The 139,258-nt window shown below is 44.7% G+C and overlaps 3 protein-coding genes across 13 annotated transcripts; 2 read left to right on the forward strand and 1 right to left on the reverse strand.

Moving 5' to 3' along the window:
* Window positions 1-29,773: 29,773 nt before the first annotated feature.
* RHBDL3 (rhomboid like 3) lies at window positions 29,774-77,934 on the forward strand. 5 transcript variants are annotated; one of them, XM_087440781.1, is made up of 10 exons: window positions 29,774-30,199; window positions 31,746-31,769; window positions 46,477-46,635; window positions 51,140-51,364; window positions 54,397-54,545; window positions 57,663-57,775; window positions 63,527-63,627; window positions 71,355-71,415; window positions 74,168-74,435; window positions 75,531-77,934. In XM_087440781.1, the coding sequence occupies exons 1-10, from the start codon at window positions 30,089-30,091 to the stop codon at window positions 75,550-75,552; spliced, it is 1,233 nt and encodes a 410-aa protein (XP_087296907.1). In that variant the 5' UTR covers window positions 29,774-30,088; the 3' UTR covers window positions 75,553-77,934. The 5 variants fall into 5 exon arrangements, with proteins under 5 accessions (XP_087296907.1, XP_004441952.1, XP_014651882.1 ...); XM_004441895.3 differs by having other exon boundaries at window positions 74,168-77,934; XM_014796396.2 differs by lacking the exon at window positions 63,527-63,627 and having other exon boundaries at window positions 74,168-77,934.
* Window positions 77,935-80,807: 2,873 nt separating this feature from the next.
* Window positions 80,808-93,986, reverse strand: C16H17orf75 (chromosome 16 C17orf75 homolog). 2 transcript variants are annotated; one of them, XM_004441894.3, is made up of 10 exons: window positions 93,368-93,979; window positions 92,591-92,671; window positions 88,938-89,063; window positions 87,885-88,028; window positions 87,574-87,631; window positions 85,938-86,057; window positions 84,966-85,030; window positions 84,683-84,819; window positions 83,741-83,844; window positions 80,808-82,987 (listed from the first exon to the last, which is right to left on the reverse strand). In XM_004441894.3, exons 1-10 carry the CDS (start codon window positions 93,505-93,507, stop codon window positions 82,772-82,774), a joined length of 1,191 nt encoding a protein of 396 aa, XP_004441951.2. In that variant the 5' UTR covers window positions 93,508-93,979; the 3' UTR covers window positions 80,808-82,771. The 2 variants fall into 2 exon arrangements, with proteins under 2 accessions (XP_004441951.2, XP_087296910.1); XM_087440784.1 differs by lacking the exon at window positions 92,591-92,671 and having other exon boundaries at window positions 93,368-93,986.
* Window positions 93,987-97,448: 3,462 nt separating this feature from the next.
* Window positions 97,449-119,426, forward strand: ZNF207 (zinc finger protein 207). 6 transcript variants are annotated; one of them, XM_014796374.2, is made up of 12 exons: window positions 97,449-97,612; window positions 99,149-99,275; window positions 103,931-104,069; window positions 105,025-105,195; window positions 105,325-105,400; window positions 105,903-105,950; window positions 107,029-107,099; window positions 109,791-109,948; window positions 111,377-111,469; window positions 112,512-112,754; window positions 113,651-113,810; window positions 114,153-119,426. In XM_014796374.2, the coding sequence occupies exons 1-12, from the start codon at window positions 97,572-97,574 to the stop codon at window positions 114,311-114,313; spliced, it is 1,488 nt and encodes a 495-aa protein (XP_014651860.1). In that variant the 5' UTR covers window positions 97,449-97,571; the 3' UTR covers window positions 114,314-119,426. The 6 variants fall into 6 exon arrangements, with proteins under 6 accessions (XP_014651860.1, XP_004441946.1, XP_014651865.1 ...); XM_004441889.2 differs by having other exon boundaries at window positions 105,028-105,195; XM_014796379.2 differs by lacking the exon at window positions 111,377-111,469.
* Window positions 119,427-139,258: the final 19,832 nt, after the last annotated feature.

Here is a 139,258-nt window from a genome sequence, read left to right on the forward strand (position 1 = left end):
ACAGTTGCAGAAGTTGGACAGTGAAATTGAGAGATTGTCATTCCTGCTTGGTTCGAAAGGTGCGTGTTGGATGTATCACACAAAGAGGCATTGCCAGTGTTATCTTCGTATGTTGAAAAATCCAGATTCTACAAGAACACTTTTTCGGTATTTTCCTATTTGTAGTTTACATATAAGTCTTTTATAATCAGATAACCTTTGGAAGTGTTTATTATTAGAATGATATGGGTATATATGCTGTAGTGTAACTCATGGGTCACAAACTTTTCTGTAAAGGGCTAGATAGTGAATATATGAGACTTGCAGCTACTCCGTCATAGTGAGAAAGCAGCCATAGACAGTATGTAAACAAATGAGCATGACTGTGTTCCAATAAAACTTTATTTATAGGCACTGAAAGGTGAATTTCATATAATTTTTACGTGTCACAAAATATTCTTGTTTGATTTTTTTAATCATTTAAAAATGTAGAAACTCTTCTTCGTTCATGGGCTGTACGAAAACAGGCTGTGGGCTGGCTTTGACCAACCTCTGGTGTAACAGATGAAAGTATAGTAGCAAATGCATAGCAGCATTTACTAGCCGTTCAAAAATTTTACCTGATTTTTTTGGAATTTGATAAAGTATAATAACTAGGAATATAGTAAAACATGACTATAAAAACTGTAGTCATGTTTTATTTGTAGGGAAACTAAGATTGGACTTGCAGGAGGTATTTGGTTTGTTTCTCTCTCACCGCTGGTCTTGTTCACCCAAATGTGGTGCTCTGGCCAAGCTGGGGCTCACTTCGAGGGCAGTTTGGTGCTCAGAAGGTAAAGGGAACATCAATTCCAGCTTCCTCTAAGCCCTCGCCTGGAGCTATTCTTTTGGTACTTTATCCATGTTTGTTTTCAATTTGGCCAATTGTGTAACTGGCATACTTGGAAGGTGAAAGACTCCCACAAGAGTATTTAGTTTGGACTGTAGTTATCTGGGAAATCGACCCCCTTGTGCCCATGACAGCATGATAGTGCTTCTTCTTTCTTTAGATTTTTTTTTAAGTCAAAATTTCAGAGTGTAAATAGACCACAAAGGTCATCTAACTGCATACTCTCATAGCGTAAGCAGAGCACAAAAAGTAGAAGTGACTTGTCCGAAGCTACACTATTAGTCTGTACCTGAGCTGGGACTGGAACCCAGGTGTCCTGACTCCCAGCTCCGTACTCCTTCCACTGTAGGAGCCAGCCCTTAACAACTGATTTGTTTTATACCTTTAGTAAGTTTGCAGTACATTCAGTTTAGAAAGCCAGGCTTAAGAAAAAAAAGAGAAGAAAGAAAGGAAAAAAAAACCCCACTTAAATGTTTGACATTTCTATTACTAAAAAGGGTTAAAGTTGGCAAAGCAAGTCTTCTGGAAGCCTTTCGTTTCCTCCGAGGCATCTCGCCTTCGCTTCTGGTGCCTGTCACTAGGTAATTGATGGTGTCTATTTAGAGGAGTGCAGGCACCGTGGTTGGGTTTATTTCAGATATAGATCATTGAAGGAAGTAAGGAGATAACTACTCTTTTAAAAGCATTCTTTATGATTTTTAATTGTTCCAGAATTGTTAATTTTGGGAAAAAAACTCACTTTTTTAAAATAAATGGAAAAGTGCCTTGGAACAGGGGCTTTAATAGAGGGAGGCAACAACTCCTAGAATAAAGTTTGGTTCCTAACTTTACTATTTTTATCTCTGCTTCTCTAATCTGCCTCTGGGATGTCTATCATTTCAGCCTCCTTCATCCCAGCCACTTCTGTAGACTGTCCAGAGCATAAGTGGCGGAGTGTGTCTTCACACATCCACTTATTCTTTTCACTGATTCCCTCTCAGATCTCTTACTCTTCCCCCAGATTCTCAAAGTGTAGTCACAACACCTGGGAACTTGTAGGGAATACAGTTTACAGGCCCCACCCCAGACCTGTTGAGGTTGGGGCCCAGCAAAATCAGTGTTAACAAGCCCCTGCCCCGTGGTTCTGATGCATGCTGACGTTTGAGAACCACTGCACTGACATTGAGGACGTCAAAGTAGTTCAATATACAGTCTTTGCCCTCAAAGAGGTCACAATCTGTTTGGATAACTAGGTTAACAGTGGTTAATTTTTTTAAAGACAATAATTAAATTATGCATAAGTGTAATTTTGATCAAAAAAAAGAGAACGAACTGTTTAATGTCTTCCCTTTCCTCTTATGGTAAAATTCAAATCTTAAGGTGGTTGACAAGGCCCTGCAGTCTGGGCTCCAGAACTTTGCAGCCAAATCTGCACTCCCCCTCCAACTACACTCTAGTCATAGAGATCTTCAGTTCTGAGAATGCACCTTGCTCACTCGCTGTTGGGTGCTTTGCAGATGTTCCCTCTATCTAAAACTCTATCCTCCTGACTCCTCATCCTTTAGGTCTCAGGAGGGTGAAGGCCAGGCTGCCAGGGTCCGGGAGTGAGTCTTGGTGTTTAGCATGCCCTGTTTGCAGCATGGCACCCCTGTCCTCACCTGTGTTTTGTCCAGAGACCCTCTCTTTTACCCTCTCTACAGATTCCTTTAAAAGGTTTTAAGCAGGGGTGTGATGTACTAGGCAGGTCTTGGCAAATTGCCCTTTCCCGTGTCCCTGAGGAACTGAACTTGGGGTAGCTGACCAGTCTCCGTCCTGCCAGGCTGTGCCTTACTGGCAGTGAACTGAGTCCTGGATCTTTGCTGTGCCTGCCTACTCTTAAAGTACCCAGGGGATGCATATCAGTCTGCTTGTGTCTACTTAATATTCTTGATTTATGCAGCCTTTTCTTGAGAAGCAACTTTACTCAGTCACTGCAGCCCTTTTGGAAACACTTGACTAGCAGCCCTGGAAACTAAATGATCTCTTAGTGGTGAATTAGGAATTCACTAGGTTGTGGGTGGAGGAGTGAAAAAGCGTGGATATAAGAGCTAAGACCCAAGCTTGAATCCTAACTTTGCCACATTCATTATGCAAATTACTTGACTTTTCTGGTTCTGTTTCCCTCTCTATGAAATGAAGATTAGGATTCTTCTGCACATTCACTGAGACTTGTCTCTGGTGGGTATTTCATCTTTTTCCTTCCAGAGAATAGGAGGTCCGTATCCCCACAGCAAGCACCACTAGGTGGCAAACCTCTGCCCCCCTGCACTTGAGCAGAGCTGAACCACTGCGACTGGAAGAGCTGGAGAGGCATGGGTGACAGCAAATTTTTTTTTCTGCATGTATCTGAGAAGTGTCTTGATTCAGCTGTCTTGAGTATTGGGGCCAACGAAATGTCCCTCACCCCTGTTGTCTTGGCAGGCAGCACAAATATAGCTGAATTTGCTATCTTTCTGGTTACTTTTTCTTTCTCAGTCTGGCTCTTCTACCTCCGCTCAACCTCTAAAATGTTAGAGTACCCCAAGGTTCTGTTCTGAGTTTCCTTATGTTCTCCATCTGAACTGTGTCTCTAGGTGATCTCATTGAGCACCTTGATTTCATTGTTTTAATTTTTTATTTTGAAATGATTTGAAACATTTTTGAAGTTGCAAAAATAATAATGGGATTTGGCTATTCTGGACATTTCATATAAATGGAATCATACAATATGTGGTCTTCTTTCACGGAGCATAATGTTTTCAAGGTTCATCCACCTTGCAGCATATATCAGTACTTCATCCTTTTTTGGCTGAATAATATTCCACTATATGGATATACCGCATTTTGTTTACGTTTTCATCAGTTGGTGGACATTTGGATTGTTTCTACTTTTTGACTAGTGTGAATAATGCTTCTATGAACATTTGTGTACAAGTGTGAACATATATTTTCATTTCCCTTGGGTATATTCTTGGGAGTGGAATTGCTGGGTCATTTGGTTTTTCTGTTTAATACTTTGAGGAACTGCCAAACTGTTTTCTGAGGTGGCTGCACCGTTTTACATTCTCACCAGCAGTGTATGAGGGTTCTAGTTTCTCCACAAATTTGCCAACACTTATTATCTGTCTTTTTTTATTGTATCCATTCTAGTCAGTGTGAAGTGGTATCTCACTGTGATTTTGACTATTACTAATCTTGCCCAAAATAGTTATTACTATGGTATTTGCCCAATTTTCTACTTCTATTATTTCTTCTACATTTGTTAATTGGAATTGTGCTGTAAGGGAGAACAATGCCTTTTCTGCCATTTATTTATTCAATTATTTATGTACATCAGTATGAACTTGTGGATATTTACTTTGTTCTATGGGTCATAATCCATTATTATCATCACTTATTTTGTTGCTCAACTGTTGCTCATCTGTTGTTATCTCACTTTGGCCTTTGGGAGCTCCTTCAACGTGGCTCATGTGCCCTTTCAACATGTGCCCAATATTTTCTGAGCGATCCTTACTTTCTGGCCCCATGCAATATTCCAGGTAACTGTGTACTTGTGTACTTCCCAGGCATCATCCTATAATTTCCCTGTCCTGGTCCTGACATCAACCATTTCTACAAGGAACCCTGGTCCCTTTTATTGGAGAATGGTGTTTGGAAACCAAGATCGTGGACTAGGTGTAGCTCATCACTACTAGCAGCCCCTTGACTTAAAATTCAATCCTCCAGTGACTCCCACATCGGTATTAGCAGTCCTGAGTTCATACCAGAAATCCACATCCCTATTCCCAGCTTCCTGCCTGTTGTTTCCTCTTGGATATCTGAGGCACCTTAAACAGAGCCCTTGATATCCAGCACTAACTGCTGCTTTCCCAGTTTTCCCATTTTAGTAGAGAACGCCACCATCTACATAGTTGCCTAAGGCAAAAATCTGTAAGTTATCTTCTGCCCTCTGCCACCCCTGCAGCCTGTCAACAAGTCCTGTTGATTCTACTTCCAAAACATGTATCTGTCCGCTTATCTCAATCTCCACTACCACCACCTGGTCCAGACCACTGCGATGTCCCCCCGGATTAAATGCAAGTTAACTTTCTAACTGTTGGTTTCCCACTTCTGTTCTTTTCCTTCTAAAATGCGTTTTCTTTACAGCAGCCATCTTGCTTAAATTCCTTCAGTGTCTTTTTGTCACACTTCAGTAAAACCCAGACTGCTTGCCTTGCCTTATGTTATGAAGCCTCCCTGAGCTGCTCCTTGCCTGCCTCCTGACCTGACTCTGTTTCTAGACCTATTATGCGCCTGCTTCAGAGCCTTTGCACTGGCTCGCCTCTGCTCGGAATGCTCTTTCCTCTGATTTTTGCAAAGCTGCCTCATTCTTGTCATTCACAGCTCAGTTTAAATGACACCTCCCCAGAGAAGAACCTTTTCAGACCATCTAATCTAAAAAAGCTCACAGAGACTTAATCTGACTCTGACATCACCCTGAATCCTCAGCATCTCACCACCTGTGGGTTTTTTTTTTCTCTCCTGTGTATTCTTTCATTTGTTGAGTGTCTCCTCCCTGCCTGCGTGTAAGCTCTGTGAGAGTAGGGCCCTGTCTGTCTTAATCACCACTATGTACTCAGGGCCTGTATTTGGCACATAGTCAGTGCTCAATATTTTTTGAATGAATGAATGAACAGGCAAACGAACTTCAGGCTATTTACCCTAAAACTCTCTGGAAGTCAGTGCATCTTATTGGACTGAATAAAACTAAAGGGAAACCGAAATATTTCCTGCTCACGTGGCTCTGACAACTGAGCTGTGGGGAGGGGCCTCAGCAAAGTCAACTACAGAATGGCAAGGACTCGGATAATTCAGATCCAGTGGTCATAGGCCTCAGAAATGGGGCCTGAGCTTTTCTTCAAGTTTTCTGGTCAACTAGGCTCCTTAGCCTGAGCTCAATGATCTCTCTCCTGCTGCTACACTTAGTTTATCAGGAGGGATTCCATACTGCTTGGTCATTCATTCATTCAGAAACATGTGTTTGGAGACTCCCGTGTATAAAGTGCTGGGCTGGGTGTTATGAGAAATAAAGCTGAAATAGTTATGGCAGGGAAGGGTGCTGTATTAGAAGATTTTTAGGGAGAGGTAATATGTAAATAAGTGTCTACTGCAGGTAGAAAAATGATAAGAACTCTAAGAGATAAAATCAAGTGCAATGAGAATTCAAGCAAAGGGAGAACAATTTATGCATAAAAAGTAGTTAGTTTCACTTAGGCTGAAGGAGTTCAAGTGCCTGGATGCCTCAGACTTCTGGGGCTGGAGATCAGCAGTCACCTCTTTGAAGGAATTTCTTCCAGCATGCCATGTGAAAATTTAGACACACCCGTCTATAAAAAATGTCAAAGTAGCAGCTGATTTGAAAAATATACTGCATAATAAGGTACTTGGAACAGAATAAGTGTTTGTCTCAAGCTGCATGAAAGCTGTGTTCACCTGTTAGGTATAAGTGGCAGCTGAAATTTGTACCAGATTATAAACTAAGTGCAGGTATAGCATCTTACTTTACAATCCAGATTCTGCCACATTTTAGAATTCACATTTGCAGAGAGTTACTGTTTATCAGAAATGACCTTCAAAGCCCAAACGAAGAAGCCTTGCCTGTCCAGCAGTCAGTGCGCAAGAGTTAGAGAGGCATGTCACCTGCCAGAGAGAGCCTTCCTTATGTGGCCAGGACTATGGAGATCCCAAAACCAAGGGACCTGGGAAGTCAGCCAAGGAGGCTTGCCTTTGGGTGTCTTCTGACTGGTGTCTGTGCCAGTGGAGCCACCTACCTTGAGAGCTTCCTCTGCACTCTCTGCAGAGCTTTTGTTTATGGTAGATCAGAGTTTTAAACTAATTTTCTCTTTGTGAAACGTGAATTTGAGAACAGAAAATGTGTGGTTCTAGAAGGTGTGAGAGACAAGGAAAGCTGTATGTGTTGCTTCACTGGGTGCTTTTTTAGAGAAGAAAGACACTATCCTCTGGTTGTTCGCCCAACCTGGTATGGTTTCTGGTCCTTAAGCTGCATTCCTGTAAGGATTAGCTTCCACCTGCTACCTCCAAGGAACAATTCAAGTGCTGTTTACATTGTATTTTAACTAAAGATCTCAGGAACAAAAAGGAAATCCCTACATTCTGACACTCTAAGCAAACCTAGGTCCGGGGGAACTGACAGGGATTTAGGTGAGCAGGCAATCCATTGTCATCCTGTCTCACCTAGGTCAGTTTTGCATGTGCAGGGGTGCTTGGTGGGGTGGTATCTGTTTCTTTCTTCTTTGTGTGATATTTAAGAGGTGCTTACAGGAAGGGAGCACCCAATCTGCATATCTTTACCCACTCATCAATATGAGTTCTTAAATTCCCAGCTAGCAGGTTGGATTCCCGTTCATTTTGTAGGTCGGATGGCTCTATCAGGGTGCCCCTTCTCAAAAAAAAGAAACAATAAAAAAAAGCAACAAATCCTTCTGAGAGAAATTTTGGGGTTATAGCAGGCAAGGGTAAAATGCCTGTCACAGAAGATAACCTATTTCGCTCATCAATGAGTCATCTGTCCTTTGACTTTTCCAGGCCCTGGAGAAACAGGAGCCCTGCTGGCATGTGCTTCGAGCAGTGGGTAGTTTGGGGTGGAGGGCAAGGTCCCTTCTTGGTTAAGAAATGATTCCTGAGCCCTTGTAGAGGGTGGTACAGCGTAGGCAATTCTGGGTTGCAAGATGAAAACCTCTGTACGCCAGCGTGCTTCTGCTTCCAGGTACAGTCTGAGGCCCTAGGGATGGAGGGATCTGGACCATTTTGACCTCTTGTCAGGACAGAGATGGAGAAGTGTTTAGAAGCATCAGGATTTGTTAGGTCTCCAGTTTTCCTTCCCCACTCCCTGCCCCCCACACAAAGCCCCAGAAGGAAAGAGCAACTTAGCCCCCTTACCAGCAATAGTGAAGAATCACCACCTCAGGATCACCCACCTCCAGCCTTTATGGGAGCCCTGACCCTTGGAGGAAAACTGCTGACCTACGCACTGCTCCCATTCTAGAATGCATCCAGGGCAGAGTTTTGACTGAACTAGTCAGTCCTTTCTTTGGGACCTGTTCTTCCAGCCTCATTTTCCTTCCCTTGTTTCCTTTATTTCTAGAATTCTGAGAGTTGTACTGTTCATTGTTTCTACCCCTCATTAATAAGGGAGAGAGAGGGAAACATTCCCATGGTAACAGTTTCATCTCAAAATATCTGAATGCCATTAGCTGCTTTCCCACTCCAGGGAAAAGACTAGATTCTTTTTTTTTCATCTTCATCCTCAGAGTACAGTTGACAGGTCCTCTCTACACTGCAGGGAGGCCTGCCTGGATCAGGAGCAGAGGCAGGAAAGCCCAGAGAGCCAGATTTTCTTAGCTGACTTCACTTTCTGAACAAAGTGGAAACATTTCAAAAATTTAAAATTGTATGGCCCTTACACTGACCCAGAGAATTGCTGGTGGAAGCACTGATGAAAATACTAACTTGTCTGGGGGAAATTATCACCTGAGAACACAAGAGATGGGCTAGCACATATGTGGTTCAAAACCCCGCATACCACACCATCACTGCAGAGCAACGTGGTTTGAGCAAATTCAGAGGTATGGTGATCATCGTTGGAAAGGTGAAGAGAGATAATGGGACAAAAAAGCATTATACTTTATATTCATGACATGCTTTATGGCTGACAAGAGACTTTTCATATTGAAATGGGGTGATGGAGGAGATTGGACCCATTTGTCTTAAACGTCTATTTGTTATCTCACAGTTTTAGAGGGTCGGAAATTTGGGAGCGGTTTAGTTGAGTGGTTCTGGTTCAGGGTCTCTAATTAGGTTGTAGTCAAACTACCAACCAGGGCTGCAGTCATCTGACGTCTTCACTAGGGCTTGAGGATCTCTTTCCAAAACGGCTCACTCACGTGGCTGTTGGCAGGAGGCCTGGGTTCCTCACCACACAGGCCTCACCCCATAGGGCTGCCTGAGTGACATGGCAGCTCGCTTCACCCCAGAGCAAGTGGTCCAAGAGATAGAGAACAAGGAGAACAATGACCTAGTCTCAGAGGACACACATTGCTTCTGTCATATTCTGTTAGTTAGAAGTGAGTCACTAAGTCCAGCCCACACTTAAGGGGAAGAGAATCAAGTTCTACTTCTTGAAGGAAGGAATATCAAAGACTTTGTGAATATATTTTAAAACTGTCACATCGGGCCGGCCCCGTGGCTTAGTGGTTAAGTGCGCGCCCTCCGCTGCTGGCGGCCCGGGTTCGGATCCCAGGCGCACACCGACGCACCACTTGTCTGGCCGTGCTGAGGCCGCGTCCCACATACAGCAACTAGAAGGATGTGCAGCTATGACATACAACTATCTACTAAGGCTTTGGGGGAAAAATAAATAAATAAATAAATAAATAAATAAATAAAACACATTGTAGTTACAAAAAAGAATGAGGCAGTGCTATATGTACTGATATAAAACAATCTCAAAGATATATATTCAGTGAAAACAGCAAGATGCAGAACAGTGAGTAAGTTTGGATACCATTTGTGGTTTAAAAAATTGATGAGGGATATATATGCAAATATACATATTCTTTCATATACGTAAATTATCTCTCAAAGGATATACAATAAACTAGCCTCATGGAGGAGGACTGGGGCCAGAGGAAGGAGAGAGATTTGCTTTCTGTACTTTTTGAATTTTATTTGTGCAAGTATTACACTTCGATAATAAAATAAAATTTAATTTAAAAAAGATGAAAATAACAGAAATAAATAGCATTGTTGAAAGAATTCAGAGTAAAAGAATGACCAGTTTGGAATAGAACTAATTTTAAAAAGCAACTGAGGTAGGGGCCAGCCTGGTGGCATAGCGGTTAGGTTTGCGTGCTCCTCTTCAGTGGCCCGGGGTTCGCAGGTTTGGATCCTGGGCACGGACCTACACACCACTTGTCAGGCCATGCTGTGGCAGCATCCCATATAAAGTAGAGGAAGATGGGCACAGATGTTAGCCCAGGGCCAATCTTCCTCAGCAAAAAGAGGAGGATTGGCAACAGATATTCGCTCAGGGCTAATCTCCCTCACAAAAAAAAAAAAAAAAAAAAGGCAACTGGGGTAGATGATTTTGGGGGATTGGTTTGCTTGCTTGCTGGTTTATTTTCTTTGAAGCCAGTTTGCTTTCTTTGAAGGCATGTGTAGAGACAGGAGGCTATAAGCAAGATGTTCAAGGAAAACAGACTGAGCTCTCTGAAGGAGGGCACTTAGAAGAGAACTTCTCAAGCTCCCACACCGTATATACCCACCTACCTGCATTCGTATGTATCTGGTGTACTTTTCTCCTGTTTCTACAGATAATCTGTAAACAAGGCAGCCCTGTTACTTCAGCACTAGAGTCCAGCCTCTCTCATCTACATCCTCCAGCAATCCCAGCTCCCCATCTCTACCCCCACATCATCAACTTGTTTTTCTTCTCTCCTGGATCTTTCTATACAAATGTATTGTTATTCCTGCAATCTGAAGAAATTATCTACTTGTGCCCATTCCTCTGTTCCCCTTTACAACAACGCTTGAAAGTTTCTCCAAGGTCTCCTTCTTTTCTGTTTCCTTTTAAAACTTGAGATATAATTCACACACCATAAAATTCACCTGTTTAAGGTGTACAATTCAGTAGTGTTTAATATATTCACAAAGTTGTGCAACTACCATCACTATCTAATTCAAGAACATTTCATCACCCCAAAAAGAAACCCCATACACGTTAGCAGTCGCTCCCCCCCAGCCCCTGGCAAACGCTAATCTACTTTCTGTCTCTGTGAGTTTGCCTATTCTGGATCTTTCATATAGATGGAATCATACAATATGTGGCTTTTTGTGTCTGGCTTCTTTCACTTATGTTTTCAGGGTTCACCCATGTTGTAGCGTGTATCAGTGCTTCATTCCTTTTTATAGCCAAATAATATTCTATTGCATGGATGTACCACATTTTGTTTATCCTTGCATCCACTGATAGATTTTTGGGTTATTTCCACCTTTTGATTATTATGAATAATGCTGCTATGAACATTTGTATACAAGTTTTTGGGTGGACATATGTTTTCAGTTTTCTTGAGTGTATACCTATGAGTAGAATTGCTGGGTCATATGGTAACTCATGTCTAACATTTTGAGTAACCACCAGACTGTTTTCCAAAGAGGCTACAACATTTTTACATTCCTACCATCCTTTCCCACCATTAGCACTTGTTATCGTCCATCTTTTTTGTTATACCCATCCTAGTAAGTGTGAAGTGGTTTGTCATTGTGGTTTTGATTTGTATTTCTCTAATGACTAGTGATGTTGAGCATCTTTTCACGTGCTTATTGGTCATTTGTATGTCCTTGTTAGAGAAATGTCTATTTGAATCCTTTGCCCATTTACAAATTGTAATCTTTTTATTGTTAAGTTGTAAGGATTTATTATATGTTCTGAATACTTGTCTCTTATGAGATATATGATTTCCGAATATTTTCTCCCATTCTGTGAGCTATCTTCATTTTCTTGTTGGTGACCTTTGAAGCACATAAGTTTTTTTTTTTTTTTTGTGAGGAGATCAGCCCTGTGCTAACATCCGCCAATCCTCCTCTTTTTTTGCTGAGGAAGACGGCCCTGGGCTAACATCTGTGCCCATCTTCCTCCACTTTATATGGGACGCCACCACAGCATGGCCTGCCAAGCAGTGCGTCGGTGCGCGCCCGGGATCCGAACCAGCGAACCCCGGGCCGCCGCAGCGGAGCGCGCGCACCCAACCACCTGCGCCACCGGGCCGACCCCCACATAAGTTTTTAAAGAAGTCCAGTTTATCTATTTTTTTTCTTTTGTTGCTTGTGCTTTTGTTATTATATCAAAGAAACTGTTGCCTATCGCCAAGATTTACACCTGTTTTCTTCTAAGAGTTTTAGCTCTTACACTTAGGTCTTTGGTCCATTTTGAGTTGATTTTGTATATTATGTGAGCTAGGGGGCCAACTACATTCTTTTGCATGTGGATATTCAGTTGTCCCAGCACCATTTTTTTTTATTGATGTTTTAATGGTTTATAACATTGTGAAATTTTGGGTTGTATATTTTTGTTTGTCCATCACCATATACATGTCTCCCTTCACCCCTTGTGCCCACCCCGTCCCCCCATTGCCCCTGGCAACCACAATACAGTTTTCTCTGTCCATGTGCTGGTTTATATTCCATATATGAGTGAGATCATACAATGTTTGTCTTTCTCTTTCTGGCTTATTTCACTTAACATAATACCCTCCAGGCCCATCCATGTTGTTGCATATGGGACAATTTTGTCTTTTTTATGGCTGAATAGTATTCCATTGTATATATATACTGCATCTTCTTGATCCAATCATCAGTTGAGGGACACTTAGGTTGCTTCCACTTCTTGGCTATAGTGAATAATGCTGCAATGAATGTAGGGGTGCATAAGCCTTGTTGGATTGTTGATTTCAGGTTCATTGGATAGATTCCCAGTAGTGGGATAGCTGGATCATAGGGTATTTCTATTTTTAATTCTTTGAGGAGTCTCCATACTGTTTTCCATAGAGGCTGCACCAGTTTGCATTCCCACCAGCTGTGTATGAGGGTTCCTGTTTCTCCACATCCTCTGTAACATTTGTTGTTTTTTGTCTTGGTGATTATAGCCATTCTAATGGGCATGAGGTGATATCTTAGTGTTGTTTTGATTTGCATTTCCCTGATGATTAATGATGTTGAACATCTTTTCATGTGCCTATTGGCCATCTGTATATCTTCTTTGGAGAAGTGTCTGTTCATTTCCTCTGCCCATTTTTTGATCGGGTTGTTTGTTTTTTTGTTGTTCAATTGTGTGAGTTCTTTATATATTATGGAGATTAACCCCTTGTCAGATATATGTTTTGCAAATTTTTTCTCCCAGCTGGTGGGTTGTCTGCTCATCTTGATTCTGGTTTCATTTGTCTTGTAGAAGCTCTTTAATCTGATAAGGTCCCACTTGCTTATTTTTTCTTTAGTTTTCCTAGTCTGGGTAGGCATGTCATCCGAAAAGATTCCTTTATGACCAGTGTCAAATAGTGTGTTGCCTGTATTTTCTTCTATGAGTTTTATAGCTGCAGGTCTCACCTTCAGGTCTTTGATCCATTTTGAGTTAATTTTTGTGAATGGCGATAGCAGATGGTCCACTTTCATTCTTTTGCATTTGGCTGTCCAGTTTTCCCAACAACATTTATTGAAGAGACTTTCCTTTCTCCATTGTATGTTCTTAGCTCCTTTGTCGAAAATTAGCTGTCCGTATATGTGTGGTTTTATTTCTCTCAGCACCATTTTTGAAAAGAGTATCCTGTTCCTATTGAACAGTCTTGGCACCTTTTGTGGAAAATCAGTTGGCCATAAATGTAAAGGTTTATTTCTCAATTCTATTCTGTTGATCTATGTTTTTCCTTATGCCAGTACCACACAATCTTTATTACTGTAGCTTTATAGTAAGTTTTGAAATCTGGAAGTTGTGAATCCTTCAACTTTGTTCTTTTTTTTTTTTTTTTTAAGATTGTTTTGACTATTCTGGGTCCCTTGCATTTCCATATTAATTTTAGGATCAGCTTGTCAGTCTCTGCAAAAAAAGCCAGGTGGAATTTTGGTAGGGATTACATTGACTCTGTATATCAGTTTGGGGAGTATTGCCATCTCAACAATACTAAGTCTTCTAATCAATGAATGTTGAATAGAAGTGGTGAGAGCAGACATCTTTGTCTTGTTCCTTAGGGGAAAACAAACCCCTTAGGGCCTTAGGGGAAAACATTCCATCCTTTCAACATTAAGTATGATGTTATATGTGGATTTTTCATAGACGTCCTTTATCAGATTAAATAAATTCCCTTCTATTCCTAGTTTGTTGAGTGTTTTCATCATGAAAGAGTGTTGGGTTTTGTCAAGTGCTTTTTTCTGTATCTATTTAAATGATTATTTGGTTTGTATCCTTTATTCCATTAATGTGATGTATTACATTGATTTTTTTTTTTTTTTTAAAGATTTTATTTATTCAATTTTTCCCCCCAAAGCCCCAGCAGATAGTTGTATGTCATAGGTTCACATCCTTCTAGTTGCTGTACGTGGGACTCGGCCTCGCGCTGGACGGAGAAGTGGTGCCTTGGGGCGCGCCCGGGATCCGAACCCGGGCCGCCAGCATCAGAGCGCGCGCACTTAACCGCTAAGCCACAGAGCCGGCCCTACATTGATTTTTGTATGTTGAACCAATCTTGCATTTCTGGGATAAATCCCACTTGATCATGATGGAATTCAGTTTGCTATGTTTTGTTGAGGGTGTTTGCATCTATAACATAAGGGAAATTGTTCTGCGGTTTTCTTGTGATGTCTTTGGTTTTGGTATCAGAGTAATACTGGCCTTATGGAATGATTTGGGAAGTGTTTCCTCTTCTACTATTTTTTGGCAGAGTTTGTGATGGATTGGTGTTACTAGTTTGTCTTGAACTCACTCTAATCAGGCTTTTTGCCTCCGCTGTTGTACTGAAGCTGCTCTTGTCAAGATCTCCAGTGACCTCCACATTGCCGAATTCAGTGGTCAGTTCTCAGCCATCATCTTACACTCATCAGCAGCATTTGACACCACATTTTCTTCCTTCTTGAAACACTTTCTTTTCTCACCTTCCACACTCTCCTGGTTTTCTTTCTGCCTCACTGGCCACTCCTTCCCAATCTCCTTTGCTGGATTCTCCTCTTCTGTCATATCTCTTAATAACAGAGGGCCCCAGGGCTGAGTTCATGACATTTTTTTCTATCTTTTCTCAGACTTTTGGTGATTTCATCTGCTCTCCTGAATTTAAGCACCAGCTATATGCTGAAGACTCTCAAATTTGGAGCCCAGATGTGATTTCTCTCTTTATCTCTGGATGTATGTGTCTACTGCCTACTGGACATCATAATGTGGATGTTAAATGTACATCTCAAACTTAACACTCAAACTTTTGATCTGTCCCACCAAAACCTGCTGGTCCCACCATCTTCCCCATCACTATTAACTGCAACTTTATCCTTCCAGTTGCTCAGGACCAAAAATCTTGGAGTCATCCTTCTTGGCTCCTTTCTTTCTCTTACTCCCTACCCATTCCATTAGCAAATCCTGTTTGGACTATCTTCAGAATAACCAAAGCCTAACCGCTTCTTACTGCCTCCATGATTAGATTATTATCCTGGTCTTTCTCCAGCTGGGATTTTTTTTTTTTTTTTTTTTTTGGTGAGGAAGATTTGCCCCTGAGCTAACATCCATTGCCAATCTTCCTCTTTTTGCTGAGGAAGATTAGCCCTGAGCTAACAGGTGTGCCCATCTTCCTCTATTTTGTATGTGGGACTCCGCCACAGCATGGCTTGATGAGTGGTGCGTAGGTCAGCACCCGGAATCCGAAGCTGCGAACCGCGGGCCGCTGAAGTGGAGCATGTGAACTTAACCACTATGCCACCAGGCTCGCCCCTCCAGCTGGGATTGTTGTAATAGGCGTCTAACTGGTCTCCCTGCTTCCTCCTTTGCCCACCTTGTCTGTGCTCAACCCAGCAACCGCCTGAGAGTTTTTATCATGAATAGACGTTGAATTTTGTCGGATGATTTTCTGCATCTATTGAGATTATCATTGGTTTTTCTTTTTTTGTCTGCTAATGTGGTAAATTACATTGATTTTCAAATGTAAATCAACTTTACATTCCTGGGATTAACCCCATTTGGTCATGATATATTATCCTTTTCATATATGTTAGAGTTGATTTGCCAAAATTTTAAGAATGTTTGAATCTATGTTCGTGAAGGATAATATTGGTATGTAATTTTCTTTCTTTTCTTTTTTTTTTTTTGTGAGGAAGATCAGCCCTGTGCTAACATCTGCCAATCCACCTCTTTTTTTTTTTTTTTTTTTTTGCTGAGGAAGACTGGCCCTGGGCTGACATCCGTGCCCATATTCCTCCACTTTATATGGGAGGCCACCACAGCATGGCTTGCCAAGCAGTGCGGCGGTGCATGCCCGGGATCTGAACTGGCGAACCCTGGGCCACCGCAGCGGAACGCAAGCACTTAACTGCTTGCGCCGCTGGGCCAGCCCCATGTAATTTTCTTTTTTTTTTGTGAGGAAGATCAGCCCTGAGCTAACACCTGCCAGTCCTCCTCTTTTTTTGCTGAGGAAGACTGGCCCTGGGCTAACATCCATGCCCATCTTCCTCTACTTTATATGGGACACCGCCACAGCATGGCTTGACAAGTGGTGCGTCGGTGCACCCCCGGGATCCGAACCGGCGAACCCTGGGCCGCCACAGCGGAGCACGCGCACTTAACCGTTTGTGCCACCAGGCCGGCCCTGTAATTTTCTTTTTTTATAATGTCTTTTCTGGTTTTGGTGTCAGGGTAATGCTGGCCTCAAAGAATTAGTTGAGAAGTGTTCCCTCCTCTTCAATTATCTGGAAAAAAATTGTGTAGAATTGGTACTTACTTTTAACCTATCTTTATATTTGCAGTAAGTTTCTTGTAGACAGCATATAGTTGGGTCATGGTTTTTTATCTAATCTAGCAATAACTCTTTGCTTTATTTTAGTGGTTGCTTTAGGATTTATAGTATATATCTTTGGCTTATCTCCATCTACCTTCAAATGATATTATACCACTGTACATATTATATAAGAAACTTACAACTGTATACTTCCATTTCTCCCCTCCTGGCCTTTGGGCTATTGTTGTCATATGTTTTACTTTCACATATGTTATAAACCCCACAATTTTTTGTTATTATTTTTGCTTTAAGAAAATGATTCTATTTTAAAGACATTTAAAAAAAAAAGACACATACTTAAGTACCCATCTATTAGTTTTGGTATTCTTTGTTCCTTTGTATAGAGCCAGATTTCTATTTGATATATATATCAATATATATCTATATATGTATTAGGCTGTTTGATGTTGTCCCACTGCTCAACTAATACTCTATTAATTTTTTAAATCCTTTTTTCCTCTCTGTATTTCGTTTTAGATAGCTCCTATTACTGTGTCTTCAAGTTCACCAATCTTTTCTTTTCCTTCTGTTAATCCTATCCAGTGTATTGTCCATCTAGACATTGCATTTTTCATCTCTAGAAATTCAATCTGGGTCTTTTTTATATCTTCAAAACCTCCCTGCTTCCACCTTTGCCTATCTTTAGGCTTTTCTCAACATAACAGCCAGAGTAGTTCTATTAAAATGTAACATGCTATACTCGTTGGCTCAGAACTTTCCAGTGGCGTCTCATCTTATTGAGATAAAAAGCCATAGTTTTAAAAATGATTGACAAGGGGCTGGCCCGGTGGCGTAGCAGTTAAGTGCGTGCGCTCCACTTTGGCACCCGGAGGGTTCGCAGGTTCGGATCCCGGGCGCGCACTGATGTACCACTTGTCAAGTCGTGCTGTGGCGGCGTCCCATATAAAGTAGAGGAAGATGGGCCCAGATGTTAGCCCAGGGCCAATCTTCCTCGGCAAAAAGAGGAGAATTTGCATTGGATGTTAGCTCAGGGCTGATCTTCCTCACACACGAAAAAATAAAAATAAAAATAAATAAAAATGACTGATAAGGCCCTATATAACTTCATCTGACTTTACCCATTACCTCCCTAATTTTATCTCCGACCCTCGCTCCTCTGCATCTACTCTGATATCCTTCTATTCCTGGAATATATGAGGTATGCTTCCACCCTAGGGCCTTTGCACTTGCTTTTAACTCTGCCAGAAATGCTCATTTCCCATATATCCACATGCTCATTCCTCACTTCCTTCAGGGTCTTACTCAGATGTCACCTTCTCAATAAGGTCTTCCCTTCCACCCTGTTTAAAATCTTAATCTCTGCTCATGTAGGCACTCCCTGTCCTGAATCCTTGCTTTATTTTTCTCTATAGCTCTTATCACTGTCTTACATACTGTACTCTTTTATATAATTAATTGTGTTAGTTGTTAGTCTCCTCAACATTGTAAGCTCTGTGAGGGCAGAATTTTTGTCTGTTTTGTTCACTGCTTTACTCTCAGCTCCCAGCACAGTACCTGGCACAGATATTTGTTGAGTGAATGCATAAATGAGAGCCTATTGGCACAAAAGGGTGGGTGGTAGTGTGTAATAAAAAGGAAGGAAAATTAGCACATTTTGTAGAGCTGTTTCCAAAGTTCCTTTTCACCCATCATTTAATTCTCATAACCGAGAAGTGTAGTATTACCATCATCCCCATTATAAATGTAACAGAACTGAGGCTAAAGGAGTTTGAGTAACCAGTCACAGACCCAGCTTAAGTAGCAGGGCCGAGACTTGAACCAATGGCCTTCATCAGATGCCATGAGTGAGGTTAGTACCCAGTTAGCAAAGGCCTTAAGGGACAGGCCTTATGCTCCTTTCGGCTTTGATTTTGCTTATGACCATTCCCCAGGGGAAGGAGCAGAGCTTCTCAGTACAAGCAAGTCCACATTTCTGAGTTACAGCATCTCTACAGAAAACTCTAGCATGGCAGAGTGCGCACACCACCTGCAGATGCCCAGGAGAGCCTGGGACTTATTTTTAGCCAGAATAGGAAAAGTGCCGAATATCTTCTAGGAGAGTTGGCAGCTGGCGGGCTGCTGATGCAGCTGTGTTTATGTAAGCTGGAAGCAGAGGAGAGGATGAGGGTTAGAAAGGAGGCAGGAGGTGCTGAATCCACCCATACACTTGCTGGTGCTCTGATGTCCAGTTGGGAAGTTGTGGGTCAAGAGTTGTTGCTAAGGAGAGAGGGTTGTGCAGATACTTTGGGAGATTTCAGAGATCGTGGGAGCAACTGGCTCCCCCAAGTCAGAGCATTTGTCAAAGCAGTCCCTCAGAAGATCTGTCCACCAGTTCTTGGCCTCTTCCCACCCTATTATGTAGGAGTAAATAAAAGAATAGAAACTCATTCAAATGGTACAGCTATAAAGCAGAGCACTTCATCTGATTCTGGCCATATTTCTCAGATGTGCCACATGAAAGATATCTCTAACACCCCATCCTACAGAAGTTGTCAAATGGTGGGCTCCTGTTTTCTCATAGAGACAGCAGAATAAAGCTTTTAAAGGAGTCATCTCTGGGCTCTCTTGAGGAGAATCAAGGTTGAAACTTTTTCTAGTAGGGATTTTTTTTTTTTACACTTAATTATGAAAATGTTCAAATAGAAACAAAAGTGAAGCAAATAGTATAATGAACCCTCATGTACCCATCACCCAGCTTCAACAGTTATCAACGTGGCCAGTCTTGTTTCATCTGTTTCCCCACCCACTCTGAAATTATTTTGAACAAATCCCTGACAGCACATCGTTTCATCTGAAAATATTTCAGTGCGTACCTCTAAAATATAGGGAATCTTTAAAAACTAACCACCTTTGCACTTTAAAAAAATGAACTGTTTCTTAAGATCAAATATATAGGGTTTAGAATCCCCCAATTGTCTAAACAAAAAACTTTTTTCACTTTGTTTAAATCAGGATCCAAAAAAAGGTTCATCTCTTCCCCTCTCTCCTTTGCAATTTATTGCTGCAGAAACCAGGTCATTTGTCCTATAGAGTTTTCCATGGTCTGGATTTTTCTGGTCATATCCCTGTGGTGGTGTTCAACATATTCCTCTGTAAGTTTATTTATTTGTTAACTACCAGTTTGTTTCCTGTAAATTGGTGGTTAGATCTAGAGACTTGATCAGACTGAGGTTCAATTCTGAGGCAGAAATACTTCGTAGGTGATGCTGTCTACTTCCATCAGAGGCAGCGAACGTCTGGTTCCTTTTTGTGAGGTTAGCAGCCTAGAATCATTGCCTAGACCCCATTGACTGATGCCTAATGAATTTTAAAAAACAAATGGGCTGCAATGGCTGTCTCTGAGTAATGCATTCAGAAAGGCATTTCCTGGAAAACATATTTGTTTGTTTGTTTGTTAGTTCCAGTCATGAAGACAGCCCTGGAAGTCTGCCCTGCTGACTGCACCAGGGGGCTGATGCAGGGCACTTCAGGGAACCTGCCGGCCCTGGACTTGGTGTGTTTAGGTCGGCTCTGCAGGGTGTTATGGCCGTTATTTCCCAGTAGAGGACACTGTGGCTCCAGGACTTCACGTGGTTCCCAGCCAGTCTTGCAACTTCGAGGCCTCTCAGAAGGCCAAGTCTTTGGTGTGCATTTATTAGGCACCAACTGTGTGCCTCTTGTGTCAAGGGGAGAGATAAAAGGGGTCAAACACAAAGTCCTGTGCCCTTGTTTCCCAAGGTAATTTCTTTGTATTTTCCTTTAAAAATAAACAGAGGTACTTCTCCATCTGTGGGAAACCACTTTAGCCCCCCACAGGGTGGCTGCCTTCTGCTGTAAACTGCAAATTTGGTTACTTGGTGTTGGATTTTTTAAAAAAACAACTGCAAATATGTGCTTTTTGGAATGTGAATGTATCCAAGAAAGATGCCAAAGTGTTTTCATCTCTGAAATAATTTATTCATTTATTCAACACCATATATTGAGTATCCAGGGGGAGAAGGGAAGGGAACCGATGCTTACTGAGAGCTGCTCTGTCCCGCCCTTTTTACCTACATGCTAGCAAGATGTGTTGTATTAGCCTCGTTTAAATCCAAGGAAACTGAGTCTCATTGAGCCTAAGTGAACTAACTTGCTGAAGGTTATCCTGCCAAATGCAAATCGAGGTCTGTATGAATAAATATGTATGTTTTCCGCTAAACCCCTAGATACCACACTGTCAGCATGATACTAAGACATAGTGACGTGATTACAAAGGCATCCTGTCCTTATGGAGGTCGTGATATAACACGGAAGTTACAACAAACAGACAAATGATTACAGGTCCCCTAATAAGTGGGCACCCTCATGACACGCAGCCTGCTGCTGCTGTGATGCTGCTTCTGCAGGGGGGAGGCCACGGACCACTAGTAATAGGGCATCCCTGGGGCTCTGCAGGAGTGATCCCTTTGTGTTGAGTGCCCACTCGTCCTCACCCCGTGTGCCCCTGTGACCAGGGCTTCCAGGGGCATCTGCGTGATTCAGGAATGACAACTAATCCACCTGGAATACTTGCAAAGCCAAGGCAGACATAGCCCCTACTGCTCACAACCTGTAGTTTCAGAGAGAAAGACAAAGGCAGATACATGCATTATCAGGCAAAAGCAATGAGATCTTGAAAATTCTGTGCTAATGTAGCAAATAATTTCACATGCCCTTCCAGTTATTCATATTTTCAAACCCACTTACCCCTTCCCAGCCTAGTCCCTATGGCCTCATAGTTCAGCCCTGGCAGCACAGCTGAACTCACATCATAAGAGCCCTAGCTGTGTAATTGACTAAATGCAGTCAGTTACATGAGGGAGAGAGAATGACAGCTGGCAGTTGGGAGAATGCAACTGGCTTAAGCTAAGAAAGAGGATACAGGTGGCAGGTGTCTAAAGAAGCAGAGCTAGGAGTGTTTGGAGAGACCCAATCCTGAACGGCACTGCTGCCTCAGGCAATCACAGCTTCAAGGTTCTGGGAAGAGAGGACGAGCGTGGGTGTGTTTCAAGCCACCACCCTCCTCCAAACGAGCCCGAGGATAATGAATGAGCCATCAGCTAGCGCCTTTGCTCTCCAATGAAAGGACCTCCCCCTGCAGACAGTCCCTCTGCAAATACAATCATGCCCTAGGAACCATCTGGCAAATGTGCCCATTCCTTCAGCATTTCTGGTATTTCCCTCACTTGCAGCCCCTTTTTCTTGGATATAAATTGTTGCAGCAAGCAAAGCAAGCAGAATGCTTACCGGCACTTCACAGGCTTTCCCTGAGCCTGGTTAACCCCAGGGCTCGCAGCCTCTGAGGCTGCTCACAGTTCACGGATGCCTTGGATGCCTGTGTTGCTCCTCTCTGCTGTTCTTGTGTATTTTGGAGTATGCAGAGCAGGCATGTGAGCTGCAGACCAGAGCTGCAGCAACCAGATTGAGAGGCCTGGGGAAAAGCGCATTTCCGTTGCAGGACGTCCTTCACGGAGAAGGGACAGGTTAACACCGTCTCTCTGCAGAGGACTTGGACAGCTCCCCGAGGAGCCACAACAGGCTGCCACAGCTGTAGGACAGATCACGTGCTCTGGCTGTGCACGGAAGGACGCCCAGCAAACCCAGATTGCCCACGCCAGCCGCTGGGCCCCATTTTGCACAAAGCCGTGTTCCTCCTCTAACCCAGCCTGATGGTGTGCAAAGCTGGAGAATTGTGGGTCACCTTGGGGCCACTTGAGCCAGCACTCTGTTTCCAGCCTGCTTCACTGATTCTAATTCAGAGAAGGCAGGAGATGGAAGGGGAGACTCTTGTTAGTCTTTCCTCTCCTTGGTGATGTGCTTCATGGACTGGGAGGCCAAGCTGAGCTATCAGCCATAAGCCCCTCACCCTTATCCAAGGAGTACTGGATTGTTCCAAAGGGCTGGGAGAGAAAGCAGTCAGTGCAAAGACTCCCAGAGTGTCACCGTCACCCTAACAACAAGCGGGCAGTTTCTATGCAGAGTCACACCTTCCTGCCTTAGAACATGCAGTTCTGTCTGTCTTGAATGCATCAAGCCTCATCCACCTGGAGAACTCCCACTTGGTCTTTTACGATTCAGCTCCAGTATCACCTTCTTGGACCCTCTTTCTACAACCACATGCTTTGCATACATCTCTACTCAGTACCTATCACATTGGACCTGCAATTTTTTTTAGCATATCTTCTCCACCTGTCTTAGATAGAGCTCATTGAGGGCAGACACTGTGTCTCATTCGTTTCTCTCTGGAGCCGCAGTCTGTAAAGACGTCTGTCAGCAGTGTTTTGGAAGGGAAAATCAGAGATCACGGAATTTAGACGTGGATTCTCCGAATGAACTCTCCTAGTCCCCCAAAAGACAAAAGACAAAACCGAGGTTAGGAAACCGTGCCTTCCCCAGGCTCACATGGCTAAATAGTGACAGAGCTGGACAAGAACCCAGGTCTGCTGACTCCTGGGCTTGTTTGCAAGTATTAAGGAATCACATCCTAATCTCTCTTTCCCCGGTGCAGCCTGAGTGGAAGGGCTGATGGGAAATGAACACACTTCTGGACCAGCGGCAGGAGGGAGAAGGGTTGAGTGGTACCAATTGAATTTAAGAGCTGGAAGAGATGTCACAGGCCATCTAGGCTGACTTCTGCATTTACAGATGAGAAAATGGAGCCCCACAGGGTTGAGGTGCTTTGCCCAAGGTCACACAGCAAGCTGGCGGCAGAACTAGGACGGGAATGCAGGCCTCCTAATTCCCAGGCGAGTTGAGAGTTAACCTCCCATCCCAGAAAGATGATGGCCAAGCCCTCCTGACCAGCTGCTATCGGAGGGGCAGGTCCCTGGAGTCCCTGACTCTTTTAGGCTTTTCTTTCCCTCTCCTGGTGGCACAGCACTTATGTAGGGTGCGTTCTGCATAAATAATAAAGAATGCTTCCCTTCCAGGGACGGAGGCCGCATCTGGGCAGGCAGTGTGACAGATGGTATTTACAATGCGCACTGAGGAGTTCTCACATAGCCTCACTTGGGCTGTGTGGCTGAGAGATGGAGGAGAAGATTTGAGTGCCCACCGTCTCACTCCTCTGCCTGGCGTTCCCAGGCAGCTGCGGCTGCTGTGGCCGCCACTGCCGTGTTTCTGTTCAGGGCTCTCCCCCTAGCGCTGGTTGCCTCTTGCCGTGCTGGATATGGAGCTCCAGGCTGTTTTACTGCTGCTGCTGCTGCGTCCTCATCATCAGAAAGCCTGCCTCGTGGACTCCAAGGCATTCTTCACTGTAGCCCCTTACAGGAGAAGGTGCCAGATTAATTGACATTCTTCCCCAAAGGAGGCTGAGGGAGTCCTGTGAGGCCAGACACTGGGCAGAGTTCCCAGGAATTCTGACCTCTGGGAGGCTTTCCCTAGGCCTGAAGAAGTATAAATAAGAGGTTCGTTCATTGAGCAGATACTGTTTGTGAACCTTCAATGTGTCAGGAATCATTCTAGGAGCCAAAGATACTGCTGTAGGCAAACAAACCAAGTCCCTGCCCTCGATGAGCGTACACTCTAGTGGAAAGGTCTACCACGGGCCTCGTGGCAAATGGCCACTGGCCCTCCCAGACTCTCCATTTCTTCCACTCTACACTCCCGTGAACAGCCTCATGCCTGGCGCTGTGCAGTGGTGAATGAGAGTGAACCATTCCCCCTCCTCTGGGGACACTGATTGCACCGTAGCTTAAGAGAAACAAAGCAGATAACAGACCAACGGCTTTTGCTCTCAAGTCAGAGACATCCTCAAGTTTCTGACTCATACAGCCTGTAGCTAGACAAGCCCCACCTGGGTGCCTTGGTTGAGCCCCGCCCAGCTGCCCTGGGAGAAAGTCATTGCAGGCGGTGGTCGGGGCCCATGGCACTCACCACATGGGGAGATTTTGTCTTTCATTCTTAAAATAAGAAATTTGGTGAGAGGAATGGAGACTCAAACCTCATCTGGGCCCAGGAATTTTAGGGTCCCCATTTGTAAAACAGAGGCAATTGTACCTGTTCTGCTTACCTCAAAAAGGCGGGCTTTGTGAGGATGAAATGAAATGACAAATGTGGAAGTGCTTTGAAATAAAGGCAGCAGGCATATAATTGTATTTTTATTATGCAGAAGAATCTTTTCTCCATAACATAAAACTTATTTCTTATTGGGGGCTGAGAGTAATAACTATGTAATTAGACTTCGTGTCATATCAAGAGACATGCTCTGTTTTTCATTAAACAGACATTTGTTCAGCTCCTACCGTGTGCAATGTTGTGTATTGTCATGGATGCAAAATTGAATACGCTGTAGCCTCTCCTTCAAGAAATATACATTCTCGGGCCGCCCCGTGGCTTAGCGGTTAAGTGCGCGTGCTCCGCTGCTGGCGGCCCGGGTTCGGATCCCGGGTGCGCACAGACGCGCCACTTCTGCGGCCATGCTGAGGCCGCGTCCCACGTACAGCGACTGGAAGGATGTGCAGCTATGGCATACAAATATCTACTGGGGCTTTGGGGGAAAAAATAAATAAATAAAATTATAAAAAATAAGAAATATACATTCTCGTATAAGGAAGATAAAACATAGATAATATAATGCAAGGTCAAAAGAAAAAAGTGATTCAGAGGAAGGGGTCGTCCGTTTGGGCTGGAGAGTGAGGAAGAAGGGCTTCGTGGAGGAGGGAGCATTCATCATAGAGATGTGCTCGACTGACCAGGCTGTTTACTGAGGAGACAGGACCCACCTGTAGCATAACCTCAGGTCACACAGAGTGTCGGAGGCCCAAAGAGAATCCAGAAGCTGGAGCCTGGGGACCAGCCAAGCCCCCAGGAGATGGCAGAGAGGAAGATGAGACCCAGCAAAGCAGCTGATAGTTTCCCTGAATATGTGATTGGCTAAATCTTGGACTGGAAAGTTTCCTCTGTGCTTTTCTGAGCTTCACTTGTGGGTGCCCACGCCTCTCTTTGAAAGGGTTTGGTCTCTGTGAACCTAGACATCTTTCAGGAATGATTTAAGTTACTCGGAAAATTGGGGGCCCTGGAGTGAGAGAGGAAGAGACGAAAGGAAAGGAGGAAAAAAATCCGCTTGGCAGTCTTGCTCCGTTTGATCTCGAAGACAGCGGGCAATAATGGAAGAATGCTGGAGCTGGGGATGGAGGGTGGGTGGATTCCAAGTGGCAGTCTCCTCCCTGGGCTGCGTCCGCTGTTCGGACTTGCAGACTTCAAACACAACTGGGGGATTCCTGGAAGACAGAAGAATTCAGGGCCGGGGCTTGGATCTCAGTCAAAAATAACTCATGTCTTCATCTCAGGCAGGCAAACGGTGGCAGCTCAGGGCTGTTGGGAGGTTTCTCAGAAGACGAGCTCCTCGTAGGCCGAGGGGTCAGTTTAGGTTTGCTTTGGGGAGAGAGGGGGCCTTGAAGGGCGTGGGCCCGGTGAGGGAGACATCAGAATGGGAAAGTGTTGTTGAAAAAGAGGCCGAAGCAGGAGAGGTTCTGGAGAAAAAGTCACCCCCGTTCACCCCCTGCTCAGCGCTGCCATTTGCTTTGAGCGGTAATTACAGCCCTTAATGTTTCTTCCTTGGCTTCTCATTAGCTCACATTGTCCACAAACAAACTCCTCGGCTCCCCTCACTCCCCCTTCCCTCTCCCAGTGGTTCCTTCTGGCTTTCCTGGTTCACCAATGGCAGCCCCATTGTTCTAGCCCCCCAGGTTCAGAACATCAGATCCTTAAAAAAAAACTCCCTGCCTTGGTCGGTGCACCTTAGAGACTCAGCCCCCAAGCAGCTCTTCCCTCTCCCTTCCTCCCCTAGCCCACTGGGCTGTAATTAGAGGATTATCTAATTTTCTCCCAGGAGGCCAGGGCCCTGGTCTTATTCCCTTTGTATTCTCAGCACCTCTGCCAGGGTCTGGCAAATAATGGACACTCGCAGTGTGTTGGCTGAATTGCACTCTTGAGCTGCTGCCAACTTAATCTTCCTAAAATGCTGCTCCAGTTAGAAGCCCCCACCACTTCTCCATCGCCCATGGAGCCAGGTCTAGCCTCTTCAGACTGGCACTCGAGCTTTCGCGACCTGGTTCTCACCCACCTGGCCATCCCCACTTTGTGCTCACCCAGGTAGTTGTTTCCAACACAGTCAGTGGCTTTCCTGTCTCTGTATCTTTGCTGCAGTGGTTCCCTCCACCCAGAAACGCTTCCACACTCTCTGCCCCAAAGCTGCCCCGTCTTTCAAGGCTCATCTCAACAACACGCCCCTGCACCTCCCAACTGAGTTTGACCTTTGGAATCTGAACTGCTCTCTCCCAGTCTCTTATCCTGTTCTGTGTTGATTTAGAGTGTCTTGATAGGAACTTTAAAAGAGGTTGTGGGTGTGGAGCGCTTACAAAATGAAGAACAGGGTATAAATGGCAAACAGCCCTTGCTTGCTGTCGTCTCTCACTAGCCCTGAGTTCTCTGAGGGCAGGGCCCATGTGCAGTCACCCCAAGGCATCTACAGGGGCCTGGCCCATGGCAGCCAATCAGTGAAAGTGAGTAGGCACCGTGCCCATTCCCTCCTTTGTCCCCAATATGGCACAGAATGGCTGGTCCTCAGGTTGTCTTCGGTTGAAATGGGACAAAAGCTATCAGATAGCCTGGCCACTCCCATCCCTCAAAGGTTTCAGGCCTTGGGCCCCAGGCCCCCTGTCCCACTGCCTGCTGGGGAGTGGGTTGTACCCCGTTGCAGATTCCCCTGGGGCCGAGAGGTGGAATGGGCTGGCTGGCGAGGCTGAGGCAACACCAGGCTGAGAGCAAAAGGTGAGAGTGTGGCCTCAGGTTCACAGAGGATGTTGGATGTCACAACTCATCTCCAAGTCCAGATGGCCAGTCTCCTTCCAGCAGGGGTCAGGGAAAGGGAAGCAATCTCCTGAAGAGAGGCTTCTGGTTAGAGGTCAGGAATTCTCTCCTAGGAGACTTTTGAAAACACTGTGGCCAAGGAGGGGTGAAATGTTCCTAAGGCAGACAGAGGAACAAGATACCCTTCTGGATACTTCTCAGATGCTCTCTCTCCCCTTTATTCTAACTGCTGCTGTCCTCATGACCTTTCGTTGAACAGCATCTCCTATCTCCCTATGCTCAGGCCAACCTCCCTTCTGTCTGTCTTCCACACCACAGCCCGAGGGATCTTTTTAAATATTACTGTCCTGCTCATAATCCTTCAATGGCTCCCCATTATCCTTACAGTAAAGTCCAAGCTCTTTTCTCATGAAACTCACAGCCCTTCAAACCCTCCCTTCAGGCTGGGCTCTTTATATTGGGCACATTGCTCCAATTTCCAGCCATGCCAAATTGCTTGTAGTTCCCCTCCCACACCTGCTACTTCACAAGCCCAGCCTCTGCCCATGCTCTTCCCTCTGCCTGGAATGCCTCCCCTCCAGCTTTCCCACTTTGCCTGGTCTGGGGGCATATCCTTTGGGAAGCCATCTTGGACCCACAGGGACCCCCTTCTTTGGGTTTCTACACCCCCAGGGCTTCCCTGGCTGTCACCCGCAATTAAACAGTTTTTGGAGGACAGGGTCTGGGTCTTGTCTACCTCTGTATTCCCAGAGCTCTGTCACTGGCACTTAGTAAGAGCTCAATAAATGTTCAAGGAACTGAACTGAGCCGGCTGAGGTTCCTTCCACCTGAGAGGATCACAGAGCTGGATGTGTTGATGAGAGCTGTCCTGGGACTGGAGAAGAGGCAGAATCCAAAGGGCAGCTGGGGTCAGAACACTGCCCAGGGCTCTGGACATCTCTGCAGAGTGGTCAACCCCGCTCTGAGTCTGTCTCCTCCCCCTCCCCTGGAACCACTCACTCACTGGCCCAGGTCTCCAGTCCCAAAGATCTAAGTCACACCCATGCCGCTCCTGGAAATGATATTGGGGGTTGGGGGGAGGCAGTGACACTGACCTCAGGGCCCCATGCCACCTCTGGTCCTTTTGGGCTTCTTTCCACAAAGGAGTCAGCCTCTCTTCTGTCCCCTGAAGGCTGTTTTCAAAATCACACCCTATGCCGACAGTTTTATTTACAAGGAAATCTTGGCAGGATCTTGACTTGTTAGTAGAGTAGGGATGGGAGGAGGGTGGTGAGAAACAAAAATAGTTGAAATGATGACACTTTCCGAAACTGAGATGAGAATTAGTGTCTGTAGCAAGCTCACCTAATTAGAGCGGAGTTAATTTCCTTCTGTCTGTTTAAGGAGAGCAGTCATTGTCGGGTGAGATGGTCACAGGTTGGATCCTGGGGCTGGGGTTATGTGTTTGCTTTATGGAGGTGAGAGCATTAATTGCAACTTGCACTATCGGAAGACAGCCTCGTTTCTGAGAGAGAGAGAGAGAGAGGAGCAAAGGCCAGTGAGTAGTGAGTGAGTGAGTGGCTTGTGGGAAGAGGAGGGAAGAGGACAGCCCTGGTGTGGGCTGGGGACTGACTGTGAGACATCACCAGGAATGAGTCCCTGAGCCTCCTGGGAGAGCTGAGCACCTGTCCCAGCCAGCCACAGGCACCGTTTACAGGCAGAGCCTCTGCTGGGGGAGACAGTCTCTCCTGGGAGGTCTTTCCTGCAGGGAAACAGCTCCAAATTTTTTCTTTCTAGATCTCCCGTTTCTTTGCTCTAACTTCATTCCTACTAGCTTTAGTTTCTTCACCTCCCCCCTCCCAGCTGGGGCACTTCCCTGGCCTTCCCTTTGTCAGCCTGGTCAAATGAAGCCAGGGCACCGTCCTAGAGCTCTGGGTGTAGGGAGAACAAGATTTAGGGTTCGGGGATTCCCCTATCTGACTTCTCCCATCTCTAAATTACTGGGCCTGCCTGGACCTCCCAGAATCTGAGACCAAAGCGAAGAGAGATTGAAAGCGTGGTCTCGGGATCCAGTCCTCCCAGCATTCCGCCCCCAACTGACTCCCAGTTAACCCCGACGTTGCCAACTTAGTGAAAACCTCGCCCCTGCCTCCGTGCATCTGCTGCCTCCAAGTGTTCGTTCACCCAGTAGGTCTCGGGAAGTGGGCACTGCACCCCCCGGCCTGGTGCGGAGAGACGCACCCGGACCTGGGGCGGAGACTGGTGCTGATGGGGCCGAGGACAGCGCAGAGCCATCCCAGCCACGGGCCGTGCAGCCGCTTCTCCGCCAACCCCGCCGCAGCCCCCCCCTCCCCCCGGCCGCGCCGCTCTGACCGATTTGGCCCGGATGGTGGCGCCCGGGGGTGGGGGGGGCGGGGGACGGCAGTCCCCGGGAGCAGCCCCGCCCCCGCCTGCGCGCCGCCCGCGAGGAGTCCGTGGGGAGGAGGAGACTCGGGCGCAGAGCGGGGGCCGCGGGAAGCGAGAAGGGAGCGCGGAGAGCTGCGGGGCCGGGGCCGGGGCCGGCCCAAGGGCGCCCTCGCCTCGGAGCCGGACGTGGGGGCCGGGGCGGAGGTCGAGGCGGGCGGGGCCGCGAGCGCGGAGAAGTTTGGCGGCGGAGGGGCCGGGTGTCCCGGGGTCGCGAGACAGCGGCGCGGGGGCCAGGGCCATGGGGGCTGGCGCGGGCTGCTGCGCTGGCGCGGAGGCGGCGTGGCGCGCACAGAGCCCCCCGAGCGGCGCGGACACCGCGGCGCAAAGTTAGGCCGGCGCCCCGGGACGAGCCCCGCAGCCGCTGGCCGCCTCTGGACGCCGCCTCGGCATGGGCGAGCACCCCAGCCCGAGCCCCGCAGTGGCCGCCTGCGCCGAGGCGGAGCGCATCGAGGAGCTGGAACCCGAGGCCGAGGAGCGGCCGCCCGCTGCGCCGGAGGACGTGAGTGCTCCCTCCCCCGCCCGGGCAAACTTTCTGGGGGGCACTAGGGGAGAGCTGCCCCCGTCTCGCCCCTCGGGGCAACTTGGAGGTTTCAAGGTGACGCGGGAGCGCCCCGGATTGGCCGGGTCCCCGCGGGCGGGAGGGGGCGGAGGGACCGGTCTCCCCCAAACGCGCGCGCCACCCGCCTCTCGGGCGCTCACGGCTTCCCTGCGGGACACAGCCGCCGCAGCTGCGCTGGGGACTTGTCGGCCGCCGGAGCCCCCTCTCCGCGGCTGGTGCAGTGCCCGGGACACGGCGTTTTCCCGCAGAGGCAGCCGCGTCACAGCAGTGGCTCCCCTCCCCTCCCGCTCGCGACCTGCGGGCTCTCCGAGCCCGGGGAAGGAGCGGGCGCCGCAGAGTCCCCGGAACCCGGCAGCGCAGACCGGTCTGGCGACCCCCTTCTTCGCTCCCGGATTAGCTCCCGCCCGGCACCTGCCCTGTCGCGACACTGATTGAAATTCAAGCTGGCCCTTGTCCCTGAACCCGGCTGGAGGAGGGAGAGGAGCACTGGGAACGGTTTTACCCCCAGAAAGGGGCTCAGGAGTCCCAGACCGCGTCGGTGCCAGCGACGGTCCCCTGGGCGAGCATGGGGAGGGGCTCCCCCCGAGGGCTTCCCTGCCATCTACTGCCCCAGTCTCCCTCTCTCCGGTCCTGGGAGCCATCGGTGGAGCGGGCACTGGGGAGCCCGGGGAGCTGGAGTTTCTTAAGATTCTCCCTCCCGAGGTTAACCTGCAAATAGTGGTGAAAAACTGGGCAGACACTTTGCCCCGTCCCTCTCTCAGGGTGGGAGATGGAAGTGAAGCCAGGCCCCCCAGCCTACCAAACCGAAGCCAGAAAGTCTGAATGGGCCCCGGGGGAGCTTAACATCTTCCCTCTCTTTGGCTCCCGTGGTTAAGCCTGTCACTTGCTTCTGGCCGCAAAGCCCTGGTAGAATCTCATGTACTCACCACTTAGACTCAGGCTTTGAAGAGACTGGGTGGGTTTCAGTGCGTTCGGGAGCCCTCTCCTCCCAAACTGCAGGCTAAATGCTAGTGCTTATGCAGGGGTGAGTTTTCCTGAGTAGACGTCTCCGGACCTGGCAGGTGGAGACGCCACAGCAGGTCTGGCGGAACTGCACTTGGGCATGCGTTCCCAGACCCGGGAGTAGACGTGGACGTAAGCTTTAGTTTTATTAGAAGTTATTAGAGGCCCTTGGACAGAATCGGATCCCTTTATCTAGTAATTGTTGAGACTCACCCTTGTTCTGCTCATCGCTCTGCCTACCTGTCTCAGAAAGAGGGCGACCCTCATTCCTCCCCCGGCCTGAGTTCCCTCCCTTTGCTCAGTGCAGACTCGTTTGGGGAGCTCTTCCCAGGTTTTCCCTGGTCTCTTGTGGTGGTTTCCTGAGCCTGGGCAGCAGCTGGGAGGCTAAGTCAGAAACATCAGGGGGCCACAGAGGCCTTGGTGATAAGTCTTTCTTTCTTTCTCTCCTCTTCTTCCTCTCCTGCATGGCCTCCCTCTCTACCAGCACTGGAAAGTCCTGTTTGATCAGGTATGTGAGCAGTTAAATCCCTCAAATCCTACCCCCCCCACCCCAGTCTTCCCCTTAATCAGTCTCCCTGCTTGCGTGGGCTTCCCTAGCTCTGCACTCCTGAGATGATGACGTGGGGAGGGGGTGTGGCTTAGTGTATCTCGGGGACTGAACGATACTGCTCTCCACGGCTCTCCAGGTTTCAGGAGTAGGCGGTGGGCTCCCCTGAGAGATCCTTCCCTCCCTCCTCCTCCCAACTCTGCTTCACCAGAGCTGGGTTTATACCATGCAGAAATTGGACAATACATATTGAAAGCCTGGGACGTTCTCTGCATGCCAGGGGATTGCAGTGAGGCTGGGGAGGTGGGGGAAGGGCCTAGGTTAACATCCCCTCTCCTCTTCTACCTCCATTATCAAAGATCCATGGCCACCCTGAAGTCAAATCCCTGCCATCCTTGGAGGGTGACTCACAATACGGGCTCTTTTGAAATCTGACTCTTCTTTAATTTTGCAGCAGGAATTGGGGAGTTATAGAAAATAGGATGTGATTGTTTGCAATGCCTAGAGTCCAGGTGTGGGGAATGGAGTTGGGAGTGCCAGCTGTAGAATGTGGAGATGGACAGCTGACCTTCAGCAAGGAAATCGTTCTTTTCTTGGTTGGGTACTCGTGTTGAGTGCTGTTGTGTAATTCCTTCTCCCAGCCCAGTCCACGATGCAGGAGTGGAGGCAGGAGATGTCTCAGTGGGTGGGAATCATGAGCACTGCAGTCCTGGGGTCAGAATGATTGTGCCATAAAGTTTGTGCAACTTGAAGAGAACAGTCTGTTCGGGCCAGAGGGAATGTGTTGGGTTGGAGAGGGACATAGAGCTGAAAAAGTAGCTTGGACCAGACCTTATCCTCTTGTAGGCAGGGAAAGCCTTTGAAAGTTTTTCAGCAGGTTTGTTACAGGATCCAACCAATGCTTTGGGAAGATCCTGTGTGATAGTGGGATGGAGGTGAGGTGGATTGCAGGAGCCTACCACAGTGAATAGACACAAGCACCTTGACTTGAAAGATGACAGTAAGAATGGAAAGGAAGAGGGACATGGCGATGGGAAAATTGGAAGATCTTTCTAGACCTGAATAGATGAGGTGAACCACATATATAACTTGGAGATTCTGAACCTAGGAGAAAAGGAAAAGTCAGGGTGGGAGGTTGGCAAAAATGACAACTTTGGTTTTAAACAAGTTCACTTTGAGGAGCCAGCTAAATGTAGATGCCCAAGTAGGACTGAAGACATGGAATTGCAGCTTGAAAGACATGGTGGTCCTGGGGTGGGAATTTGGGGGTGTCATCCACATTAACACAAGGCCTGGCTGTGGTTTGAGGAGCGTCTCAAACCACATGTAGTGCATCTCTCCCTCTGCTCCCGAGTGCCACCCACTCTCCCTCTGGCTCCTAAGAGTACAGCAGCTGCTGGCCTGATGCCCTGAGGCAGGAGGGAGACGCCTGCTGCCACTGATACCACGACCAGCAAGCTGCCAGCCCCTCACACCTCCTGCCAGATTTAGAATCAGAACCTAGAACAAAGTGTATCAGTCTTTTTCTCTCTGTCTTTCTCATTTGATTAATTTCCTTTGCCAGTCCCTGTGTATGTGTTTATATTTTAAAACGAACTATTTGGGTGAATAGAAGCAAACTTTTAGTAGGAAGAATTTGGAACTGGAGGGAGCAGAGAGAATGTGTGGCACGTAATCTTAGTGAGTCGTCTGTGAAATCCAGTTTCTCCTACTGGAGGGAAATCCTGGATGTCACAAAGAGCATCCCTTTGCTTCTGGGAAGGCCCACCCAGAAACCATTTCCGACAGACAAAATTAATTCTAGGAAAGAAACTCTCCAAACTTACTGTGGACAATTTTTTTTTTTTTTTTTTTTTTTTTTTTTGCTGAGAAAGATTCGCCCTGAGCTAACATCTGTTGCCAATCTTCCTCTTTTTTTTTTTTTTCTTTCTTTCTTTTTCCCTCCCCAAAGCCCCAGGACGTAGTTGTATATTCTGGTTGTAAGTCTTTCTAGTTCTTTTATGTGAGCCGCTGCCACAGCATGGCTACTGACAGACGAGTGGTGTGGTTCCTCGACTAGGAACCAAGCCTGGGCTGCCGAAGCAGTGAAAGCGCCGAACTTTAACCAATAGGCCGTCAGGGCTGGCTCTGGACAAACAATTTTTTCTCACAATAGCTTCTGCCTTACGTCTCCTCCCCATCCCTCAGGTGGCATTAGAAGCCCATTTCTGTCTTCTTCCTTCCTAACGGTGCTTTGCATTTAAGGAGAGCTGCTCGTGAGCAGGGCTTGCCCTCTGGCAGATATCCAGTCCTTCTGTGTTCGTTCCCCCTCCTTTGTGCAGCCCGGCCTGCCTCATTCCCCTGATAGGGCTGAATGAAGAGTAGATATGAAGCTTTCCAAATGGACACACAGCTTCAGAAGGATGCCAGGTTATTCAGAAAGCTGAAGTGTTGTATCCTCCCTGCTCTTCCTCTGGGCCTGCTTAAAGGTAGGGTTTGGTGATTGGTGAACTTGGTGCACTTAGGAAAGAACATTTGGCTGGGGATTGCAGGCAGCCTCCCCACCATTTCATACAGAAATAGACCGCCCTGATGGGTCAAACTGTGGTGAATGGGGCTGGCTTCACACCACACCTGTCCGAGTCCCTGCAAGCTGATGTGATCCCGGAGTTGACCTTCCAGAGGTCAGTAGGATGGGAGGCTGGTCCCAGTCAGTCCTCCTTCCCTCCTGGGGAACCAGTGGTCACCTGGTTTCAAACTGGGATCTGCTGGGACCTTTGCCCAGGTGTTAGGGATGGAATTGGACCGGTCCCTCCATGCTGTCTGATTCTTCAACATGTAGAGTAGTTTTGACCCAGCGTGAAGCTAATGGGATCCCAAGGCTAGAAGCCACTACCTTGGCATTTTCGTCCTGTGTGGCCGCCCCTCAACTAAATGGTCAGGATACCTTTTGTGGGAGTTGGAGGTGAAGAAAACAGGTGACTGCAGTCCCTTGGAAGTTTACCCAGCCCCCCGGCATTCTGGGCATTTGTCTCATCTGCTCAAGCAGGGGTGTAGCCTGCCAGCCCTCCTCACCCTTTCCCCAATTCTTCCCCATAGGTTCCAGAAGTTACAGCAGCAGAAACCTGAAGATCTTCACTTCAAGCCCCAGATGCCCCATGTATTTGTTTCCCATTTGAACTTCTGCTTGAGGGAATTGTCTTTTCATGTCTTTGGGATCTTAATGATTTTCCTAAATATTAGATTTTAAAGTTACCATAAGTATTAATCTGCTGTTGTAGCGTAATACCGTAGTAAAAGTGTCATTTTTCTATAGTTACATCTGTTGGGCTTTTCCTTCCTGATTCCATCTATTGCTTTGGACCTAGCTTTCCTCCCTCTTCAGCTCTCATAAATATGAGCTTCTATTTCCTACTACTTTTTCTATGATTTAAAAAAAGTCACATCCCTTTACTCCATCTAGATCTTATTCCTATCCAGTTATGCCAGCATCATTTATTAAGAAATCTTTTAGGGGCTGGCCTGGTGGTGCAAGTGGTTAATAACACGCGCGTGCTCCGCTTCCGCGGCCTGGAGTTCGCAGGTTCGGATCCCGGGCGTGCACCAACACACCACTTGTCAGGCCATGCTGTGGCGGCGTCCCATGTAAAGTGGAGGAAGATGGGCACAGATATTAGCTCAGGGCCAATCTTCCTCACCAAAACAAAACAAAAGAAAAAACTTTCCTTTATACATTGAGAAATTTTATCATTTGGTTGGTTTTTATATGTGGTTGGGTTTATTTGTGATTTCTGATCTATTCCACTGATATTTACAATTTTGCCCGAGTAATGGACCCTTAGTTACTGCTTTATATTTGTTCCCTTGGTTTCCTACAGGCTCCTCTTCTTCAGGTTGCGCTTTGATAGTCTCACTCTCAGTCCCTTCCTGAACTCCAGGGAGGTGCCCTCAAGCACCCGAGGTCGCATAGCGGGTCAGAGGCAGCTGTGGGGCTCGAGCCCTGTGAACCCATAAAGGGCTTCTGGGGTTGGGAGAATGTCTTCAAGATCTGCAAATGTTTAGTGAGCAAAAGGGTTTAGAACAGAGTTCCGTTAAGTCGACAAAGCACAATTGCTTTCAAGATCAAACAAGCAAGAAGGAAAACAGAGAATTGAAAGTGACTTGATTGTGTCTCTTTTTTTCCCTTCCCTCTGAAAGCATGCATTTCCCAGATCCAAAAAAGAGACCCTAACTTTGCTGATCTCCCAGAAGGAAAGTGGACACGCATTGACTATCCCACTGAAATTATAAATGTGCTATGACCAGAACATGGGGCTGCTTAGGTGGGCTGCTGGGGACAGAACCCTGGGTTTGGAGTCAGATAGACCTGGGTTCAAGCCTTACTGACTTTGTGATTCGGGACTAGTGACGTTAGCTCTCTGAGCCTCAATTTCCTCATCTATAAAATGGGGACAATCATCTTTAACTCCAGGGGCGACTGGGGGAATTAAATGGAAGTAGAAGCTCTCTTCACACTGTCTGATACCCGGAGGATGTTTGACAGCTGTCTCTTGACTGGGAATCAGAATTTGCTGGGAAGAAGCGGAGGGCCACTCCTGAGATCCAGGCCTGCACAGAGAAGGTGGTGCCTCTCTAAACCAGCTCCTTCCCACTCCAGCCTCCTGGAGGAAGAGCCACTTCTGAGCACAGGGGATTTTTCTGCTTGCTTTCCCCAGTGTCTCCCCTGCCCAGCCCCCTTCCCTCCATCCTGAGAGTCTTCCCTTGGCCTGACCCTGAAGCCCACCTCATTTGCAGTCCTTCCGCAAGCTGGCTTAGGGGGTTCTGGTTGTTGAAAAGAGGTTCAGATGAGACTGCTGAATGGATTAATGAGGAGCTGCAGAGAAAACACGTGCCCAGAGACAGGGGCGTTGGCGGCAGTCCCCAGAACACACAGTTACCTGCAGAGAGGGGCTCCCAGAGAGGGACAAAGCCATGGGCTTCACTAGAGCCCTTGCCCGGGCTCTGCACCTCCAACCCCTTCTCAAGTGGCCTCCACTCCAGGGCCCTGGAGGCTGTGGACTTCCCTCTACCACAAAGCCGGCTTGCTTACCCTGTTCTGGCCCCACTGGCCCCCTCAATCATCCTGAATTAACCCTTTTATCCCTGACCACTCACAGAAATGCATTTAATAGCAGTTGAGCAATGGGGCCAAGGGATCTGAGATTGTGTGCTGCCTGGCTGCTGCCAGACACGTAACGGGTCCGCACATGTTCCTGCCAAGGACAAGTCGAACTGCAGCCGGGCACGCGTTGTCTTGGGTTCAAATGTCCTCTCCAGGAGCACCCTGACCATGGCGCTGCCTCGCTCATGTCAGCCCCTCTGGGGTTGCTGCCACCTCGAGGACTATGGATTATTAGAAGGTTGGTGGAAGAATTTTGTCCAGTCTGCTCATTTTGCAAATGAGGAAACAGAGGGCGGCGACTTTCTGAGGTCACTTGGTGCAGTAGTGTCAGAGCTGGGACTGGAGCCCAGGCCTGCTCCTTCTCTGACCTGCGTTCCTGTCACGAGGCCTTGCAGACTTCCATTTGCTTCCTTGGCGCCCTGAGTGACTAAGGCAGTGGCGAGGACACACATCTGGCTTGAGTCCCAGTCTCCTCCTGGGGCAATGGGCAAGCCAAGTAACCTCTCCAGGCCTCACTTTTCTCATCTGTAAGCTGCCTAGAATGATACCCTGTCCTCCGGGTTGTTGTGAGGTCTATGAGATAGTGTGTATATATAGTGAGCACCTGATAAATATGGTGGTTGTTATGTTACTGGAATTTAAAGACAGTAACACTGTTTCCAGAATAACCTCTGACATGGGGCCGGCCTGGTGGCATAGTAGTTTAAGTTCATACACTCCACTTTGGCAGCCCAGGGTTCACAGGTTCGAATCCCAGGCACGGACCGACGCACCGCTCATCAAGGCATGCTGTGGTGGCATCCCACATACAAAACAGAGGAAGATAGGGGGCCGACCTGGTGGTGTAGTGATTAAGTTCATGCGCTCCACTTCGGTGGCCCGAGGGTCCGCAGGTTCGGATCCCAGACGTGGACCTACGCACTGCTTATCCAGCCATGCTGTGGCAGCGTCCCATATAAAGTAGAGGAAGATGAGCACAGATGTTAGCTCAGGGACAATCTTCCTCAGCAAAAAAACAAGATTGGCAATAGATGGTAGCTCAGGGCCAATCTTCCTCACCAAAAAAAGAAATAAAATAAAATCTATATTAAAAAAAAAATCTCTGACATGTCATAGTTCTAGGTCTTGAATCAAAGTGTCCAGATCCTCAATCTGGGGTTCCTTCCACCCTATCAAGCTGACTTCTTTAGGGTAGCATTTGGAAAACCACATTCCCCGTGAACTTTCCACAGAGAAAAGAGAGAAGTTTTTGGACAAAGGCTGCCTGGAGGAGTGTTGATTCCCAGAGTTTGCCCTCTACTCGCCGGTTTGTCTGCCTGCATGGCAGAGGGTGAAGGGTGAGAACGAGGTGTCAGGCCACATGTGACCAGGGGCCAGAGCGGGCCTCCTCTGCTTGGTGTTCTGATTTGGCAATTCCTGCTGGGCCTCTAGGCAGTGGTCAGCAGTGAGATTAGGCCCAGGGCACTATCCTGTGTTATGAAAATGAGTCAATGTGTGTCTTGAGTTGCGAACAACTAGGGGAAGCCGCTGCCCCGTCCCAGCTGTTTTGAAGCAAGGTACAGGTTTGAGTCGGAAAGTATTTCTTTGAGAGAGCAAACATTGAGTGTCTACTGCATGCGTATACGTCCATCGTCTTGTTTTGATCTCTCAATAGCCCTGTGAGGTGAGTGGTGCTATCCCCTCTTTACAGAGGAAGAAACCGAGGCCCAAGGGGGTGGGGCTTGCTCAAAGCCCCTGAGGGGGCAAATGAGGACCCTCTGCAGAGGGAGTTGTGTGTGTTTGTGCACAAGGCTCCTGGGTGGCTTCTGAGACAGGGCAGAGGGCCTCAGGAGGTGAAGAGGTTTGGTGACCCTTTATCCTGCCCACCCTGCTCCTGGTCAGAGGTCTGCATCCCACTCCCCTCCTCCTCCTTAGGTCTCTCAGTGCTCTCTCTTCTCTAGGGAACCAGAGGGACCCTTTGGTGGCTTTCAGGAGAAGCAGCAGGAGGAAATAGATTTAGGCTGAAGGGGGAGGGATGGGGCAGACGTAAGACCCCCTTCCCTGCTAGCACCCATTCCCACCTCACCCTGCCTATGGCTCCCCCGGGACTCCTGGCTTTATGGCTGTGACTTGGCTTCAGTCCCCAGTCCCCAGGCAGCAGGCGTGACGGCTGGGCCTGGATGAGTCAGCATGGTTATGTCTGCTGCTGGGGACCCAAGGGGCCTGCCTCTGAGTCACAACCGCCAGCTGCCCGCTCCTAGTCTATGCACCTCCAAGGCCCTCTGTGGGGGGAGAAGCAGGGACTTTCAGGGGGCTCTCTCAGGGTGGAGAGGGACAGGGCCTGGTGGAAAGAGGCAGCCCCCACCCCTCACTGCCCACTGAACTCCAGCTTCCTGTATTCCGGGGAAAGTCTAAGAGTTCCTCTTTCCCACTGCCCAGGTGCTGAGAAAGCTGGGTAGTTTTCTGGAAATATGCCGATTGTCCAGCGGCTCAGCCTGGATTCAGGCCAGGATGCCTGCTTCTCTGCTGAGGGAAGGTCTTCCAGCTCCCTAATCAGCCTGCCAGCCTCGGATCCTGGGGTTCAGCTATTTGACTTATGGGGAGAGAGGATGCTCAGGAACCTGACTGGGGGCTTCTGGGAGAAGCCCCCCAAGAGGGATGAGCTGCCTCCCCCAGAGCCTATGGTGGCAGCTGAAAGAACAGAAAGAGTATACCTGGGAATCCTAGAATTACTGAAGCTTCCCCAGCTGTCCGGGGCCTGGCCTGGCCAAACTCCAGGGGAGCACAAGGGCCGCTCGTGCTTCCATTTGGGGAGACCCGAGGACAGGAGGGGTCAGAACCTGGTTTTTAGGAACCGTTCTCTCTTCTTCCCTGGGCGGCTTGAGGTCTCTGAAAATCCACTTCTAGCCCAGCTTGGAGCAGGCCAGATGGTGCCCTGTTCTACTCACTGGGAGTGCCTTTGGGCAGGTTTGTCTCTGTGTACCTCAGTTTCCCTATCTGTTAAATGGGACTGAGCACACTTACTCTAGGGTTGGTATGAGAATAAAAGCAATAAAATATTTATAAAAATCAGTATTTCAGAGTCGGGGAAAAAGTCAGGGGAAAGGTGTGAGGTGGTTTTCTCTGTGGGATGAATTAGCATCCTCATTTACAAAGGAGAACTGGAAGAGAAAGCTGCTACTCTCATAACCTCGCCCCCTGACCTCGGCAGCTGCAGGCCTGGACCTAATTTATGGGGCTGTAAATATCCCTGAATGGGCCAGAGTTCCCTGGTGGGCTCTGGCTGTTGGGTGGGGACAGCTCTGCTGAGCATAAACCCCTGGGCAGTCTCATTAATTCTGCTCTGTTAAGAAGCCGGGTAATGATGCAAGGAGCCAGCAGATGAGCCATAGTCACCCCCCAGGTGGGGAGGGGCAGCCTCCTGCACCTTCCCCTGCCCCAGCATGCACGCCCTGTGGTCATTTCCCAGGGCTTATTCTGCCTGATTGGACAGAGAGGCGATAGTGGGGCTGGAGATAGGAGCCTTCCTTAGATTCCAGGTCCCAACCTTCCGGACCTGAGAGGTCTTCACCAGGATGGCACCCCAGGTGCTGCCTGTGGGGTCTTTGAAATTGTCCACACCCCTCACTGAGGTCCTGGGCCTCTCTAGATCAAGGAGAGGGAGAGGGTCCTCCTGGGAGGGAGAGGGGAATTCAAGTGCTGGGAGCAGGGACCAGACGTGTAATTGTCCTGGAAATGCAGTTTGTGCAAATCACACATATATAATAGATATAAAATAGACGTGTCCCTTTCTTCTTTCTCTTAGGCTTTGCTGCTGCTGGGTAAATGCTGAATGAAGCCTTGGCCAGGCTGCTGGCCTGCCTAGGGGAGGGGAGAAGTGGTGCTGCTGTCCTGGGTGCTGAGCAGGCAGATTCCCAGCTCCCGCGGGGTTTGTTCCCTGCGAGCTCAGCTCAGCGGCCCATGAGGCTGGTCACTGATTCCACAGCCTCTCCTGGGGCCTGGCATCCCCCTCACCCCACTGGCTGGAGCCTGGATCTAGCCGACTTCTAACTTTGCTGGAGGACTCCAGGCAAAGCGTCAGCTGCCTTGAGGGCCACTCACGAGATGGGCGTGACAGGCTGGTTCAGGACTACTGAACCAAAACCAGGGGCCAGACTTCACAAAAGGGAAAATTGACTCTACTGTGGACTCATGCGTTTTTCCCAAAGAGTGTTCCATGGAGTGTTGCTGTGAAAAATCCTCTGATCAAAGATCCAGTAAGTTTGGGAAATGCTGGGCTGAACAAAATCAGACAGCTTTCTCCACTGTAAGACCTTGCAGAGCCCTTAATATGGTTTTATGCATCATGCCCTTCCAAAAGGGTTTCCCAAACTCATGGGACCACAGAACACTTATTTCATATGCCATTGTGAGCCTGGTGTTCCACAAAACACACATTGGGAAACCTGAGCCAGTTACATTTCATATAACTGAACGGGACAGAGGAATCAGAAAGAGCAAGGTTGGGGCAGCCACCCCCTGTGGAGGAACCCTGGACTTTTCCCATCTTGACCACTAACTCGCTCTGTGACCTTGAGCTAGTTTCTTTTGCTCTCTGCACCTGTTTCCCCATCTGTAAAATGAGGATGGTGGTCGATCCTTAGTAAATATTTGTGAAATGAACGACTGAGAGGATTGGACTGGGGTCTCTCGAATACTTTTTAGCCACAGCATCCTAATGATGGGAGGGTGCAGCCTCTGGGCCCCCCTGCTTGGATGTGAATCCATCTGTACCAACTACCAGCTGTTCAAACTTGGCCAACTCAGCTCTCAATGCCTCGTTTTTCTCCTCTGTAAAATGGAGCTCATAACAGTATCTACCTCATAGGGTTGTGTTGTTATCTTCCAAATTGGGACCATTTTGAGGGTGGAAGGGGCACTGTTAATAATCACGCTCAGACAATAGGTATAAACCAGGACTGTCCCAGGCAAACCAGGACAGAGGGTGACCTGAGGTTTCAGTGAGTAGTGCCTGACACCTAGCAGGCGTCCTCCATGCATAGCTCGTATTGTATTGTTCAACCAGTAGTATGTAGAAAGCTAGTACATAAAACAGCTCGTAGTGGGGCTGCTCTGGCTGAGGAGGGATGGGGGGTTGCTGAGCAACCCCCTCCCCACCCCTCTGGGCCTTGGAGTTCCTACAGCCCTTAGGACTCTGCGGAGCAATTTGAAAACCATCAAGGTTCCTTTCAGCGATCCTGGACCATGATTTATGATTCCCTGACCTGCTGCCCCTCTCCCCAGTGTCACCAGGTCCCTCTGACAGCACAGACCTCACCTCCCATGTGAGCTGACTCATCCTGGTCTCGAATTTCCCATCAGCCCTTGGACTGAGCAAGGATGCACAGTAGAAGATCAGCTGCCCCCATGGGGTCTATGGGTTGTGGATTTCTCTTCCCCCAACCTCCCATTTGCATATGGTGTGCTTACCTGTGCAGGTGTGGGGATGGACCCCCTTACACATCCCTGAGAAGGGAGAGTTCCTACCACATGATTGATGGAGAAACTGAGGCAGTGTGGTTAAATGATCTGCCCAAGATGGCACAGCAGCTGGGGCGGGGCTCCTTCCAGAACTCTCCCCCGACTCCTTGCCTCAGAGACAGGGAATGATCCCTAGGTGGCAACAATACAGAGAGAATTTGGTGGGTCTTTTACCAGCCTAGGCTATAAGTGCGCCAGGAAGGGGTCTAGGATGGGAGATGGGATATATGACAGAGCTTGTGTGGGGCCCCAGGCTGGAGAACACTAGTGACCTAGAGGATTAAGGGGCCAGAGGGCTGGGTGTTGGTGGGATTAAACGTCCCCACGGAGCCTCTCGAAGCTTTTTTCAAGGGCAAGGCAGCTGGGCGGGAGCTGTGGGAGGCTCACTCCCTGCTCTGTGCCTTTCTCTTCCCTCTGCCGCCAGCATCCTCCACTCAAGCTGAATGTGGACTTGCCCCCCGCCCTCCCTCCCTCCACGGCTCTGGGCCCTATTCAGGAGGCAGCTGCGAGGATGCTCCCCACTCCTGGCTCCCCGCTGGGCCCCTGCCTGCAGCTCATTCACAGCCACATTCCTCCAGCTGCCCCCACCATCCCCAAACCAGCCCTAGTCAGGCTGCCTCAAACCTGCCCAACCCAAACATCATTCCAAGAGCACCCCACTGCCCAAAGTGGGTGAATCCAGGGATGGGGCACCCAAGAGGGGGAGCTTTGGGGCCTTCAGCACATTATTAACAAGGAAATTGCATTTGTAGGGTTTGTTTCCCCAAAAGCTCCAAACCGTGGTCCTAGTTCAATCTCATCCCCCAAAGCTGGCCTTGAAGGAGGCCCAAAGGCAGGACGTGCCCAGAAGGGCCAGCCAAGCCCCCAGGGCAGGGGTGCTCCCTGCTTTGCTTTGAATGAGGCAAGTGGAGGTGGTCACCGAGCCTCTGTGGCCTTGGGCCTTGGAGAGCACTGCCCGCCCTGCGTTTGCTTCAACTCCCCACAACCCGAGGGGATGCTCTCCCGGCCTCATAGATGAGGCAATTATAGCGTGAGATGTTTACCCTAAATTACATAAACCCGTTAATGGCCAAGACAAGCATGGGATTTTGCCTTGTTCCTCGCAGCCTCCTTTAGAAGCTCTCAGCTTCTGTCTGGGGCAGTGAGACCACCTCTCTCCTGCCTCTGCACACGTCCTCTCTCTGGCTCTTTCTCTCTGTTGCTTTTTCCTTTTGTCTCCCTCTCTCTACCTCACTCTGCCTCCCGCCTGCCCCCGTGCCCCATGCCCACTATCAGCCTCTGCTCTTGCCCTCATCTTCCCAGGTGGGGGTGGGGGGGAGTTGGGGGAGTCCTGTGTACATTTGTGGAGCCCAGGCAGCCAGCCCCTTCCCTGCCTCTCCCTCTCCCCTAGTCACTCTGCTTCATCCCTGAGGCCTCATTGTTAGGGTGGCGATGACCTCCCATTGTCTGGACTGTCTGGCCCTGGCATGAAAGGTAGAGTTTTGGCAGAGAAGGGAGGCTCGGCCTGATTCCAGCTCATTCTCTGCAGTCTGGAGCCTGTAATGTGCTTGGGGCAGGACTGGCAGGCCATGTTGGGGGGTGGGGGCTTGAGGAGCACAGGGCAGCCCCTGTCACTAGGACAACAGCAGGGAGCCTGGAGGGGGAGGGAAAGGGAGGGAGCAGGTGGTTCTTTGTCTGGAGCTGGAATGAGGGAGAGGGGCCCTTGCCTGATCCCAGCCCCTCCAGCCCACTGCCCTCCCAAGCCTCTGAGGCAGCCCCTGGGAGGGGATTGGCGTCCCTACTCCCAGCCAATGCAAGGCCACTGGGCTTCCTCCCCCAGGCTGAGGCTGGAGAGACTCCATGCTGAGTGGCAGACCACTGCCCCCCTGCAGTGCTCACTGGGGATTTTCCCAGGACTCGCGGCTGCTTCTCAACCCCCGTGCCCACCTCTACCCCCCCATCTGCCCACCCATCACCAGGGCCATGTGGGACCAGGCAGGGCCAGGCTGTGGGGATGGGAGGTGTCCCAAGCACCAGAGAAGGAGACCCTCCCTGGCTGCCATGGCCACTTTCCCTCTCTGGCCTTCACTTGCCTATCTGAGCACTAAGGCGATCAGAACTGTTGCTGTTTGAGGCTCTTTCCGGCTCTAAAAATCTGTTTAGAGTAGGCCTGGGAGACTCCTAGAGCCCTCATCTCTCCCAGGCCCGCACTCCCCTCTTTGATCCTTAAATATCGCTCCTGAGCAGCAGAGCCACCCCTGGAGGCTGAGGGTCGGTGACAAGCAGCAGTGGTGGAGAGGCAGCGCTGAGCTGTCTGGGGTGGAATCCCGCCTCCGCCGCTTGCCAGGCACGTCACTTCTGTGCTCATTTTCCCGTGCCTCTATTTCCTCATCTGTAATATGGGGAAAATAATAGGACCTGCTTCATAAGGCCATTGTAGGAGGTCAAAGAAATTTTATATACATAAAGTGCTTAGAACAGTATTTGGCAAATATTAGGTCTTTTTATTCTTAAAGATCCTTATGGAGCAGGGGGTAGGCGAGTCTCCTGAAATACTGATCCTGTGAACCAAATAGGTGTCATCCCTGAATCCTGGTGTTTTGGTTTGAGGTTAGAGGGACACATGCCGATTTGTAAATACGCCTCGTAGAGATGTCCTCTCGCATTAAGTTCTGGGGAGAGTTGAAATATGACTTGTGACTCTCGGCCGTTTCTCTTGGTTTGTCTTAGAAATGCTGCACACAGAATCGGCCTTCCTAAAATAGTCTTCACTGACCTTATCTAGAAAAGGGGGAAACGTGGGTTTGGTCTTCCGGGCTCCCTTGTCATGCACGGACGTCCGCAATGTCTGTTTGCCTTTTAGAATCTGAGCAACCCACCGCAGCGTCTCCAGGCGCAGTGAATTCGCGTGGGGAAGCGCTTTGTGAACAGGAGAGCTCTTCGCCTCCAGGAGAGCCGGGTCGAGTCATTTTCTAGCAGGGTGTATGTTGGTGGGGGTCGGGGGCATGGGTGGGTTCTGTGAGGAAGGAGGGGCTATGGGAGACGGACAGAAAGGTTATGGGCTTCTCTGGGAGAGATGGATAAGATCCTTTTCTAAGTGAACCAATAAGACTTTCCCTGCAAAATGAGTACCCATCTCTTCATCTGAACATCCACTATTTATTCACCCAACAAATCTTTATCGAATGTCGATTATGCCGGGCTGTGTACTAAGCCCCTGGGATAAGTTGTGACACCAACCGGCAGGCCAGGGAGGAGGCGAAAGTAGACGATGAGAGATCATGCGGGATGGAGGTCGGAGGGATGTCTGCCAAAGTGCAGGGGGACAGCCAGAGCAGACTGTGTGTGCGGGGAGCCTGCCCAGAGACGGACATCTGAGTAGTTGGAAAGGGTGAGTCTCCCAGGGAGACCGGGGGAAAGGAAATCCTCGGGAGAAGGACCCACAGTGAAAAGGTGCGGAGGGCAAAAGGGCAGTGTCAACGAACAAACAGAAACCAGAGCTCAGTGTCTTCGGGGAGCCCTGCCCAGCCCTGTGTGCCTGGGTGTGTTGGTGTGGGAGGCTGTGAGTGGGGCATAGAAAAGGGGCTGACAGCCAGATGCAGAAGGACTTGCAAGGCTGTGCTCCCTGCTCCCCGGGGCCCTGGAACATTCCCCACTGGAGTCCCTCTGGCCCAGGCCCAGGAGTCCCTCGTCTCCCTCCCCTCATTGCCTTTCCACTCCTGCTTTCCTCTGGTCCAGGGTCAGGAGTAAGGGCGGAGAGGAGGGAGGTTAACCTCTCTGAGCCTCAGTTTCCTTCTCCGCACACGAGATGGTTGGGTTGGGTGATCTCAAAGGTCTCCAGGGCTTTCTAGGGTTTTAAGTGGTTATCCATGCCCTATTTGGATGTTTCCCATGAGGGCCTTGGAAGCATCCCAGACACCGCCTGGGCCTCTCCTGGCAGAGAGCTGGGGACAGGAGCTGGCGAGCGGTGATGGAGATGGGGCACCTAAGGAGTGCTGAGAGGGGGGTGGAGCCCCCCTGACCCCGCTGCTGTCTGTGCTTCTCCCTCAGTTTGACCCTGGGAACACGGGCTACATCAGCACAGGCAAGTTCCGGAGCCTTCTGGAGAGCCACAGCTCCAAGCTGGACCCGCACAAAAGGGAAGTGCTCCTGGCTCTCGCCGACAGCCATGCGGATGGGCAGATCTGCTACCAGGATTTTGTCAACCTGGTGAGCGCTCTGGGACCCTTGCCACTGGGAGGGGTCTGTTTGGGGGTTGTGGCTTAGAGGACCCTTTTGGACAATTAAAGGGATCTGCTGGCCCACAGCATTGAGAAAGTCCAGGCTCCAGCAGTTGAAAGAATACCACCAAGGACCTGGTTTCTCTTTGTCCCTCAGTTCTGCCTTCTGCAGTGTCAGCGCATCCTCAAAGAAGCCCCTGACAATTCCAGACCCTCCCATTGTGACAGCAAAGTGGCTGCAGCTGTTCCAGCCCTCACACCCTCAGGCTTCACCACGCAGGGGAAGAGAGGGACACTTCTTGTGGCAGCTCCCGCACAAGGTGTGGGATTTCCTTCCTCCCGTTGGCCTAGATAGGGTCAGTGGGGTGTGTTAATTGACTCAAACCAATCACTGCCCACCCCTGTAGCTGGGAGTGGGGTCAGTTCCATCAAAATGAAGGGGCTGGGAGCGGGAGGTAGGAGGTTATTGTTGGCAGGAGAGGAGCTGGGGAGTGGATGTTGGAAGGGTCAGGCCAGGCCTCTCTGGGAGCAGTGGGGCCCATGAGTTAAGGCCAAAGTTCACTGGACCTGCTTGCAGATGTCTTGGGTTGTCAGAAGGGCTGGAGACAAGAGGCTCATGACTCCTGCCCAGTGGTTTGGTGAGGATTTCCTCCTCACTGGGGGTTACCACTGTGCTATTACGGGGGCTACTGTGGCAGGATTGCAGTGGGGTTCAGTGGGGTTAAGCAGGAAGCTTCCCACCATGGAGTGGATGGGACATCAGTAGAAGCTGCGTGAACTAGCAGGATGAACACAAGGCCGAGGTGTCCACTCGTTTTCCCTGTTGGTGAAGTAGAGACAGTTGCTTCTCTGTCACCCACGGAGGGGGCGAGAGGGAAATGGCTGGTGTGACGTTCCCCAGTCTCCTAGAATTCAAAGGCATTAGTGATGGGGGCCAGCACCGCGCATACCTGTCATGGGCCAGGTGAGCTCTCTGATGTGGAGCCCCAGGCTTTGGAGTTGTTTTAAGTGCCTCTTGGCGGAGGGCCTGCCTTTGCCCAGGGGTCAGCGTGATTGCGGGGAGCAGCTGTAGCGCCTTGATGGACGAAGGAATCTACTGCTGTTCAGAGTGGACCAGGGAGCAGACCTCCTGGAGGCGGGGGGCAGAGCTGAGCTGAGTGGAGCGGGTTGGAGACAGTTGGGATTCATGGGCTGGGCGGTGAAGGTGAGCCCTGTGACTTGGAGCCCAGCAGTGCCACCGAAGACCAGGCCATTAGTTTGAACCTACATAGACTCATCCGCAGCCCAGTACCAGCATGTCTGCTGTGTGCCCTGCCCAGTCTCGGGGCAGAGTGAGGGTGTGGCCGGGCCGGTGACATGCTTCTCTCCCATCAGGGACCCATAGGATCTTCTGTGTGAACTCACAGCAGCAGGTTACTTGTTACCGTCAGGATTTCTCTGTTCAAGTTCTGAGGTGGAGCTGCCAGCCGTGGGTGGGATTCCTGTGAGCAGGGCTGCCCTGGAGACTGGACTGAGAGGCAGCTCACTGGGGGGAGCCCTGGGTGGGGCACGGAGCTCACGGCCTGGAGTGAGGCAGACCTGGGTCCTGCTCTTGGCTTTGCCTTTGCCACTCACAGGGAAAGATCCTCTGAGCCTGGGTTTTCCCATTTGTAAAATGAAACCAAAGGATACCCTCTTCAGAGTTGTTGCAAGAATTAAACAAGAGGAAGTACTTGAAAGTTTTTGTTGTCTCTAAAGTTCTTCCACCAGGTAAACTCCTCTGCATCCTTTGTGAGTCCTTCCCCACCCCAACCCAGGCAGAACAAACCAACCTTATCCAGGGACCGGCCCCATGGCATAACAGTTAAGTGCGCGCACGCCACTGCTGGTGGCCCAGGTTCGGATCCCGGGCGCACACCGACGCACTGCTTGTCAAGCCATGCTGTGGCAGCGTCCCATATAAAGTGGAGGAAGATGGGCACGGATGTTAGCTCAGGGCCGTCTTCGTTAGCAAAAAGAGGAGGATTGACATGGATGTTAGTTCAGGGCTGATCTTCCTCACACACACACAAAAAAACAAACAAAAACCAACCTTATCCAGAGCCCCCACAGTGCTTTGTCCAGGCCTGTGTTATAGCACAGACCATGTTGCATTACAGCCAAGTGGCGAGGGTTGTCGTGTATGGGTGTACAGGTTGTGTACTGTACAAGGATGCCTGGCAGGGGGATGAATAGGGACTGAAATCTGGCCTGGGCTTTGCTCACCAAGGCCTGGAATGGGTGCATCCACCTGGAAGAAGAGGCTCCCTTATCTAATTGGCACAAAAGCGCCATATAATCTAGTGTGGACTCGGGAGTGGAGCAGATATGGATTTGAATCCTGACTCTGTGATTTACTAACTATGGGTCCTTGAGAAAATTACTTACCCTCTCCAAGCTCTGGTCCCCATTTTTGTAACGTGGGGATAGTGTTATGCACCAAATAACTAAAAGGACATCTTCTTTTGCTGCTGTTTACACATCTGTCTCTTCTTGGTTTTTTTTTTTTTTTTTTTTGTGAGGAGATCAGCCGTGTGCTAACATCCGCCAATCCTCCTCTTTTTTTGCTGAGGAAGATGGCCCTGGGCTAACATCTGTGCCCATCTTCCTCCACTTTATATGGGACGCCGCCACAGCATGGCTTGCCAAGCAGTGCGTCGGTGCGCGCCCGGGATCCGAACCAGCGAACCCCGGGCCGCCGCAGCGGAGCGCGCGCACTTAACCGCTTGCGCCACCGGGCCGGTCCCGATCTGTCTCTTCTTGTAAGCTCCGTGAGGCCTGAGACCATAGTTGCTACTGTGCCCAGCACAGTTCTAGGCATGTCAAGGGTGCAGGCGAATGGTGAGTGTGTGTGTGCCCTGCTTCTCCTGTGCTCACGCCGAGCCCGTCCCCACCACAGGTCTTCAGGGTGAGGCCATTGGTATGTTTGTGAGTTTGTGTGCGTTGCACGCCCGTGTGCATGTACACACTCCGGAATTGGGACAGAGGATGGTAAGAGTGGCTACAAAATAATTTAATGATGTGGTTCTGTCTTGGGCTTCCAGTGTACATGGAGCCCCAAGCTCTGCCTGCATTTACAGAACTCCTGAGCCACTAAGAACCAGACCCAAACTTTGTAGGCTTGGAGGGGATGAGAATAGGGAATCGTTGGAAAGGGTTCATCCAGGAAGGCCTGCTGGAGGAGGTGAGCTTTAAACTAGAGTTTGAAAGTGAGAAACAGCAGAAGCCAGGAGTGGGGAAGGGGCACTGCAGATGGAGGCTCGTACCACCTGGGAGGTCTGAACGCAGATCCTCCCCAGCTACCTTCCCCCGACAGGGGTTCAAAGCCCTGTGCCTTGGTCTGGCCTGGTTCACTTCGCCAGCCCTCTCTGGGCTCCTGCCTTCAGGGTTAGCCTAATGTCCACTACTGGGTCCATAGCCCCCAGAATACATTGATAAACCCCAGCTACCATGGAACAACGATCTGGGCACACTGTGGGCTCTGGCGTTGGGAGAGCTATGTCTCTAGGACATCTCCCCACAAGAAGGGTCTAGAGTATGGTCATGGAGGGCAGGTGAGAGGTGGTGGAGGCTTCGGGAGGCTGGAAGTCAGCAAGGCCGTCTCTAGTCTCTAGGAGTCAGGCTGACCGCTGGGTAAGGCAGCCAGGGCTCTTGTGAGGATGTGTCAGGGCAGCTTCAGGCTGCCAACAGCAGGGTCAGTCCTCAGGCAGGACTCTACAAACAGTCCCGAGGTGGCCGAGCGTCACAGGCCCCTTGAAGCACGCAGGAGCGCTGACCTTCCACAGGCACAGCTTTGGGTTCTGGTTCTGGGGACCTCTCTCCAAACTCGCCTGTCTAACCAAGAGCTGCCCACCTCTTCCTGAGCTAGTGTGTCTGAGGACGCTAACTCCTACTCATCCCTCAGTTCTCACTCAGATATCACCTCCTCTAGGAATACCTCCCTGACCACCTTGGGACTGGGTTGGGCTCCCCCATGTGCTCCTATAGGAGCCTTCACTCTGAACCATGACTGCTGGTTACTTCTCTGTCCCGAGCACCACTGCATCCCCATGTCTGGCAATGTGCCTGACACTTAGTAGTTGCTCAGTGAATTGGATGGATGGATGATGGATGGGTGGGAGGAAGGAAGGTAAAGGGAATATGAATACAGGCTCTGGAGCCTTACTGGGTTTGAACTTGATGGGTCCCCCAGACTCTCTCTGCTTTGGTTTCCTCATTTAGTAGAATTGAGATATTCGTAGTCCTTATCTAACAGGTAGACTAGTTATATCGAATGAGCCAGAGTGTGAAGAGCGTAGAACAATCCCTGACATGTAAGAGCTCGGTGAATATTGCTTCTTGTTAACTATTAGAGAAGAAAGAGAAAAGCGGGATCAGGCCCGGTTGGTGTAGGGAGTGTGCTGGCGGAGAGAAATGGGGCAGGCTCCCCTGAGACGGCAGTTCTGACCATCTCCCCCACCCTGTTTCCTGTGCAGATGAGCAACAAGCGGTCCAACAGCTTCCGCCAGGCCATCCTGCAGGGGAACCGCCGGCTCCGAAGCAAGGCCCTGCTGGAGGAGAAAGGGCTGAACCTGTCGCAGCGACTGATCCGCCACGTGGCCTACGAGACCCTGCCCCGGGAGATTGACCGCAAGTGGTACTACGACAGCTATACCTGCTGCCCCCCGCCCTGGTTCATGATCACAGTCACACTGCTGGAGGCAAGGACAAGGGTGGGGAAGGGGCTGCTCAGCCTTGCGGGGTGGGGGGGAGGGCATGGGGAGAGGTGCCAGGAGGAGAGCTGAGATCAGGAGGGGAAGGGTGGCATCTTCGCCACCAAAAAGTGATGGTTGAGGAGCAAAGAGCAATTGTCATTGCAAGTCAGGCCCTGTTACAGTGCATACAAATGTTATAACCCCTGGACCACAAAGATATTACAAAGATTATTACATCAAGCAATATTGGCTGCAGCAAAATCCCCATAGGACCACCCCCACCAAAAACAACAGCTGCAAAAACAATGTAATAAGTTCATTGAGGTGGCGGATTTAGCCAGGCTAACTCATTGAAATCAATTTATTGTAGTTCCTCCCCGCTGAGTAACGCGGACAAGTCATTTGCTCCCCTGGAACTCCATCTTCCACCTGTGAAGTAGGAATAACCAGACTTGCCTCCTTCTCCCAGAGGACTCCTCTGTTTAGAGCGAGAGAGTGGCTGGCTGTGCTTTCTGAACAAAAAAGCATCACACAAATACACAGGGTAGGGAGGGTTTATGAACAGGTGAATGTGGGCTTCACGTATTCTGAAAGAACATTCTCCCCTTAGGGACTCCTCCGTCCCTATTGTTATTCTAAAAGTCTCCTGCTTGTGCGACAGAACCCAAAGGTGCTTCAGTGCCTGTGTGTGAGGAACTCCGAATTCTTTTGGCTGTTCAGCCCAAGAACCTGGGAGCCCCCCCCGACCCCGCCCCTGAATGGATGTTTGGCTTCCCATTGGTATTTTATAATCTCCCCCATTTCTCTTCCAGAGCGTCGGGCCTAATTACCACCCAGCATATGTTCTTGTAAAGTCCCTGTCGAATCAAATGACAGGATCGTTAAGCTTCATGGCATCCTCCTCCTCCTTCTTTTCTAAGTCAGAATATCTGGTCTGCAGGCCAGAGCTCCTCTGTTTGTTGTTATGGCTTCATCCAAGTACATGTTGCAGTTGTGACTGTGCTGAGATATTCTTGGACTCGTTCTCCAAACGCTTACTGTGTTGGTCTATTTATTAATGTCTATTTGAGGACCAATAATAATGAGCTGCCTTGGAAGCTGTATTTGCTGCCAGGCCACCCGCATTGTGTTAGGTGGACAGAACGGCTCCCCAGAGAGCACAGGGAGTCCAGCTGCCGGGGGCCTGAGCCATTCCCAGGCTCAGCCCAGGAGGTCTTCACCCGACACTGTTCCAGCTGTGCTCACTGGGTGCATGCTGGGCACGTGGCTGGCTCTTCGTGTATTTTATCACTTTCAAACCTCACGACCACCCTGGAGCTGTAGGCATTGGTATCCCCATTTCCAGATGGGGAAACCAAGGATGAGAAAATTCAAATAATTTGCCCAGGGTCATCCAGAGGAGCCAGATTTTGTGTCCAGGTTGGTTTCAAATTTCCAGAAAGCTCAGCTGTGTAAACTCGAACCACCAATCTAGAAGAAACTGGAAAGTGCTGAAATAACTGTTTGAAAGTCCTTGGACTAAAGCCCAAGGCTTTTGTTTTACATAGAATTCTAGTAATCTGGTTTTCTGATTCTATAACGGAGAGAAAATAGAAGGGGCATGGTGGGAAGCTACTGGAAGGGGCCCACTGCCAGCCAGCAATAGGAAGTAAGAAGCTAGTTGTAGTACCTGGTTAGCTGACAACCTGGCAGTATGGGAGAGGACAAAAGAAAATTTAAAAGCAGACCTGAATCTTAAAGAAACACAAGAATTTGGGACCGTTTAGTTAGTGTAGGAGCGAAAACCCCCATCAATTGCTAGAGAAGACATCAGTGCTGTAGCCCAGATCAATACCTGAGGCATCCTTCAGAGGTTATGCATATGCTCTGATTAAGAACATAGGGACATGAGTGATGCATTTTAGAGAGTTTCAAAAAAAAAAAAAAAGTTAAAATAAATACCCTTTTAGGGCTTAAACAAGTATGCTTCAGTCATCTGCACAATCAGCGTGTATGGAGTGTTGGTGAGGAGGCAGAGAAATTGGAATTGTGCACTGCTGGTGGGAATGAAAAATGGTGCAGCCACTATGGGAAACAGTATGGCGGTTCCTCAGGAAGTTAAACATAGAACTACCATATGACCCAGCAATTCCACTTCTGGGTATACACCCAAAAGAATTGAAAGCAGGGGCTCAAAGAGATGTTTGTACACCTATATCCATAGCAGCCTTATTCCCAGTAGCTAAGATGTGGAAGCAACCCAAGTGTCCATTGGTGAATGAATGGATGAGCAAAAGGTGGTCTATCCATACAGTGGAATATTAGTCAGCCTTATAAAGGAAGGAAATTCTGACACGTGCTACAACATGGATGACCCTTGAGGACATTACGCTGAAATAGTGAAATAAGCCAGTCACAAAAGGAGAAATACTGTGTGATTCCACTTATATGAGGTACCTAGAGTAGTCAAATGCTAGAGACAGAAAGTAGAATGGTGGTAGCCAGGGACTGGGGGGAAGGAGAATGGGAAGCTGATGTTTAATGAGTACAGAGTTCTGGTTTTACAAGGTGAAAAGAGTTCTGTGGATGGATGGTGGTGATGATTGCACAACCATATGAATGTATTTAATGCCACTGAGCTGTACGCTTAAAACTGATTAAGATGGTAAATTTTATGTTATGTGTATTTTACCATCATTTTAAAAAAATCAACTTATGTGGAATTGCCTCATCTCCCAAGTGGGTATGTGAGTTATTACTGGAATTAAGGTTTGAAATCCTCTAAACTCTTCCTGCTTAGTACCCAGGAAGTGTGGGCAGAGACCGTGTGACCATTTTGTGAAGAATTTAACATAAAATAATCAAACAGAAGTAGAGTAAGAGATAGTTGAAAGCTAGGTTGGGCACTGGCCGTAGGGGCATCCCTCATTCTCTGAGGAGGAAAGATGACAATTTCCAGAAGAATTCCAAATCTTTCTGAATGTCAGTGATCACAAGAGGGGTTCCTGGGGAACTTTGCACTTAATAACAGGCCTTCTCCATTCTGTGCTTTTATCCAGGTTGCCTTTTTCCTCTACAATGGAGTGTCGCTGGACCAATTTGTGCTGCAGGTAACCCATCCACGATACCTGAAGAACTCACTGGTTTACCACCCACGGCTCCGAGCACAGGCTTGGCGCTACCTGACATACATCTTCATGCATGCAGGGTGAGTACCTGTCTTCTTTCGCTCTATCAAGAGTCCCTATGGAGGGGCCGGCCCCGTGCCTGAGTGGTTCAAGTTCCACGTGCTTGGCTTTGACGGTCTGGGTTTGTAGGTTTGGATCCCAGGCAGGGACCTACACCACCTGTCAGCCATGCTGTGGCAGTGTCCCACATACAAAATAGAGGAGGATTGGCATGGATGTTAGCTCAGGGCTAGTCTTCCTCCTCCAGCAAAAAAAAAAAAGAGGAAGATTGGCAACAGATGTTAGCTTGGGGCGAATCTTCCTCAGCAAACAAACAAACACAAAAAAGAGTCCCTATGGAAAAATAAATGGTCCAGATAGCTTGGATTGAAATATATTTTTTAGTTTATTTTTATCTACCTGGACAAGAGATTTGAGGTGGCTCCTTGAAACTCATTTCATACCAAAATATGTGAGTAAATTATTGAGAGTGTATGGGAAAGGGAAAATAGAGAAAGGAAAAGTGCTAAAAGCTCTTGGTGAGATCAGCACACACATACACAGCATGTAGTTCTATGTACTTGCTAGATAGGTTACAAATTTGTTCTGAGCTTCCTAGTCCCCAAAGCAAAGAGGGAAATATGGTCAGCCACCAGGTTCATTGTCTATAAACTGTCTGTGTGTGAGTGCCCCCATAAGCGAAATAAAGGACAGATTTTTTTAAATCACCTTTCTCCCAGAGTGGCCTCCCTATGTGATAAAGAGTCTTCCTGAAGAACTCTGGCAATACTTACAGTTTCTGTTTACAGAGCCATGTAGCCTCTTTTGGGGCTGGAGTGCAATCAGTTCTCACTGGTCCTCCTACCCCATGATAAGGACCTACCAACTGGCCAGGTGACCGCCCAGGTCCAAGTCCCTTGAAGAGCACGATCTTGGCTGGAGATAGTTGTTACATAGTAGAAGCGCTGAGAAAGCAGAGTCTCCGGACACCAGACCTCTATGGTGTCTTCTACAGGCTCTCCAGAGAAGTGAAGGAGCTCACTGTTAGCCTGGGAGAAGCCCTGGGGTGCCTGTCCCTGGGGTTGGGAATGGAAGAGGATCACTCTGGCCCCCATGGCTCCAGCATTCCCATTCCTCGGCAGAAAGAGCCACTGTGGCCAAGAGGGAGCCCCACTGTGAGCCTCCCTTCCTGCTGAGCCTCTGTAGCGGGCACAAGAGCCAACCCCTAACTGGCTGCACCTGCTGGGGAGGGGGCTTCGGGGTGAGGAGACATCTCGATGGTTACTGATGGATGTTTCCCCTCTGAGCCTTGGGGACCATTAGTACAGGCTGTTTGCCTTGCCTCCTGTGTCCCAGCTTTGATCTCACAGGGCTAAGGAGCAGAGTGAGGGGGGTGCGTCACACTGCCATCTTCTCATGAGCCAAGATCTGGAGACAACAGGAACAGCAGGGACTTCCTTGCCCAGGCTGCCCAAGCCTGTGGCTGCACATGCGTTGGGTCTACCTGCCTTATTTCCAGGACTGCCCTCTGGCCTTCCCTGGCCAGAGGATAGGGAAGGGGTGAGAAAGGAAAATGGACAAACCCTCCAAAGCTTTCTTGTCCATTCTGTGCCTCCAGGAGCTGGAAGCCAGGAGACCGCAGTGGACAGGGCACAGATGCTCTCAGCTGAGGCCCATGGGGTGGCCTTGCGCCATTCTCTGCTTCTGATGGGGCGATGCCCACCAGGGAGAGCCCTGGGAGGATTCTCCAGGTCTGTGACTTTGAGGGAGGCTCTTGGCTGGTGCTGCAGTAAACAGGAGATAAGGATAGCTGGCCAGCATCTGGGGAGGGCCCAGCAAGGTGACCTATTACTCAGGGACACACTCTGGGCCAGGGAATCCAGAAGTCACTGTGGTAAAGAAGAAAGAGCTCAGATTGGGAGGCAGGAGCCCTGGCTTCCCCTCGCCTGGCCTCTTCCAGTCTCGGGTTCTAGGCTGTAAACCAAGGAGGTGGGACCAGAATACCTCTAAGGTCTCTCTGACTAGGAGTCTGATGCTACCCCCCAGCTCCTTTCCAGTGAATTTGTCTGACACTTCTAATCTAGAATCCTTCGGGTAGCACACTCGATGGGGGCTAGAAGATTCCAGGCGTGGTGGGAATTCTGGACAGAGCCTGATCTGTCTGAGCGACCTCACAGGTGCCCTCCTGAGGAAGCAGGTGCCCACGTGTCCCACACGGGGCACAGCAGGTGGCCTCCAAGTAGGGTCCTGCAGACCCTGCAGGGCTGTGACCAGCCAGGATCCAGACCCCTCCTACATGCTCTGTTACCCTATAACTTAAGCATCTCCGGGAGCTGTCCAGCTGCTGTAGGCTCAGTTTAAATGAGATAATGGGTGTTGAGGTGCTCTGTAACCTGGAAAGCACACATTGATGTGATAATAGTAATGTTACAGTCTTTTCTGGTAACATAGGCACTCAACTAGACACTCCATTCAGCAACAAGATCTGGTCACAGGTGTACAACAGTGTAAAAAGAAAGGCAATCACAGGGTAACAAAAACCAATCCTGAGTGTTTTGGGACAGAACAGGTTCCTTCTCACACCAGGAAGGAGAAATCCCCTCTGAGATTTTAAAGGATGACTTGAATTATTAAGTTCTAAGAGATATCTTTAATGTTTGCACTTGTTTTGGAAACATTTTTCTCTTTAAATATCAGTTCTCTTACAAATACAATAGTGGGCCAGAGTGTCCTCCTGGCCTGGTGAATGGAGCAGGTCCCTCACATCAGAAACCTGGGCTATGGTCCCAGCTGCCACTAACCAGCTGTGTGACTTTAAGCTGATCAGTGCCCCTCTCTGAGCCTCAGCTTCTCATATGGCAACCGATGGATTTGCTGGATCTTGACCACGGTTAGCCCCTCTCACTGTGGCAAGTGCAGACACTGCCAGTCACTGCCCAGGCCCTGCACTTGTGTTCCTGTCCCCGCTGGCAGGGAAGGTGTGGAAGGAACGCTCTTTCCAGGTGGTATGTCTGCATTGTAATTCCTTCCCACCCAGACCGTGAGCTCCTCAAAGGCAGGTATAGGGTCTTGTTCACTGCTGGATCCCCCAGCACCTTGTTGAATGAATGGATGGATGGATGGATGAGTGAATGGATAAGTGTGGTCTCCTTGTACAGGATAGAACACCTGGGACTCAACGTGGTGCTGCAGCTCCTGGTGGGGGTGCCCTTGGAGATGGTGCACGGAGCGACTCGCATTGGGCTTGTCTACGTGGCCGGCGTAGTGGCAGGTAGGCAGGTGGGCCCCGGGTCTGCAGGGGTAAATCTCCCCAGGGTGTCTGGGAGACACGATGGAGTTGGGCAAGCCCCAGGCTTCCAGGGGACCCAGAGGACCCTCATTGTCAAGATTCCTGACTCCTTGGGTTGTCCTCCAGGCAAATCTCCCCATCTCCCGGGGAGGCTGGAAAGGAGAGGGAGGGAGGCATGTGATGGCAAAGGGGAGGAGCGCATAGGATTTGGAACGGGCAGACTGACTGGAGTGTCAGCCTTGACACCGCCACGTTGTAGCTGTGTGGGCTTGGGGAAATGCCTTAACCTCTCTTGGGCCCCGTAGGCTTTAAGAGGGAACTGATGAGATCTTCCTGTAGGGTGTTAGGAGGATGGAGTGAGGTGACAAGTGGAGTAACAGTGCTATGTAAACTGTGCAAGGGCACAGTGAGATCCCTATAGGGACATCCAAGGTGTGGGTGGAGCCAGTACCTCCGCTGGCCAGGCCAGCACCTGTACCCAAAGGGAGATCTTGCTTCTGCCAAGGCCGGCCACTGTCCCCTTGACTGACCCACTGCTGTCAGGAGAGAGTCTGGCCTAAAGGTAGTGGGCACTCATGCCAGCCAGAGGAGTCTGGGGCCCCTGGCGGACTCGGCTCATGGGGCAGACGTTCGTGGTGATCATGCCTTGTGGATAGTGGCCAGCGTGACTTCCCCCTCCCCATCCCCAGTGGGAGGTGAGGTGAGCTGGGAGAGCAGAGCAGATTTCTGCAGGGAAAGTCTGCACCAACCAGGCTTCTGAACAGAGGAATTTCCCTTGTGATGCTTCCAACTTTATTGCTGGCTTTTTTTATTTTACAAGGTTTGCCGCCTCAGCTCTTCACTTTGACAGCTGTGCCCGAGGGAGCTTTGTGTGTATGTTTAAGTAAGATCTTAATCCTTTCTGAGTGGCATTAAAGTTGTCATCAGGAGAGCGGGACAGCATCGGCCTTGTAAACAACATGCAGGCAGGGACCCTGGGAGGAACTGAGGTGGCTTCAGGAATTGAAGAGGGAAGGGTCCCACCCCGCCCACCCCAACCCACACGAGGCTAGTCTGCTGGTTCGTGAGCCCCCAGCCTGGGATATTGGCTCAGCCCCGTCTCCTTCGCTTCTCTATGTGCTGAAGTTAAAAACTTAGCCACCTTGGACAGCACCCACGTAAGCTTCTCCCAGAATCCAGCACCTTCCTCATCCTTGAACAAAGGTCTGATGAGTGTCTCTGTGTGCCAGACTTACTCAGCCACCCACACACCCCCAAGTCTTGACATCTGGGGATTTATAACCACATTTTCCATACCTAGATACTCAGAGACCCAGATGGTTAACGGCGAGGAACAGGAAAGACACTCGTAACACTTGCAGTTAGTAGTCAATTAGGTGGGAGTGCCAATAACCTAGAAGACAGAAATAAGATTCAGAATGACTCAAGCTTCCCCAAAAGCAGATGACACGCAGCGGGGAGACAGTGCAGGTATCACTTCCCAGTGATACTAGTGCAGAGTGGGATGATGCCCAGACAGAAGGAGGGCTCGCCAACTAAATGGGAGAGTGTGAGGTTGTGTTGTAAAGCAAATGACATGCACTTTTCTGTCTGAGTCATTGATCCAGGCCAGAGGGCACTCTGGTCACCACATATCATGTCATTGATCTCCAGGATTGAGTTAATTGATCCGCCTGCACCCCTTTCTCACTCTCTGCTCTGTATGCATCCCTCCTCGGGGGAGGGCCAGTTCACAGACAGCCAGACCCTGACTGGATAGCCAGTAGTTATCAAGTGCCTGCCCTGTGCAGGCTGTATTTAATCCTTACAACAACCCCATGGGGCAGGTACTGTTACTCTCCACCTGTTACAGAGACAGAAACCGAGGCTCAGAGAGGCTAAGTGACTTGCCCAAGAAGGCACAGTCATAGGTGGTGGAGCTGGGGTCCACCCAGGCTGTCTGACCCCAAAGGCTGTGCTCTAAACCACTACCACAGTGTAAAGAGAACCAAAAGGTAGGCCTTTTCCTTTGTGCAGATAATTTATTGTCGGAGTCCGAGGGAGATGTCTTAATAGACATCTGGCCTTGCTCTCATTCCTGCCCAATGAAGATACTCTAAATCCAAGGCCATCATGTTTTGTAACAATGATAGCTAACCTCTCCTGAGCACATCTGGTACTCCGGGCATGTGATAAAGGGGTCACGTATGTTATCTCCTGTATTCCTCACAACAGTCTTATGAGGTGGGACTGTCACCTGCATTTTATAGGTAGGTCATAGAGGTGAAATGACTTGCTCGATTTGTTCAGCTCAGAAGCGCTAGAACCAGAGTAGAAAACCTTCTTCCACCCTGTACTTCTAACTATGCTTGAAGCCAGTGTGTATCTCACTTCTGGCTGACAATTATATGGCTAACGATTTAAATACTTTAAAAATGAGTCTCTTAGGGCCGGCCCCGTGGCTTGGCAGTTAAGTGCGTGCGCTCTGCTGCTGGTGGCCTGGGGTTCGGATCCCGGGCGCGCACAGATGCACCGCTTCTCCGGCCACGCTGAGGCCGCGTCCCACATACAGCAACTAGAAGGATGTGCAGCTCTGACATACAACTATCTACTGGGGCTTTGGGGGATAAAATAAATAAACAAAAATTAAAAAAAAAAAATGAGTATCTTAAATGCTCCCCAAGCTTTTATTATAAATTATGTAGATTATAAGCCATGTGTGCCTCCCCAGAGCCTAGCATGGGGTTTGGCACATGTTACGTCACAAATATTTGTAGAATAAATGGAAGAATATATAAATAAATAAAGTTATATTGCTTAAAGGTAGATGTTCTGCCGATTTTTACTTGGATTTGTTTTTTTATAACGGCCGAGGGAGATGTTGGAGAACACCTGCTTTAAATTTCCCAGGCTAAAATTATCGCAGCTGTACATTATGGCAAAGTCACCCATTTATCCGCATGCTGGTATGGACCCAGAATTTTTTTTGGAAAATTTATAATCCTGACTAGAACTAGTCCTTTGGCCTGCTGCCGTGCAGCAGGGTGGTGTGTCACTCCAGCTTGCCATTCTCTCCCTGTCCTCTGCCCCCACGACCTGCGTGGAATTCCTACTGGCCTTATCGAGCTGACGTCTATTAGGTTCATAACAGCTTGTCAGGAATCCTGCCTGGGGCCGGCCCCGTGGCTTAGCAGTTAAGTGCGTGCGCTCCGCTGCTGGCGGCCAGGGTTCGGATCCCGGGCATGCACCGACGTACTGCTTCTCCGGCCATGCTGAGGCCACGGCCCACATACATCAACTAGAAGGATGTGCAGCTATGACATACAACTATCTACTGGGGCTGTGGGGGGAAAAAATAAATAAAATCTTCAAAAAAAAAAAGGAATCCTGCCTGGCCCAGGCTCCCTGCTCTGGCATGGCCTTTATTACCATATTGATATGTGTACATACCCAGGTTTGTATTTGATCTCTCCCAGTCCCTCTAGTCCAGAGCAATTTGCAGTCACTTGAGGAAAGTCTTTCTGCCACAAATGGAGAGTATGTGGGTCCAGATTGTTACCTTCAAGATTCTAGAACCAAGATCCCAACCTCAGACCCTGGATCTTAGGCTAAGACTCGGATTATTGAATTTCTGATCTGGAAGGAACCTTTAAGGTCCTCTCCAGTGGGTGGCAAACTTTGCTTCCCAGGTCCCACCACATTCAGCCAGAGCTCTGCTCCGTGGGGTAGGGGTATGGGTGAAGTTGCATTTGAAAAGAGGGTTTCACTGCTCAAAAGTCCAAAAAACCTTAGATCTCACTTCACCGATGTGAAAACTGAAGCTCAAAGAATTCCAGAGCTGTGCCCGAGGTCACATAGCTAGCCGGCCACGCCCCCATTCCATACTCCTGCCACAATCCCAAACTGACCCCTGGCCCTGGGGTCAGGACTCCAGTCCATGGGTAGGGTGAGGGAAAGGTCAGTGTGTGGAGGCTGGACCCTGGGGGCTTCCCTGTCGCCTTTCTGCCCTGGTGGATTGCGCTGGGGAGGCTGAGGGAGCAGAATCTGGGCTGGTTTGTAGGGACTTGAACCGAGGAAAGAGGCCAGCCCAGGGAGGCTTGGGCTTTCTCTGTCCAAATGGTAATTAATGAGGAGCAGCTCGGGCAGCCAGCCCTCCGCAGCCCTGCAATGCAGCCTTCCTAGCCAGCCCCGGCAGGAGAGCGTGGGAATCCTTTGTCATGCAGATCCCGCTGCCTGCCTGTTTGCCACTCTGGGATTTTTTTTCCTGTTATATATGGCTGACCCCGTGGCTAGGCAGTCAAAAAAAAGAAAGTTATCTGACAATAGATCAATACCTAATTAAAGCTGGAGGGAAGGCATGAAAGGGGAGAAGAAAGATTTATCGTTGCCCTGGGAGGGGAGAAGGACTTGGGAGTTCTCAGTTCATGACAGTTTGTTTTTTCCTGGGAGATTACATCCCCCTTGAGACCAAGAAACTGTTGTGGGGATCTCTTCCTTGAAGGATCTCAGTGAGCCAAGGAGCCTTGGGAGAGGTGAAGTGGGTAGGTGGGGAGGAGGCGGATGATGTTACAGGGGCTCTTCATGCCCAGGGTTGTCAGGAGCTCTGGTTCCTGAGCTGAGCCCTCCATCCCTATAGAACCTGCAGAATTTGGCTTTCCGCCTGTCCCTCCTTTCTCCACCCAGGCAGCCGCTAATTGGCTCTTGAGCCTGCGGGCATGTTCCAGTGGTGATTTCTGCACACTCACCCAGGCCAGCCACCTCTCTTCCTCTGAGCCCTGGGCTCTACCTCCCAGTTATTTTTAGTCTACCATGTCCTTCCCTGGAAGCCAAAGCATTGATCACACTTAAATGAGACCAGAACAATACATTTCCCATCTCCTCTCTGCGCAGCTGCCCTCCCAGGATAAAAGTTTGTCATCCCCCAGACGAAGATCGCATACCCTTCCTTTCCCCCAGAGGGTGTGACATCATCTCTCTCTCTTCCCTGGGACTTTTCAAGGACATTTTTCCTCCAGAGAAGCCCCATTGGCTCTGGAAATCCTGTTGGCCTTTTGTGATTTCACTCGGCTGGAGGAAGGTTAGAGGTGATGCTAAGCAGGTTTCTGGATACTGTTGAGCAGAAAGAGGGATGGTAGATGGTGGAGGACCTCTGTACCAGTTTGGGGAGTGGCTGCTGTCGAGGCCACGAGCAAGGCTTTGTGTCAGGCAGACCTGGCCTCAAATCTTGGTTCTAGCCCTTCCTATGAGCTGACTCGGGGCTCAGTCTCCTCATCTCTGCAATGAGGCTACTAGCACCTGCCTCCACGGGGTGTCTGGGGGGTTAAAGGGGAGAATGTAGGTAAATGCTTGGCCAGTGTCTGGCACACAGTGCCCCATAAGTGGTGGCTGTTTGTGCAATAACTACTGCTACGATTTTTGTTATTGCTCAAAACCCTGAGATAGCACAACATGAGGCAGAGGTTGGATTGTCAGGCAGACGATCTGGGTCACAGTCCAAGTTCTACTTTGGGCAAGTCACTTCCCTCCTTTGAGACTTTGTTTCCCACTTGTAAAAGGAGAAGTTTGAATCAAATGGTTCCTTCAGCCATAAATTAATCCTCTAGGAAGCTCCAAGGCGACATGGGATCAAGGGAGGAAGAGACGGGGCCTTTTGCTCTGGAGTCTTACCCCCAAGGCTGCAGCATCCAAGGGCCTGGGGCTGGGATAGGGACCCCATTCCAGCCTTCTTGAATTCTCGATCTCTCTCTGTACCAGGGTCCTTGGCGGTGTCTGTGGCTGACATGACCGCGCCAGTCGTGGGCTCCTCCGGAGGGGTGTATGCGCTCGTCTCTGCCCATCTGGCCAACATCGTGATGGTGAGCACCTCCTGTCCCAGCCGGCCTTTCCTGGCCGCCCCTCTGCCATCACTGAGCCCAGGCGTTAATGAGCTGGAGCTGGGTTTCAGATCCTTCCACTCTCCAGCCCAGGCCCAGCAAGCGCCAGGCAGACCTGGCTGGTAGCAGAGTTCACAGACATTCCTCACCCTGCAGGCCCATTTCAAATGGGGCCCTTCAACATCCAGTTCATATTTTCTCCAGTCATGGCTTTGCTTGTGAATTTGCCCATCTCCCTATTCTACCTCTTTCCCACTCGGTGACTTTAAAAAGTGTTAAAATTCAGGGCCGGCCCGGTGGCTTAGCGGTTAAGTGCGTGCGCTCCGCTACTGGCCGCCCGGGTTCGGATCCCGGGCGCGCACTGATGCACTGCTTCTCCAGCCATGCTGAGGCCGCGTCCCACATACAGCAACTAGAAGGATGTGCAACTATGACATACAACTATCTACTGGGGCTTTGGGGAAGAAAAAAAGAGGAGGAGGATTGGCAATAGATGTTAGCTCAGAGCCGGTCTTCCTCAGCCAAAAGAGGAGGATTAGCACCGATGTTAGCTCAGGGCTGATCTTCCTCACAGAAAAAAAAAGTGTTAAAATTCTTGACCACTAGTATGCGTCATAATTGTAGTTCGTTGTTTGTCACAGATTGTTAAAAGTAGAGCAACCTTAGAGATGATCTCATCAAAAATCTCAAATAAGAAAGGAGGCTCTGAGAGGTTAAATGATTTGTCCGAAATCACAGTCAAGTTTGTGGCAAAATCAGGACTTGAACCCACATCTCCTGACCACCATTCAAGTGTTGTTCCCCTATATCAGCCTCTCACGGTGGCAGGACACCATCATTCCATTTCTCACGCTCTCCTTTGCTTTTTCCTCAAAGGGAATTCAGTGTAGCGGTTAAGAGCAAGGGCTTTGGGGCCGACCCCATGGCTTAGCAGTTAAGTGCGCATGCTCCGCTACTGGCAGCCTGGGTTTGGATCCCGGGCGCGCACCGACGCACTGCTTGTCCAGCCGTGCTGAGGCCGCGTCCCACATACAGCAATTAGAAGGATGTGCAACTGTGACATACAACTATCTACTGGGGCTTTGGGGAGAAAAGGGGAAAAAAAAAGGAGGAGGATTGGCAACAGATGTTAGCTCAGGGCCGGTCCTCCTCAGCAAAAAGAGGAGGATTGGCTTGGTTGTTAGCTCAGTGCTGATCTTCCTCACAAAAAAAAAAAAAAGAAGAAGAAAAAAGAGCAAGGGCTATGGAGCCAGTCGGCCTAGATCTGAATCCCAGCTCCCCGCTTCCTAGAGTGACCTTGGGCAAACTACTTAACTGCTTTGTCCTCAGTTTCTGTGTCTGTGAAATGGGATGATATGTGATGAATGAGATAAAATGAAAATAACCACTCAATATAAATGTTAACTCAATTCCCTACTCCTCATAGAAGAGGCCTGGGTGGACTCAGAATAGAGACGAGGTCTTCAAGGCGAGAAATTGGAATCAATCTGATAGTCTCCAAGAGGCCAAGGAAGACTGCTTCCTTGTTTGGAAGTAGTCTGAAGTTTGGGGGCTGCAGGAGGAGTCACTGGCAGTGCTTGGTTAACCCTGCCTGATGCCCCTGCTGGCCTGGGAGTTTCCAGGCAGGGCCCGGGTATTACTCATCTATCCCCAGTGCCTGGCATAGGGCTGGACACGTGGTTGGTGGTGCCCACTACATTTTGGTGAATGAAGGAAAGAAGGAAGGAATGAACAATGTCCAGAAAAGGCATAGCTTCTCTTTGGGGTCCTCCCGCCCTCACCTCCCTCCTCCATCACTATCTTCACCACGTGGCAGATGTGTGAATGCTCGGTTACAGCAGGTTTTGGAGTTCCTAAACTCTCCCACTTCCTTATTACTGCCACTATCACCTGCCCTGCTCCTCAACATTAGCCTTTTTCTTTTCACCAAAGTCCCCTTTGTACCCTGAGAGAGAGAGAACACGAGGGGGAGAGAAGGAGAGACAGACAGACAGACACTGACTGCACTTGCTACTTGCCTGAATTTTGCAACTTCAAGTGAGCACTTGGAGAGATACAGCAGGTGTGGGAAAGCCTGTGTGAATGTGCGAATCTGAGTGTTTGTGCACGTGTGTTACACACGCACATGGCTCGGTCTGCCAAACCTGGGAGCACAGGGCTGCCTCACATGGCCCTTTAAATGGGTCATTCTGTATCAGTGCCACAGCTTTCCCCAGACACAGCTTTTCCTCTGAATTCTGCCTCCTCCCCTCCCCCTCCCCCTGCCCCAATTCCTTTCTGTAGGGGAAGGAAATGCTAATGTCCCCCTCCCTTTCCCCCCAAGATGTGTATGTGTATAAGGGGATAAACAAGCACAACTAAGAGAACATGGGAAAGAAGAAACAAACAGGAGTTCGTCAAGATGCCCTGTTTCCACCCCCTTCCCCACCGCATGGGAAACAGCCCTGATGCCCCACAAGTTCCCACGGTGAGGGCAGACCACCCCAAGAACCGCGGGGTGGGGCATGGGGTTGAGAAGGGAGGTTTTGTTCCAGTTTACGCTTCTTTCTGGCAAGTAGCCCGTGGCCTATGGTGGTGGAGATGAGCAGTCCCACCGAGAGCCCATTGCCCTTCCGGAAGGACATGGCTTTCCCTGGCCAACTGGGAGCTTTGCAGTCCCCCAAGCATGATATACTGTAGCCTCCCCGAGAAAGGTGTGTGGTGCCTGTTTGACAGTGTAGAAAAGCTCATTTTCTCATGAAAAGGATCGGTTTCCTTTCATCAAGAGGCTACCTTTACCCGAAGTAGCTCAGCGTCCAGCAATTCAGTGATGCATTGGGTCGAACCATATGAAATTACCATCTCTTGTGTCAGAAGCATTTAAATAGTGGCAATTTCATGTGGTTCAACCTAGTAGATAAACTATTGTTTTTAATTCCAAAATGAAGATTTGGTCTATGCATATACAATAAAGCAGCTCGTCAGGACAGAAAGGAGAAAAAGCATAGATCTGACAGAAGGTCTGGATTTGAGTACTAGTGTCACCATCTTCGTAACTGTGAGTTCCTTAACTTCTCAGGGCCTCAGTTCTCTGATCTGTAATCCCTTCTTCACAAGGTAGTTGTGAGAAAGACGTGCAAACGGTGGGTGTGAAAATGGTTTCCATGTGGCAGATAAACGTACAGCTGGGAGATCCTGTCTGTATGTGTGTTTTTGCATGTGTGTGTGTTTATATATATTTGTATACATGTAATTTTGTATTTTTATAAATTCTGCCTGATATCTGTACAGAGAACGATCAGCAAATGTGTCCTTTTTGTTTCAGATACAAAATAGAAAAATGTTTAACACTTCTATTCTCAGGACTGTCTGTTTAAATGAGAGATTCTGCCTTACATCAAAGTATGTCTTATTTTCCATAAAAACACTGTGAGTTTCAAAAAGCTTGCAGTTTACATCAAGGGATTAAATTCAGAAAATATTTCAATAAAATATCTGGATGGCATAAAAGACCTATATTCAAGACTTCTTATTTTAAACACTAGAAGGATAAAGATACACATAATTAAATAATTTATTAATGGCCTTTTGCTGGGGCCCGTTGGCCGGAGTGCCATTTTTAAATATACAAGATATTTACCTACACTCTGCTCCATATAATAGACGTTCTCCTAAAATGTTTGAGATCTGAATTTTTGCAAATTGAACCATATGGTCAAAGCACAAGGAGAGATTGTTGTCTGAAAGACACAAAAGATCTCTATGTTATAAGGTTCCCTTTATTGAGTAAAAATCCTTTTGTAGGACAAATAATCACTCCCTAACTTATCCATGTTATGCTTTCCCGTTTCCTGTGTTGGATTTTCTTGAAGTCATTTGACAAGAAACTGTTTCCACCGGGAATATGGAAAGCTGTGTTGGAACGCAAGCTCCCTGCCTGCGTTTTAGCCTCTGAGCTCTTAACTGGCTGGGGGAGCAGGACGCCGAGGGGACGGGTTACCGCCTTGTTTGCTGTGGGTGAGTTATCGTCTCACCCTGCGAGGCTCTGGGAGAAAATGAAATTAAAGGGCCTGCAAAAGGTTTGTATTCTCCAGGGGCATGCAGGCTTTTTCAACATTTATAGCAGCAGCAGTGCTGGCTGTGTGTGAGATTTTTTTCTTCTCTCCTGTTGTTTCACTGTACTCATTTTATTGGAGGGAATAATGGGTCTGGAAAATGAGGCAGCTGGTCAGAAGGGGTGACTTTCTAGTTTAACCCCTCAGCTGCTGGGAGATTGGTCATTTACTGACTTTCGCTCAGCTTTGGGGGCAGCTGGGGCAGCCAGCAGGGACAGACAGCACAGACAGCACGTGACCCTCTCTCGGAAGTGTGGATGGACACAGCCTTGGACTGGGAACCCTATCAAGCTCGCCATTAACTCACTGTGACCTTGAACTAGCCCTCTTGGACCCTCAGTTTCTTCTTCCCTAAAGTGCAGGGCAGAGGGTGTGACTGAATCAGCTTGGCAAACTCCTTTGCCTTCAGGGGTCGGGCAAGTATTAAATGAAGCTGGCCTGGGGAGCACTGTGGCAAAATGGGGGCTCACCACGCTGTCCAAGGTCACTGAGATTCAGAAGTTTTAATAAAGGCTGCTGTGCAGGGCAAACTCACTGTCTTTTTCTTGGGTCTAGATACTAATATCAGACATTTATATGATGCTTGCCATGTGCTGGGCAGTGTTCTTAGTGCTTTGTACATATTAATTCATTTCACCTTCACAGCAACCCGCGAGGTAGGTAATTGAGATGGGTGCTATTGTTATCTCAAACTTACAAATGAGGACACTAGAGAAAAAGAAATTCTGAGCCACCCACTGATGGTCTTGCTGGACCAAAAATATGGACAGTGCTTTCTAAGACAGATCCCAGGTAGGGCCCAGAGGGGCCATGGATCTCAGCTGAAGGAGAGAGCAGCCAGTACATTCTAGATTTACTTTGCCTGATGTTATCATTCAGAACACAGTGAAAGAGACACCATCTTCAGGTAAGATATTCAGAGGGTTTTTATGAGGAAAAGAGATCTTAGAAGTGTTCTATATCACTTTTAAGTGTGGTCAAATATACATAACATTTATCATCTTCACCATTTTTAAGTGTACAGTTCAGGAGTGTTAAGTACATTCATATTGCTGTGCAACCATCACCACCATCCACAGAACTCTCTTCATCTTGCAAAACTGAAACTCTATACCCATTAAACAACAACTCTCCATTCCTCCCTCCCTCTAGCTCCCGGCAACCTCAGTTCTACTTTCTGTCTCTATGAATTTGATTACTCTAATCACCTCATATAAATAGAATCATAGAGTATTTGTCCTTTTGTGAGTGGCTTATTTCACTTTGCATAATATCTTCAAGTTTCATTGAAGTTATTCCATGTGTCAGAATTTCCTTCCTTTTGAAGGCTGAATAATATTCCATTGTATGAATATACCACATTTTGTTTCTCCATTCATCTGTGGATGGACACTTGGATTGCTTCTACTTTTTGGCTATTGTGAATAATACTGCTATGAACATAGGTGTCACTTTTAAGGGAGAATTAAGACCCCTAGGTGGACTTGACAGGGAAGCAAAACCTGGCCAGACAATAGTCAGAAGAACTTTTCAGTGATGGGAGCCCAGGAGGTGGTGAGCTCCCTGTCAAGGGCTAGAGGGCCATATTGTCGGCTGCTTGGCAGCAGGTTTCCCTTTGGGAGGAGATGGTCCATCAGGTGACTCTCCAGGACCCTGCCATCTTAGGGTTTCAGCCCTGAGAGGAGCTAAGGGGCCACTCACCATCAGGTAACTGAGCTAGCTCGAAATGGGTTGCCAGATCGGTGGAGGGCACCAACTCCCGTTTTGTTCTCTGTGTCCTGTGGGCAGACACCAGCAGGTGACAACGTTGTCCTGCCATCTGCTTCTTAGCACAGAACATATGAGCAAGTAAAGATTAGACTTTCCTACCTCAAAAGGGGCCGTGTGTCACCCACCTCGCCTTTTGTGAAGAGGGGCTCGCCAGTCAGTGAGGAATAATGGGGGAAAGGGAGGCAACGGGTAAGAAGCCGAATGCTGTGGATTTCTCTCTCATTTTGGCAGCTTCCCTGCATCCTGCTTGCTCAGCTAAAGCTTCCATAGACGTTATTGTACGTGCCAGTGTTCAGGGCCTCTGTAAAGTTTAACGCGTGTCCCCCCAATGTCAAAGGAGTGTGAGACGTGCCCCCCAGCTGGGCCTGAGCCAGGCAGCAGAGGCAGAGTGGGTGGGTGGGAGGGAACAGAAGCCCCTGGCTGTGCCCAGTTGCCTCCTTCCCTAGGGCTGATGTTCTAGGAAGATTCCAGGCTCATTTCTGTGTGTGCACACGTCTGTGTAAACGGAATAGTGCTATGAATGCACTGCAGGAGTGCCCCTCAAAGGAACCCTGTGGCGAAGTCTTTTGTAAAGTGAAAAATCCTTTTGTAAGGTGGATAATTGTACTCTGTTTATCTGCTTTGGAGGTTCAGAGTGTTCAGAGATTCTCAGGGGAAAGAGGGGTTTGTTTGAAGGCCATCTGGCCCACCCCTTTCCAATGCCCGATTCTCTAGAGCATCCTTCCAAGTGATATGAAGCCCCCATTTGAAGCCCTCAATGATGGGAACTCACGATCCTCAAAGATGGATCATTCCTTCTTTGGACAGCTCTGCTTATTAGAAATGGAGACTTATCCTGAGCTTAAAAAAGTCTCTCTCTGAAGTTTTCATCCATTGAGTCTTCCGCTCGCAGGTTACACTGAATGTGCCCTTTCCTTGGGTTGACTCACTTGATACTTGACAACAATGAACTTGACCCCTGAGTCTCCTCTTCTTTCATTCCTCATATGCAGGATTTTGAGTTCTTTTACAATCTTGGTGGTTCTGCTTTGAGTTTGCTTGCTTTGCTGTCCTGTATCCCTTTGCAACCGTGGGACCCAGCAATTAATGCAACTCTCAGGTGTTGTCTGTCTGTGTAGAGGAGACAGGGACTCTCATCTCCCCAGATCTAGATTCTCTTCCTCTGTTGGTGCAGCTCAGGAGCTTTTATGCCAATAAAAAACTTACCATTGCCTAAAATCTCAAAGCTGGGGCCTGCCCGGTGGCATAGCGGTTAAGTGCACACACTCCACTGTGGCGGCCCCGGGGTTCACCGGTTCGGATCCCGGGCGCACACCGACGCACCGCTTGGGAAGCCATGCTGTGGCGGCGTCCCATATAAAGTGGAGGAAGAGGGCCGGCCCCGTGGCTTAGCGGTTGGGTGCATGCGCTCCGCTGCTGGCAGCCCGGGTTCGGATCCCGGGCGCGCACCGCTTCTCCGGCTATGCTGGGGCCGCGTCCCGCATACAGCGACTGGAAGGATGTGCAGCTATGACATACAACTATCTACTGGGGCTTTGGGGGGAAAAAATAAATAAATAAAATCTTTAAAGTGGAGGAAGATGGGCGTGGATGTTAGCCCAGGGCCAGTCTTCCACAGCAAAAAGAGGAGGATTGGCAGATGTTAGCTCAGGGCCAATCTTCCTCACACACACACACAAAAAAAATCTCAAAGCCATGCTGGCGTGATCTGCGACTAGGCCACAACCCCCTCATTCAGGACTTAATGGAGATCATTTTTTTAAATGTCAGGTTGTCTTAAGCGAAATACATCTGCAGAGGAGTGGTCTGATCTGGAACTAATGAAACTCTCTCCTTTTCCCCTAGAACTGGTCAGGCATGAAGTGTCAATTCAAGCTGCTGCGGATGGCTGTGGCCTTGATCTGTAGTAAGTACTAAGGAGGCAGGCTTGGGGAGGGAGCCCTGCATCTGGCCTGGGGGACATAAAGATGGCACAGTCCCTGCCCTCCAGGGTCTTGTGGTCAGGGAAAAAGAGGGAGACGTGTCCACAATGTGCCACAAAGCAGGGCTGTTATGAGAGAAGTCTGGCTTGCTATATGCTGCTTCTTAACCTTTCTCAAACTTTTCATTGACATATAATATGCAGACAGAAAAGTGCATACAGGATAAGTGTCCAGCTCAATGACCAGATCCAGAAAAATGACTCTTTAGTAACCGTTTGAGTCATGGAGTCAATCCTTTGAGGTCTCCTGTAGGAAGCTAGAGACTCTTCCCCAGAAAAATGCACATATGCGCGCACACACACGCACACACGCTAAAACTTGCAGTTTAGCAGGTTCACAAACCATAACTCATCCGTGAACCCCTCTGTGCAGGGTGTGGTGGAGCCCTAGTCGGGAGAAGTCAGTTCTACCTGCAGAGGTCATGTTGAGTGTTAAAGACAGGCAGGTGTTCACCAGGTAGACAAGGTGCAAGAGGGCGTTTCGGGCAGAGGGCAGCAGGAGCAAAGACACGGTGAGGGAAGAGTCGAGGTCGGCAAGTCAGTTAGTTAAACTGACCTGTGGGGTTTGGGACTGCGTGTAATTGTGTTAAGAGATAATAGGAGTCCGATCATGAAGGGCTTTAAATGCAAAGAGAGAAATTGGACTTCATCCTGAATGCACTGGGAGGCCACAGGAGGGCTTTAAACAAGAGTTACTGACAGCTTTGGGCTTTAGGAGACCAGTCAGGCTGCAGTGTGGAGAAGGAGTTGAGTGTAGGGGGATGAGACCAGAGGCCAAGAGGCTCATTCCAAGATGGAGAGAGAGGTCTGAACAGAAGTGAGGGAGGCAGGAAGAGAGGAGAGGGAGCACAGTCTCTCCTTCAGCCCTCACAACAGGGCTATGAAGAGGGAACTGGTATTAGGCTTAATTCCCAGGTAGATGCTTGAGGCTCAGAGAGTTAAGTTCCTTGCCCAGGGTCACCCAGCTAGAGGTGATAGAGCCAGAATTCAGAGCCAGCCTGTGCCATTTCTAATGCCCCACACTTTAGCCAAGCTGGACAGGGGCACTTTGACTGTCTCTGCCTGGGCCAGACTCCTACTACGTGGGGAAGAGGAAGACTGGGCCAGAACAAATAGGGGTGGAGGAGGGGCCTCTGGGCTCCATGTGAATCCACTTCCACATCCCTTGCCTTGTACTCTATGGCTTTCAGGGCTCTCTGGTCTCAGTTTCCTGGATGGGGTCGGAGGATCTCTAATTCCAGAGAGGACCTTCCAGTCCTAAAACCCACAGACTCTTTGAGCCAGGGCAGTGGGGGTTAATGGGGGACAGTGGGTGGGGGCAGAGATGAGCATAGCTTTCCTGTCTGCTCAGACTCTGAGTTTCTGTTTGCAAGGAAGGGAAGAGAAGCATGAGTCTTGCTGTTTAAAAAAATCCAACTCTGAGCATCATAAAAACTAAAATGCTGTTTTGGGGGATCAATGTCTTTCAAACCTCTCTTGTGGACCCCAGGGCCTGAGGGGTGGGGTGGGTGGGGGAGGATACAGCGTCTGTCCCTGGCTGCTTCTTTTCCGCCATCTATCGGCCATCCTTGGAGTTGCAGGGCCCAGGCCAGAAGGTTAGGCAGTGCCCCCGGGGACTGGACGTCCCTGGAGTTGCTGGCACCCCTGGAGTGGTTACGGTGGAGAGAGGCGCACTGGTTAATTAAATGGTAACTGAACAAGTACAAAATTCCCTTCAAAGGGCTTTCTTGCAATCTGTGAAATTTGCCTTGGTTTCCTCATCTGTAAAACGGAGACGGGAATACCTGCCCTCGCTGGTCTTCTGGTGCTGGGTAATGAAATGGCACAGTTCCCAACACCTGTCCTCTCAGGAGAGTATGTCCCCATTGGATTGGCTGACCCAAGAAGTTCATGCAAAAAGGATGGACTGGGGAGTGGAATGGGACATTTTAGAATCTGTTAGGAGATAAATTCCAGCACTGTTGGGATTATTTACTTCCATTCCTTCTTTGCCGTTCTCTCCCTCCATCCCTTCCTTCCAACCACAAAAACAGTGATTCTGAGAGTTTTCTATGGGTTTTGAAAGAATACATGAAAACGCTTTATAAACTGTAAAGGGCTAGCACATATTGAAGTTGTTGTTAATGTTCCAGCAGTGCAGCCTGGTACATAGAGACCGAGACTTTATACAAATGGGGAAGCTGAGTCTGTAAGACTCATGACCACAGGAGTGCAAGGGCCTTTGGGCTTCTGCACCAACTGTTCCCTCTTCCTGCAATACTCTTCTTAGGGTCTTCTCTTGATAGTCACATCTCTGCTCAAATGTCACCTCTTTAGGGAGATTTTGTCTGCTTCCCCAAACTAAAGAATCCCCTTCTTTATGCCCAACATTGATTTTAAACCACCTGTATTTTTTCCCATGGAATTTCTCTTACTGAAATTATCTTATGTATGTAATTGTATGCTGGTTGTTGCCAGATCCTGTAAGCTCTGGGAGAACAGAGGCTTGTCTGTCTTCTTCACTACTATATCTCCAGTGCATAGAACAAACAGTGCTTGGCCTAATGGGTAGTGAATGAATTAAAGGGTGGATGGCTGAGTGGGTGGCTGGGTGGATGGATGGATGGAGTGCAAGACCTCTCCCTTGGTCCCTCCCCAGTGGCCCTCCTGTGACTTCTCTGTGCTTCTTCCCTTGCAGTGAGCATGGAGTTTGGGCGGGCCGTGTGGCTCCGGTTCCACCCGTCAGCCTATCCCCCGTGCCCTCACCCGAGCTTCGTGGCGCACTTGGGTGGTGTGGCTGTGGGCATCACCCTGGGCGTGGTGGTCCTGAGGAACTATGAGCAGAGGCTGCAGGACCAGTCGCTGTGGTGGATTTTTGTGGCCATGTACACCATCTTTGTGCTGTTCGCTATCTTCTGGAACATCTTTGCCTACACCCTGCTGGACCTAAAGTTGCCACCGCCCCCGTAAGGAACTGGAGGACCGAGGTCAGGGAGGGGAGTGAGAAGCAGCATCAGAAAGGAGCACCTGCGTTCTTTTTCTCATCACCAGCTCAGTGAGGCCGTAGAGAAGAGGACAAGAGACACTGAGCCTCTGTAATATTTGGGCTCGGATTTGGGCAGACAGTGGAGGCTCTTTTTTGAAGGGCACATGCTGGAGGAGTTGGATGTGGCTACCTTTGTTCTTCTAGACTGTTCTGAGGACATCAGGCCAGGGTGAAGGCTGGGGTAGGGTGAGAGTGGCCGTTTTCTTGGGCTGGGCTTGTTCCATGTGTTCAGGGGTCCCCTCCCTTGTCACAGATTGGGCAGCAGCCTTCTCCCTCATCCTCCACCCTGAGAGACCCTGAGAGTGTAAGGAAGGCCCAAGCGTGTAGTAGCCAGGCGGGCCCTTGTCCAGCTCAGAGATAATTGCAGGCCAGGAAATGTTCCCTCTACAGCCATTGGGTCTGGAGCTCTGGAGTGGAAGAGAGTCTGGTAGTGGACATATCGACATTGGCCTGGGGGAGCCCAGGGTGCTCTCCTGTGCCTGTTGGTGGGCACTGGGGCGTGGCCTCTAGTGCCTGGGATGGGCGGAGGAGGGAGATGCTGTAACTCCAGGCCCCGCCCTTGCCCTGGGGGTACCCAGTGAGAGGAACCCAAGCAGAAGGGAATAAACTTAATCCCAAATTCCGCCCTGGGGAAGACTTCTCCCTCCCTTTCTCCCAGAATGCTGATGTCTCATACCAGTGCCCCAGCATCCCATGCCCTGCCTTATTTTTAGGGTCTTTTCCTTCTCTTCCATTGCCCTGACCTGCATCATGCCTCGCCTTTGGTTATGGAGACAGTGTTTTGATGTGTGTGTATGTGTCTGTGTGTGTAGTTTGGTGGGTGGAGGTGCCCATGTGATGGGAAAGACTGTGAGGAGAGTTGGAGACTGCAGAGCAATCCTGGGAGAGGCAGTGAGGGTCTGTGGAGGAGTCTAGTGAGAGGAAGGAAGGTGCTGAGAGGTGGGAGGGTGTGGTTGCTGAGGATCCTTGCCTTTAGTAAAGCTTGCGCCTTCTTTCCCATCCCTGTCCCTTCCAGGCGCACCCCTGAGAATCACTGACCAGTGGGAGAACCATCCGTGGTGGAGGGAGACCTCAGCCCTTCCAGGGACCCTCAGGATGCTGAGGTTTTCCTTGCCTTTGCCAAGTGCTGCCCTTGTTTCCCTCTGGAATGGCCTTCATATCTGAAAAGGTTCTGTTCTGTCTCCCTTAAGAGGGAAGGAGCTTTGGGGTGCAAGAGAGTCTGGAGCAGAAATATTGAGGCTCTGTGTCCATTTGAGTTGGTAGAGAGGAGGCTGCACTAAGAGGAATTCCAATGTAGGCAGAAAACTGCTTCTAGAGAAGATTTGTTGGGTGTTTGGATGAGTGTCAGAGGTGAGGACAGCCCGTAGATTCAGATGCTCAGAGGTCAGAGGGGACTTGGAGATTATCAAGTCCATCCCTACCCCCAAGTCACTAGTGGGAAAATGACCCCCTAGCGAGAGCTGGTGCGGGCCCCGAGGGGAGACTGGGGGGAGGGATGACCTTTGACAAAATGTGTCATTCCCTTTATACTGCTTTTGGAACTCCCATCCACTGACAGCCCGGAAGGATGAAGAACCAAGTCTGGGAGGCAGAGGGGCTGCGTTCATGAGGAATGAGGGCAGGAGTGTGGGAACTGCCTTCTGCCAGCCACGTGCTCCTCAGAGCCCTCATGTGCACTGAGGTCCTGAGTCAGCCAGGCAGGCGTTTGGGGGTCTTGGGCCACTGTGGCTTCCTGTCCCCACTGATCACATTAAATGGGCAGAGTTTCCTACTCAGGGGCACCCCCACTCAGCCCCAGGCTATGCCAAGCCCTTCCCTGTCTTTGCCCAGTGCTAAATAGATTGTCCTGGTCCCCACATATGGCCCCTAAAATGCTGCACTGTGCCAACGCTGTGCTGAGGACTGCCAGCCTGAGGTGGCATGGGCCCTGACCTTTGGCTGAGTTTTGTCGGTCTGAGGCATCTTGTCTGTGCCCTGCCAGCCATTCTCTGCCCTACTGAGAGGAGAGTGTAGCTGGAACAGTCAGCTTCTTAGGAGAGGAGACTCTGAGCTGGAATGGGGGCCAAGAAGACTTGGGTAAGGATGGCAAAGGGGGCCTCAGCCATGGGCTTCAGCCACTGCTAACCCTGAGTGGTGCTGTCCCTCCCTGGAGGAGCAGAGGCACCTGGTGCCCTGCTGGAGGCAGGGCCTCCCTTCCAGATCCTGTCCTGGCACCTGGGGGTTCTGGGTTGTGGGTGGAGGGAGCAGGGAGCCACCTCTGCGTTTGTCTGGTGTGGCCTGGAGATGGACCTTCTTCTCTCCGGGGTGAGAAGACTGTGAAGTAGAAGACTCTAGAAAGCCCTCAGAGAAGCACTTAATTCCCTCAGGACTTCAGATGGAAGCTTGTTACCGAGGACTGCCTGAGATGGAAGTCCCATCTCCCATCCTGTTAAGTCTGTCCTCTGAGGTCTGGGACATGCTACGGGAGCCTGTCTACACCTCAGGCCACCAGCCCCAGCTTCTCCCTGTCCAAAAGCAACCCACAAGTTCTTTGTTCTGCTTAATGCCCATCTCCACCACCCTCCCCCAACCATCACTTCTAAGCAGGGCCATGCAGTGGTGACAATAGTCACTTCACACAACCCAGGTCTCTAATCCAGGGCTGGAGACAGCTGTCTGGTAAGAAGGGTTTACATTTTGGTGTCTGGCTTTCTCCTCAGCAGGTCCCTTTGTCCCGTGTTCCCAGCAGCATGTCCCCATCATACTTCCCTCCTCGTCCAATATGGCCGCCCTAGCCAGTGTGCTGGGAAGCAGAGGGTGGTGTGAATCTTCAGGCTGTGGGGGGGAGGTCTGCCTTTCATCCACAGGCTGTAGAAACTGAAAGCTGGGGATTCCCCAAACAGCAGCTATAGATTCCCTCGATGGTTAAACGGAAGAGGAATCACAGAAACTGGGGAAAGGAAAACAAACCTTCAAAGGAGAAATTTCGCTTTAATGACACCATTAATCATTCGTTTTTTAATTAGGAAAAGCTCCCTAATGGGGCACTTTTGCCAGCTAATAGGACTCTCAATTTCCATGAGAACCATTCTTGCCCAGAGGATTAGGGGAGTCATTGCTCACCAAGCTCGGATCTTCCCCTAGTGTCCAATTTCGTTTGCAGATAATGCAGATTCCCGGGTGCAGTGGGAGCCCTTTCCTGGCATCATTCCTGTTGCTCCCAGCGCTGGCTGGAAAGCACCAATACTCCTCTGCCTTAAAAAACAGTGCCCAACACTGAACTTCCCCTCCCCCAAGGACTTGAGTAAGTGGAAAACAAAACAAAACACAAGCTGCAATGTTTGTTTCTAAATATTTTTGTATTGTGTACATTCTGTATATTTTTGTTGTAACATATTATTTGAGCACAGATTCCATTAAAGATTTTTTTTTTTAAGCCATCGGTTATTCAGAAAGTGACTTAAAGGGCTGGCGTTGGAACCTGTTTCCTCTTGGTCTGGGTCAGGGCGGCGGGAACGGGTGGATAGCAGTGGTGCTGGGTCTACGATTTATGCAATAAGGATCCGGGCATCGGTGCTTCGCGCTGGTGTTTCTTGCTTGGTGGTTCTTAACTTTTCTTGAATTACTGAACTCTTTTGAGTTGCTGATGAAAGCTATGATTTCTCTTCCCATAAAAATGCACAGACAATTTTGTGTACAGTTTCTGGGGGTGGGGGGCGGGGCTATGAATAAGGAAACTGATCCATGGCTTCAGGTCAAGAACCTCTGTGCAGGGGCTGGCCTGGTGGCATAGTGGTTAAGTTCACTTGCTCTGCTTCAGTGGCCCAGGGTTCGCAGGTTCAAATCCCGGGGTGTGGTCCCAGGCACTGCTCATCAAGCCATGCTGTGGGGGCGTCCCATATACAAAATGGAGGAAGATTGGCACAGATGTTAGCTCAGGACCAATCTTCCTCAGCAAAAAGAGGAAGATTGGCAACAGATGTTAGCTCAAGGCCAGCCTTCCTCACCAAAAAAAAAAAAGAACCTCTGTGCCAGCTGTTCTGGTGGGTGCCCCCCCTTCCCCTTCCACTCTTACACTATACCCTGGTGAGAAATTAACATTTTGACTATTATTATTGGAGGAATCTCCTTTGAAATGTCCTAGGTACACCCTTCTTTACCCCACTAGCCTAGTCTTTAGGTCTTTCTAGGGGCTGTGAACACCCTGATCTTGAGGAAGGGGTAGGAATGTTCTCAGAGTGAAAGGGCATGGTCGGTTCACATACAGAAGGGGGAAAATAAGAGGACCATAAATGTTCAAGTCTGCTGCTTGGTCAGTTGAACAATCAAGTGGGTTTGCGTGGATAAAGCCTGAGAAAGTGAATTGTTTTCACCAGTTTTTCTCAGCCAATAGCATGGTATGTAGTTTTGCCATTCCTAGCTGTTGAGGATTAAGCTACCCTGTTAAATTCAGCGTGGGAGATGTTTCCCGTAATGATCTTTCATTTTTTGTTTTTTTTAATAATTTTATTTATTTATTTATTTTTCCCCCCAAAGCCCCAGTAGATAGTTGTATGTCATAGTTGCACATCCTTCTAGTTGCTGTATGTGGGACGCGGCCTCAGCATGGCCGGAGAAGCGGTGCATTGGTGCGCGCCTGGGATCCGAACCCGGGACGCCGACAGTGGAGCGCGCGCACTTAACCGCTAAGCCATGGGGCCGGCCCCTCCTGTAATGTTCTTTCACATCAGTTTCCTGTGTATTATTTTAAAATATTTCTAAACGCTGTGGAAGTCATCCCAGAACACACTTTACAGTTCAGGCTAAAGGTCAAAGAACTCACTTCTGTTTGTTTGTAGTGTGGAGAACGGACTTCCCTAGAAGGAAAGTCGGGGAGTCTGAGCACCGGTGTTCCGGGGGGTCAGTTCCAGGCTCTGACACCTGAGGCGTTTAAAGGCAAGCTCCCTGGACAGCCGAAAGCAGTGTAGTTAGCTTTCCTTTGGCCTCCTATCGCTTCCCTCTTCACTGTTCTGGTTCCTCCCTCTACCAGATTCTCAGTCTTCTGCTAACTTAATGTTTACCAATGATAAGATAATTATGAAGATAATTTACTGCGTACCTACTATGTGCTAGGCACTGGATGAGGCATTTTCAATATATTATTCTCATTTAATTGCACAGCCACTTGCTGTGAAGTGGGCGTAAATATTCCCATATTTACACGAGGGGAAGGCTTAGAGAGGTTTAGTAACTTGCTGGTAGTATATGGCATAGCTGGATTCATACCCAAGACTGCCTGGTTCCGAAGTTCATGCTGTCAGCCCTCCGGTGTTTGTATGGGACTTCAAGGACACCCAATTTATAGAGGTGTCAGGGCGTTTGTTGAAAGATACAGCCTCACTGCATTAGGCCTAGGGCCAGCCTGTCACGGTAATGAACCTTGGAACATTCGCTCGGTGTTCACTTAACAGGATGTCCACTTTGTTAGCCCTCCTACAAGTAGTTTATAAGAAGATCCACAGGGCCGGCCCGGTGGCTTAGTGGTTAAGTGCGTGCGCTCCGCTGCTGGCGGCCCGGGTTCGGATCCTGGGTGTGCAGCGACGCACCACTTCTCTGGCCATGCTGAGGCTGCGTCCCACATACAGCAACTAGAAGGATGTGCAGCTATGACATGCAACTATCTACTGGGGCTTTGGGGGGAAAAAATAAATAAATAAAATCTTCAAAAAAAAAAAAAAAAAAGAAGATCCACAGCTATCCATTTCATTACTGCTCCCTATCACCCCTGAGTTCCCGAATCTAGCATTTCTGCCGACTCAGAGAATTTAAAGTCTGTGAGGCACATTAGGAAGTTTGGCAGTTATAGAACCGGAGCTGCCCTCTTAGACCTCCAAGTGGAAAGACTTCATAGAAGCCAGCAGGGTTTCCATTACTAAGAAGACACATGGTTAAGAAACTGTGGTCCTAGCAACTAAATCTTATTTTCAAGAAGCCTGCAGGCTTTCCTGGCATCTGGTATAAGTGGTCCTCTGGTAAAGGACAGGCATTCTGTCATGGTTAATAATGAATGAGAATGAAAGGAAGTGACTTGGGTTATTGAGTTCCACAGGCGTAACTTTACTGGACAATGAGTAAAACATTGTGATGGAAATTGCCCTTACACCCTGCCTGATGCCTCCTGCAAGATGCAGGAAGGTGTATCCCAGCAGGTGATTTGATTTTCTTCAACAAATTCCTTAGCACAACAAGTATAATTTCCTCATAAACTTATTGCAAATTAATAAAAATGTCAGGCTTGGGAATTGAGCTCATTAAACAAAAACGACTGCACTGGTGAGAAGCAAAGTTGTTTTATTATTATTATTACAAATATAATTACAGATACACTGAGACCATTTTTGATACATGACAAACATACATTTCCTCTGTGCATATAGCACACAAATAATACATAAATGTATTCCACACGTGAATAAATCCTTTTTAAAACTTTAAAAGTTAATACATTAGCTTATTAAAATTTGAATACAGTACATGTTTCTGGTCATGAGCTCTTTGAGTTTCTTCTCATGGCCAACAAGATATTCAATTCCATGTCACCACTTTCCTTGTCTACAATAGTGATACACAGTTTGTCACAGACTTTTAAAATAAGACTGTATTGGATATAGCCGTGTAATGTAGTGAGCCTACATTACAAAAAATATATATAAAAGAACATATAAAGAATATATAATTATACCTTGACTATATCCATAAATGACTTGAAGCAGGTAATACATTTGCTTTTAAATGCCATTTACAAAATGGACTCTTGAATGACATGTGAATTTGAAAATGAAAAATATGTTTTCCATACTCAAAATGTTGATGTCCTAATGTTGTTTATTAAAAACACTGATTTCCAAGTGGGCAACCAAGTACATTAGATAAAGTCGGATTAAAGGGTAGTGCCATAAAATTGCTTATTTCCCATATCATTCTGAATTTAATGCTATAAAAAAAAATGCAACTTGGATTTTCTTCTACACTGCCTACACTCCAAGTTATTAAAGTTTAAAACCATATGAAAGCCTTTATGAAGATCCTGAATTGTATTTCTCATTAAAGGAAAAAAATGGCTTGGTGAGTCATGTCCCTAGACTTTTGTAGAAGAGAAAGCAGAAGGCCATTGTCAGTCATTTTGAAAGTTAAAACTCAGCACTTAATGTGAATTTAGATGAGTCTAGGAGAGGATTTTTACGGGCTTGTGTTCCTCTGAGCATCGTGAGGACAGTGAGAACACAAGACTTCTGATCTTCTAAACAAAAATCATTATCAAATGGCTTTATTAAAGAGCTATGCAGAATAAACTGCAATCGTGTGTGTGGCTACAATTGACTTCCATGGGAATTACAAATTGCTCTAGCTGAGGGCACTTTCAATTGATTCAGAGTAAAACAATATGAGGCTTGTAACACATGTACAAAAAACTAAAATCAATGAGTAACTCTAATATGAAGAATCTCCGTTTGCATTCTTTATCTTACAGTTTGCTTGTAAAATTTATGTACTTTGTTTTTTTTTTAACTCTGTTTAAAAACTCCAGCATTTTTATATAAAAGAAAACACAGGCTCTTAGCAAACACCTGTGAACAAATTAATGAAGAAAAGTGATGGGGGCTACTTCTGCAGTAGCTTTCCATCAGAGATAATGTTTTATCTTTAAGCCAGTGCATCTATTTTTAAAGCTCATTTAATTTCTTACACACTCATGATTTATTTGCATATTGACTTAAAAGCTGGCTTCATCATCCCTGCCATTATCAATCAGACAAAAAAATCTATCAAGCACCCACAGGATGCACAGATCTGTCTTTGAAATGATGTCGTGGTGCTAATCTATCCTAAGACTAGGAATACATTTTTTTAAAGAAGCTATAATACATTGAGAAAGAAGTATTATGATTTTTCTGGGAGGAAAAGTTGCTAAATACTGCAGTAAACTCCTAAGAGAAGCCACAAATTATCTCTGAAGTTTTTTAAGCAACAACTCCGTGAAGTTTAGAATTTATGGGACCAGCAATGTACTAAAATCCCACAACACTCACACACATCTATCTAGGACTCAGTGAAGACATTCTTCAGATTTATATGTCTAATTAAGTTAAATTTTAAAAGTACAAAATGAAAAAATCTAGAATGGGTTTCAAATCATCTTAAATAGCAATCCTATGACAATGATAACAACTGCGATTTCAAACACCAAGGTTTGGATGTACAGCGTCGCAAGAGATGTAATTATCTCAAAACATGTGATCAAAAACTTTGGGCAAGAGTTTCTTTCATAAATTCTTCGAGGACGGCTACCACATTTTTGGCTTCGGGCATTTCTTCGTGTTCCACTTTAACAATCTTCAAAAGGATGTCTCCACTACCACAGTTCTTTAGGAACAGGTAACATTTAAACAAAGCATAATGATTCATTTCTGCCTGTCGGATAAATCTCTTCAAATTATTTGTGTCTTGTATAGCCTAGAAAAAGATTACCCAGTGAAATATGCATTTAGTGAGATAATAATGAAGCCTGAAAAATATCTCCTGTCCAACTGAGAACTCAGCATGTGTTGTTGAAATGTTTGCTTTTTATTTTAAATATTTCCATCATTTTTATTGTTAATATGCTTTGCCTTTGGTAGAACAAAATCTCTTATATAAAGTAAAAATACTTTAAAAATCTCCTAGGGCCGGCCCCATGGCTTAGCGGTTAAGTGCGCGCGCTCTGCTGCTGGCGGCCCGGGTTCGGATCCCGGGCGTGCACCGACGCACCGCTTCTCTGGCCATGCTGAGGCTGAGTCCCACATACAGCAACTAGGATGTGCAACTATGACATACAACTATCTACTGGGGCTTTGGGGGAAAAATAAATAAATAAATAATTATTAAAAATCTCCTAAACAAGGTGACAACACTCCTCCCCACCAGAATTTTGAACCCTTAGGCACTGAACTACTTTTTTTGTGCTTTCCAACTAAAATATGTCACAAATTATAAGATTGAGGTCCCTGAGATAAAAGCAAGCATTCAACCCAATTAATTGGAAATGCAATGATATGTACGCAGAAGCCACTGAAAAAGATAAATAAAGTAAATGCCTTCTGAGGATTCTAGTTTTGAAAATGTCCTATTTAACAGACATCACAGCTGCAAAGCAAATTTGTTACTCTGTCACTGGTACTAATTAAAATTCAGATAAAAATTATCTGTGGCACACAGCCAATTAATTACCTTCAGTTTAAAGTTCTCCAATACTTGTCGGAAAAGAAAAGGGTTACCTCCTTCAGCACCATTCAGAAAAGCCTGCATCCAATCCTCACAAAACCGGTTGCTTCCTGTAAAATATTTTTGAAAAATTAAATAAATAAAAATGAAATCCTACAAGCACAAGACATTTATTTATTTTCATTTTTTAAAATTGAGGTATAATTGACATATAACATTAGTTTCAGGTGTACAACATGATTTGATATTTGTATACACTGTGATATTTTTTATTTCTTTATGAAAACACTTATAATGAATTATTTAAGACTTCTATAACACTCTAAAAAAATAGCATACTCACCACCTCACTAAGAAATACCAAAATGGTTGAAGCCCCCATGTGCCTCTTCTCAATTGCATCCCTCTCCTTTCCCATCAGAAAGGATTATCATTCCCATGTATTTCTTTAAACTTTTGCCACATACTTTTTTATCTCTAAGCACTATATAGTATTATTCTGCATATGTTAAACTCTATGTATTTTTCTTTAATGGCTGTTTCACTAAATAGTATGTTTGTGAGCTATACTGAGACATGTAGCTCTAGCTCATTTATTTTCACTGCTATATAATATTCCATTGTATGACTACAGTAGTTTATCACTTTTCCTGTTGATAGACATTTATGTTGCTTCCAATTCTTTGCTATTTCAAACAATGCCTTTATGAACATTTTTGTATTTGTCTCCTTATATACATATACAAGAGCTTCTCTGTATACCTAGGAGTAGAATTGCAAGGCATGACATGATTTCCATGTTTAGAATTGCTATTGTTTTTGCTGAGTTTAGGATAAATATGTAAAACTGCACAAGGCAGGAAGGATAAGTTTGTATCATTTGTTCTCAGTGCAAAAATGGAGACTCACAAGAGCCCCAGGAAGGCTGCTCCAGAGGTCGTGGCTCACCTGCATTGTAGAACTGAGGCTGGGAGCTACTGCAGTCGATGATCACAGACTTGTGCTGCTCCTCCGTCATGGCCATGCACAAAGATGTCATGGTGCCTTCGTGAATAAGGCCTTGAAGACTGGCTACACTCAGAAACCTGCCACATACACAAGTCCTTTTCTACAAACAACATTGCAGGATGGGAAGGAGAAAGCAAATTCATTCTACACTAGGAGAGTTTTAAAAACGTAAATATCAGACTTGCTGTGGAAAAGCTTTTCTCTCTGCAAAACTGTTCTTTACCTGTTAATGTCTCTCTTTGTTTTTTCATCTGATTCTTTAACCTCAACAGGAGTATAACTCAGAGCCTAAGAAAGAAAAATAAAGCCTAATTGATACATGTATTCCAGTTTTCCTTATTGAGCAGCTACTCGTGACTAGACGTCACCTTCCCCCAGTAACCCCCGCACCAGACGATGCTTGATGGGCACTGCCCAGGAGCTCACCAGAGCCTTGTTCAGCTGCTGCTCACTAACAGCCTGAAACTTGGCTGTACCACCGAGTCTCATGGGACCATCCAGTCTCAGCTGCATCTACCCACCACATATTTAAATGAAAAATCTAGCCATTTACTCAAGTTTTCCCCATTGTCTGGATATTTGAATGAATTTTTCATTTTTTATCTGGACATTTTTATATAGTTAAAATCACTTTGGATTTTGGTTTTCCTTCTCAAATTGTTTTGGAAATTATACTTCTCCCAGATCACTTCAAAAAGTAATTATATAAAAATGTTTTATATGGGCCGTCCCTGTGGCTTGGTGGTTAAGTGCGTGCGCTGCGATGCTGGCGGCCTGGGTTCGGATCCCGGGTGCGCATCGAGGCACCACTTCTCTGTCCATCCTGAGGCCGAGTCCCACATACAGCAACTAGAAGGGTGTGCAGCTATGACATACAACTATCTACTGGGGCTTTGGGGGCAAAAAATAAAATAAATAAAATCTTTAAAAAAATAAATAAATAAATAAATAAACAAATAAAAATGTTTTATCCCATTAGGAAGACTCAGCCAGGATTTGCAATTCTACCTTAGTAACGTAACTTTCTAGATCTGAGTAAACAGACTGTGGTCTATGCTGATTGCAAGCATAGTTTGCATGAAAATTCATCGGGGAAAAAGTAACGTTCAGAGAAAATGAGTATGTCTTTAAATAATCCAAACTCTGCCAAAGTGATTCTCTATTAAGGAAATGCTTTTGTTTGGGCAATACTTACGGCGTGTAGCAGAAAGGTAAGCTTCTCCTGAAAGAGAAGAACAACCCTTTGGATTGGGCACACAACATCCTCAAACCAGCTGCTCAGGTAGGACTTTATGTGGTTCTCCAAGCCCCTTTCCTAGATCAAGACAGAATGTCATTTGCTTTAACATAAGCCTTCACCTTAGTGGACTTAACATTTTCTTCACAATACTGTTAACAGTGAAAGAACTGGGAACAGATACCTTTTTTAAGCTACCACCACCAACTCAGAAAAAGGAATTGTGATATAACTTTCCTGGGCTTGTTAGGCAGAGTGGGGATTGATTCTATACTGAATTTCTTAAAAACACACTAAGAAATGCATTATATGATATGAAGAGATTGAATTAATAGGGTTCCATGCTATTTCTACACTGGGAGGAGTTGGGCATTTACATGTCCATCTCCCCCCACTATACTGTGTACTCACTGGAGATACTCTCTTAATAATCCTCGTCTCCCAGCACCTGGTACAGTGTCTGAAACATCCATGTATGAGCTTATTAGGTGCCTGTTGAATGACTGAAGGAATGTAGACAGACAGTTCACTCACACTCAAAATACGAATAGAGAAGGATACAAGTTAACCCATCAAAGCACTCAAGCCCACTCCAGTTGTCAGACATGCTGCCATGAGCACATCTGGCTTTCTAGGCTGTGCTGCTCTCTGGGGACTAGTGGAATAGTTCTAGTCTGGGAGAGCAGCTCGCCCTAGACTTGTATCCCTGGTTTACTCCTGTGCTATCCTTTCCTCTCTCGCAGTGTCCTGTAAGCGCATGACAAGTAAAAGGAATTATTACCTCATGTAATGGGTAGTAACTTTATAAAAGTTATGACTTTAACCACTGCCGCAAGGTGAATGCATAGTTTTTAAAGGGTTTGGATAAATTAATCCATATGGATGTATCTAATTAATAAAAGATAGATTAATGAGAAGTGGAATATTTCTAAAAATCTTTGATGTTGAGTTCAAGGACAGTCATACCATTGCATAGCATGTCTCTGGTGCCAGAAGCTTCATGGACCATTAGTTCTGACCAGATTATAAATCTTATGTGCCTAGAAATCAAGGAAAGAGCCGCCCCTTCCTCACTTAGCATGTTACCATACAGCAGTGAATTTAATGGACTGAATTTTTCATGGGTGCAAAACATCAGAAGCAGTCTTGTGAAACTTACAGCACTTTTAGGACTATGTTCCCTGCTTCCCTTCACAATCACCTTTCTACGAGCCCACAAAGTAGCATATTTTTAGAAGTCAGGTGTCTTTGTGTCCACCTATATGATTTGACAAGTATAGCAGTTAAAGTATGTTAAGCATCTCAGTCTTAAAAAACTATTAACTTGGGGCTGGCCTGGTTGCATAGTGGTTAAGTATGCGCACTCCACTTCAGCGGCTTGGGGTTCGCAGGTTCAGATCCCAGGCGCAGACCTATGCACTGCTCATCAAGCCATGCTGAGGCAGCATCTCATATACAAAGTAGAGGAAGATTGGTACAGATGTTAGCTCAGCGACAATCTCCCTCAAGCAAAAAGAGGAGGATTGGCAACAGATGTTAGCTCAGGACCAATCTTCCTCACACACACAAAAAACTATTAACTCAATCATCTTACCTCACAGTTCATGTTATTTTTCAGCCCTTGAATGTACTTGTCCAATTCAAGCCTGAAAGTATGTTCTTAAGGAAGCAATAAAGGATGAATCAAGACAGCATCATTTTATCTCTCAATAGGAAATACAAAATCTCTCAAATAATGCAAACTGTAAATTAAAACAACTCAAGACAAACTGGCTGTATGAAGGTATGAAATTCAAGTAAATACATAAGAGGTCAAAAAGCTTTCTGGAGGTTAGTAGTAATACCCCTCCACTCGTCTTCCCACATTTTCCTTCCTAATCTCCTCAAAGACCAAAGAAAGGATATAGCTCAAGTCCTTTCTCAGACCCTCCTAAAAAACAGACCACAAACTCTGAAGGGTTATGTCCAGAGTCCATTGTTGCTGTTTCAGGAAGCAGTTTTTCATGTTGGAAAAGGCAGTAATAACAACCGACACGGTAACCTGGAATTCTGGAAAAGAAAGAAAAAGGTAAAATGTATTATTTTGATAACTCATGCATCCAATTTTGTGGACTGCTTGGAACCCCTGTCATCTCGATCTGGCAATACTGATAGATTGCTAATGCTGTTATATTGCCCAGACTTCTCCTTGGTTTACTTGTAACAGCAGAGGAAAATGAGTGTACATCATGATGGGCTTTAGCTAAAGAAGCACCTAACAAACATGGAATTTCTTTGAATTCTCCTATCTGATGTGAAAATTCATGCACATGTCACTCTCTTTCATAGTATATCCATATTTACCTAACTATAAGCAAGTTCTCTCCCTTCCCCAAACCTTCACAAATCATTGAAGCTCCAGGCAGATACGACATGTTTATCCTGTGGCCTTATCTTTGGGCTGTGGCCTCATACTCTTGAGGGGACTTGATGCCAACATCATGTTCTGAAGTGAACTACAGCCAGGGGTGTAATGGAAAGACAGCTGGAATTCAACTGGGGACGTCTATGTTTAAGTCTGAACTTTATCGATGTGAGCAGCCTTCGGAACTTAACTTCTCTGAGTTTATTTCCTCATCTGCAAATGAAAGGAAGAGTATCTGCTCTATTGCCCCTTTGTAGGGAGAATGGCATCAAAGTTTGCGAAAGCACTTTACAAACTGCAAAGTATACAATTTTAGTTTTGGTAATTAACTCTTTTTTTCCAAGCACAATACTAAGTAAGTACACTTAGGAAGCTCTGCCATTCAATTAATTTCAGTCCACAAATGTTTATGTGTGAGGCCCAGCGCTCAGGCTGCCAGAGAACAAAGATGAACTCCACAGGTCTAGTAGGAGGCTGATCTTTTGGAGTTTCTCATCACTTCTCATATTTAGTTCAGAAATAAAAACCCAAGACACAGCACATTTTACACTTACCTCAGCTCCACAGATGCAACATTCCCCAGCCCTTCAAAGACCGCTCCCTTCGAGAGACGCTTAGCAATGAAACTGCGCAGCTCCGGCTCCACTTCAGATGGAAGATTAGTATCCGCCAAGGAGAGGCTTGACAATGAAAGACACACATTCCTTACCGGTGGACCACAGCATTCACATCCCATAAGTCAGACAGGATATCACTAAACCCCAGAGACTCTTGAAGGACTTGCAAAAGCTTTCTATCTGACTCCCATTGGTGAGGCTTCTAGGAATGTATGTCACCAAGCAAGATCTACCTCATCAAACAATTTAAAACAGTCCTGTCTTTCCAGCTCATTCTCTCTAGGATTATGACTCCCCCGGGACTCCCAACCCACTGACTTTACCTCTTTTTCAAAGTCCCTCAAGTTTCTCGTCTCCTCACTTCCCTCCTCCTCACCCCGCTGAAATTCCACAGTCAGTCATTATAATCACACCATTGCACGTATTCTCACTCAAGCCCTCTGTTGTTTTCACCTCACGGTACTTGCTTAGCAAAACTTCATCTCTGGTTAGTCCCGCTTTCTACCTACTCTGCAGCTGCACCTGTGCAGCTGAATGTGGTTGGACAAAAACCCACAACCACAGTGTCTAGTCTCATTTCAAATGAATGGTCACTAGCTTTGAGTGGGCCCTTACTGCCGCCCAGCTATCTCTACATTCCCTGGTTCACTCACTCTTCTCTCCTAGACCACTCTTTCATGCCTCCTCTTCTTTCTTCAATCCTCCAACTACCTATTACCCGTGAATAAACACACCAGCTTAGTGATTGTTTATGAGCTAAAAATAAAAATTTCAGTTTGGTTTACATTAGAATATAACAGAGACTAGAATTTGCATATGCAGTAAGAAAAGGTCTTCTGTCATCAAAATTCCCAATAGAGAATATGAACTCAATACTTCTCAAGGTCTTTTGTTTTATATTATGAAAATTTCAAACATATAAAAAGTAGAGAGACGAAAACTATAAAACATTTCTGAAAGAAATTGAAGAAGACACAAAGAAATGGAAAGATATTCCGTGCTCTTGGAGTGGAAGAATTAACATAGTTAAGATGTCCATACTTCCTAAAGCCATCTATAGATTCAATGCAATCCCTATCAAAGTTCCAACAACATTTTTCACAGAAATAGAACAAAGAATCTTAAAATTTATATGGAACAACAAAAGACCCCGAATAGCTAAAGGAATCCTGAGAAAAAAGAACAAAGCTGGAGGTATCACACTCCCTGATTTCAAAATATACTACAAAGCTATAGTAACCAAAACAGCATGGTACTGGCACAAAAACAGACACACAGATCAATGGAATAGAATCGAAAGCCCAGAAATAAACCCACACATCTATGGACAGCTAATCTTTGACAAAGGAGCCAAGAACATACAATGGGGAAAAGAAAGTCTCTTCAACAAATGGTGTTGGGAAAACTGGATAGCCACATGCAAAAAAATGAAAGTAGACCCTTACCTTACACCATGCACAAAAATTAACTCCAAATGGATTAAAGACTTGAATGTAAGACCTGAAACTGTGAAACTTCTAGAAGAAAACATAGGCAGTACGCTCTTCCACATCGGTCTTAGCAACATCTTTTCAAACACCACATCTGACCGGGCAAGAGAACCAATAGAAAAAATAAACAAATGGGACTACATCAAACTAAAAAGCTTCTGCACAGCAAAGGAAACCATCAACAAAACGAAAAGACAACCTAACAATTGGGAGAGGATATTTGCAAACCATACATCTGATAAGGGCTTAATCTCCAAAATATATAAAGAACTCATGCATCTCAACAACAAAAAAACTACCAACCCAATTAAAAAATGGGCAAAAGACCTGAACAGACATTTCTCCAAAGAAGATATACAGATGGCCAACAGACACATGAAAAGATGTTCAAAATCACTAACTATCAGGGAAATGCAAATCAAAACTACAATGAGATATCACCTCACGCCCGTCAGAATGGCTATAATTAACAAGACAGAAAACAATATGTGTTGGAGAGGATGTGGAGAGAAGGGAACTCTCATACACTGCTGGTGGGAGTGCAAACTGGTGCAGCCACTATGGAAAACAGTATGGAGATTCCTCAAAAAAATCAAGGATAGAACTACCATATGATCCAGCTATTCCACTGTTGGGTATTTATCCAAAGAACTTGAAAACACCAATTTGCAAAGGTACATGCACCCCTGTGTTCATTGCAGCGTTATTCACAATAGCCAAGACTTGGAAGCAACCTAAGTGCCCATCAAGGGACGAATGGATAAAGAAGATGTGGTATATATACACAATGGAATACTACTCAGCCATAAGAAACGATGAAATCCAGCCATTTGTGACAACATGGATGGACATTGAGGGTATAATGCAAAGTGAAATAAGTCAGAGGGAGAAGGTCAAATACCGTATGATTTCCTTCATTAAGTAGTAGATAATAACAACAATAAACAAACACATAGGGACAGAGATTGGATTGGTGGTTACCAGGGGGGAAGGGGGGAGGGAGGAGGGTGAAAGGGATAATTCGGTACATGTGTGTGGTGATGGGTTGTAATTAGTATTTGGGTGGTGAACATGATGTAGTCCATGCAGAAATAGAAGTACAATGATGTACACCTGAAATTTTTACAATGTTATAAACCAATGTTACTGCAATAAACAAAAAATTAAAAAAAAAAAACATTGATGTTTAAATAATAATTTAACCTTATATTTCTGAAATAAACTCCAATTAGTTATGAGTTAAAAAAAAAAAATAAATAAATAAAAAGTAGAGAGAATAGTATAATGAACCCACATGTACGCACCACCCAGTCTTGACAATTATCAGCTTATAGCCAATCTTGTTTCATTTGTACCCCCACGCTGTCTGCACCCTTCCACCTCCCAGATTTATTTTGAAGCAAGTCCCAGGCATCACATCATTTCATCCGTAAGTTTCTCACTAGGCATCTCTAAAAGATGGGGACCTAAAAAAAAATTATATATATATATATCCATATCTATATCTATGTATACATACAACAACACTATTAGAACACGTGAAAAATTCCTTACATCATCCATTAGCCAGTCAGTGAACATAGTATTTTTGTTTTAAACCCTACTTTGCATCTTGTTAAAGTTCATTCATTCATTCACTTAATAAATATGTATTAAATGTCTACCCTGTGCCAGGTACCACTCAAAGTACTGGGTAAGGAGACATCAATGAACAAAAGAGACAACAATCCCTGCTGTCCTGGAGTTTACATTCTGTGTGCAGCAGAGGAGCTATGAAAGGGTATGCAAAGGGGAAAAAAAGGAGGATTTTAAATTTCTTGACACCCATATGATATTGAATATTTACTGAAGTTCCAATCAAGAAACTCAGAGTACTTGTCTCTAGCTGATCACCAGGGGTACTATCAGTATTTGGATCCGCCCCAGCCTTGAATGAATGAACTCATGAGGAACTCAAAATGAGGTTCCTAGGGGATAGGTGTGCTCGATGGTTTGACTCGGTAAAAGCCGAGCGGAAACAGGGTACCCACTGACATCTACAGGCCAGAGATGCACAGAAGATAAAAGCACACGCATGAGTTATGGTCGAGCTGCTTTTACCTGAAATCCTCACCAGAGGGAGTTTCTGCATTTGTGCCACTTGGGCTTCCATCATCACTGTCCCCTCGCTGCTGTGCCAATCTGCACGCCACAAAAGCAATACAGTTATCGATTATGGGCTCCAACTCCAGCGGAGTATGGGGGGTCCCCCGCCCCGGCAAGCAGGGTACGGCCGAACAATCAACTAAAAATGCTGCAAGGTAGAAGTGCCTGGATCCTCCACTGCCTGTCACCTTGCCAGGGAAAACCCAAAAAACAGTGCTGACAAGAGCCCCTTCTCTCTCCAGGCCACCTAAGGGGTGGAGGAAAGGCTAAATTAAATATCCATAAGAGTCAAGGAAGTGTCCTCTTAATAACAGACTTCACAGGGCCAAGAGAGCCCCAGGAAAGCCGGCCAGGGCGGAGGAAAAAGAGGCCGCAAGGCCTGAGGATAACCAGAAGGTGGGCGTGGGGGTGGGGACGCGTGGGGGAAACGGAGGAAAGTGGGAGAGAACAACCGGAAGAGCAGGGGGTGGAAACTGACATTACCGAGTGTGCGAGGCACTGCGCTAAACAAAGGGCGGGGGCGACAGGAAGGGGACAGGGACAGATGGAGCGCAAAGGCTGGGAGGGCCGGGCACAAAGTCCAGGATGGGGCCCGGGAGGTCCGGCGGGAGGCGAGGAGGGCCCTCAAGGCCAGAGACCTTGGCCGGGAGAGGAGAGGACGGCGTTTGGGAGCGGCCAGGCTGCCGGGCCGGGGACGGGATGCGGGGCCCCAGGGGCGGCCGGGCGCTGCACCTGCTTCCGCGGTAGCTGTAGAGACAGTAGTGGCTGCTGGGCGGCGGCTCGAGTCTCCGCTCCTCGGCGGAGCCACCCTCCTCGCTGCTCTCTAGCTCCTTTTCATCCCCATCCAGCGATTCCTGCAAAGAGGGGAGCATCTCGGCAGCCTCTGAGTGGCCCTGTGTCCCCGCCAAACCGCTCCCCCGCTGCCGTACAGTCCTCGGTGGCCGGGCTCGTCCGGCTCGCGGCCCTCGCACGCCTGCGTTCCGCTGCTTTCCACGGGTTCCCGGGCGAGGAAGCTGACCTAGGAGAGCTTCTCGCCCCGCACGGGCTAGCGGGCGTACTCAATTTACCTTCACGGAAAAACCTACCCCATTTCTCTTTGAGCTCCTTTTTCTCCTCTGTCTATGGTTTAAGACGGCAAGCAGACTTAGAATAAAGCTCCTCTCCTCCATCTTTTTATTGCGCGCGAACACACACGCACACCAGTTTGATCAGAAATTTAGGAATTTAAAATGAAGTGCCCACCCCCAAAAAAGGTGAAAATATGAGAGAATGCTTTTTTAATTCTTGAAGAGGCCTTTCTAAAGATAACAAAACACTTAGAAGCCATATGGGGAAAGATTAATAAATCTGACTAGTAACAACTAAAAATTTCTGTGTGGCCCAAAATCAAAACACAAATGACAAACTAGGAAAAATATTTGCAACATATATAATAGATGAAGGACTGTCATTCATCAGTAAACAAAAAAATAGACAATGGGCAGTTCACAGAAGAAGAAATAAAAATGATGAATACATAAATAAAATGCTCAACTTCAAATAAAATTGATGGTATATTGTACTATTTTTCACCCAGCAGATTAGCAGAGATTTAAAAGTTTGATAATATCCTGTGCTGAGGTGTATAAGGAAGCAGGCATTCTCATAAACAGTTGATAGAAACAAAATTAATCCACATGCTTTGGAAAGAAATTTGAAAGTATCAGTATTTTAAATGCACATACCCTTTGACTATTAATGCAACACCAGGACATCAACAAATAGATGCACTCACGTAAGTGTGAAAATACATGAATCTAAAGATATTCCTTGCAATACGGTTTGTAATGATGAAAAACTGAACACAATATGAACGTTAGTCAATAGGGGACTGATTAAATAAGTTATGGTACATGCAGTGGTACGCAGAATGACGACTCCCCCAAAATGTCCACATTCTAATCTCTGAAACCTGAGAATATGTTACTGCACATAGCAAAAGGGACTTTACAGATATGATTAAATTAAGGCTCTTGAAATGGGAACGTTATTTTGGATTATCTAAACGTGCCTAATGTAATCACAAGAGTCTTTATAACAGGGAGGCAGGAGATCAGAGAGAAGGCAATTGTGACACCTAAAGCGGGAGACTGGAGTGATTTGGGACCGCAAGCCAAGGAATTTGGGCACTCTCTAGAAGCTAGAAAAGGCAAAAAACAGATTCTCCCCGAGAGCCTTCAGAAGGAATGCAGCCCTGCCAACCCATTTCAGACTTTTGACTCCCAGAACTGTAATATAATAAATTTGTGTTGTTGTAAGCCACTGAATTTGTGGTAATTTGTTATAGCAGCAATAGGAAACTAATGTGCATGTGTACCAGAAGACTATGCAGCTATTAAAAAGAATGAATTAGACTATGTGCACATATGGAGAGACAATCCAGTATTTAAGATTTTGTCCTAAAAGAGCTGGCAACACAACTGAAGAGAGAAGGCATACACATGGGAAAGGGCAGAATGTGATTACTGACAAAAAGTAATGTGGGCAGTCAGGGTGATCTTAGGAACCTCATTACCAGCCTCTTGACCATCTATGATCATAATCTGAGGACATTAGTCTTCACTAGTTGGTCTATCAACTGCCAACAGCAATAATAATATCAATATAGCATTATAGTTTAATAGTTGCCAGTTATTTAGCAGTAACCATGGGCCAGGATATTTACCTATTTTATTTCATTTATCCTTAGACCAACTCTGTAACAGAGGGGTTTATCCTCATTTTATAGATGAGGAAACTGAGGCTCAGTCAATATAAGTGATCAAACTGTGTCTATCTGACTCCCAAATCCATATTCAACTATTTTATACCGTATTCTCCTGCTTGGGTCTTAGAAACTACAGAGAATAAGGCTCTAATACGATGATGTACAGGGGCCTTCATAATCTAGCCTCTACCTGCCACTCTGACTTCATTTTCTATCACCTTGCCCCTTGCTCACTGCATCCTGGTGATTTCTTGGTGTTTCTCAAACACTTCAATTTTTTTTTGCACTTTAACAGTCTTTCATTTTTTGTGTGTGAGGAAGATCAGCCCTGAGCTAACATCTGATGTCAATTCTCTTCTTTTTTCTGAGGAAGACTGGCCCTGAGCTAACGTCATGCCCATCTTCCTCTACTTTATATGGGATGCCACCACAACATGGCTCGACAAGCAGTGCATCGGTGCGCGCCCAGGGTCCAAACCAGCGAATCCTGGGCTGCCGCAGTGGAGCGCGCGGGCACTTAACCGCTTGCGCCACCGGGCCGGCACGCCCTAATGGTCTTTTAATTTGCTCTTCTCTCTGCCTGGAATGCCCCCCAGATACTTGCATGTCTTCTTCCTTCATATCATTTATGTCTCTGCACAAATGTCACCTCCTGAGAGAGACCTCTGATTGCCCTAGACAATACGTCCCACACACACCTCCACTGCCATCCCATCAGTCTCTATCCTGGACACTCTTCCTGCTACACTACCCTACTTCACACCAGTTTCTTCTCTCACCCAGATTACTGTCACATTCTCTACCATCTGCCTCTCTCTCAACCTCCACTAATCTACTGTTCACACTGCAGCCAAAATGATGTTTCCAAAACTCAGATCTAATTCAGCTCCATACCTACTAACTCTGTGACCTTACACGAATTAATTCAACTCTCTTAAGCCTCTTTTTCTTCATCTACATTAACAGGGTGTTAATAATGGCACCTACAGCACAGGCTTGTTGAGGCAAGTAAATGCAAAACTTACCACAATGCCTGGCACACGATAAGAGCTCCATGGATGCCTATTATTTTTTCCTTTTAAGAGTAACTTACATTATTAGTTATTTCCATATGCCAAACTCTAAGAGCAGCCAAACGAAGTTTAAGTGACTTGCCCAGTCATGCATGTGGGGAGCGGCACCGGTGGGAAATGAACCCAAGCACTGGACTCTTAATCACCTATACTCTCACTTGCATTATTCTCTAATTGTCCTCTTAAAACTCCTCCGTTGCTTCCCAGAGACTTCAGCAGGAAGTCCAACTCAGACTGCTTCTGGGATCTCCGGAAGTCGTATTTGCCAGCCTTCCTACGACTGTCTTGCCACCAGCCCCTTCACTGGGAGCTTCGGCCCTACTACCACTAACTTTTTTCAGGGGCTCAGCCTCAAAAACTTGCACTTCTTGCTCCCCTAGTGAGACACCCTCTCCTGCACCTCTCTTGCTCCCACCGACCCTTCAGGAAACCTTTCTCGACACGCCAATGACCGCCAAGGCCCTGTAAGGGGTCTCCTTTTCTCACGTTCCGCAGCAGCTCTATTTCCCCCATCACCGCGCTGACCACACAGCGTTGTTTACTCATCTGTCACCAATCTGTGAGCTACCAGGCAGAGACTGCAACTTCTCTGACTCAGCAAGCAGTACGCAAACGTCCAACACAACTACAAAAACGATTACTCCGGGAAACGAGACAAAATTAAAAATCGGGCGCTGTCTTAATTATCCTTTACTGTAGTCTGCCCTTAATTACGCTGGTAATCTTTTCAGGTTTTTTATTTTTCCTTCAATTCGGGAGTGTCTCGGCGCACCTAGGTCGCCGGCATCCTTACACACGAAAGACAACGAGATCAGCAGGCACAGCCAGCAAACACGAGGACAGCTTACGCGGACAACATGGCGGCCGCCCCTCAGCGGCCGCGAATCTCCACCCACTCAGGGCGGAGGCCTGCGTCATGTGACTCTCCTCGGGCTGGCACCGCCTCCAGCCGCAGTGCCTGACGGGAGGCAGAGCAGCGAACGAGGGCGTCGGCCATTTTGTGTCTGTTTCCTGTGGGACGCGGTGGTGGCGGTTGGGTCTGAAGAGCGAGGGATTTTTCTCTTTGTTTTTCCTGCTAGTTTTCTCTTCCCTTTTCCTTTGTCGGTAGAGCGCGGTTATGGGTCGCAAGAAGAAGAAGCAGCTCAAGCCGTGGTGCTGGTATCCTTTGTCGGTTGAAGTCGAGGCCGAGCGGGGGCGCCGGTTGGTGTTGACTGGGAGGCCTGGCTTTGGCCAATGGCGGAGAGCGTCTGGGATCTAGGCCTCGGGGTGGGCGGCTTGGTGGCTGGAGTCGGATTTGGGAAGGCTTCTCGGAAAATAGGGTCCCAAGGGCGAGAGGTTCTGGCAGTTTTGGGTCGTGGGACTCCGTGACTCAGGAGGAGTTTGCTTTGGTTCGAGTGTTGCCCCATTGGGAGGCGACCCGGGCCCCTGCACCAAGGACAGTGTCCTCTAAGGACTGCTCCGCCACGCTCCTTGTTCTGGTGATGATTCAACAAAGGGACTTTCTTCGAGTATAATACGCTGATTGACTCTGGAGGATTGGGGAAGAGCTTCCAGAGTCAGTCACCCACTTTTTCTGTGTGTGTTTTTTTTCTTTTTTTTTGGTGGAATCGGTGGTTTAGTAAAGGCTTAGGTTAGTCAACCCTGATTTCGGACCTTTTTTTTTTTTTTTTTTTGCGGGGGTGACGGGAAGAACTGGCTTCCGCGTCTCGCCCGCTGGCGCCTTAATCTTCAAGAATCCGTCTCGTACAGGGTGGAGTTTCTTGTACCTATTACCTAGCTTTGTAAGACTGAAAAAAATGCCTCCTGTTACTTAGTACAACGTGGCGTGCGGTTAATACTTTTTCCGGAAGCGTTTATGGACTTGATGTTAAAATTGACTTTATTTATAATGTTTTGTGTCTGAAACCGGTTTGTTACAGAACTGCATGTATTTATAATAGTTGAAAACCGGTGACGAATTTTGTGATGTGCTTTTAGGAAAATCTGACTAGTGAGAGAAGAAGTCTCAGGTTGTTTGAAAATGTAACTCGTCTTCAAGTTTAAATACATTCCTTGGCAGCATAAATTCGTGCGGAACTGTGAACAACTCTATGGATTGTTCATACGAAATTGTGTCGTTCACTATGAACTTATTCTTAGAGTCTAAATAATATTAAAAATATTCTTAAATTCTAAGTGTTAGGTAAATTCTTCAGTTAGATAATTCCTAATTAGGTACATTCTAAGTATTAGGTAAATTTGATTATTTTTATTTTCCATCTAATGAATTAATTCTATCTTGAAATTCAGTCTTGACAGAAACTTGGGGATTTTTTTTTTTTTTAACGTTGAACTCGTCCGTTCTTCAGTGTGCGTTTGTAAACGTTGACATATTGAACAAAAGAAAAGTTAGTTTCGCGTAAATCTGTTAAACGCAAGAAGCTGACAAAACTATATTTCTGATTACTGAGGTGTATTTGTTTAGGGGTGGTGAAGAGATGTTACCAGCTTCCAGAAAATTGAAAATATTAAAATTACATGGCAAGTTAATCCTTAATTGTATAATAAATATCAAAAGCAGATTTTCTATGGAGTATCTTTGGTTTTAGCTGTTCTCTCATTTTATTGTTACTCCTATTCTTTCGTCATAAGACATTTTTCTTTATGGACAGTGTCATTTTTGTGCTATATTTGTACCTTAACAATATTGATCAGGTATTGTAATAGAGATTTTGATGATGAGAAGATCCTTATACAGCACCAAAAAGCAAAGCATTTTAAATGCCATATATGTCATAAGAAATTGTACACAGGACCTGGTTTAGCTATTCATTGCATGCAGGTAAGGATTCTTTTTTCATATTTAATTTTTGCTCCCTTGTAGTTTGGAAACATGAAAAAGAAATCTGGAATTTCTTTGACAGCTGTGGAGTTTTTTTTGCTTATTGCAAAAGATCAAATAAGATGGCCAGTCAGCTTAAAAAAAATTGTTCTTTTTAGCCATCAAGTTAAACAATTGATTTTTTACGTTTAAAGAGAGTTTATATTGGTATTTATTGATATCTTTCGTCTTAGATTGGTGACAGATTGAGATCATAAAATATCTGCTCAGTACTTGGGTTAGAGAACAGGAATCAGTGATTTAAGTTGTGGGCAGTCTGACCAATTCTAATTCCATAAGAATTAATACATAATTAGCTGTGTTACTGCCATTTGAGGGATTTGTATAGTCTGTTGCCTGGGGCTAGGCTTATTTCAACAATTTATTCCGCGGCTCTCTTGGAGCATTGTGTTTCATTTAATAGTTTCTAGGTTTCTTGAGTCCTTTCACTATTAGGTAGAGAGAGCTTTGTAATTTATAGTTTTAAAAAATCTAATGAGTACCTTTATGTCTCCTTCAACGTTATTTCTTCTACTTTTGCCAATCCTAGAGCTGCCTGAATTTTTGCTTAATTGGACCCTAGAGAGATGTGAGATGAGCAAATCCCTACTCATTGGAAACTACTGTTGGTAGGAGGCAGGGAGGTAAATTAAAACAAAACGTTGCTTCCCCAAGTTTAAAAATAAGTTTATATAGATTCTTTTCACTTCAGTTATGTCACTATAACAGCAATTTAATATCCATTCAGAAATAATTGAGAACCTACTACATGCTAGACCGGCAACTTTTTTTTTTTTTTTAAAGATTTTATTTATTTATTTTATTTCTCCCCAAAGCCCCAGTAGATAGTTGTATGTCATAGCTGCACATCCTTCTAGTTGCTGTATGTGGGACACGGCCTCAGCATGGCTGGAGAAGCTGTGCGTCGGTGCACGCCCGGGATCCGAACCCCGGCCGCCTGCAGCGGAGCGCACGCACTTAACCGCTAAGCCACCGGGCCGGCCCTAGACCGGCAACTTTGTACTGTGGCAGTCACTAGTTACATGTGGCTATTTGAAGGAAAATTAATTTAAAAATTAACAATTCAATTCTTCCACCACATTATAGGCACATTTCTAGTGCTCAGTAGCCATGTGTGGCTGGTGGATAGCTATTCTATTGGATAGTACAGATACAGAACATTATCATTTATTACAGGAAGTTTCTATATGAGACAGCACTGTACTAGACAGCGTTTTAGGCACTGAGTATACAGCAGTGAATAAATCAAAATCACCATTGTGGAGGGTAGATTTATATTGTGGAAGAAAGTAACCTGTAAATATTTAGTTTGTTTTATGGTAATAAGTGATAGAGAAAACTAAAACTAGGTGGGGGGCATAGGGAAGACCATGAGATATTCAGGAAAGGCCTGAATGAGACGCTTGACATCTGAGCAGAGATCTCAAAGGAAGCAAGGGAGAGCTTCCAGGGAACAGCAAATGAAAGGTCCTCACATCAGGAGCATTCTCCTATATTGAAGGAAAAGGAAAGGGCAGCACTGTTACTTTATGTAGGAGGGCTTGCAGGCTATTCTAGGCCATTTTAATTCTGAATGAAATGTGAGATTTGAATAAAGATGTAACATGCTCTGGTACACTTTTTTAAAGGATCATTCTGGCTTCAGGGTGGAGAATAGACTGCAGAGAGCAGTGAGACCACTTAGGAGACTGGAATATTCCAGGCAAGAGGTGATGGTGACAGAGACCAGAATTTGCTCATGAATTAGATGTGGAGTATGAGAGAAAGTGAGGAGTTAGGATGATCTGAAGGTGTTTGGCCTGAGCAGTGTGAAAAATGAGTTACCGTATGCTGAGATGTGGAAAGCTGCAGGAAAAGTCGGCTTGGGGATGGACAATATCAAAATCATTTTATGTTAGTTTTGAGAAAGTCTATTGGATATCCAGATGGAGGTGTCATATAAGCAGTTGGATCTACAAGTCTCGAGTTTGGAGAGGTTGCAGCTGGAGATAGAAATTTGGAAAGAGGGCCGGTCCCCTGGCTTAGCGGTTAAGTGCGCGCACTCCGCTGCTGGCGGCCTGGGTTCGGATCGCGGGCGCGCACCGACGCCCCGCTTTTCCGGACATGCTGAGGCCGCGTCCCACGTACAGCAACTAGAAGGATGTGCAGCTATGACATACAACTATCTACTGGGGCTTTGGGGGAAAAAATAAATAAAATGGTTAAAAAAAAAAGAAATTTGGAAAGATACAGGATAAGGATAGCTATTTTAAGCCATGACATTAGATGTTCTTTCTTCCAAGGGAGTAGACTATAGATAGAAAAGATGTTCAAGGGCTCTGGCTTGGGCCACTCCCAGCATTTGGAGGTCAGAAGATTAAAAGAAACCCTTCAAGGAAATAGAAAAGATAGGAAAACCAAGAGAGGAGTGCCCTGGAAGCCAACTGAAGTGTTTCAAGGAGCGAGTTAGTGATAGGTCAAGTAAGAATAGGATTGAGATTGGATTAATCAAAGTATGGAGGTCATTGGTCACTTGCCAAGAGTGATTTCCTATAATGATGAGGATGAAAGCCTGGTTGGAGTGCTTTCAAGAGAGAAAGTAGAAGCACTCTTTCAAGGAGTTGTACTATAGAGAAGAGCAGAGAAAAGGAGTGGAAGCTAGGAGGAGATTAGTTGACAAACTCTTAGTAACATCTTTAATTGACTAAGTGCTTCTATTTATGTAGTCTTACTGTAATTTCACAGCAACCTGGGACATAGACATGACAGTTAAATCAGACATATCCTCTCATTTTATAGATGATAAATCTAGGATATTAGTGATTTAGAAGGTTCACATCAATACTTGCTCCTGTCTTTTCAACCAAGACCATACTAATTTCTACTAGGCAAGATTCTAAGAAATCTAATTCTGGCTGTACCATAATGTTGGGAGGATTTTAAGTAAATCGTTATTTTTCTCCTCTTTCTGACATCTTTTAATTAATATATTTATTCTTGCCCTTATCACTTAGAAATGTAGTAAAGACTAGTTATTGTGTTTGTGAATGTAACTGTATTTCTTTAAAGAACATATGAGATAACTTTATCTGCATTTATCAAGAATGATAACACTCCAAAAAACTTAGGAAACGGTGATTAAGTTGCTTGTTGAATAGCTTTATTCATGGATCGTTTAGTCACAATAAGGAACAGCTGTTGAAGATTAATCAGAAATTAAGATAAATTAAGATTAATTAATTAACAATGGCATGCCTTTGTTTAAAATCTTTGAGCTACATGTCTAAGAAGAAAGCACTTAGCTTTCTTTAATTACCTTTCTATTCTTACATAAAAGTGTCTTGGGAGGAAAGAAAAATTGAGCATTACGGATAAATACATTCAAGTCATTAGCCTAAATCCCTGGTTCTCAAGCTTGTGCATGCATCAGAACCACCTGGAGGACTTGTTAAAACACAGATTTCTGGCCCCACCTAAGAGTTACTGATTCAGTAGAGCGCAGGTGGGGACTGAGAATTTGCATTTCTGATAAGCTTACTGGTGATGCTGATAGGCTTAGGCAACATACTTGGACAGCCTTTAGCCTAAGTTAATGCCTTTTGCTGAAGAAGTCGAGACTGACAAGGGTTTTGCCATATTGGCAAAAGTTGCCCACGTTTGAGGGTTGAAACGTTTGATCTAGCAAAAACCATACAGTGAAAAAAAAGTCCTAGATTCCCAGTGTTTCACAATAATGCCTCTTAAGAATTTCTTTTGGGTCTGGCCTGGTGGTGCAGTGGTTAAATGCTCGAACTCCGCTGCGGTGGCCCGGGGTTCGCCAGTTTGGATCCCTGGTGTGCACCGACACTCTGCTTGTCAAGCCATGCTGTGGCGGCGTCCCATATAAAGTGGAGGAAGATGGGCATAGATGTTAGCCCAGGGCCAGTCTTCCTCAGCAAAAAAAAAAAAAAAAAAAAAAAGGAGGATTGGTAGATGTTAGCACAGGGCTGATCTTCTCATGAAAAAAAAAATTTTTCATCTTTGTGACCTACCATATACGTTCAGAGAGTGACAGGATCACTATTGTGGCCTCAAGTAACTCATTAGTTATGGGTAATGCTAATTGTAAATGTCACTTGTAGTTTGTAACAACAGGTTTGTCTCAAAATACATTTTTGGAAAATTTACTTTATACTGATTAATAAGACTGTTGCATAAGCTTTACTTAATTCAGACTTGACATTTCTCTGAATTGAGTAGGGCTGTTAGTTCATTGCTGATAATTCAAGCCAGATTATATGGTGAACTTGAAATAATGTTTCTGAGCCCTTATTAGGTGTTAGACATCCTGCCAAGTGCTTTTCATATATACTATTTTATTTAATCCTAAAAACGACCCTGTAAGTTAGGTACTACTACATAGGTGAAGTAAACTGAGGCAAAGGATTCATCCAATCTCACATAGCTAGTAAGCAGCGAAATTGGGAATTGAATCCAGATAGTCTCATCATAGAAGCAGTCATTCTTAACCATTGTACTAAGTGGTCTCTGAGTAATTTGAAATTGCTTTTTAGAAAACTTGTATGAAGCACTTCTGTGTATCTGATGGAAGTTTTGTTTTGTTTTTTAAATGTTAGGTGCATAAAGAGACAATAGATGCTGTACCAAATGCAATACCTGGGAGAACAGACATAGAGTTAGAAATATATGGTATGGAAGGTATTCCAGAAAAAGACATGGATGAAAGAAGACGACTTCTTGAACAGAAAACGCAAGGTAAATATTAAGGTGTATGCTTTTTTTCTTAATACAGCTTCACGAGTGAGAGTATTACTACTACTTTCAAGTATAAATTTAATGGTAGATGTTAGATTTATTCAGAATTCCAGTTTTGAGCTCTACTTTTTTTTGTCTTATGTTTATTTATTTATTTTTTTTTTAAAGATTTTATTTATTTATTTTTCCCCCAAAGCCCCAGTACATAGTTGTCTGTCATAGCTGCACATCCTTCTAGTTGCTGTATGTGGGATGCGGCCTCAGCATGGCTGGAGGAGTGGTGCCTCGGTGCGCACCCGGGATCCGAACCCGGGCCGCCGGCAGCGGAGAGCACGCACTTAACCGCTAAGCCACGGGGCCGGCCCTTGTCTTATGTTTATAAAGTTGTATATTTGATTTGTATATATGAATACCATTTGGGTCATTCCAAACATTTTATTATGTATTTTTATTCATAATTGAATTCCAAGTGGAATTAGTAAATATTGAGGCGTTTTAAAATGAAGGCAGCTTGTTTTGATTTATGTAAGCCTAATTGTAAATTTTTTTTTTTAGTACTATTATTTAACTTGGAATTTGAAACCATGTACTATCCAGATGATAGAAGCTATTATCTATTACCTATGAAATTTTTTGGTTTGAAAAGCATTATAGGAGGGTGTCAGACCTCTTTGCCATAGTTTACCTTTTGAGATGGACTAGAAAGCTGTTTTTTAAAATAAAACTTGACTTAGGATAATTGTTTTTAGTTGTCATTGGTGAGGGAAAGGATGTTAACCTTTGCTTAATATAGATTGAAAACACATTTGAAGGGTAAAGAACAGTATTAACTGAGTTTTTCTGGAAAAATCTCAGCTCATTGCACTGAAATGATTTTTTTAAATGTCGAATATCTTAAACTTGCTTAGTTTTTGTTTTTTTACTCTATGGGAAAAATTAATTAAGACTGTTTTAGCAGAGAGTCAAAAAAAGAAACAACAAGATGATTCTGATGAGTATGATGATGATGACTCTGCAGCTTCAACTTCATTTCAACCACAGCCTGTTCAACCTCAACAAGGTTATATCCCCCCAATGGCACAGCCAGGCCTACCACCAGTTCCGGGAGCACCGGGAATGCCTCCAGGTAGCACATAAAGTTTCTTACAGTTTAACATTCTTAGGACTTTATTGATGTAGTGTAGAAGTATTAAATTCTTCCTCCTAACCCTGTAATATTAATTTGTGATTTTTTGGTTGAAATTCTTGTTTATAGGCATACCTCCATTAATGCCAGGTGTTCCTCCTCTGATGCCAGGAATGCCACCAGTTATGCCAGGCATGCCACCTGGGTAAGAAAACTCTTTTAATTGGCTTGTGAGCTTGTGCCTAGTAATGATCTTTTTCAACTTGGGTGTTATTTGAATTAAATGTTACTTTGCATTTCTTTGCTTCTAAAAGGTATGGGCTCTATAAATATTAAATTTGTCTCATAAGGGGGTCTACCAATAAATTTAAGGAATATAAATTTGCCTCTGAAGAGAATAGATTTTGGGGTTTTAGGATGTTTGTAGGCAGCCATCTGCTTCAATTGCATCTGATGTAATTAAAGTAGTTGGTTATAGAGTTGAGTTTCTGAGGTTTGGAACTGTCCATGACACTTTGTAGTTGTGACAAGAAGCAAACTCTGTAAATGATTTATTTGTCAAATCATCAAGAACTAAAATGAATATGAGGTGCTCGTGCCCATCACTTTTACTTAAATATTGTTGGATGTGAGAGGTATACAGTACACTTTCCCACTGTATTTTGAAAATCACAGTTAGATTTTGATTTTGTCATACATTTTCACAGATTGCATCATCAGAGAAAATACACCCAGTCATTTTGCGGTGAAAACATGTAAGCATCTCATTCATAATGTAATTCAGGAGGTATAATCATAATGTCATTTTTTTTGTGTGTTTAATGGTATCTATCCAGTTGACTTCAGAAATTTTCTAACCTTCCTCACTAAAACTTCTAAAATTTACAAGGTGATTGACACAGATCTCTTAAAGGAGGGAAATAAAACATCTGTGAGGAAATAGTAATAGACCCATATAAATCATTTTTTAAATATGCAGCTATTTTCCCCAAACTGCTAAAAGTAATGGGACTTAGTAAAAAGGGTTGGTATTTAAGAAAGGTATATATTTTGCCAAATTACCTGCTTTGTTATTGTAGAAGGTAATTGAATTTTCTTCTAATGAAATCTATATAGGGAACTTTATCCTCTGATAAAAGTCCTAAATCACAAATTGACAAACTTGTCATTTTTAAAGTGAATTGAACACTGATATTTGAAGGTGAGCTCTTTTAGGGGAAGGAAAATAAATATGGGTTATGTTTTTAAGTCATAGTTTAGTGTTAGGTAGCTATTCTAAATAAAAATTGGGCAATCTGAGTTTACTCTTGACTATCTTTAATTTTCATGGTACTTTTTCATTGCCCCTTCAAAAAAAATCTTACTCCACAGTGTACATTCAATATTTTCCTTGTGAAAAATCTGATGACTCTAAAATAGAGATTTCTTCTTTTTTATTTATATTCTGTGTAGATATTTTACAAGTGAGACAAAAGGTGATTTTGCTTTCCAATCACACACATTTTATATGGGGCCTCTTGTCTATAGTAAGGAGAGTATGATATTTGTTCTCAACAACTTTACGTGTATTAAGATGTTTTGTCAACAGAGACTGAAATTTTTTCCCCCTTTTACTGGTAAACCCAAGAGTTTGCTGGTCTTAAGAGGATTTATATTGATAGGATTGTTGTAGTGTGTTGTGTGTTTTTTCAGCCTGGTTGATTTGATTGATTTCGATATTAGGGGTCAAATTCAAATCTTATAGCTATTGTTTCAGGCTTTAGCCAGAATATTTTCTAGTGGTTTATACTGTTAATTAACTTCAGTTGTTTCTTGAAATTTGCTTTCTAATAGAATGATGCCAATGGGTGGAATGATGCCACCTGGACCAGGAATACCACCTCTGATGCCTGGTATGCCACCAGGTACGAAATGTTGGACAATTGCCTTTTTAATAGGACTGGCATACTTTATTCTGAAGTATTTTAGACAATAGGTTTGTGGGCATTGTTTTGTTGTTTTTTTATATATATATAATTTTATTTATTTATTTATTTTTCCCCCCAAAGCCCCAGTAGATAGTTGTATGTCATAGTTGCACATCCTTCTAGTTGCTGTCTGTGGGCCGTGGCCTCAGCATGGCCGGAGAAGCAATACGTCGGTGCGCGGCCGGGATCCGAACCCGGGCCGCCAGCAGCGGAGCGCGTGCACTTAACCGCTAAGCCACGGGGCCGGCCCATGTGGGCATTGTTGCGATGTAGTTTTTAAATTTTCGTAAGTTGATGACTTCTTTTTAAAAGTACTGTGAGGGGGCCGGCCTGGTGGCATAGTCGTTAAGTGTGCATGCCCCACTTCAGTGGGGCCCGGGGTTCATGGGTTCAGATCCTGGGCGCAGACCTGTGCACCACTCATCAAGCCATGCCATGGCAGCATCCCATGTACAAAGCAGAGGAAGATTGGCGCGGATGTTAGCTCAGGGACCATCTTCCTCACCAAAAAATAAAAGAAAATTATTGTGAGAAGTGTCATAATGGACCCTTTTTTTGAGTTTTGAAATAGACAGTAAGAAGAGTAGGCTTCAAAGCAGCCAAGATGAGTGGTCTGTGCATTGAAGCTCATATACTTAAGAGTGATTGTATTCGTTAGGAATATTTTAGCTGAGTAATGGAGACTCTTAGCAAGTAATAGAAAAATCCAACAAACTGTATTACACAATGTAGGCATTTATCATCTCACTCAAGAAAAAGAAAAGTGGTAGATTCAGTGGCTCTGTGATATCAAGAACCCATGCTTTTTAAAGTTTCCCGTTTGCTAACTTTAGCTTTTATCCCTCAGACATGTCACTCAGTGGTTACAAGATGACACAGGCAAGAAAGGGTGTCAACAGTAATGTGCTGTCCTTTTTTTTCTTTTGGGGAGCAAAATAACTTTCCCAGAAGCTCCTTAGCCCCTTACATATCATGGCCAGAAATAGGTTAATGGACCCTCTAGCTGAGAGGGAGCCTGGAAAATGAAGTACAGTTGTGTGCTGCATAGTGACATTTCAGTCAATGACAGTGATACCATAAGATTTAGTACCATATAGCCTAGGTGTGTAGTAGGCTATACCCTCTAGGTTTGTGTAAGTACTGTAGAGGAGGAAGAAATTTTTCTCCACCCTTCTAGGTTCTTTTGGCTGGTCTAAAAATTAAATTGACATGGGACAGATTAACAGAAGAAAAACAGACAAAAGTTTAATAACATATATACAAAGGAGAAACCCAGGAAAACCCAGTAATTTGCTAAAATGGCTGAAGCCCTCAGCTTAAATAGCATCCTCAGCTAAAGACAAAATATGATGTTGTGGGTGGGGGGAGTCAGGGACTTGAAAGGGAAGAAAGGCAATTTACAGGTAGGTAAAAAGGAGCAAACATTTGGAAAACAGGTGTTTGGCCATGCAGAAACAGGAGAATACAGGGGAGCCTAACAAACAGGCTTTTCTCAGTCCTCGCTGTTTACCACCTAGTTCATGTTGTGCTAAAGTGATGGCTTGCTTCCTGAGACAGATTTTTTTAATCTGAATTCTTTTAGGCAATTGAGGGGGAGGTAACAGGAAAAACTTTGAGTCTTTTTTTTCTTAAAAATCATCAGCCTAAAATAATCCTCATGTTAGAGACGACACGTTTTGGGGTAGCAAATTTTGTTCCCCTTCACTTCACTCTTTGATGTTCTCACAACAGCGAATTTCTCAGAATGTGTCCTTGTCATTAAGTGAGGCATGACTGTATCTTGGCCTTTAGCCTATAATGTAGGGAAAGGGATTTGGTTAGCCAATTAGTGTGCCCCAAATAAGAGGCCTTTTTCATGAGCCTCCCTGGATTGGTTGCCTTACTTTTTATACTTGATCCTAGCAAGTTTGGTTTGCAATCCATAGCAGATGTAGAAGTACTCAAGTGATAGTTGGTGTAAAAAGACACAGGAAAAATAAAGCAGAAGCAAAATTTGAACCATTGCCAGTGCAGCCATTAATTTTAGGCAACAACTCCACATACATTATGCTCTGAGATAATTTAGGCATTTAAAGGAGTATAGAATAGTAACGGATGTTCATTTGATACTGTGAAGTCGGTAAAAGTTTTGAGGAAGTTGAAAGAAAGCACTAGTGATGCATTTTAGGAAAATTTATTTAAAGGATTTAAAGGAATTAACTTAGTTTTCTGGGAAAATTGTTCTGGGTGTATGACTTACCAAAGTTTTTACTGTAATTTGCATTAGAGTTCAGAGAACATCTATCTGTTAGATGATTGAAATAATTCTCTTATATGTTTCAGAGTTTGCTAAATCAGTGATATCAGTAAGCTTAATTACTGCTTTGCCCATATGCAGAGTCTTTAGTGATATCTTTCACTTCCCAAAATTCTAGAGAGATACCAAGGCATAGAAAATTTGAGGCAAGATTGTTCCAAGGGGCAAATGCCTAATTTCCTTGGACTTCATTAGTTCAGCAATCATTAGTAATTTTATAGTACAGAAGCATTTTTAATATGGTATATTTTAACAGCAAAGTTTTGGAAAAATATTCTTTATGAACTAAATGTTTCAACAACTGGGTCCCCCGTAACATTTCTTCTCTACAGGTATGCCCCCTCCTGTTCCACGTCCTGGAATTCCTCCAATGACTCAAGCACAGGCTGTTGCAGCACCAGGTATTCTTAATAGACCACCTGCACCAACAGCAACAGTTCCTGCTCCGCAGCCTCCAGTTACTAAGCCTCTTTTCCCCAGTGCTGGACAGGTAAGGTGAAATTCCTGAAAAGGAGTGCACTTAAAATTAAAGGTAAAGCAGTTGTTTACAGAAACCTTTGAAATTGTCATAAGTAAATTTAAAAAATCTTTTTAATGTATTAAATATACTAAGAAGTAGCCTATTTTCTTCCATGTTTGCCCACATTGATTTCCTCTACTCATAAAAGATTGGCTGGAGCCAGAGATAGTGTAGTATGATGTTTTTTTCATAGCTGTGAACTCTGGTTAGTCTTAGTTTTAGTTAGAAATGAAAATTTAATTTTTGATACTTATTCATGGTAATGTTTTGAGATCCTCCTTTACCTGTTGAACTATGAGTAGAATGAAACCAAAGCCAAAGATGAAAATCCTAAGATCTTAGCAAATGATTTGTTGGGCTCTTCCTCTAGTCTAGAACAGTGACAAACTACAATGCTGCGCTCTTGCTGGAAGGGCATCATTTAATGGCTTTTGACCTAGTCACACTTACATTTCCTACCGGTCTGGTCTTTTCAGAACTCAGAAGGGAAAGATGCTTCTGTTATATAATGCGTATAATGTTTGTTCCTTTTTTTTTTTTTTTTTTCTTTTCCAGTTTCATTCAGAATTAAGTAAATGTATTTAATTCATTCAGAATGAATAAGAATTAGGATGTGTGTCCTTTCTTTTTCACTTTAACAGACTTTTTTTGAGGAAGATTGGCCCTGTGCTGACATCTGTTGCCCATCTTCCTCCTTTTTTCTTCTTTCTCCCCAAAGCCCCCATACATAGTTGTGTATCATAGTTATAGAGTTGTAGCTCCTCTACGTGGGACGCTGCCTCAGCATGGCTTGATGAGCTGTGAGTAGGTCCGAGCCCAGGATCACAACTGGCGAACCCCAGGCCGAAGCGGAATGCGTGAACTTAACGGCTACGCCACTGGGCCCGCCCCTCTTTTTCACTTTAAAATTATCCCTTAGATGTTTTCTTTTTTCAGTTCTTTTTTCTGTTTGTGGTTGCTAAATTAAAAAGCATTATCTTAAATGCCCTTGAAGGTGTGTGGGGATTTTGTTTATTGGGAGATGTTAAACTTTTGGCAAAAATCTTTTGTAGAGTTATTGTTAGAGAATTGGATTGAAGTGTCAGTAATAATGCATCCTTATTTTTACTTGAAGTTATTTTTAAAATCTCAGTACAAAACAACATTGGGTTTTTTAAAAGAAACTGTGGTTAACTAGATTTATTGGTGTAGAATTAAAAATTTTTTTTTTGAGGCTCATACTGTCACTTCGTATATCTTAAATTCATTAATTGCTTGCCTCTTTAAATAAATCAGATTTGATTGCATTATATTTTGCGTTTACAAAGATGCAATCTATACTAAAAAAGTCTACCACATGGCTTATTTTCACCCATTTGTTTGGAGACTTTTCATTGTTTCCTTTCTTTTATGCTACAGATGGGGACACCTGTAACAAGCTCAAGTACAGCTTCATCCAATTCAGAAAGTCTGTCTGCATCTTCTAAAGCTCTGTTTCCTAGCACAGCACAAGTACGCAGGAAGTTGCAGTTTAAAATTGTTAAAATGGCTTTATAACTTAACCCTTTGGACCCTTAAAACTAAATCTTTTCCCAAAAATATATTATGTTTAATTTTTTTTAAAGTGAAATTAATGGTATATAAATCAATGGTATTTGAAAATTTGATGTCATACTATTAGAAAAATATATGCCCCAAACTTCTATGGTTCTAAAGGGTTAAAAGCATGTAAGCAGTAAATGCGTTGTAGTGGCCAATGGTTAGCCTGATGCATGATTAAGCTATTTTGATTTATGCTGTTTAATCTAATGCATCACATATAATGTAAGGAAATTTAGTGCTCTGCATTTAATGCTAAAGTTGGCCTAGTCTACGTTTCAGATGTTTGGTATTATGAAAAGTAACACATTTATTACTGGTAACTTTTTACTTGAAAGATCCTACCAAACTCTCTTGTCCATGATAATCATCCAGCCATTGTTAATTCAGAGGGCCTTGTATTACTATATAAAGAATAACTCTGAAGGACATACCTTTAATGTGTCACCATTGATATTAACTGTTCATGTTAATGCTTAGTAACTGGAATTTATCCAGACGTTTGTATTCTGTAATTTCTAACTTTTTTTTTTTTTTTTAGCTGCTTGGTAGATTCATTACTTTAAACAACTAGTTTAGAATAGTAAAAATAGAACATATGCTATTCCGCTTTATGATACTAGATTTCATCGATCTGGAATAAATACAAAGCTTTGTAAATTAAGTAACTTTTGGTGAGGAGGTAGATGACATCTGAGAAGTTATATATGTAGTCTTATTTGTTTCTTGTTACCACTGCTGTGTTTTGGATGTGACTTTGGTTCAGCATCTTTTGATATTTCTATATGTTGTCCTAAATTTTGTGGAGCATTTATCATGTTAACTTTGTTTTAATTTCATTTAAAGTTTGATCCTTTCTTAAATGTTGGTATCTTAGTTTTAAGTAAATTGGTAGTAGATATACTCAACAATTTTGGGTTTTGAAGTTTGGTTGATGAAAGATCGTGTTTTACAGGCTCAGGCAGCTGTGCAAGGACCTGTTGGTACAGATTTCAAGCCCTTAAATAGTACCCCTGCAACAACTACAGAACCCCCAAAGCCTACGTTCCCTGCTTATACACAGTCTACAGCTTCAACCACTAGTACAACAAATAGCACTGCAGCTAAGCCAGCAGCTTCAATAACAAGTAAGCCTGCTACACTTACAACAACCAGTGCAACCAGTAAGTTGATCCATCCAGATGAGGATATATCACTGGTAAGTTGTTTACGGGTTTTTACTAGCAGAGTTTGATTGACTATCATTGTAGCAAGTTGTCCATTTGAAAACTGTTAGTGTACACTGACGGTCTTATGATCTGATTTAATGCTTACCAAGTGGCTGTTACCATTCTGATTATTAAGAACCACGAAATAAAGTGAATATTGCATGTTTTGCTCTTAGATACATTCCCTCCCCTTCCCCTCCAGACTATTTCTAAAAGAAGACAGTAAAGTTGGGTTTTTACTCTCTTAAAAATCATTTTTGACATAGATTTGCATAAATTAATTGAAGAAACAGTTAAGTGTGAGGTAGAATCTGCAGATCCCTCAAAGCCCATATACCTTCTTCACTAGACAATTTCTTTCTTTCTTTCTTTTTTTTTTTTTTTTTGGTGAGGAAGATCAGCCCTGAGCTAACATCCCATGGCAGTCCTCCTCTTTGTTTTACTGAGGAAGATTGGCCCTGGGCTAACATCTGTGCCCATCTTCTTCTACTTTATATGGGATGCCACCACAGCATGGCTTGACAAGTGGTGGCGTCAGTGCGCGCCCAGGATCTGAACCCTTGAACCCTGGGCCGCCCAAGTGGAGCGTGCACACCTAACCACTTGCGCAACTAGGCTGGCCCCTTCACTAGACAGTTTCTTACTGAAGCAATTTAAATTCCTGGAAAGTTGTTAAGATGCTTCAAATATAAAAATAGGTGAAGTTTTCTTAAGGCATCGAGATTTTAAGTAGTTGGAGTGGTTTGTGGGGCAAAAGTAGTTGGTTGGGAAGTAAGGGTACATTGAAAAAAAATTACTTTATAAATAAGATTTTAGATGCTTGCCTTATGCTTAATGAATCTCATTGCATTCAAGTGTTTAATATTGTGCTTATTTATATTCCTAGGAGGAGAGAAGGGCACAGTTACCTAAATATCAACGTAATCTTCCTCGACCAGGACAGGCTCCCATCGGTAATCCACCAGTTGGACCAATTGGAGGTATGATGCCACCACAGCCAGGCATCCCACAGCAACAAGGAATGAGACCCCCGATGCCGCCTCATGGTATTCCTCTTTTTATGTTTATTATATTTAGTGGATTTTTGAGTAGTCGTGTGCCACATAACAACGGACTGCATATTTGACCGTGGTCCCATAAGATTAGTACCACATAGCCTAGGTGTATAGTAGGCTGTACCATCTAGGTCTGTGTAAGTACGCTCTATGATGTGTGCATGATGACGACATTGCCTAATGACGTATTTCTCAGAACGTATCCCCGTTGTTAAGTGACGCATGACTGTATACACATAAAATGGTAAATTTATCTGCAAAATATATTGTATTTAAAAGTACAAAATATAGTCCAACTCAATGTATTTTTTGTTTCTTGAATGTTTTTTTTAGGTCAGTATGGTGGTCATCATCAAGGCATGCCAGGTTACCTTCCTAGTGCTATGCCGCCATATGGGCAGGGACCGCCAATGGTGCCGCCTTACCAAGGTGGGCCTCCTCGACCTCCGATGGGAATGAGACCTCCTGTAATGTCGCAAGGTGGCCGTTACTGATCTTACTTCATCCAATCTAATAGGTTTGGAGATTAAACCTTTTCTCAACTTGTGCTGTTTATATAGCCAAGCTTCCGTCAATAAGGCTTCATTGTGACTTTAACAAACATTATCTTCCCACATACCAGGAACTATTGGACATTTATTTTACATGGGAAAAATTATTTGGAATAATAAAGCAGGAACTTTTCCTGAAGTTGCAATTTATACTGTATGGCTTCTTTTTCATGTTTCATCTAGGTTTTTAGAAGTGAAGTATAGTAAATTTGGTTCGTTATATTGTGAAGGCGCTGGAATTACATGAACATACCACCTTAATAAAGGCAAGTTCTGTAAGCTTACGTTGCTATTTGTAAAGTTATGCCTTCACAGCATTTCAGATGCTGTTGGACTTCATGTCCCCAACCTAGCTTGGTGAGGGCTGTAACTGTTTCCAAGTACCTGTACATTGGAAGTCTGAAATGTGTAACAATATTTAATGTATTTAGAGTTCCTCATGTTGCAGGGTTTAAGAAATCTGACCCACCAAGGTCATGTGACTTTTCTGTACTGTTAAACTTCATTGTAATAAAATAAGAGAAAAATTTATGCCTTTTTATTCATAACCCAGCTGTGGACCACTGCCTGAAAGGTTTGTACAGATGCATGCCACAGTAGATGTCCACATAATAAAATTCAGAGTTACCAATGCAGTTTTGATATATCACTGGATTCTGTCTTTGAATTGTAGGTTGTTCTTAGCTGCATGTTTTAAACTGGACAGTATATATAGAATTGTATGTTAGTGCTTCAGTTGACAGAAACATTTAGATACATGAGTCATTACATAATGGGTATGAAATCTTTATATTGTGTCACCTCACCACCCCCTTGGTGTCAATACATGTTACATGTCAGATATTTAAAATGTAAATCTTAATATTCCCTCCTTCCTGCTGACGATGTTTAGAGCCTAGTGCCAGACCCATTCATTCATTTCCTTCTGATTATTTTTGAGACTACAGTACTGTGTGGACCACAGAAGCTTTTCAAGGTGCAAACTTCTAGAAGCTTAGGTGCATGCAGTAATAGCTTTTTGTGCTGTTAATGGGTTGGTATATGTTCTGTGTAATGCCGAGGATGTAAATGCCTGTGTTAGGATGGTTAACAGATGGATTCAAAATTTTTAACTTTTATGTTCTTGGAAGATTACATTATTTCTTTGATTAGATGGCTAGCTTCTGTTATTATTAAGCCTAAATGGCTTTGCTGTTAACATTTTCATCCTTGGAAATTTAAGTGTTACTGTGTTCCTATGGAGAACTTTTCTGTAGAGATGACTGCTGTTATTCAGTATCTTGTATTGGCAAGTCTCTTATAATAATAGCTCTTGTTGATCTCTTTCTGACGTCCATTTGATCTTTACTTTTGCCAGAGTAGTTTTATGGTTATTTAAGTATCAAATGACCTGTACAAAGTGTAATTATTAATATAATGAACTCAAGTTGAGTTTTTCCTCAATATAAAGTTTAGACTTCTAAGAAAATGGTAACATTTCTTTATAACCTTGATGTGAAGGTGTAGATATAAGACATGAAATGCGAAGTTTTCTTTAAAAAAACAAGGTTTAACCTTGTAGGAAAATATTGAAAAATGTTTTAACCATCATAAAAAAGTCTGTATTTAAGTGGCAAGTAAAAGTCATTCATGTAAACAAAACATTGCAAGTATTATAAAGCTGAATGCTATTTTAAATCTGATATTTTGCTCCACTGGTTTTATAACTCCTGTGTTGTGGTACCATTGAGGATCTAAAAATTCTGTAGCTTGAAAAGGCAGCATCCATGTGTCACCAAGAATGCATTTCTTCCTTCTGCCAGCAGCCAAGCCCCATTCCCCTTTCTCCACCAAATGCCTGCCTACCTAAATAGTTTTGGAATTAACATACTCTTCTTAGATTTGGCAGCACATTTATCATACTGCCAAGGAAAAACCTGTGTTGAAAATATTTAAGGTAAACATGGCATGATTAAATTTAGAATGATTAGATAGGAAGTGTTCTCCCAAACCAGATGTCTCAAGCATTTCATGTACAGGCTTATCAGCAAACTACAAATGGGTTAGTGATGTTTTCAGAAGTTGTGCAAAGCTTCATTTGCATTTAATGCAAAGAGAACTTATTTTTATATCAAGGTTTGTTACTTTCCCAGATCTGAAGAGAGAAGATATTATTAGTATTAAATAAGTGATAGAATTCTTATTAAAAGTTAATTCAAAGTGTTATGCATGGCACTTAAAAAACAAGCACATCTCTTGTGTTTTGTAGGTATATGGCTCAGGTGGTGCCCATTTGGTATATTGAAAGTGTAATTTGTGCATGCATCAGAGCATAATTAAGCTTCTAGAAAATACCATTTACCTAACTGCTTCTGGGGTCCATAGTGTGGTTAAATCGTGAGTGGAACAAATTACATTGAAATAACTCTTACTTGTGCTTCCTTAAATAATAGATGAAGTTGAGTCGAAGTAGACATCAACTGCCCTCAGAGAAGACAACTTCTGAGATTTGATATATTCAGGCAGGCATTGTGATTGCCATCATTAAGGAAGTTGTAAGATTAATGGGGCTGCCGGCTTTGGCTCTACCTTAAATCCACTACTATATCACCTTTTGTAAAGAAAACAAAAACGACTTAAACATTTTGTCTGGCACTAGTTTCTATTGTATAGATTTTACTACTGTATGACAATAACAAGACCAGCAGGTGAGGATCAAGTTTTGAGTGGCTGCTGGAATTATCATTTGATTTGAATACTTAACCGTTTTAGTGATCGCTCACACATTTACCATTAGGAATGGGGAAAATACTCTTAGTGTACTCCTGGTCCACTGATCAAGTTACATATTGAGGTTAAACTCAGCTTAAACATAGTTATCTGGGGGGAGATCCCCAACAACATAAGTATGGGCTCAGAATGGAATTATAGTTAACAGTAGTTTTTTAGAAAAAATAGCTGCTTTTTTTCTTTTGCTTGCTTGATCATTGGGATTTTTTTTTTAATGCATGTCTTTTAAATTAATTGGGTAATGTTTTTCTAAAATTAAAATTTTCTTCTTCCTATAGCCCTGCCATAGGACAGGCTGAGGCTGAGTCTCAGTGTTGCCCTGTTCAGTCTGAGGCAAGTGGGATTTATTTTATTCCTTGTAGGGGCTTTCACAGCTTTATGGCTGTTGGATATTTATGTCCCCAAACTTGCAGCAAGTTTGGTGAAGGCCCCTAAATTTAATTAAACTTAGGATTTTTATACTCTTTTGGCAGAGAAGGCTCTATATTAATATTCACGTTTGACTGTGGTGTTAATAAATCAAAAAAGTATTTTATATATAATTTTATGTAATTTACTTTGTGTTACATAATATTGGACAGCCTCGGTATTACTATATTGAACTTCAGTAAATTGACAAAATTTGACATTCTTGATTTGGAGGCATGAAATGTTTGATTCAAATTTTCCGCTTTCACTTTTAGGAAAATCTTATGTGTTATTTTCTCCTCAAACTATTAAATTTAACTTCAAGGATAAGTTTAATCATTAGAAATGCCACTGGATACTGAAATCTGCTTTCTTAATCCCAAAGTTATGCATTCACCATTAAGGTTGAAAGGTCATCTGGAAATGCTTGTAATTTTTGATATTTTCAAACCTCACCACATTAGAGCAAATGTTAATGTAGAGCCCTGGGAAGAGTGGGAAGGTTGTGTGTGTGTGGTATGTGTGTGTATACACAACACATTTGAGATAATAAAAGAATTTGGGTATTACACACCCGACAGTGGCTAGTGGCTAGATTACTAATTTTCAGGTAGCCAAACTGAAATTGGATCATGTGGTAAAGTTAGTGTATTAAACCTATGGTTTTGAAATGATTTTGAGGTTCTTTTTCAGCCTTACTGAACAATATTTTATGCAGTATGCACACATGAGAAGTAGCCACGTTTGTTTCCAACTAAAATTTGCTTTTATCTGATGAGAAAAGTGTGTATGTTGTAGGGGGTAAAAAGGAAACCGAAGAGAGCCAAAACAAACCTGGATTATTTTTGTTTTTTCCTGTGTTTAAGCCACCGTTCTATTCAGATAGCAGTTTCCTCTGAACAACAGTGACAATTAACGTATAGTACAACATTTAGGAAACTGAGATTGTGTTTCTTTGTGGTTTTAATTCTTGGAAACATAAAAAAGATGCACTAAGTAAATTCTACATTTTCACCTGTTTGATTAGAACATATGCTTTTCTCTGAAACTGAATCATGGAAAAAAGATTTTAATGTTTGAACAAAGAATTTTGTCACAACAAAAATATTCCATTGGGATATTTTATAACCTACTCAGTAATTGCACCTTTTCTGTTGCACCCACTGTCCCCTAATATACTGAAATGTTTAAGAGTGAAGCTGCTTGACCTAATTCTAATAGTGATAATTGAAATAATTATAACTGAAATAGGTTCTTACATACTTGAGTACTGGAGGTGGGAGGGAGTTTTTAAGGGTGGCATAATTTGTTGAAGGTGATAGAGATACCTAATTTAAGATGTAGTTTCTTTGATATCTCTAGTTCTGTGACTCAAATATGATTTTGACAATTACATAACTTTTGGGTATCTGTTATGTCCACTGGTAAAACTTGGTAAATGAAAGGAAACGTTGAAGTCACTTCTTAACAGAGATAAAATTTTGTTGGAGTAAACTGACACTTGTATTGGTTAGAGGATTAAAAATAATATTAAACATGTATCCTAAAATTGTGTATAAATCAGGTATGTCTTTTTAAAAAGGTGGTATTTACCTACCTAATATTGAATAATCTTTGTATGTTATTCCAAAATGAAACCATTTTCTCTTACTGTAACTTTTATGGAAAAGTCTTCTAAAATGAGGGATTCAGTTATAAGACTATTGATTATAGGGCAGATTTTTGTAAGTAAGCATTATCCCAATTAACACTTCTGCTAGCTATCTCATGACTTAAATATTAGTGAAGGTTACTCTTTTTTTTCCCTCTCTCAGTATTTTATTTTCTGTCATCTGAATCATTTTAATAAATAATCTTTTGTTTTTTAGCGTAGAAATCATCTAACTCTTCTGTGTGATATTTCTTGGCAAAATAAGAAGCACTTAGGTTAATGATGATGTATATGGTGTCATGCACATAGTGGATATTCACAATTTTGTAATTAATGTTGCATTTTCAGAGCTGTGCTTTTAATATCTTGGCCCTTAGGCATCCTTTATTATGAATCTAATTCAGACTAATGCATAGGAAATGGAGAAAGCAGAACTTGAGTTTGTTCCCTACTACTTTAAATATCTCCAACTTTTCCTAGTGTTTTCATGTTCTTGGCATTTTAGTTGGGAAATAAATTTGAAAGCATTTTTAAGAAACTAGATTTCTTCAGTAAGGCTCAGAAGAGAATTGCTTTTTATAAGCATGGTTTTTTTTTTTGTTCTGGGCTCTATACATTCTTATGTAATTTGGCAATGAAAAAGGAAGAACTTTTCATTTTTCTTCCCAACCGTAACTTGAAACGACATTAGTTTGAAATTTTTGAATCATCTCTCTTTAAACCTGTTGAATTAATCTCATGTATTCTCAGGGGGAAATATTTTTATTTTACTAAGCAGATGTAGAAGTCGTATTAAGGCAGAAATTGGAGACCTAAAGGAGATCTTCACTGAAGCTAATTTGAACTATTTCTATTTGAAGCAAATTGAACACTGTATTACAAATCAAGACTGGTTCATGGTTAGGTTCTTTAGGAGGCATATAATCACCAGCTATATTATGAGAATATGTTTGTGTAAGTGGTTTAATTTTGATCAAATTAACTACAGAGAAGATACATGTGAGTAAACTATTTTAACCATTGATTACTTGAACCCTACCCATTAATTCTAAATGCTGTAATGGTGTGTAAAGTTGTGATAAGGCAACGGCACAGCTTCAGTAATGTTCTGTGTGTTTGGCCAGGGGTTTTTGTAATGCTGTGTTGGTAAAAAGGTGAAGTCCTTTATTGGAATTTTCCAAACCCTGTGGCATTCTTACTATGTCTGGGGTTTTTTGTTTTTGTTTTTGAGGAAGATCAGCCCTGAGCTAACATCCGTGCTAATCCTCCTCTTTTTGCTGAGGAAGACCGGCTCTGAGCTAACATCTATTGCCAATCCTCCTCCTTCCCCCCCACCCCCCAAAGCCCCAGTAGATAGTTGTATGTCATAGTTGCACCTCCTTCTAGTTGCTGTATGTGGGACGCGGCCTCAGCATGACCGGAGAAGCGGTGCGTTGGTGCGCGCCCAGGATCCGAACCTGGGCCGCCAGTAGCGGAGCGCGCACACTTAACTGCTAAGCCACGGGGCCAGCCCTCTTTTTGTTTTTTGTTTTTTTTTTTTTACTATTGTGATTAAGGAATCTGTATGCTTTCAGCTTTTGTTAAATTTGAGGACCTGGCAATGAAATTCATTGATGCCCAACTTGGATAAAAGTGAAGAATGGTGTTTCCCCAGGTTACTACACACAGACCAATAGTGATTATTTGGGGGAGAGTCTATTGTAAAGTGTTTAGACTTAAGAACCTTAAATGTAATGAAAGGTAACAACATCCCTGCTCTTGGTTTACATTTGTTTTTAAGGTTTCACTGAATCATTTATTATAATGTAGCTCATTGTTAACATTTTATTCATAAATAGTTCAGCAATTAATCAGAGATGGAAAGAAACTAGATTTGCAGCATCATTTCCCAGTGTCCACTAATAAAACAAGACTGCTTAACTAAGTGGACCAAGGGAAGAGTTATTAAAGTTTCTGTAAGTTAGAAAAATATGGGGCATCTAGTTATTGAGCAAAGCCTGCCGTTTAGCTATTAGCTTGTTAGTGTACTTCCAAAAGAAGCAATAGAATTTACTTTTCAGCCCTTGTTTTTAAAATTGAAAATCTCTAATATAAGAAAGTGAAATCAAGTTTTGAAAATTGAATTAAAAATTATTAAAAATTACTTGCTTCTGTGGGGTGTGTCTACATATATTTAGAAATTATCATGTTTAAGAGATTTTTTTCCTAGACATATGCCCCCCTTTTTTTAGTGTAATGAAAATTTCCTCCTAATGCGCATTGAAATACGTAGTTTATTAAAATTGAGATGTGTCCAAGAGATGTACAGTGTTATTAACTCATTCTGATAAGGTCACGCTAAATTTAAAGGCCAATGTAAGGTAACTTTTGTAGGACTTAGGGAAAATTTTTTAAATGTATTAATGTCAGGCTCTGAGGAAATTTAATGCACATTGACTTTAAACTATGGATTGAACTCCTCAGTTTAATACAATTTGTGTTTTTGTTAACTAGCAGCAGAATTTCAGCATTTGCTACTTACTGGTAGAGAAGAAAAATCCCACAGCCCTGCCAGTACAGGTTAGTTTAATCTGTAAGTACCTGATGTTCCTATTTTTTTCAAACATATCCATATAACCCACACAAGGAAGAAAGCTGTGCAGTTACTTAAATGTGAGTATAACTAATAATAGATCCATTGGACACTTTCAGAGACTCAGTACTTGGGCCAAAGTAGCTCTAGTTTTGCTGATGTCAGTTGTAATAAAGGTGTAATACTGCTCCTTTATTATCTGATTGTAGTTGAACCTAAGTAGATGTGTTGTACATAAAAGGAAAAGACGAAAAGGAAAAGATGGTGAAAGTTTCAATTGGCTATAGGCTCATGTTGGTATATGGTAATGGAGTGCAGGGCTTTGGGTCCAGGGTCTTTTACTTAAGCCACTCCATGGTGGCACTCATTTGCCTTTTAGTTTTTTACAATATGAATCGACCTAAGAAAAAAGTCAAGTTTCCTCACCTCTAGCAATGCTAAATGATGTGCAGTCATAGACTAGAAAATGTTTCTATACTGCTTTTTCCTTCTTGCATGTTTTTAGTAACTCTTACTGTCAGTAAGTACTAATTTCGTTCATCTTTTTTGTGAACTATAACCTATTCTGTTGGTGCACCACCACCTTCGGTTCATTTTACTTTGAACTAAGAATAACCTTTTTAATATTCAAATGAAAGCTGACTACCCATCAAGAAAACTAGACAGATTTTTCATATATTCTTTTTTGAGGGACAGTAGGGATGTAATGGGTTAAGATACGTTAAAGTGTTTATTATTATTTTAATTGGTTCTGCCTGAGTTCGTTGTCTTGAACCATCCTTGAGAGATTTCCTTTAACCTTTAAATATTGTGCTTTTGTGTTGATAAAAATTTAAAATACTGAAGAGAGAAGACTAAAGCATATGATTTAGTTTATACAAGCCTGAACCATCCTTCCAATCTATAGCACTGACTAGGATGCATGGCTTCCTCCTTTTCACCTTCAGTGTAATGATGTCTAATTTGAGACTATCTGTAAAACTAGCTCATCTTGTACTCGTATTAAACTGGGATGGTGATTAGCCACTGAAAGCAGATAGCCTAACGTTATTTTATTTTATATGAAAGTCGTGTTCGGTTAATTTTTAAAACTTGATTTATCAACTGATAATAAAATATATTTTATAAGATATCCACTTGTTTTTTTAATATAATATTTCCTAAGGGGTTAAGTTTCATTGCCTTTCACAGTTTAATCTGTATAAGAAATGGCGTAGATACAGTGGAAATGGTTTTCCTTAAAACCATCTCTTTAAAGCTGCCTTTCTGGTGAGTACTATTTTATACTTCTATATGTCACAATTTTTCCTTTTAAATTTAACTGAAATGGGACACTTTGATCAAAGAAGTGAACAATCTGAATTTCTATACTCTTTAGATATTAGCTGAATCAAGAATAAGGTGCTTATTTTACCTTCTAACATTTCCCTGATAATCTGGGTTCACTTTTTTTCTGACATTCACTTAATAGACTATAACTGCAAAAACTTTAAACACATAAATTATTTCCTTTTGGTGAGATGGAAAAAATGTTTTTACTCAGAACTAACATTAAAAAATTTTTTTAAATCTTAAAAGTTTTCTTTTTAGTTGACAGCCAAAAGTTTTTTCTCAGTGCTTTTGATTCGCACATTGCATAGGTGTAAAATTAAAATACCAGAATTTGTCTGTCGTTTTTGTTCTTAAAGCTGTCCTTGAAGCTGTTGTTGCAGTGATTCATGAGCACTTAAGCTAAGGATGGGGTTGAAGGAGGATTTGTCTGAATTGATCATGCAGCCTAATTGCTTACAGGATTCTCTTGGAGTGAGGCTTGAAAATTTCAAGTGTATTCTTAAATCACTCTAACCCTGCATGAAAAACTTGGATTAGAAGTACTGGTTTCTGGGACTCTATACCAATAAAAATTAGCCTCTGAGTATATTTCTAATTACTTTGTGCCCTGTTTAATACCTTCCCTCAGTTGTAACACTTGGATTTTTTTCCTTCTAATTTTTAGCCACATCCTAGCTATTGTCAGTACATGCTAAGGATGTCTTCACATTGTGTTTCCTGCTGTGATCTCTGTAAACCAATAATGAACAGTCAGCTCTAATGGTTTTTAGTATGAACAATGATAGTCTTCTAAAATAAATCTGAAAATCGATATTGAGTATGTGATAATGGTGATATATTCTTTTAGATAAGCACTAAACAAAGTATGGACCCTCAATTTATATCTTTTAAGATTTAAAGTGAAGTAAATTTCTAAGGAACTCTGTCCTTTCCTAGCAAGGATAAGCAGACATTGAAAATTTGGTAAGTATGTAACTTTAAATGCATGTAATAGTGATGAAACTGAGTAGCCAAATTTCCGTAGTTTAAGATAATATTTAGAAGTGAACAAGAATTCTTGAATCTCCTTTGCGACTTTATGTGTGTGGCATTTTTACAAATTTGTGTGCACAATGATTAAATTGAAATGTACCTTACTCCTTTGTCTGGTTTGTTTTCTTTTGTATGGTGTCTTAAATACTAATTTTATATTTCAAGCTTTTTTCAGGGTAGAAATAAGTGGCTGGTAAAGAAAATATCTTCCAAGAACAATTATTTAAATGTCCCTATTAAAACCCAGTGATGACTTTCAGTTTATTTAAACCTTTTGTTTTTCAGCTCCATTTAAAACTGACAGTAGACAGCTCATCAAAAATAGGGAAAAAAAATCTTTGCGCTCTTTCTGGAATGTTGTAACAAGCATTAGGAAAATTTTGTTAAGCCAATACTTGATGTGCATGGAAGCAGTCCTTTTTAAATTATGAGAAAAGGTGATGAGATTTGGCATCTCCCCTTCTCTGGGATATTGTATTAATAGAAGATAGTAAGTGGAGGTTAAAGTGAGAACATTTAATTGCTACTCTAGGGAAGGTGATTTATTCCTGAGAAATATGTCCATTTCTTGCCAAACTAGTATAGCATTATTTTGTGAAGCAGTACAAGATCCCACAGGGTTGTAAGAAAGAGGGGTCCCTTCCCTCAATTCAATCTCCAGACTTCGCTTCAGCATTGTACTGGTAAGGAGGGAAATGAAGAGCAAGTCATACAAGGAATATGATGGTAAGGAGGACCTGAACAAAACAAACAAGGGAGGATAAGTGGTAGTCCATGTGCATGATTAAAATGTCTAGCTAAACAAGAAAACTTGACTAGTAGCATAATTTTTTATGTGAGTAAATGAAGTCACAAATTTAAAGGTTGTAATTAAACATTAGCTTAAAAAATTACCAACGTTAAAACTAATAATACTTGCATTTTGTGGGCGTTTATTTTAAAATTTTCATAACACAAGTAGTAGTAGTGCCTTTCATTACTGTGAGGTATTGCCTGGAAGCTAGTGCAAAAGAAAAATGAAATGGATGACCATATTTATAAAGTGTTTACCTATCTTGAATTTTAGTCTACTGGTAGGGTTTGGGGGGAAGAGATGTTTCTAAGTCTATGGAACCATTAGACTAGAACTCAAAAAAGGCACTAAAGGCACTAAAGGTTTTTGTTTCTCTTTTGAGGTGGTTTGGGGGTGTTTGCTAGGCCTTGAAAGCCAAAACCGCCACTTGAAAAACAGTGCTTTATTTTTATACCTGAAGCAATTTTCAGTTTCTTTGTTTTCATCTAAAAGTTGAAAGATTTTTGCTTCTGCATTATTAAAAGCAAGCCTCTTTTTGTTCCAAGATTATGGGTGACCATTAACGAATATTTGAGTGCCTGTTATTTACAAAGACGAATAAAATTTTTCACTGACTATTTATGATACTTGTCTGAGCCCATTTTATTAATTTATTAAGTTGTATCCAGAACAATTTTTATTGAGAATTAATTATAACAACATGCATCAGCTGTCTTGAGCAGTTTTTGGTGTGCCCTGAAAAATAATAAGGCAGAGTTATTTTTATTAAATATGGAATGTCTAATGGGAGAAAATGAAGGGTAAATGAAGATGGACTATGGGTATGGCGTATGTGATAAAGTGTTAATTAAGGTTAAACAGGTAGATAGAGCCAGAACTGGCACAGTGGTTTAGACTAAGCATAAAATTAGAGGCTGCAGTCAAATCCTTCTCCAGCATTTACTAGTTTTATGACCTTGAGCAAGTTCTCTAAAATGGTGGTGGTAATAAATTTCCTAGGCATGTGAGAAAAAGTTAGTATATGTAAAAGAACTTAGCCGTAGCCTGGTCAGACTAGTGGAAATGGTAGGGGTGGAGTGGGGTCGGGCAGTTACTGAAAACCTAAAAATTTATTTAGTAAAGGTGTATGAAAGCCTACTGTATGGTTGGATACTGTCCTATGTACAGATAGGAAATGCATCTGAAAAGTGGAGCTGAGGATTTAAGAAGCCAGCCCTTGCAAAAAGTCTTTTGTTGGGTAACAGTCTTCTAGGCAGAAGGAATAATAAGTGCAGAAACTGAGATGGGAAAGCATAGCATCTTGGAGGAACAAAAAATGAAGTATGTGTGGTGGATTGGGAGGGTGTGTGTGTCTGTGTGTGAGATGGGAGTAGAGATGGGAAAGGTAGATGGACCAAATCACACATAGGACTGTGGTTTGAATTTTATTCTAATGGAAGTCATTGAAGGACTTGGAGCTGGTGAGTAATATATAGTTTATGATTTTCAAAGGCTCGTTCTAAGTTGTGTGGGGGTGGAGGATTGGTGGGCAGTATGGGGACTAGTTACAGCGCAACAAGAACCTGGCTCAAAACAGAACTGGAAGATAACTGGTGTTATGAATTACTGTGACTGGATGATCAGTGAAGAAATTAGATGATGCCAACTTTCCTTAAGAAGCACAGAAAAAGAATATTTGAAAGTTAAACTTTTTTTACACATGGTTTAGTCCACACCTGATTTGTCAGACTTTTGTTTAGGAAATGTTTATTGAGGATGTAGTAGGACATTGAGAGCTAAAAACAAAATTCACTCTTCTTTGAGTCTAAGAAGGATAAATGCTAACACAAAGAAGGAGTGAAGATGCCCACAAAGGAAGTCAAATTTTGGAGGAAGATAATTCCACCTGCATTGTGTCAGGGAAAAGGCGGCATTTGAACTAGGTCTTGAAGGATTGTTAGTAATTTGGACAAATTGGAAAAAGTGTTAGAAGAAAGACTAGAAAACGCAACAGTATACAGAGTTATGTGAATGAAAGTTGTAGAGAATGGGATAAGAAGGTAATTTGAGGCTAACGTGTAAAGGTCCTTGAATATCACATTAGGGATACACATTTCCTCTAGGAATTGGAGTGCCTTTGATTTTTAGCGTAGAGATAACACTGACAAGCTGTTGTTTCGGACTCCACATCTCTTCAGAAGTACCTAAAGTTCATATCCCCAGATCACCAGAGGCTGCCACCATTTCCTCATCACTGTTTTCTGGTAATGTGGAGTGGTAGGGTTCAGGAACCATAATTGATTCTGACTGCTATTGATTGGGTCAAGGTAAAACTAGAGTTCCTTCTGTTCACCAGGGCTAGCCTAACAGTTGTCTGAAGTGAGTGTGCTACTCATTCTTCCAGATTATTTGTTCCTGGAGTTTGAGAGGATCAGTGAGCTGCTCGTTACGTAAAAGAAATCAAGCCGTTATGTATAAATACATTTGCTCTCTTTGGCCTCATGATGTCTTGCACCCCTCTGCTGTAATCTGCTGACTCCTGGAAGTTCCTCTTCATTGAAGTCTTGGGTATGCTACTTACGTAGCAGGTGCTCAGTAGATTTTTTGAGTGCATGTTTAATATTTTTGAAGAATATTAGTTATAGTGTTGTACTACTGAAGACAATCACAACTTTGCAACTAATGTCTAACAATGTATGGTCATACCTTGTAGATGTACACTGTATAACCATACGTTTCAATCTTTGCTAGGCCACTGATAATATAAAGCAATTCAGTGTAAGGGTATGGTAACCTTTTCCACTCCTTTGTTCCACGTCTCGTCAAATCCTTGTCCTCTTCCATCGTAACCTGCCACCACACGTGCACCTGTCTGATGACTTGCCTTCCTAATTCATGAAAATAGTAAATGCCGAGGCCCTTAACTTCTAGATACCATTTCTATAGAATAATCTTTTATTTACACCCTTTTATCGCTTTGAACAAGGTATCCATTCCTTATGGGTAACCCCTTTTACTATGGAATCCCAACTCCTGCCTTTTTTTCCCCCCATTATTTTTTAGAGCAGTTCTAGGTTTACAGCAAAATTGAGAGGAAGGTATAGGGATTTCTCATATAACCCCTGCCCCTACACACGTATAGCCTCTCCCATTATCAATATCATTCACCAGAATGGTACATTTGTTACCAAGGATGACCCTATGCTGATACATTGTAACCACCCAAAGTCCATAGTTTACCTTAGGATTCACTCTTGGTGTTGTATATTCTGTGGGTTTGGATTAAAGTATAATAACATATATCCATCATTATACAGAGTATTTTCACCACCCTAAAAATTCTGTGCTCTGCCTATTCATCTCTCCCACTCCCACCCCTGGCAACCACTGATCTTTTGTCTCCATAGTTTTGCCTTTTCCAGAATGTCATGGTTGGAATCATGGAGCATATAGCCTTTTCAGATCGGCTTCTTTCACTTGGGAATATGCATTTAAGGTTCCTTCATGTTTTTTCATGGCTTAATGGTTAATTTCTTTTTAGCACTGAATGATATTCCATTGGATGTACCACAATTTATCCACTCACCGATTGAAGGACGTCTTGGCTGCTTCCAGGTTTTGGCAATTATTAATAAAGTTGTTGTAAGCATCCATGTGCAGGTCTTTATGTGGACATAAGTTTTCAACTACTTTGAGTAAATGCCAGGGAGCTGGATTATATGGTAAAAATGTTTAGTTTTGTAAGAAACTACCTGTCTGTCCAAGTGGCTGTACCATTTTGCAGTCCTACTAGCAATGTATGAGAGTTCCTGTTGCTCCACATCCTTGCCAGCTTTTGGTGATGGTAGTGTTCTGGATTTTGGCCATTCTAGTAGTTGTGTAGTGGTATATTGCTTTAATGTGCATTTCCCTGATAACACAATGTGGAGCGTCTGTTCATGTGCTTATATCTTTGTAAGGTGTCAAAGTTTTGGCGGGTTTTCTTTCTTTTTCTTTTTTTTGAGGAAGATTGCTCCTGAGCTAACATCTGTTGCCAATCTTCCTTTTTTTTTTTTTTTTTTTTTTTTTCTTTTTTTCTCCCCAAAGCCCCAGGACCTGATTGTATATCCTAGTTGTAGGTCCTTCTAGTTCTTTATGGGACGCCACCTCAGCATGGCCTGATGAGCGGTGAGTAGGTCCGCGCCCAGGAGCCTAACCGGCGAACCCTGAACCGCCAAAGTGGAGGACGCAAACTTAACCACTGTGCCATTGTGCTGGCCCCGGGGCCCATTTTTTAGTTGAGTGGTTTTCTTATTGTTGACTTTTAGGAGTTCTTTGTATATTTTGGATATACGAAGTCCTTTATCAGATGCATCTTTTGCAAATATTTTCACCCAATCTGTGGCTTATTTTCTTGCTGTTGTCTTTCGCAGGGCAACTCCTGCCTTCTTGGTGGTCTCTAGATTATTCCTTTTGGTGTTTCTTCAGCTTCTTTTCCTGTTTCTCATTCTTTTAATGACTCCTCTTTTCCCTCAGGATAAAACTTGAAGTTTGGAAGTGGCATAAGAGATAGGAGTCAAGAAGGATGCTCAGGTTTCACTTCTCTGTTTGGTTCAGAAGACCTTTTATAATCTGACCCCTGCTTATCTTCCCACTTTTATTTCTTGCCATTCTCCCTTGGTATTCCACTCAAGCTCTCACTTCTCTCTGGCTGAAAACTTTATCTCCTCTCCTTACCTCTTAGATTTGGTTAACTTCTACTTCCTCACGCCAAATTTTAGTTTGGAGGGGATTTCCTCTTGTAAATCCATGAGCCTCCATGATGACCTTCGTATATGCTTTCATTGCACCAGATGCTTAACTGTTAATGTTGCCTGTTTGTATTGGACTGCAACTTCCTTGAAGGAAGGATTGCGTCTTGTCCACTGCATTTCTAAGACAGCATGCTGCTGCATGGTACTTAAAGAGAGATGCTTAGGGCCGGCCCGGTGGCTTAGCGGTTAAGTGCGCACCCTCTGCTGCTGGCGGCCTGGGTTCAGATCCCGGGCGCACACCGACGCACCGCTTCTCTGGCCATGCTGAGGCCGCGTCCCACATACGGCAACTAGAAGGATGTGCAACTATGACATACAACTATCTACTGGGGCCTTGGGGGGAAAAAATAAATAAAAATTATTAAAAAAAGAGAGGCGCTTAATGATTGCTGAATTCAACTAACTTGCCAGTAGTGGGTTAATTGATTTTATCAAAACAGATGTCCATATAGACACATGCCTTTATTTGAACATTGTGCAATTTAAATCTGACTCAGTCATGCTGTTCTTTTAAGGGGGATCTTTAGAAGGTACTCATTGATGGCTAAAGAATAACCCTAACAGCAAAGTTCTCTTTAAAAGAGCTGTTCTGGGCCGGCCCCATGGCTTAGCGGTTAAGTGCGCGTGCTCCCCTGCTGGCGGCCCGGGTTCGGATCCTGGGCGCGCACCGACGCACTGCTTCTCCGGCCATGCTGAGGCCGCGTCCCACATACAGCAACTAGAAGGATGTGCAACTATGACATACAACAATCTACTGGGGCTTTGGGGGAAAAAATAAATAAAATTATAAAAAATAAAATAAAATAAAAGAGCTGTTCTGAAAAAGAATGTAATTTGTGTTTTCCCAGGAAGATTAAATTTTTTTGAGAAGTAACTTTTCTTATGGGATATCTGCCAGAAAGAAAGTTCCTGTTCCCTATGTGGTGAAAAATTAGCTCTAGTTTAGAATAGAGGTAGGCTAGACAGGGATTGCAAACTACCTACAAGAACCAGATAGGTGATAGAAATGTGTGAACATAAGCCAAGTGGAGAGTGGTGAACTCGTGACACTTCTAAACAAGGCTCGTGCCATGTCTTGTATTTGGCCAGGGTTGCCAGATTTCATTTTTCTAGAGAAGTTAGAAGCCTTTTCCAATTTGGCAAAAGGGTAGTTATGTTTAAAAAATTAAAAAGTAAACACTGTGGGCCAAACACACCTGTGCCAGTTCTCCCAGAAGTCACCAATGTGGGACTTCCTGGTTGGAAGCTAATGAGTGGGAATTTAGCAGCTGTCGAAAGCAGGAAACCCTGATAGTCCCAGAGAGGAAGGTTTGATAATGGACAAGAGGCAAATGATCTGTCCGCATAATGGGCGAAAAGACTGGTGCAATTGAACCAGTAATTGGCCACTATGAGCCAGCTACAGGTTATGGATGGGAATAAATACAGGAATTAGTGTTGAGCACCAGGATTTCAGTTCCTAGAAGGATTTTTGGGCAATGCAGTATCACAAGAAGATTTCGATCACAAAAGTAAAACTTGAGAACAATCAGCATGTTTGGGTGGGTGGGGGCGTATCTTAGAAATAGTTGTAATAGGTGGCTAAGTTTATTATTCTGGTGTTTGAAAGAGGTTATTCTACCTGTAGTTCATAGTGCCTGGCACATAGTGGGCAATAAATGTTTGTTATATTGAGTAGGTTCATTTCTGTGATGTCATCCTCAAAAAAATGCTGTGATAACTGTCAGTGTATTGACAAAGCTTAGCGCACGCAGTCCTCTGTTTCTCAATCAGCAAGTGGTGGTGAGACAAAAAGGCAAAGTATTTAACTCTAGTAGTCCATTATTACTAAGAGCACATAATCTTTTACCTGATTCCTGGAAATTTGTGCAAAGTTCATACTGTTTTCTAAAATTTTGTTTTAAAGTATTACATATCACTTTATTTATTTATTTATTTTTGTGAGGAAGATCAGCCCTGAGCTAATATCCATGCTAATCCTCCTCTTTTTGCTGAGGAAGACTGGCCCTGAGCTAACATCTATTGCCAATCCTCCTTTTTTTCCCCCGAAGCCCCAATAGATAGTTGTATGTCGTAGTTGCACATCCTAGTTGCTGTATATGGGATGTGGCCTCAGCATGGCCGGAGAAGCGGTGCGTCGGTGCGCGCCCGGGATCCGAACGCGGGCCGCCAGTAGCGGAGCACGCGCACTTAACTGCTAAGCCACGGGGCTGGCCCTAAATAGCACTTTTAAAAATCTAATGTGGATCAGATAAAAAAGCAGTTGTTCCCTGCCCCACCCCCAATCACAGTCCCAAAGAAGACCTACTTTTAACAGTTTCTTTGGCTTCACCTCAGTATATTTAAATAACATCCTTCTGTTATTGACTTACTTACTGTATTGATTTCCGCTATCTAGGTAAGATTTTAGCTCACTTGTTCTATTTCTACCACACCTTCCCTCTTAATATAATTATATCACTTTTTTTGTTCCCCTATTTGTTAACTCTGTAACATATCCTTATCTATCAATTGTTCCATCAATTAAAAACCATGTCTTAACTCCTCACTTTATAAAATTAAAAGATATCATCATCCTTTACTCTTCTGTTCTTTTTCCACCTTTCACTTCCTACTTCAGACATTTATACTTTCTGCAATATTGAGGCTGGGACATTTGCATTTTGTTCTGTAAACACAATGTGTTTTGTCTATAATTAATTTTAAAATTGAAAATTGACAAAGATTTCTTATGATTGTAAATATTACTCAGAAGGCCAAGAAGTGTGATGTGATTACATTTCCTTTATAGTAAGGCTTTTTGTTTTTCCTGGAGTCAGTCTCTGTCCCTGTCTCTCTCTCCCTTTGCCTAGCTTTTTTTTTTTTTTGTGAGGAGGACCATCCCTGAGCTAACGTCTGTTGCTTTTTGCTGAGGAAGACTGGCCCTGAGCTAACATTCGTGCCCATCTTCCTCTACTTTATATGGGACGCCGCCACAGCATGGCTTAACAAGCGGTGCATCGGTGTGCGCCTGGGATCCGAACCGGTGAACCCCAGGCTGCCGCAGTGGAGCATGAGCACTTAACTGCTTGTGCCACTGCGCCGGCCTCTCCCTTTGCCTACCTTGATTGCATCCTTTAGTTCTGATTTTTCAAGGACGGTGTCAAGTCTCGGGCATCCCTCTTTTTCCTTTTGATTGTTGTGTGCCTTATAAGAAAGAGTTGCATGCTGTTGTAGAAGTGTATTTGCAAATCCTGGATGCTTTCTGAAAGATGTCTCCATATTCAGAACCGAGAATTATGTTCCCAGCCTCCTCTCAGATGATACTAGTGTAAAACCGTGTTAACCTTGTTTGGCAGTTAACCGAGATTAGCCCACAACACTAAGGTTAAATCAGGAAGAAGAAATTTGCCATGTGTATATATCCAGAATATTTAAAGCTTTTAGTTGACAAGAAAAATATAATCCAATGGAAAAATGGGCAAAAGGTGTCAACTGGCAATTCACAGACTAGAATGGCCGATATATATAACTCAACTTCACTAATAGGGAAATGCAAGTTAAAACAACAGTGGAATACCATTTCAAAAGCCTATTTGGCAAAAATTAAAATCTGATGATAAAAAATGTTGGCAAAGATGTGGAGCAAGGTATACTCTAATGCACTGCTAGCGGGCATGTTTTTGTTTGGATACACGTTCTGGCTGTTGTAACAGAAACCCAACTAGAACATGGTTTAATAAAGTGGTGGGGGGGCTGGCCCTGTAGCTTAGCGGTTAAGTGCGCGCGCTTCGCTGCTGGCGGCCCTGGTTTGGATCCTGGGCACGCACCAACGCACTGCTTGTCCGGCCATGCTGAGGCGGCATCCCACATACAGCAACTAAAAGGATGTGCAACTATGACATACAGTTATCTACTGGGGCCTTGGGGAGAAAAGGAAGAAAGAGGAGGATTGGCAATAGATGTTAGCTCAGGGCCAGTCTTCCTCAGCAAAAAGAGGAGGATTGGCATGGATGTTTGCTCAGGGCTGATCTTCCTCACAAAATAAAGTGGTAGTTTTTCTCTCTTGTAATGGTCCAAATGTAGGGCTTGATAACTGTGACACAGGTTCCTTTTAATTTGTTCATCTGTCAACTTGTTTTTGTTGTTTTTGTGAGGAAGATCAGCCCTGAGCAAACATCCATGCCAATCCTCCTCTTTTTGCTGAGGAAGACTGGCCCTGAGCTAACATCCGTGCCAGTCTTCCTCCACTTTATGTGGGATGCCGCCACAGCATGACCTGACAAGCGGTGCATCCGTGTGCGCCCCACATCCAAGCCCGGGCTGCCAGCAGTGGAGCGTGCTCACTTAACCGCTATGCCACGGGGCCAGCCCCTCATCTGTCGTCTTTAATAGGAACCTTCTCTGGTTTCTTTAATAGAAACCTCTCTGGTTTCATGATAGCCACTTCAGCTACCACTGTCATATCCGTATAACAACTAACAAGAAGGGGAAGGTCCATCTGCTGTTCTTAAGGGTATGACCTAGAAGTGGCCCAGTTAATTCTACTCATGTATCATTGGCCAGAACTTAGGCACATGGCCACAGATAGTTACAAGAAATGAAGAGAAGTGATACTATATTCTGGTTGCCTATGCGCCCATCGAAAATTTGAAGGATTTGTTATTAAAGGAAGAAGGGAATTAATATTTTGGATCTCTTGGCAGGTGTTGTGACGTAGAATAATCAATCACTTTGGAGAGCAGTTTGGCAAAATTTAGTAAAGTTGGAGATGTACATATCCCTAGACCCACCAATTCCACTTTTGGGTATATATCTTAAGAGCAAGCACACAGACGTGTTTGAGGAGATGTACAAAAATCCTTATTGTGGTATTTGTAACTGAAAAATTGGAGATAACCAAAATGTTCATTAATAGAAGAATGGATAATCAATGTGTATAGATAAATGCAGAAAAATACAGCAGTTAAAATGAACTAAGAGTTATATGTATAAATATCAAATAACTGTAATAAAAGCAAGTCACATAAAAACATGTACAGTGTTATGGCATTTAAATAATTTTGGAAAACATGCAACGTGATAGTATTTATGCATACATATATATATGTAACAAAAGTATGAAGACTTACATGGGAATGATAAATGCCAAATTTAGGGTAGAAGTGATCTTTTGTGGAGTGGCGGGAATAAACAAAGTATTTCAACTGTGTCGTGTTTTAGTAAAGATCTGTAGCAAATCCAACAAAATGCAAAAGCTAGGTGGCGAGTGTTTGGATATACTATATATGTTTGCAGTGTTTTATAAATAAGAAAATAGCACATTCCCATGGAGCATACAGTACAGTGGAAGAAACAGAACAGTTTTAGCAATGTAAAATGTAGTATAATAGAGGGGTGTGGAAAGGGCTGTAAAAGTAGAAATGAGGCACTTCTTAACTCTGCCTGGTGGTGGTAGATTGAAGAGAGAAGACTATATAGAAGTGATACCTGAGTCTTGAAGCATAAGTTGTAGTTCATTGAGCAGGCAGTGGATGGAGTAGGAGAAAGATAATCCATTGCAGAGAGAACAACATATAGCAAAGGCCAGTGTTTGCATGGCAAACATTTTATTCTGTGTCTGAATGAAAGAAGAAAATTGATCTAAGTAGTCGCAGCTCTCTCTCCATTAGGTAATCCAACCACCATCTAGCATGAAAAGTGAATTCAGAGGAAATACTAAAATTTCAGAGGCAGGACTCGCCCTCATATCGCAGTCACTGGACAAACAGAAACCAGAGTTAACTGTTATATACAGGATCCTTTGAGGATTTAGGCTAGAGTATCAAACCTGAAAGTAAAAGATAGAGGCCTCACTGGATTCTTATCCAATCTGTTTTTGCAAGAGTGGGGAGTGTCTAAAATTAAGTGTAGCTGATCCACATAACTGGGGATATCAGATTGGTTTATAGGTGCTGTTTCGGGTTATGTATTCTCTGATTAGAAGACCAGTAGACCGCCCTGCGACCATGTGTTCTTGATAAACACCTGGGTTATAGCTTAATCTAAATAAAACATTATACCACATTGCAAATGCTTAAGTATTTTAAAGTAAATTACAGACACTTCTTTCTTGATGTCATCTAGGCATCCTTTTTTTTTTTTTTTTTTTTTTGCTGAGGAAGATTCGCCCTGAGCTAATATCTGTACCAGTCTTCCTCTATTTTATATGTGGGTTGCCGCCACAGCATGGCTGCTGATGAGTGCTGTGGGTCTGCACCTGGGAACCAAACCCGGACTGCCGAAGTGGAGCACACTGAACTTAACCATTAGGCCACAGGGCCGGCCCCTGGGCATCCTCAATTTTTTAAAATAAGTATAAGGTACCCCAAACACCAATAACCAGGTATTACCAGGTATATTTTAAAATTCTTAAGTGCTTCCTTGAAGATTTCATTCTGGTAAAGGTATTGAATGGATAGAAAGTATCAATATTTGTCTCCTTACTCTTCTTAAATCATCTAGTTTTTTCATAATCATTAAAAACTTGTCTGAGTTTTTGCTGGAAAGTGTTCTTTCCCATGAAAGATGAGACAGTCTTACTCTGGGCTTGACACTCAAAGTTGCTGAAAAAATTATGTAATGAGGCTGACCTGGTGGCATAGTGGTTAAGTTTGCACGCTCTGCTTCGGTGGCCCGGGGTTCATGGGTTCGAATCCTGGGCGTGGACCTACGCTCCAGTCATCAAGCCATTCTGTGGTGGCATCCCACATACAAAATAGAGGAAGATTGGCACAGATGTTAGCTCGGGGACAATCTTCCTCAAGCAAAAAAAATCATGTAACAATTTATTACATTAATCGATATTGTACAAGTAGTGAAGCTTTGACACTTAAGATATTTTTGAAATTTAGAATTTTATTTTCAATATACATACCTATTCCCAGAAGCACTTCACAATTTGAAAATGAAATGTATTTTGTATACAGGACTTTAGCAATGTAATATGCATCATCAAATTGGTGATATATGAAGATACTTCCCCTGTAATAAATACTGTATATCAGCTTATTCAGATAAATTTCATCAAACTAATTATGCTTTTAGATAAAATTCAGTACAAATTCTAGACCAATATGTTCTTAGCCAACTGCCTTCAGGCGTCTCATATTACTGAAAAATTTTTTTGAAGATATCTATTTTAGGGACAGACAAAATTCTGATTTTCATTCAAAAATATCCATGAACCCCTTTGCACAGTTAAAACTAAATTTGAGATGTTTTGTTTTCACTTAAAGATACTTAGAAAAAATGGGTAGGAAATTGTTAAAAGGGATAATAGTATTAGAAGACTTGATATCTACAAAATGAAATCATTGTTAGAGAATTTACTTGGATGTTTATCCAGATTGCCTCTGTTTTGCTCTTGTCCTTTCTGGTCCTCTTTGCATATGACCTCTTTGGATTGCCTCTCTGTCTCAACCTTGGTATTTTCTCTCTCAAATGAGGCACTAGTAAGAAACACTGTAGTGGTGGGAGAACCCTAGTCCTGGGAAACCAAGACACCTGAATTGGGTCTTCACAACAACTCACCAGGAGAAGACAACATATTTAGCTTATGTTTTGGTTTAACCCTAGCAGGGTTGAAAGTTTTATATTTAGGATCAGAACTACTGTATCCGGTTTGAAGACTGTGGTTTTTTGTATCCCACTTAAAAAAACAATCTTTTTGTTGGTGGTGGCGGTGAGGAAGATTTGCCCTGAGCTAATATCTGTTGACAGACTTCCTCTTTTTTTTGCTTGAGAGAGATTTGCCCTCAGCTAACATCGTGCCAGTCTTGGTCTATTTTATATGTGGGTTGCTGCCATGGCATGGCCACTGACGAGTGGTGTAGGTCCGCACCCGGGAATCAAACCCTGGGCCACCAAAGCGGAGTGCACCGAACTTAACCACTAGGCCATGGGGCAAGCCTCAAAATTACTGTCTTTATAGAACCATAAGATATTAGAACTAGAAGGTACCTTAAAGAACTAGTCTAACCTCATTCTACAGAGATGCAGAGAGATGAATTGCTTGAAGCAGGTGTAGAATAGGGCAAATTGAAATCTGTAACCCCAATTAGCAGCAAATGCTTAGTTCTTTGTAAATATGACACTTTAGGCTACCATTTCTTTAATAATGACTATGGGTTTTTTTTCCTGACTTTTTTTTTTTTTTTTTTTTTATTTTTTGTGAGGAGGACCAGCCCTGAGCTAACATCCAGTGCCAATCCTCCTCTTTTTTTGCTGAGGAAGACTGGCCCTGGGCTAACATCCGTGCCCATCTTCCTCTACTTTATATGGGACGCCGCCACAGCATGGCTTAACAAGCGGTGTGTCGGTGGACGCCTGGGATCTGAACCAGTGAGCCCCGGGCCACAGCAGCGGAGCGCACGCAATTAACCGCTTGCGCCACCGGGCAGGCCCCCTGAGTTTTGAACATATGTGTTTCTCACTTTTTGGTCTTGTTTACTTGAAACTCTTTTTAGAAGTGAAGGAGATAGGGTTCTCATGGTGATATGACATCTTTAATTTTTATACTGGGAATTTGTCAGACAAATTTCTAAAATATTTAATCATCACAAAGACTTAATAAAGCCCCATTTCATCTTAGAAGTTTTCCTTAAATTTTTGTGCATTAGAATTTTATCAATGATTTCCTACCTTCCTGAAAATGAACCCTTTCTTTGCCAATTTATTATATTTCATACACCTTCAGCTCTTTTGCTAATAAGTCTTGTGTGTAACCGAATGGCATCTAGTAATTTCCATTCTTGTTTCCAGCTCAGTTAGTGCTGTACTTTTTACATGTTTTCTCGAAATTAATGAAGATTTGTGAAGGGTATTAGGTAGGATTTTTAAATTTTATGTAAGCCTAATGAATACATTTGCCTTAATTTTATTGCTGACAGACTACATCTAAATGTGCAAGAAAAAAGGTGATGCATGGAACTAAAGAAGTTTAAATTGTATTGAAAATTGTATTCCTCGGGCCGGCCACGTGGCATAGCGGTTAAGTGCATGCACTCTGCTGCTGGCGGCCCGGGTTCGGATCCCAGGCGCCCAGCGAGGCACCACTTGTCAGGCCATACTGTGGCAGTGTCCCATATAAAGGAGAGGAAGATAGGCACAGATGTTAGCCCAGGGCCAGTCTTCCTCAGCCAAAAGAGGAAGAATTGGCATGGATGTTAGCTCAGGGCTGATCTTCCTCACAAAAAAAAAAAAAAGAAAATTGTATTCCTGTAAGTTTAACTGTTCCAGTTTGCTCCTATCCAGGACATTTTTATAATCTTGGACTCCCCTGGGCTGGGATAGGTGCTCTCTTCTCTGTATTCTTATAGAACTTTCTAGTACTTGCATGAATGGGCATAGTAACAGGACTTACCTCATAAAATCATTGTGAAGATTAAATGAGACACTTAATGTGAAGTGTTTAATACAGTTCCTGGCTCAATAGAAGTTAGCTGGTTTTATTAATAGTGCTTCAATTACGTATCACATATCTCTCATTCATTGAGCAAATATGTATTTATTGAAGACCTACTGTGCTAGATATAGGGAG

The sequence above is a fragment of the Ceratotherium simum genome, chromosome 16 (assembly GCF_057802395.1).
Source record: "Ceratotherium simum simum isolate JZ-2026a chromosome 16, ASM5780239v1, whole genome shotgun sequence".
NCBI lineage: Eukaryota > Metazoa > Chordata > Mammalia > Perissodactyla > Rhinocerotidae > Ceratotherium > Ceratotherium simum.

Coding starts and splice junctions, on each gene's coding strand:
- RHBDL3 (XM_087440781.1), top strand. CDS start 30,089: ATGGGCGAGCACCCCAGCCCGAGCCCCGCAGTGGCCGCCTGCGCCGAG. Junction 46,636..51,139: donor ACCAGGATTTTGTCAACCTG/GTGAGCGCTCTG, acceptor TTTCCTGTGCAG/ATGAGCAACAAGCGGTCCAA. Junction 74,436..75,530: donor CTAAAGTTGCCACCGCCCCC/GTAAGGAACTGG, acceptor TGTCCCTTCCAG/GCGCACCCCTGAGAATCACT.
- ZNF207 (XM_014796374.2), top strand. CDS start 97,572: ATGGGTCGCAAGAAGAAGAAGCAGCTCAAGCCGTGGTGCTG. Junction 97,613..99,148: donor CAGCTCAAGCCGTGGTGCTG/GTATCCTTTGTC, acceptor AATATTGATCAG/GTATTGTAATAGAGATTTTG. Junction 99,276..103,930: donor TAGCTATTCATTGCATGCAG/GTAAGGATTCTT, acceptor TTTAAATGTTAG/GTGCATAAAGAGACAATAGA.
- C16H17orf75 (XM_004441894.3), bottom strand. CDS start 93,507: ATGCTCCCCTCTTTGCAGGAATCGCTGGATGGGGATGAAAAGGAGCTA. Junction 92,672..93,367: donor TACAGCTACCGCGGAAGCAG/GTGCAGCGCCCG, acceptor TGTGGCGTGCAG/ATTGGCACAGCAGCGAGGGG. Junction 82,988..83,740: donor TGGAGAACTTTAAACTGAAG/GTAATTAATTGG, acceptor ATCTTTTTCTAG/GCTATACAAGACACAAATAA.